The following is a 102359-nucleotide window of genomic DNA, read 5'->3' as shown; positions in this document are numbered from 1 at the left end:
CCCTGCTTCCCCCCCTCCTCCTGAGTCATCGGCGATGTTTGTGGGTTGGTGAATCCTCAGCACGGGACAATCCGTGCGGTTTAGAATCGAGGGGCGTCTGGAGTTTGTGGAGATAATTGTCGCTGTCATTCGTGTTATAAGTCTGGAGTTTGTGGAGATAATTGTTGCGATGATTCGTGTCTTAAGTCTGGAGTTTGGAGATAAGACACGAATCAGCGCAACAATTAAGTCTGGAGTTTGGAGATAATTGTTGCTGTGATTCGTGTTTCAAGTCTGGAGTTTGTAGATAATTGTTGCGATGATTCGTGTGTTAAGTCTGGAGTTTGTAGATAATTGTCGCTGTGATTCGTGTTGTAAGTCTGGAGTTTGTAGATAATTGTTGCTAAGATTCGTGTTGTAAGTCTGGAGTTTGGAGATAATTGTTGCTATGATTCGTGTTGTAAGTCTGGAGTTTGTGGATAATTGTTGCTGTGATTCGTGGCTTAAGTCTGTAGTTTGGAGATAATTCCTGCGATGATTCGTGTTGTAAGTCTGGAGTTTGGAGATAACCTACACTGTGATTCGTGTTTTAAGTCTGGAGTTTGGAGATAATTGTCGCTGTGATTCGTGTTTTAAGTCTGGAGTTTGTAGATAATTGTTGCGATGATTCGTGTGTTAAGTCTGGAGTTTGTAGATAATTGTTGCTGTGATTCGTGTTGTAAGTCTGGAGTTTGTAGATAATTGTTGCTGTGATTCGTGGTTTATGTCTGGAGTTGAGATAATTGTCGCTGTGATTCGTGTTTTAATTCTGGAGTTTTGAGATAATTGTTGCTATGATTCGTGTTTTAAGTCTGGAGTTTGTAGATACTTGTCGCTGTGATTCGTGTGTAAGTGGAGTTTGTAGATAATTGTTGCTAAGATTCGTGTTGTAAGTCTGGAGTTTGGAGATAATTGTTGCTATGATTCGTGTTGTAAGTCTGGAGTTTGGAGATAATTGTCGCTGTGATTCGTGTTTTAATTCTGGAGTTTGGAGATAATTGTCGCTATGATTCGTATTGTAAGTCTGGAGTTTGGAGATAATTGTTGCGATTATTCGTGTTGTAAGTCTGGAGTTTGTAGATAATTGTTGCTATGATTCGTGTTTTAATTCTGAAGTTTGGAGATAATTGTCGCTATGATTCGTATTGTAAGTCTGGAGTTTGGAGATAATGGTTGCTAAGATTCGTGTTGTAAGTCTGGAGTTTGTAGATAATTGTTGCTGTGATTCGTGTTTTAAGTCTGGAGTTTGGAGATAATTGTCGCTAAGATTCGTGGTTTAAGTCTGGAGTTTGGAGATAATTCCTGCGATGATTCGTGTTTTAAGTCTGGAGTTTGGAGATAATTATCACTGTGATTCGTGTTTTAAGTCTGGAGTTTGGAGATAATTGTCGCTGTGATTCGTGTTTTAAGTCTGGAGTTTGTAGATAATTGTTGCGATGATTCGTGTGTTAAGTCTGGAATTTGTAGATAATTGTCGCTGTGATTCGTGTTGTAAGTCTGGAGTTTGTAGATAATTGTTGCTGTGATTCGTGGTTTAAGTCTGGAGTTTTGAGATAATTGTCGCTGTGATTCGTATTGTAAGTCTGGAGTTTGGAGATAATTGTTGCGATTATTCGTGTTGTAAGTCTGGAGTTTGTAGATAATTGTTGCTATGATTCGTGTTTTAATTCTGGAGTTTGGAGATAATTGTCGCTATGATTCGTATTGTAAGTCTGGAGTTTGGAGATAATGGTTGCTAAGATTCGTGTTGTAAGTCTGGAGTTTGTAGATAATTGTTGCTGTGATTAGTGTTAAGTCTGGGGTTTGGAGATAATTGTTGCTATGATTCGTGTCTTAAGTCTGGAGTTTGGAGCCAGTTAGTAAGGTTTGTTACGTAAACAGAATGTGCCAATTCGTTACTCGTACATAACTAGTGTGTAGTGTATAGTGTAGTGTTTAATAGTGTAGTGTATAGTGTAGTGTATGGTGTAGTGTATAGTGCAGTTTATAGTAGTGTATAGTAGTGTATAGTGTAGTGAATAGTGTAATGTATAGTGTAGCGTATAGTGTAATATACTAGTACAGCACACTGGTGTTTTGGAGAGCAAAGCCACAACATTTACAATCTGAGTACGACGTTTCGCCAGTAATTACAACCAGCTTCATCAGGCAGACAGCCGCATTTGTGGAGAAATCCTCCTGTTTCGTCCCTTAAATAGAGGCGTAGATGTGATGGTTGTTGTTGTTGGTTACTTCACTCATTATTACCCAGAGTAGGGGGGCGATGCTGGCGATGCTTTTGCTTTGAGATCTTGGTCAAGTGATTTGCAGGATGATTTGTCAGCATTGGGGATTTGGTATTGCCCAGTGTCAGTTGCAGTGTGTGCGTGAGTTTACCTATGGGAGGAAACCGGGGGAACAGGGGGAGATCATACAAACTCCACTCAGTAGAACAGGGGGAGATCATACAAACTCCACTCAGTAGAACAGGGGGAGATCACACAAACTCCACTCATTCACTCTGTCGAAGAGGGGGAGATCATACAAACTCCACTCACTCACTCTGTAGAACAGGGGGAGATCATACAAACTCCACTCACTCTGTAGAACAGGGGGAGATCACACAAACTCCACTCACTCACTCTGTAGAACAGGGGGAGATCATACAAACTCCACTCACTCTGTAGAACAGGGGGAGATCATACAAACTCCACTCACTCACTCACTCTGTAGAACAGGGGGAGATCATACAAACTCTACTCTCTCACTCTGCAGAACAGGGGGAAATCATACAAACTCCACTCTCTCACTCTGTAGAACACGGGGAGATCATACAAACTCCACTTACTCACTCTGTAGAACAGGGGGAGATCATACAAACTCCACTCTCTCACTCTGTAGAACACGGGGAGATCATACAAACTCCACTCTCTCACTCTGTAGAACACGGGGAGATCATACAAACTCTACTTACTCACTCTGTAGAACAGGGGGAGATCATACAAACTCCACTCTTTCACTCTGTAGAACACGGGGAGATCATACAAACTCCACTCAGTAGAACAGGGGGAGATCATACAAACTCCAATCTCTCACTCTGTAGAACAGGGGGAGATCATACAAACTCCACTCTCTCACTCTGTAAAACAGGGGGAGATCATACAACCTCCACTCTCTCACTCTGCAGAACAGGCGGAGATCATACAAACTCCACTCTCTCACTCTGTAGAACAGGGGGAGATCATACAAACTCCACTCAGTAGAACAGGGGGAGATCATACAAACTCCACTCTCTCACTCTGTAGAACAGGGGGAGATCATACAACCTCCACTCACTCACTCTGCAGAACAGGCGGAGATCATACAAACTCCACTCTCTCACTCTGTAGAACAGGGGGAGATCATACAAACTCCACTCTGTAGAACAGGGGGAGATCATACAAACTCCACTCAGTAGAACAGGGGGGATCATATAAACTCCACTCAGTAGAACAGGGGGGATCATATAAACTCCAATCTCTCACTCTGTAGAACAGGGGGAGATCATACAAACTCCACTCTCTCACTCTGTAGAACAGGGGGAGATCATACAAACTCCACTCAGTAGAACAGGGGGAGATCATACAAACTCCACTCTCTCATTCTGTAGAACAGGGGGAGATCATACAAACTCCACTCACTCGCTCTGTAGAACATGGGGAGATCACACAACCTCCACTCACTCACTCTGCAGAACAGGGGGAGATCATACACACTCCACTCACTCACTCTGTAGAACAGGGGGAGATCATACAAACTCCACTCTCTCACTCTGTAGAACAGGGGGAGATCATACAAACTCTACTCTCTCACTCAGCAGAACAGGGGGAGATCACACAACCTTCACTCACTCACTCTGCAGAACAGGCGGAGATCATACAAACTCCACTCTATAGAACAGGGGGAGATCATACAAACTCCACTCACTCTGTAGAACAGGGGGAAGATCACACAAACTCCACTCACTTACTCTGTAGAACAGGGGGAGAACATACAAACTCAACTCACTCTCACTCTGGAGTACAAGAGGCGCCATAAATGTTAGGCGCAGGTGCAAGTGGCCTCTTGCGTTTTGGCCTCGCAGGCGAATTTAGAGGGGCAGTGAGGGCAGGGAAGGGAGAGATCCAAAGCTGTAGGCGAGCGGAGCTCCGAATCGATGGGAACCCCCAAGGCTTCGCACGCACCATGGCCACCGCCATCACCGTCACGAAGTGGATCTTGATTGGATCGGCGGTGGATTGTGGGATCAGCTGGCGATGTTCAGCGTGCAGCTCGCCTCAATCGCCCACTCCACTCTGTTCTGTCGCTCCCCCACGCCACGTGTGCCCCTCTGTGAGGGGTCACTCCGTTCCTCGGCCCCTTGCGCTGCCGCCTTGACATCGGAATCCCTTCGTGGGTTTGGCACCGCTGTGTGGCGGGGGATGAGGGGGGGGGTTCGGGCGTTCTTGAAAAGCAAAAAATGTATAAATCGTGACCTCCCGCCCACTCCCTCACTTCTCGTGATGATCACAGGCGTAAGATAAACTTGGCTCCTTCACCACCGCCACCACTGGCGTCTTTGTCGTGTTGAAGAGGAAGGGGAGGTGGAGGAGGAGGCAATCTCCGTTATCATCTCCCTCTATCGTCTCTCTCCATCGTCGCCTGTCCGGCGGCGCGGAGTTCCTGGAGACCGCAGGGGCCGTGAGATGTCGCGCAGAGGGGACGCACGGAGCGGAGACGGAGACACGGCTGGGGGTGAGGACTCCATATACTCAGCACTGCCCATAGACTCAACACTGCCATAGACTCAACACTGCCCATAGACTCAGCACTGTTCATAAACTCAGCACTGCCATAGACTCAGCACTGTCATAGACTCAGCACTGCCATAGACTCAGCACTGCCACCCATGGACTCAGCACTGTCATAGACTCAACACTGCCATCGACTCAGCACTGCACCATAGACTCAGCACTGCCCATAGACTCAGCACTGCCCATAGACTCAGCACTGCCATAGACTCAACACTGCCCATAGACTCAACACTGCCCATAGACTCCACACTACCCATAGACTCAACACTGCCCATAGACTCAACACTGCACCATAGACTCAACAATGTCCATAGACTCAGCACTGCCATAGACTCAACACTGTCCATAGACTCAGCACTGCCATAGACTCAACACTGTCCATAGACTCAGCACTGCCATAGACTCAACACTGTCCATAGACTCAGCACTGCCATAGACTCAGCACTTCCACAGACTCAACACTGCCATAGACTCAGCACTGCCATAGACTCAGCACTGCCATAGACTCAGCACTGCCATAGACTCAGCACTGCCATAGACTCAGCACTGCCATAGACTCAGCACTGCCATAGACTCAACACTGTCCATAGACTCAGCACTGCCATAGACTCAACACTGTCCATAGACTCAGCACTGCCATAGACTCAGCACTTCCACAGACTCAACACTGCCACCCATAGCCTCAGCACTGCCATAGACTCAGCACTGCCATAGACTCAGCACTGGCATAGACTCAGCACTGCCACCCATGGACTCAGCACTGCCATAGACTCAACACTGCCACCCATAGCCTCAGCACTGCCATAGTCTCAGCACTGCCACCCATGGACTCAGCACTGCTATAGACTCAGCACTGCCCATAGACTCGGCACTGTCCATAGACTCGGCACTGCCATAGACTCAGCACTGCCCATAGACTCAGCACTGCCCATAGACCCAACACTGCCCATAGACTCAACACTGCCCATAGACTCAGCACTGTCATAGACTCAACACTGCCATCGACTCAGCACTGCCATAGACTCAACACTGCCCATAGACTCAGCACTGCCCATAGACTCAACACTGCCCATAGACTCAACACTGCCCATAGACTCAGCACTGCCCAGACTCAACACTGCCCATAAACTCAACACTACACCATAGACTCAACACTGCCCATAGACTCAACACTGCCCATGGACTCAGCACTGCCATAGACTCAGCACTGCCACCCATGGACTCAGCACTGCCATAGACTCAGCACTGCCCATAGACTCAACACTGCACCATAGACTCAACACTGCCCATAGACTCAACACTGCGCATAGACTCAGCACTGCCATAGACTCAGCACTGCCACCCATGGACTCAGCACTGCCATAGACTCAACACTGCCCATAGACTCAACACTGCCCATAGACTCAACACTGCACCATAGACTGAACACTGCCCATAGACTCAGCACTGCCCATAGACTCAACACTGCCCATAAACTCAACACTGCACCATAGACTCAACACTGCCCATAGACTCAACACTGCCATCGACTCAGCACAGCAGCAGTCCGAGTTTCTGCTGCGTTTCGCTCGCCACAGGTGAGGTGGAGCAGAAGGAGGAGGCTGCTTCCTCTCTGCCCGTGGAGCCGTTCGTCGTTAAGCGAGAAGAAGACGGCGACGATGAAGATGGTGGCGAGGAGAACCCTTGGAGTGACGCGTGGCTCAAGGTGACGGTGAAGACGGAAGACTCCGATGACCGTGAGTTCCCTCTGCTGAGCTCGAACTCTACCGCCTCCCATTCCTCTTCTAGGCAATGATGATCAACAGCTATTACATCTCGTTGCGATTGCAATGTTACTAAATCTGAAGTAAACGAAGGCTTTTATTTATTTATTTAGACCAGGTCAGGCCCACCCAAGTCTCAGCGCTCCATCGTCAGGAAGTTGCTGCCAGGTTTTATCGTAGTAGGCAGTGATAACTATTTAAACTAATAACAATTCAAATGCACAATTGCGCATTCCATCCTAGGTTCTAGATTTGAAGCTTTTGTGACTGCAAGGATTCATACTCTTTGGTTTTTTTGGTAAAGTCACGTAGGTAAAAAATAATAATAATACAATAATAATAAAATAATGATAAATGAAAATAACTCAATTAAATCACGACGTTTCGGAGGCAACACAAGTCTCCGTTTTCAGGTGGGACTGCCACAGCCAAATTTACTGTATTCAGTATATAAGATCTGGTCCCTTGGATTTCTCTTCACTTGATACAGTAAATTTGGCTGTGACGGTCCCACCTGAAGATGGAGACTTGTGTTGCCTCCGAAACGTCGTGATTTAATTGAGTTATTTTCATTTTTTATTGTTTTATTTTATTATTATTTTTTACCTACGTGACTTTACTGAAAAAACCCAAGAGTATGAATCCTTGCAGTCACGAAAGCTTCAAATCTAGAATTAAGACCCATAGAGACTCATCCTCATCAAGCCCCTGAGTCAAACCATCACCACAGTGATAGTAGCTCAACCTAGCGGCTGATATCATCGTCGTCGTCGTCGTGTTGACATTTCTAGCAGTGGGCTTTACTTGGTAAAATAACAAAAAGTTAACTTCGAATTTTGTGTTCGTGATTTGCTTACACAAGGTAAAGAGCTTTGTAGATTATCGGATTACCCCCCTTCCCTCTCCGCCTGCCGCGGTTCTGAGGAGGGATTCGTTGGACGTAATCGGTCCGTCGCTGTGTTCCCCCACCCACTCCTCAACCCCTTCACTCTTCATTCCACCCCCCCCCACTTAGCGCTGGGAGCCGGCGTTCGGGTGAAGGAGGAGGAGGAGCTCCGAGGACAGGCGCCGGACACGGAGGGACTTGGAGGGGAGCGCCACGGTCTTCGTGTCGTCAAGGTGGACCTCCAGGCCGACGGAGGAGTCCTGGAGGGGCTCGCGGCGGCGGCTGACGGTGGCGGTGACGGTGGCGGTTGCGCCGATGGTGGTGGAGGCGGCGATGTTTCTGGGGCGAGGCGCGGAGGAGGAGATTGCCGGGTCGCGTGGGCGGGAGACTGGAGGACGGCCCCGTCAGGCATGGCGGAGATCGAGGTGGAGGTGGAGGAGGATGATGGTGAAGGTAATTATGGAGGGAACCTCCCTATAGGGCAGCCGTGGTGGCTAGGTGATGTAAACTCCCTCGCCTGGTCTGCAGAAGGTCGTGGGTTCGGTCCCGAGCCTGACTACGCCTGCTGTATATTTGGAGTCTGTGTCTCTTCACACACACACACACACAGCACACACAACGCACACACAATGCACACACAACGCCCACAAAACACACACAAAACGCACACACAACACGCACAACAGACAGTTCTCACGGCCAATCAAAACGTTCTCCCCCAGCAGGAGCAGCGGGGGCGGCGTGCGACGTCCTGAGGGGTCACCCAGTTGTCCTTCGTGTGGCCTCGGGGGAGGAGGCTTCCGACGCCTTTGTCAGCCAGCTTCGGATGAAGGAGCTTCCTGCTAGCGGAGGCTCCCGGCGCCACCTCCTCCTGCGGTCGCACGCAGAGACGCGCGACGGCGGCAACCCCGCCCCGCCGGAAACCTCCCCGCCCGCCAAGACGGCCGGAGAGGCCCTGCCGCACGCCTGCCCCACGTGCGGCAAGGGCTTCGTCCGTGCGGCCCACCTCAGGAACCACGTGATGACCCACACGGGCGAGAGGCCCTACAGGTGTCAGGCGTGCGGCAAGGGCTTCATCCAGTCGGTCCACCTCAAGGTCCACGAGCTGAGCCACACGGGCGAGAAGCCCAGCGCCTGCCGCCTGTGCGGCAAGGGCTTCATCTGCCCGTCCAAGCTCAAGGTGCACATGCGCACGCACACGGGCGAACGCCCCCACCGCTGCGACGTCTGCGGCGGCGGCTTCATGCAGGCGTCGGTGCTGCGGGGCCACATGCGCACGCACACGGGCGAGCGGCCGCACCGCTGCGGCGTGTGCGGCTGTGGCTTCGCGCAGGCGTCGTACCTCAAGGTGCACGCGCGCACGCACACGGGGGAGCGGCCGCATGAGTGCCCCGTGTGCGGCAAGCGCTACGCCGACCCGTCGTACCTCAGGAGCCACGTTGCGATGCACAACGGCGAGGACCCTCACCGGTGCCGCGTGTGCGCAAAGAGCTTCACGCACGCCAAGGTCCTCAAGCGTCACATGGCGACGCACGCCGGTCGCTGACTGGTATCGGTGCGGGCAGCCGCGACCGGAGGGTCAGCTTCCACCGGCGGTTTTGCGCTCTCCGTGTATTGGCGAGGGAGGGGGAATCTACGCGAAGGCGGCCGGTAGGGTTAGGCTCGGATCGGAGGGATTGTTCGTCATTTCGTCGCTCTTTAGAGGGATTCTGATTGTCGTGGTGAAGTCGCCATCCACCCCGACCTCTTACGACCCCCGCACACCCCAAGCCTCTAACGCCCACACCCACCACTGCCCCTACTGCTGCCTGCTCGCTCACCCTCCATTCCACAACAGCCACCAACCACCCAAACCAGCCCTACCCCCCATCCGGGGGGAAGGGGCGGGGCCTAAACAAAGAGGGGGCATGGCCGAAACAGGAAAAGGTGTGGCCTAAACAGGACAAGGCGTGGCCTAAACAAGATAAGGCGTGTCCTAAACGGAAAGGTGTGTCATGAACTGGAAGAGGCGTCGCCTAAACAGGAAGAGGCGGGAACTAAAGAGGAAGCGGCGATGCCTTAAAGAAGTGCACAGAGCTGACCAATGGAGAGTAAACGAGACCTAATCAGGAAACGGCGATGGCCAATAACAGTGAAGTGCCAAGCTTACAGGTGTAGTCGGTCCACCCTGTCCCCTCTCCTCCTGCTCCCCCTCTCCTTGAGAGGGGGACAGGTCGGCTGAATAATCAGCAGCAACAACAACGATGATGATGATACAAATAAAACAAGTTCTGGGACTATGGCTATGGACTCTGCTTTGTGGGCGACTGCAAGACCTGAGCACCGGGGGGGGGGGGGGGGTTGCGATCATGGTGAAACTTCATTTCAAAGTGCTTTTCTGAAGAACAGTTGTGTATCTGCATACATGTCGACCGCCTATCAGTGCCTTACCTTATTACAGACCAATTCAGACATCATTGGTCACCCCGTGCACCTTATAATCTCAACGTTCATCCGACAAAGTCCCATGACAAGGGAGAAACACAAACAAATAGACAAAAAACATCATCATTTTTTTTCCCGTATTGAAACGGCTGTATGCCCATATAGACCTAAAAACTCCCTGTACAAGAATACGGGGTAAAATCATATGGGTTTACAGGTATGCAGTAGCAATCAGAAACACCCTCCACGTCACCGCACCGCAGCTCGCTTTCTCAGTAAGGAGTCAGCCCGAATCTCGATTATGATAGCAGCCACTTATCATATCCAAGAACGTTTAACGTACAAATTATTTAACAAACTTTTTAAAAAGAAACATTTTAACATTTGACATCAAGCATCTGCCCAAAGCACCTGTAGTGCCTCTTACCGTCCCGAGTAATACTGCATAAACGAAACAATGCCCTAGTTATTAAATTAGTAATACTGGTAGGAACCTCCTGGTTACACCAGCCCACAGGGGATTATTGTGTCCGTCCGTCGTGCATCCAAAAATGGGAGGGGTGGGGCTGGGTGGAGAGGGGAGGGTGGGGAGGGGCTGGGTGGAGAGGGGAGGGAGGGGCTAGGTGGGGGGTGGGGCTGGGTGGGAAGGGGCTGGTCACCCCGTGGTGCCCTTTTAAAACTCAACGTTTAACCTACTCACGCCGACTTGTGCCCGCCCTAACAGTCGGCCATATTTGCGGAATACACCACGCCGCCTTTGAGCCTGGACATTGACCGAGCAACCCAACGTTCCTACCAGCTCCCTCCGCAGGAATGTGTTTAATACATCGACATTTTATATCAAATTATATTAATGTGTTGTTGGTTCTTTCGGTAAAGTCACGTAGAAGGGAAACAATAAAAAATAAAAATATCAAACAATAAAATTATCACGACGTTTCGACTGCAGCACAAGCAATCATCATCAGGTGCGAAATCCACAGCAAGAAAATAAAAAACGTGGCGGTTTCGGGTCTTAATTGATTTATTTTACGCTTACGGTGACTTTCAGACCGCATCCCATTCTCTTCCTCTCCACCCTCCTCTTTTCTGAACATAGATGGACTCGTCCATCTGAACAACTGCCAAAATCGCTGTCCGTGGTGTTGACGTTAAGAAAAAACCGCCACTTTCAAATGTTCTTGCTGTGGATTTCACACCTGATGATGATTGCTTGTGTTGCATTCGAAACGTCGTGACGATTTTATTGTTTTATTTTTATTATTTTATTGTGTCCCTTCTACGTGACTTTACCGAAAGAACCAAAAATATGAATCCCTGCAGTCATGAAAGCTTTAAATCAAAATGTTATATTAATGTAATTCATAGATATGATTTATATTAATATAATTTGAGAAACAATATTTTACTGACAATAAACGTAGAAAACAGTTATTTCTTACTGACGGAAAATACCTGGCGTTGCCAGAGTAATTGCGGCTATCTTTTGTGAATGTAGAGTGTAAATTGTGATTTAAAGCTTTCACGTAGAAGGGAAAAAATAAAATAATAAAAATATAAAACAATAAAATTCTAACGCCTTTACCGAAAGAACCACACCAAGGGACGGATCAATCCGTTTCAAGGACAATGCATATATTATCATAGTGTGTTTTTGTTTGCATTTTGACTGCAAGTATTGTGGTTAATGCAGACATGAATCCTTGTAAAAAGGTTCCAGTTTTGTTGCCAGAAAAAAAGGGGAAAAACCCTATTATTATATTTTGGTACTGGCAAAGGAGGTCTAATGATGCAGTATTACTTATTTTATTTCTTATTGTATCTTTCTATCTACGTGACTTTACCAAGAGAACCAAGCAATATGAATTCTGTCAGTCAAGAAAGCTTAAGTGAAAACTTAATTACATGTCCAACCTCAGGATATCAAAATATAACTCGAGAATAAAAAGCACGGATCCCTGGATACAACAGGGAGCAAAAGTTAATAAAACCCTTGAAATACCGGAGGTAACATCTAATGGTACATTATAAATCTTGGTTAAACATAAGTCAAATAATAATCACGAGGTATTAGACCGGGGGTAACTCAAAAGAGATACAAGAAAAATAGGGCAATCACACAAGACCAGATAATATGTATTCCATGGAATACACCCACACGAGCGAGCGGCCCCACGGCTGCCCGTAGTACGGCGCCGGCTTCATGCGCCCGTCGGAGCTGAGGCGCCATGTGGGCACCCCCGTGGGCGAGCAGCCACACGCGGTGCGGAAAGTGCGGAAAGTCCTATGCAGACCGCTCGTACCTCAGGATTCACGCGATGATCCACGCGGGCAAGAGGCCGCACGCCTGCCCCATGTGCGGCCGGGGCTTCGTGCACCCCAAGTTCCTGCGCAGCCACAGGAAGAGCCACGAGGGGAAGAAGGGAGCGATGGAGGCCTCCCGAGTGTCGCACGTCTAAAGTAAATAAATGTCAATAATTTCATTTTTGTTGGTAAAATTTAAATATATTATGTTTCGTGTTGCTGGGTAAGCCACTTTGTTGAGCTATAATTTGAACGAAAACTAATAACCTTTTTTCTTATTTTCACCAGTTAAGCCCCCCCCCCACACCACTACATTGGCAGTGGAGACGAGTCACCTCGATGATTATTAACGTCATATTAAAGTCTTCCTCCTTACTGCCCCGGCCGTAAAACTGCCACCCTTAGTCTCATCCCTCTTGCTGGCGACCCAAAACCTTCACTCACGTCACTCCCCCTTGTATAGTCGTGCTCTGATATCACTATTCAGCAGATATAGATGCCACTGGTTCTTCATGTTCTGTAGATGTAGATGCTACTGTTTCTTCATGTTCTGCAGACGTAGATGCCACTGGTTCTTCACGTTCTGCAGATGTAGATGCCACTGATTCTTCATGTTCTGTAAATGTAGATGCCACTGATTATTCATGTTCTGCAGATGTAGATGCCACTGGTTCTTCATGTTCTGCAGATGCCATTGATTCTTCATCTTCTGTAGATGTCACTGGTTATTTAAGTTAGGCAGAGGTAGATGCCACTGGTTCTTCATGTCCTGCAGACGTAGATGCGACTGGTTCTTCATGTTCTGCAGATGTAGATGCCACCGATTCTTCATGTTCTGTAAATGTAGATGCCACTGGTTCTTCATGTTCTGCAGATGGAGATGTCACTGGTTCTTCATATTCTGCAGACGTAGATGCCACTGGTTCTTCATGTTCTGCAGACGTAGATGCCACTGGTTCTTCACGTTCTGCAGATGTAGATACCACTGGTTCTTCACGTTCTGCAGATGTAGATGCCACTGATTCTTCATGTTCTGCAGATGTAGATGTCACTGGCTCTTCATGTTCTGCAGACGTAGATGCCACTGGCTCTTCATGTTCTGCAGACGTAGATGCCACTGGTTCTTCATGTCCTGCAGATGGAGATGCCACTGGTTCTTCATGTCCTGCAGACGTAGATGCCACTGGTTCTTCACGTTCTGCAGATGTAGATGCCACTGCTTCTTCATGTTCTGTAGATGTAGATCAGAATCAGAAAGGGGTTTTATTCGCCATGAAAGTTCGCACAGACAAGGTATTTACTTTGGCCGGAAGGTGCATACATTCAACATATAGGAATCTTAAATCTTAAATAAGTGGTTTACAAGTCTAACTATACTAAAGGTACAAGTCTAACTAATATTAAGGAGCTAAACTATGTAAAAATTGAACAAAATAAAATCTAAAATATACAATAGCTATAATATACAATATAAAATTACAATAATGCAAATAGGGTAACATAATGCAAATATGGCAGGGTGTCATTGTGCAGATATTGTGTTAAAGTCAGTTTGAGCGTTAAAGTCAGTTTGAGCCCCTGGCCTTGTTGAAGAAGCCAGCAGCGGATGGGAAGAAACTGTTTTTGTGGCGTGAGGTTTTGGTCCTGATGGACCGCAGCTTTCTGCCGGAGGGGAGTAGCTGGAACAGAGAGTGTCCAGGGTGGGAGGAGTCGGCTTCAATCTTCCTCGCTCGCCTCAGGGTCCTCGAGGTGTACAGGTCCTCGAAGGTAGGCAGATTGCACCTTAGCAGTGCGGATGATACGCTGCAGTCTGCTCTTGTCCTTTGCAGTGGGAGCAGCGTACCAGATGGTGATGGAGGAGGGGAGGATGGACTCAATGATGGTTTTGTAGAAGTGCACCATCATTGTCTTTGGCAGGTCGAATTTCTTCAGCTGCTGTAGGAAGTACATCCTTTGTTGTGCTCTCTTTATGAGGGAGCTGATGTTCAGTTCCCACTTAAGGTCCTGGGAGAGGATAGTGCCCAGGAAGCGGAAGGACTCATCAGTGTTGACTGGGGAGTCGTACAGGGTGATGGGGGTGAGTGGGGCTGTATTCTTCCTGAAGTCCACAACCATCTCCACTGTCTTAAGAGCATTAAGCTCTAAGTTGTTCTGGCTACACCAGGTCACCAGATTGTCAGCTTCCCACCCATTGTCAGACTCATCCCCACCAGAGATGAGCCCAATGATGGTGGTGTCGTCCGCAAACTTCAAGAGTTTGACGGACGGATGACTGGAGGTGCAGCTGTTGGTGTACAGGAAGAAGAGCAGAGGGGAAAGGACGCAACCCTGAGGAGGTCCGGTGCTGATGGACCGGGAATCAGAGACTTGTGTTCCCAGCCTAACGCACTGCTTCCTGTCAGACAGGAAGTCTGTGATCCACCTGCAGGTGGAGTTGGGCACGTTCAGCTGGGAGAGCTTGTCCTGAAGCAGGGCAGGGATGATGGTGTTGAAAGCAGAGCTGATGTCCACAAACAGGATCCTGGAGTAGGTTGCTGGGGAGTCCAGGTGCGGTAGGGTGAAGTGGAGGGCCATGTTAACTGCGTCGTCCACAGACCTGTTGGCTCTGTAGGCAAACTGCAGGGGGTCCAGGAGAGGGTCTGTGATAGCTTTGAGATGTGCCAGCACCAGGCGCTCAAAAGACTTCATTACCACAGAGGTTAGGGCGACGGGTCTGTAATCATTAAATCCTGTTGGCCTTGGATTTTTGGGCACAGGGATGGAGGACTTGAGACAGGCTGGTACATGGCATGTCTCCAGTGAGGTGTTGAAGATGTTGGTGAACACTGGAGACAGCTGGTCAGTGCTTGAGGGTCGCTGGAGTGACGTAAAGGGGGTCGTCGTGGGAGTCCGGGAAAGGCGAAGGCGAGGAGTGGGACCCAGGGTAGGGGAATCTAACACGGGACTAAGAGTGGCGCCGTTCCCGACTGACCAGAGTTGGATCATCCCTCAGCCAGTCAGGGAGAAGAGTCCGGATAGTTAAGGGAGTGTTAGAGATTCCCAGTATCCTTTCCTGTGGGGGGTGGCGGGGAGAATAGTCAGGAGTGTAGGTGGGAGCAATAAGTTAGGCGTAAGCCTCAAAATAAACCTTGGAGTCAGCCCCTCCGAAGATCTGTCTCCGCGTCATACTTTGCACCACAACACTTGTAAGGGCCAGGACTGTGGGCCAGTGGTTGAGACCCTGGGAACCCCCGGCCCAACGTCCTTGTAAGGGCCGGGTCCAAGTGGGCCAGTGGTCGGGACCCGGACCTTGGCTGGGTCTAGTCAGAATAGCCTCCCATAGGACAGCACATTCGTGCAATCAGTGTCATGCGGCGCAAGCTGCGTGGGGCGGTGCGTCACGTGGTGCCGAGCCCACCCGACGCGCTCCGTGAAATAAAAATCGAGGGCGTGGCTATGCACGGCAGACAGACAAATAATCCCTGGTGGGCAGTGTGGAACGGTTGTTCCTACCCATATTAAAAAACAACCTAAATCAGTGCTAGATCCACTACCAACAATGGGATTTGTAACTTAACCTTACCCGTGTAAGGAGGTAAATTTCAGCAAGGGACTTCCATTGGTCTGGGACCAACTTGCCCAAGCATGGGGTGTATTTATGCCATTTGAAAGTCTACACTTTGATTAATGTAATTTAAGTACCTTAAAGATACTATGCACTCCCATAGCTAGTATTGTTGGTTGTTGCAACTTTGACATGCATCCAATGTGCAGAGTGCTTCAGAGCTCACATGTCCCAAGGATGAATACATTTTGATTTAAGGCTACGAGCACTGGAAACAAATTTCCACATTTAAAACTCCAACCGTCAGCTTCAGTACAATATTAAATGCGACTTTTTGCACGGTTGTTGTACCTTACACATTTGCCAGTCTTTGTAATGTCCCAACAATGCCCAATTACTGCCACGGTTGTAAACCGAGGCCATTTTTATAGCAGATTAAAGTGGCATAGGAATGCATTTCTCACATGAAATTGTTCAACTGCTCCATTGTACATGGCAAAGAATGACTGCCAGCAAGAACAACTGGGTAGGTAAAAAAAAAACGAACATTTGCCAATATTAGGTACATCCCACTCGTCCTGGCACACGAATTAGAGACCACCTAATCGTTTCCATACTCACCCTCATGAACTGTGCTATGGTGTAGTTGCACAAAGTGCTCGAAACGCCAAGCAAGACCCCACAAGACCAGAAAGTAATGCACCAGAGTTTTATTATCATGGGTTAAGCAAAGCAACTGAAGATCAGAAGCTCGTTTCCAATCCCTTTGAAGGAGTCGTGTGACGCCTCTTCGAAACAAAGCCACCGTGGCGCTTGCTGCGACAGCCATCACCAGCGCAGCCACTCCCAGACCAAGGACGGGAGCAGCACCTGTAAAACAATTGAGAGAAAGGGCTGGTGGTTAACTGCGGTGCTGTAAAGCTAGGGTTTTTTCCACATGCTGGAGGTTGTGGGGGCATTTGACCTATCCAAGTATTTGGTCAAGGTGTGAAAGGCGTACTGTTCAAATTTGTCACTCACCAAGGTTTGCCATTTCCCACTGGTGGATGGCTTTAGTTCAGCACGTCACATGTTATGTTATTAAAAAAGCAATCACAAATATCATGTTAGGTATGTTAAACATATTTACATCTGACGACCTAAGCACATTTAAGGAGGATCATGGCAATATTTGTTGGTCATACCTTTTAGGGCACTGCTGTAATATCAATGTTTTGTACCTTTTCAACTTGTTATTGGGGAAGGGGGTTGTAGTTGGATGTCATAGGCCCTTTCAAAGGAGTAAGAAAGCAGACTTCGAAAAACAAATTGCTTCCTCTGTTGTATGTGTCGGGTTATGAAATTTTGATGAAAATAATAAAAATTAATAATTTTCCGAAAAATGCGCAAATCGCATTAATTATGTTAATGTGTGTATTAATATGCATAAAATATGATAATCGCGGAGATAATCGTAGTAATTTATGCGGATGCTTGCGATTATGTTACTGTGAGCAGTTATGATAATTAGGCTTAGCTTCGTTTATCCATTGTTATATCAATCAGGATAATACGATTATCATCGATTAAACGTTTACCGATTATCTTAATGTGTGTTATGATATTTTAGGTCTCCATTTTCATATCTCATCGCAGGATACAGTTATCAAGAATAAGATAGTTTTGCATGGACTTGGAAAGAAGCACTCGAACAGTTGGTGTTAAGCAATTTTAATTCTAAACAAGCACATGACACTCTTATGCGAAAGCAGGTATACGTTAATAAATTCATGGGCAATATTATGCAATTAACGAAAATGAATGACTAAAAATACTTCATTGGCGAAATTATGCAGTTAACGAAAATGAATGACTAAAACATTTCTTATTCATGTAACTCGACGGCCGCAACTGCTTTGCACGATCAGTTGATATTGAACGCACCACCTCGAAATGGCAACCCTTTCTGAAACGCAATGACAATTTTTCTTATTCGTGTGCGTGCTGTGTGTGCGTTGTCCCCTCGTAATATTAATTGTGTCGTTAGCTTGTGTGGTGTAGGAGGATACAAACAGTGGCCAGAAGTTTTCTCTGGCTTGGGCGTGGCCGCCGCGAGCGCCTGCTGCTCCCTCGCTCAGCGTGTCGCTCGGCTTGTGCGCTCTCTCTCTCTCTACCGCTGGATGACGAGTTGGCACGATGCTGTCCTTGAAGATGCTCGGTCGCTCGGTGGCGCTGGGTGTCGCTCGTTGGCGCACGGTGGCGCACGGTGGCGCAGCTCTGCTGGCGCTGGGTGGCGCGCGGTGGCGCGCGGTGGCGCGCGTTCAGCGATCTCTGCCTTTCCTGCGGGTTGTTTGCTGGTCGTCACTCTGACGAGGAGCGATGCTTCGTTCGTGGCAGGGTGGACGTTGGCGTCTTTGTTGGCTTCACTCGCAGCTCTGCGACTCAGGGTAGCGATTCTTCTCAGTTGGTGCAGACCTCGGCTTGTAGCGGCACGTCGCTAACCCGCGAACCTCGTCATTCTGGATGACGAAAACTTCTTGACGATCTGTGGTGGAGTCGAAGCCCTGGCGACGAGATGGGGCTCAGAGCCCTGGCGATCTGTGGTGGGGCCCGTGGCCCGGATGATCTGAGTTGAATGGATTTTTTTCCGGCTTATATTGAGAAAATCCACTCAGTTTCCCGAGTTGTTCAAAGTCTGTCATAAAACCTTCCTGTGGGTGGGACCATCTGCATCCGTGTGTGTGTGTGTGTCGTGTCCGTCCGTGTGTTTCGCGTGCGTGTTTGTCCGTGTGTTTATTAGCTTTGAAGACACAGCTGTGTGTCGTTCTGGAAGGGGGGGGTGGGGGCCTCGTGACGGCGCCACCGAAGTTATCCATTAGCCAGACCGATGATTCGCGTCGAGTTATATATATATATAAAATAAATATTCGAATCCATGTTTTTGTTACTGAATAATATTTGTCGCGAAAACCTACGCGTTAAGCGAGCTTAATTATTCCCTCCCTTGCTCGGGATCATATCTTTTGTCTCACACAGCTTAAGTTGTTTTGGTTTGGAAGTTGAAATGCGACTTATTTCCATTATGCCCCAGTTATGCCGAAACCGTGTTCCCGATGTTTCATCGTGACCCGATCTCTCATGGAAATGTTATTTCCTCGCGTGTGCAATTTTTGCTGTCCGTGTTGTGGGGAGACAAAGACGGTTGTTTCCACGGTGGAAGCACCCGGCGCATGCGCTTATTTATTTATTTCTGAGAGCGTGTTAATTTCCTTTGAGCCATTGCCCCCTTTATGGGTGTCATTTCCTCGCTTTTGTGCCTGCGTGTGGAGGTCCTCTCGGAAAGACAAAGACGGTCGTGTTGCTCGCTTCCCATGGGTGTTGTGTTTGGTTAATTTTGAGAGCCTTATCCGCCCTTGATTCCTCTTCTTCTTTAATTCCGTACTTATTATTTGACTTCGTGATTATTTAATTTGGTATCCCGTCTAGGAATTTTGTTTTGGGGTGACTCAAGTCATAATTATTCTTTGGTGCTTCGGCCCGGCCGCGTAGAAATTATTTAAGGTAAGTAATGTCCGTATTTAATTAACAATTGATGAATCGCGACTGGTGTAGACTGTAGTCTGTTTTCCAATTGGAGTAAGGATGGCTACTGTTTGCTTACTCTTCATGGCTAAGTTGGTAATTGTTTATCTAACATGGTTCAAAACCCGTCTGTGGTTTTTTTTATCGTCAATGTTGTTTCCTTTGTTAAGAATATAATTATATATTCCTCCGTGGTGCCCGGCCCTGCAAGGCTTTTTTTCAAGAGGGTGTCATTCCAATCCCCCGCCTGCCATTCCCCCCTCCCTTGTTCCTCCTGTGTGAAATTCGGGGAGTTTTATGACCTTGATTGCCCCCTTTAGTCTTTTTGAAAGGCGAGGAATGTGCATCTGTGGAGTAGTGGGGGCGTGTTCGTTCCACGTTGCCCCGTGTCTATTAAAAACTATATTATATCTGTTGGCAGAATAATTCATAAAAATAATAATATTAAAAAAAAAAGTAAAAAGGGGGTACATACACAACACCTCCCCAAATTGCAAAAAGTTCCGTATCGAGATTAAGTATTACAGACTGCCAATCCAGGAGAGCTCAACCTTAAAGCGTCATTGCCTCATGGATGTCCTGGTTTTAAATGAAGTTTGCATTAACCGCACGTACTTTTGGTGAACATGCTCCTTTTATATAGGTATCATCTTTGAAACGGATTGGTCTACACCAGACCACCTTCTTTAATGGCCTAGTCCGAGTCAAACCAGAAAACGCCAAAAGGGAAACAGCACAAAGACAATCCATGCATCAGAGCATTTATATCCCTGGGCGAGCAGATACATCATGGTACCTTTTTGCCAGTATCAAAGTATGAGAAATAGCTTTTAACCAAGACTGGAAAAAATGTGCCATGAAAGAATCTGGTAGTTTTACCTTTGGATGCAGATGTAGAAACCCGTGGCTGCTGCCGTTTTGCAGGGCTGCTTGGCTCAGCACCATCTGAGAAGGGCTTGGCAATCACGATGGGGCCCAGCATCACATCTTCCACCGCATACGACGGTCCTGAGTGAGAGGACCACATTTGTAATGTGGCGAAGGCCCAGGCTTAAGCCCATACACACCTGATGATGATTGTGTTGCAATCCAAACGTCATGAGAATTTTAATGTTTATTTTTTATTATTTCCCTTCTACGTGACTTTACCAAAAGAACTAAGAATGAATCCCTGCAGTCACAAAAGCTTTAAATCGAAATTATTTATATTTAGTTTACTTGGCACATTACAGTACTTATTTCAATCGTGATGCCTCCCACTTTTGATTGCCACCTAACACCATTATTTAGGAAAGGCTTACATAGCGAATGTTGCAGTTTGGCTTTTCTGACACTTTCCAAGAACTTCACTCGCTTGATAGTCAAGGGTCTCTTGTATAAGACTAAATGTCCGATTACGACGGATGTACTCACCAGTCACTGCTGCCACATCCCTGCGCCTTCTTCCACTGGGGCACGTGGACTCGCAGCAGCTGCACACCGAGTCCGAGCCATCAGCAGAGACCCACCTGTATTGCACACAAACGTCGTCTGTAGTTACACAGGCAATGTTCACGCGTATCCCATCACATTTGAGGAAAGTGACGATTGAGTACCCGTGTAGGGCAAGCAACGTACAGCGATGTACCATTTGGCCAGCACCACGGTCGACCAGACCGATGGCGACAATACCTCACTCGATGGGAGCAGTGGCCAGGAATACAACTCTGGGCGTAGTTTTGTTTAACTGTATGATGGCACCCGACGCTGGGGGAGCCAAGTGGTAGGGGGCGCTGCTGCCGCCACAAAACCACATCGCGCATTCGCTCAATACCACCTCGTGTGTACAGACACCGCCGTGCGCAAGACTAGAAGGGCGGCGTCTCTCGGTGAACTGGAAAACCGTTGCCGGCGAAATGAGTTGCCCACAAGAGCGCTGCCTGGACGAGGTGGGGGTGCCTGTATTGTGCGCTGCAGCAGTCACGTGACGCGACGTGATCGCTGCTGGGTACGGGGCCGGCATGGGGATAATTAATAATCCTCCATGGAAAAGGGGGCGTTCAGGGAGGGACATTAACTCCCTTGCACGTTTCTTTTTACAATAATAACCCTTTCGAAAAATACGGCTCTTGAAACTACTTAAAATAGTGAGTTGTACAACTTGGACAGCACACGACTATACGTAACACTCACGTGGCAAAATCATCATGACCTTGTTCCTTTCCATTGTAGTAACAACGAACTGTACACTCGCGTTGATAATTTGCATTTATCAGCCTCTACCTTGGCAACTTTCCACTACAATTTCAAGAGTCTACTGCAGGGGTCTACAACCAAAATATCAAGAGCCATGTTTCAACCTGTGGCTTCGAAGCTGCAGGTTGACGATCCCTGGTATGAGGTTCATACTGGCGAGTCGTGCACGTGCAGACTTGTGTGCACAGAAAAGGTAAGGGACTGATGTGCGCCCACCCAGCAACCGGCACGGGCTGTGGTTTTAATTGCTCCCTAAGGTGTAGTTGATGTTGACGTCTCAACTTCTGAACTGCCTCCCCCAGGTCTACTGAAGCAATGCCTGTCCTCCACTCTGGGTTTCTCTGTGGGATGGCGCAGCTCCTCTGACAGTGATTACCGTGTCTTTGTACGGAGTGAGTCCACCAGCTTTCACTTCAATCGTGATGCCATAATTAATCATCTTGATCCATTGCATTTTTGAATATATCAAGCTTCTCAAGGATCCTAGCAACTTGATTCAGGGCTGAGATTCTCTGGCCACTTGTTTTGGTCCCAACTGCTTCGTTTTCGATGCGTTCTGACCTCTGCAGTTTTTCCTATTCGGTGTCGCTTTTTAGGTTTTTTTGGTTCACTCTCCATTGTGAAATGTAATTATTATGAACGATGGAAAATTTAAGAATCTTTGGTTCAAAGCATGATATTGTATTGGGTTCATTTCAACTAGTCTAATACAGCAGACGACAATAATCAACCCTTATTTTTCCATAGGATAAATGCGTGTGTTTTTGACAATTCGTTTTTTACCCTTTTATCTGGCAACAAAACTGACACTTTTTTTTACAAGGAGTCATGTTTGCATTGACCACTAAACCTGCAGTCGGAATGCAAACAAAAACATAACTCTGATAATGTATGCACTGTCCTTGAAATTGATTGGTCCACACCCGAGACGGCTTTCCTTAGAGCCAATTATCATATTTTGCTACTGGCAAACAAGGTTCCAATGGTACATGTGTTTACTAAACAGTTGAATACCTTATCAATGCCTACGCAATAGGCTCTTCCTTTCATTGGAACATTTCATGCAACGTGGTACCTTCTGTTATAAACTGAACCTGGTGACTCCTGTCAGACTCTGGTTCTCTACTTGCATCGTCTGCATTTCCCACCGGAAGTCCTCCGTTGTCGACTTGGGCGCTCTTGTCGCTAAATCTGACATGCAGGTCGTTGTGCATGTTTGGGAGTACCGTAACTCCAGCGTATCGAGTATCCTGTGTCCTGGAGACGTTCCTGGTACTGTGGAGACTTCCTATTCGCGTTGACGCTGACACCATACTTTGTTGTTCTCTTGCAGTCACGCTACCCACATGAACTTGTGGTGCGCAATCCAGATGCATGTTTTTATGACTTTGTGCTTGATGTCTCCAGCGGTGCGGAATGAGGCCGTAGATGTGGAGTCTGTGCAGGGGGCGTGCGGCTTCTCCATCGCGAGGGACGGTGCTGCGCTCCACTTCACCGCTGCTGGTGATGCCTGCCACGTGCGCGTGGAGGTGAAAACGAGGAGACCGTTGACTTGCGTCGATCCTAGTACCCGCTGGGACTGCTGTGGCAGTAGCGAAATTGTTTCGCAATCCATAACCGATCGACCATCACGTGCCACCGATGTTGTCTGGCCAGACTCGAATTGAATTTTGTCTACTCTGGTGTTTTCCCCTCCACGTTTGCTTGGCTCGTAAATTTATTTTTTAAAGTCTCTTCCAATATATATATATATTTTTAGCTCATGCCGTCCAATCTGGAATTTGTTTTTATTGCTTTTTCTGTTTATTCCTACAAAATGTAATTATTTGGATCATCCCTCGGTGGTATCGACTTTGTTTCTAGTTTATACAGCAGCTCTCGACTGCTATCCCTGTACAATCGATGCAGTGCTCATTCCATCTGTCTTGTTATCAAGATCTTACCATCCTTGTTTTTTTATCAGTTTACCTTTGTTTGTGCTCTTGTTCACTCTATGCCATGTTGCTACATTACTCTTCCATCCATTCCTAAGTATCCTTTCTTGCCCATGTCCTTGCCTCGCCTTGCATTGCTTGTTTCTTTATTCTCAGTCTCCTCAGTCTTATCTCTAGCATAATCGTTCTTCCTGTGCTTAACGGTAAAGGATTTGCCATCTAGACGTGCATGTCACCAAAGTGGTCACCTTAATAGAGGCAATGTGTGAACGGTTAACTGTTTCCATCACACAAAAAAACACTGCAAAACAAGCTTTCTGTTGTATTTCACGCCTGCCAATGGATGCAGCTTTCGCAGTACTATTCAATGCAAAGATGGGAATCGGAGCAGTTTGCTTGGTGTAGAATAAGCAGCACTATGTATTGCTACAGAAAGTCTCTATCCAAGCTGGCTTGTAAAGCACCAACGTAGATGTAAGAAAAATATTGCACATGCATTATCTACAACAAGAAAATTTAACTTTTGGCAGACCTAACCAACATACGAGCTTTGTGCCAGAAAGATGTGCACTACTTGAGGTTACTTGCACAAGACATGAAAGTGGAAACTAATAATAAATGTGTAGTTGACACAATAGGCTATCTGCCCAGGGATCATGATGCCCGTGTAAAGGGTAAGAATTTGTGAGTACGGTTGTTTTGTGGGAAGTGTTGTGGCAAGGTCAATATGGAAAATGTATTACACGTAGAACGCAGCATCCATTTGTACAATAACAAGGGTTAACCTGGGAAAGTGATTTCGGACCCAGGAATGCAACCCCCACGTGTGGGATCTGCCTGTCATCATTGTGGTGGCGTGTTTCCTATTGACAGTTTTACTTATCATTAACCTGACCTCACCCAAGCCTTTAGAATGCACGAAATCTGATTGTATTTGAGCCTTCCTGGAGCACTGGCCCCCGAATCCGATTTTGAGGGCTGCTGATTTCACCAGGACGGCAGGAGGAAGATCCAGGTGGAGCTGCAGGAGATGCGGCAGGGGCTGAATGGGCTCGTCTGGGCTTTCACCATCGACTGCCCTGAGAACCTTAGATCTGCGAGGGCTGGAGGTTAGTGCCATTGACTTGACTGCTAATCAGACCCACAGACTGCACTACCTCTGACTTGGTGCTCTAGAATGGGTCTGCTGGGTCAACGGCTGCCTTTTTGTATCGACCCAGATCTTCTCTCCTGGTGCTTTTGCATTTCATGCAAATGCGTTTCATGCCCTTGGCTTTTACTGGACAAACTTGCAGCTGGACTCCTTTTCCGATGCACTTCACCCCCCCGCCCCCCAATGGCTGATTGCAATAATTGCACCATTTTAAACGCGTTTTCCTAATGCACTGCTGGTTGGTGCGGCCCTGGGTCTTGAGGGTTAATTTGACCATGCTTCACCACGCTGCTCCTTGTTGACAAAGGTTGAGTAGCACTGACCTGCAATACAACACTGTGCTGCACTACCATAGCCTTTTACAGCCAGTGAGCACTGTTTGCCCATCTTTGCTTGTACACTCAACCCTGCTCCGCTTCTGAGATTGGGTGTATTGCCCGGGTGATTTTGTCATGTGCCAAGCAACATTCATTCACATACTTGACACGTGGCTCAAACGATGACTTGTATTTAAGTACGTGTCGTTTTGTACGATGACCTGTTGTGCTCCTGTTTTTTAGAGATCGCCACGTGCTCTGGTCAGAGCAGGAACTTCCCATGCAACTCTGTGCAGAGTGTCCCGAGCGCGGACGTCTGTGCACAGGGTGGCTGCTGCTTCGACCCCACTCAACGCCGCTGCTTCTACAGTGAAGCTGGTACGTAGCTGACTCAAAACAGAGATTCCATAATTTACTACCTAAACTAGGCTCTTACTGCGAGGTTCAATGTTGGCACAGTAGTATCCTGCTGTGCTGGTTCTCTGAACTTGTTGCATCACCACGGGCTACATGGGGCATCTTTCGTGATTCACCGAACTCTCCATTACCCTCCCACCATGCTCCACCCAGTGTGCACCACAGATGGGCGCTTTGTGGTGCCTGTGTCTCGGAACCTAACGTCTCCACCGCTGGACCTGAGCACCGTGCATCTGACTGGCAGTAGCAGTGCGCAGTGCAGCCCCGTGCTGGTGTCTGCAGACCTTGCAGTCTTTGACATACCCATGGCAGCGTGTGGTGCCACTGTACAGGTAATGGGCTCCTGGACTCTGCTTTGCCCTGCCCCCATCCTGATGGTTGCTGTTTGGCCTTGTTGAAGTGCTGCATCGGACCCTTCACGATGTACAACTACCTGAGTACAATCATGCACGAGTTGATAAAGAACAGCGTGGTCACTGATTGCGTGTCAAAGCAGAATTTAGGAGGATCCTAATATATAATTTTGAGCAATTTGGACTCTTTGACAGTACCAGTTATTAGTCTTCTGCTTGATCACGCAATGGAAGTATCGTTGTGTAAACTACTTTTTGTTGTGACCAGTGGAGTGGACAGGAGCTCGTGTACGAGTTAATGTTGGTCTCCGAGCGGGAGCTCTGCGTCGATGGAAACGTCGCCATCACCAAGTCGTCCACGTACAAGTAAGCACTGCCACCACCCCTCTGCACGTGCTGTGCTCATGAGGGTCAAGCACGAGATTGCAGAGGAGACCCACCCCAATCGATGGCCACTGTCACTGAAACATGAACTATTTGCAGCATTTCCCTGCAGAACCATGACCAATCTGCTTCCATATTCAACGATTTAATTTTCAAATTGGGACATTCAACGCACAAGGGCAACTTCTTCGTCACAGGATCTTTTTAACATCGCCTGAAGTAGGAGGAATATGGTTTATGGCTAATGTAAACACGGTATTAACCAAAGTTGTCCCTTGACTGGTACGACTGCAAAGCACCGTGTCTGCTGTGTGTGGCTCCTGCAATCTCTTGCTGCCGTGAGGGCGTTGTGCATGACCTTTTGATGAGTGGTGTTTGTTTACCAGGATGGTTCTTCAATGCCGCTTCCTTGGAAGTGGAGACCTGCAGCTTGGAGTGCAGGTGAGCACTCTCCCACCGCCACCTCCAGCCACAGCCACTGGGCCCCTCTCCCTGCTGCTCCAGGTCTTCACTGGTGAGGACTGCCCTCCCACACCCTGTGCAGCTGAGCGGACAAATGGCACTTCAGGGGAACACGGGTTGTGATGTTGCTCTGCCCAGGGAAGGCTTGAGTCGGTATTCTCCGTATTAGCTCTGCCTCGAAGCGAGCTGTAAGTCGTGCTTATTTTATCCTTTGCGGAGCTAGCAGCTCACCCTGGTTCTATTTCCCCTGATGCAGGCTGCATGCGCTTTTTGAATGCATCTGCAACATTAATCGGCATGGCTGCTGGACTTGAACTGCAAACGGATGACGTGCTAGGCTGTGCTGCCAATATTGTAAACCTGCCAACAGTTCATAATTAGCCATAAGGGAACTAGAACGACTTGCACATTCTCCATAGTACGACGTGTAACTTCAAATGCTAATTTCTGCTGAGGTTATGATCTAGCAGCTATTAGCTTAAAACCATGTTGGTGTGGGCCGACATTGAACGGGATGACTGGCCCCTATCAATCAAAACGGTATCCTTGAGGGCATTGTTTACAGGGCAATTGGACTGGCTTTCTTAGCCTCATTTGTCAGGTAATAATTGCTTGAACGAATTGTTATCAATAGCTTCATTGGTTACCAATTGGCTAAATAGGACTAGAACTTGGCCAACTGTTAGCACCCGATTCCCATCCCTCCGTGTGAAAACGTGCCCCTTACAACATCTACAGACAATTAGAGATGCCGTTGTATAACACCGTATGTAGGTTAGGGTCACAGCCATTTCATTCTGAAAATGCAAATGAAATATAAACCACGGTTTATGCCAGGAACATGTTGAGATGTGCACTAGTTAAATTCAAAAGTAATGCGCACGTTTTGGGATTTGTGCTTTGCCTTATCCAATGTGCTCTAAACATGTCCTTTACACCACTAATCCACATTCCTTGTGAACCATGTCTGCACACTGCCAGACAACTCCTACACCACGCCGTACCAGCCCTGGCAGTACCCGCTGGTGACGCTTCTGGGAACGCCGCTCTACGTGCAGGCGTCACTGCTGCACCGCTCTGACCCCACGCTGGTGCTCTTCCTGAAGGACTGCTGGGCCACGCCCACGGCAGATGCCACCGACCCCACGCAGTGGAAGCTTGTGGTGGATGGGTGAGGCTGGGTGGGGTAGTGCTCTCTCACTGCCACAGCAGGGCCTGCAGAGGCAACCTGGTTTGAGGCATTGGTTGTCTCTTTTTCTTCTCCCACGTAAGCAGAGTTGTGCTAATTACGTCCCCATGCAATGACAACGATTTGTGGAATATCAAGTACTGGCATCTAAGCAAGATTGCAGTGCCATCCCCAAATGTCGATAGCCACCGCTCCTTGGGTTGTTCTGGATGTTAACACAGCCACCCTCTGCCTCCCAGAGCTGGTGGTTTGTACAAGGCCCGACTACATGCAATGATGGTTGCATTGCACGGATGCACTGCATATTGGCATTTGGGCTGCCTTGCTAGTCGTGAGCATGTCTTGACTAAAGCTGACCTTCATCCTTGCGTGCAGATTTAAATAAAGATGCGTGCATTGAATCTGCTTTGAATTGAGGGTAAACGGCACTTTTTCCTGTGCAGCTGCCCCGTGCAGTCTCCTTGTTGCAGTGTGTTCTTCCCTGGTGTTGCTGACCTGCCACTGCCTTCTCACTACAAGCGTCTGGCACTCCAGGCCTTCGCCTTCATGAACTCTGACCGCAGCACCAACCGTGACCTCGTGAGTGCCCGATTCTTTCCATCCATTTAAAACCAGGTCACCATGGAGGGATGACGTTTACGGTGTACAACTGGGGAGGGCAAAAGGACTACCTAAAAACATGGGGCAACTTTACTTACCGGAGCGATGCATTCTGTCTGCCACAGGTTTACCTGCACTGCTCTATCGTGGTGTGCGACAGCTCCAGCCCCAACTTCCTCACCGAGTGCAATCGGCAGTGTGGACAGACCAGGCGCTACCGTGAGCACCACCGCGACCTATTGAATATCTTGTGCTTGTTTACCCAGAAAAGCCTCGCAGAGTAACGATTTGTCAGAGGACGAAGGGGCTTTAATGTTGCTATGTTATCGTTTATATTTAGAGTGCATTTGCTGTGACCTTTGCAGACTGGTTTGACAACCCGTGGCATGCCATAATTACCTACTCGTTTGATTTTCTGGGGAACTTGACCTGCAGCATATGATGTCCTTTCGTATGGGCAGTGGTCATCGACCGATTTCTGTTGTTCCAGAGCGCAACGCCATCTCTGACGCTTCCAGCGTGGTAGAAAAGCACGTGGTGTCGCTGCAGGGCCCCGTGCTCTTTGAAGAAGCACCTGTTAACGACGCTGCTCTGCTGTTGCTGGAGACTCCCTCCTCATCGTGGGCCTCGGCTGGGACTCTGTCCTTTCTCCTCGTCATTGCCACAGCCGTCATTGCTCTCCTGTCTGCAGCCATTGCCGTCAGGAGGCGCAGGAGCCGGGCTGTGGCGCTTGACGGGAGTGGCTATTGATGACTACTTGTGATTGCTGGCACTTGCATGTCTTGCTGACCATTGTCAAAAATATAATTCTGAAATCCGCTACTGCTGTTTTGACCTTTTTACGAGGATTGTGTGCACTATGTAGGAAGTATTAGTGCTGCATTTTTCCATCACACTAACAAACTATTTCAAAGGAACATCAAGAATGCGTGGGGCAAGGGGGGAGAAACGGAATGCTGCCAACTTTAACTAGCTTTAAGTAAAGGTTGGGTTGGCCTTGGTTGTAGCATTACAAAGCGTCTGTCTACATTGCCAAAAGTGCTCTTCCCCTGGAAAAGACAACCACAATACGAATGGAGGCTTGACTAGACATTCTTTGTGGTCTTCAGATCCCTGGGGTTTGAAGCAGTGACGCATCCGTCTATCTGCATTGGGGTGAATGCTGGATAAACTCTGCCTCCACTCGGTTCCTCAACATTTAATTTCTTGGGTATGACCACCACACATGCTGATAGCCCCGGAGTCTCCTGTCTACAACTACCTGAACTCTGGGACCTGTGTTAAACCATCTGCCTGGAAAACTCGGCTGTTAGGAAGACAGTTTGCCTCAAACACGGCCTGGAAATCCTTGACCTCCTCCCTTCTACCTTGGCGTTTCTCAACTTCCTCGAACTGTATGAAGGACGGACAACCTGTAAAGACCATTTCTCCTGGACTTGCTCAATCCTGCATAATAGCTGACATGATGACGCATGGGGCGATTTGAATGTTCCTTTTAAGTCATACCTGTTAAAGTAAAAAAACACACGAAACATCTACGTGACCTATTGCCTGAAATGTCATGGTATAAAGTTACTTTGTCCTGAACTGAACAGGGCCCTGCGGGGTGGGCTGGTAGGAACGAACAACCAAAGAATATAAACATGCTGTATTATTACTTGTTTAGCTAGGAAAGCCTCGCTGAGTCTAAAGGTTTTTGTAGGGTCCTGCCAAGTGTTTGCAGTAGGGGGCGATGTTGCTACACCTAATCGGACGATACGAAGGGAGAGTTTGAGGCCTAGTTCTAGGCTTTAGGCCTAGCTGTAGGCTTTAGGCTGCTGTGAGTTAATTTTTAATTTAATAGTTTCAATTATTTATGTAAACGCTTTAAATTTAAATGTTTCTATTTAAAAACATCAGGGAATGTAACATTGTTAAACATTAACTCCCTTTCACACACGCGGGGGTACGATACGAAGGGAGAGTTTGAGGCCTAGTTCTAGGCTTTAGACCTAGCTGTAGGCTTTAGGCCGCTGTGAGTTAATTTTTAATTTAAATGTTTTAATTAAAAGCTATCTCAGGGAATTATGAGGGAATGTTACTCTTGTTTAGCCAGGAAAGCCTCACTGAGTCTAAAGGTTTTTGTAGGGTCCTGCCAAGTGTTTGCAGTATGGGGCGATGTTGCTACACCTAATCGGACATCGGACAGACGGACGATATAATCTATTGTAGGCTGGTTCACTTCGTTCCTACCAGTATAACATTTGTAATAATAAGTTCCTTCGTAGTGGGCAGGTAGGAACTTGGTTGGATAGCACATTCGTGCGATCCGTGTCACGCGGCGCAAGCTACGTGGGGCGGCGTGTCACGTGGTGCTGAGCCCGACCGAAGCGCTTTATGAAATACAAATCGAGGGCGTGGCTATGCAAGACCAAGACAATCCCTGATGGGCAGTGTGGAACTGTTCCTACCTGTATTAATGTCTATAGCACCCATATACGCGCACTCCCTCTGCCTAAACGTCATCGTCTGCCTTATAACACTTTAAACAAACTTGTTTACATTTCAACAACGTACACAAAGCCAACAAACTCAGTCCCAGAATGAACATTCGCTATGTGTTTGTATACTTGGTCTAATATAAAGTAAATCAAACTACAATGTACGCTGATCTTAATGATAACTGAGCCACAACACGCATCTGCACTTGCGTGGTTGCCTCGAGCAATACAAACGGTTGCTTAGTGTTGACGGGAGGTTCTCTGGCGCTAAAGACTTGGTGGCCATTTTGTTAACGAGAAAAAATGCTATGAAAAAACAAAGAGTGGCAGCATTGTGGCGTGCAAAACAAAAGGAGGAGCTGCGGCTCTCAACAGCAACCAATCAATGAAGGCAGTTTGGCAGCACAGGCTCAGTAAACTGCAGAGCAGCCTGCATCAAGACAAGCCAGAGACTGCACCGTTACTGTTGCAAGAGCACACGCTGATGATAATCCTGGACAGCGTGCATGGAGACAAGCCAGACTGCACAATTACGTCTGCAGTACGGGCTAAGAAAACACTTTTTAGCTCGTTTGGAAGGCTTTTTGGTGCTTTGTGCCTCACCTGTCGCCCCCACTGATGTCCTTTCCCCCCCCCTCCCTCCCCTTTGAAATGTGCAGTCACTACTATAGTCGAAAAATACTAGATTTTAAGTTTTCGTGACTGCAGGGATCCATACTCTTTGGTTATTTTGGTAAAGTCACGTAGGTATAAAAATACAAATCAATTAAATCAGGACGTTTCGATCGCAACACATGCAAATCATCAGGTGGGAAAACCACAGCACCATATTTACCGGGCAATAGTCTATTTTGCTGAGTTAATTGCATCCCTAGCGTTTGGCATTGCTACTGCATGGGAGTTGTTGCCTTTATTGGTACTGTTGCTGCTTTGTAGTAGCGTCCTCTGTTGTATATGTTGTATTATGAAATTTTGATAAAAATAATAAAAATTTATAATTTTCCGAAAAATGCGCAAATTGCATAAATTATGTTAATGTGTGTATTATATATGCATAAATTATGATAATCACGGAGATAATCGTAGTAATGTATGCGAATGCTTGCGATTATGTTAATGTGTGCAGTTATGATAATTAAGCTTAGTTTCGTTTATCCAGAGTTGTATCAATCAGGATAACAAGATTATCATTGATTAAACCTTTACTGATTATCTTAGTGTGTGTTATGTTATGTTAGGTCTCCAGTTTCATATCTCATCACAGGATACAGTTCTTAGGAATAAGACAGTTTTGCATGGACTTGGAAAGAAGCACTCGAACAGTTGGTGTTAAGCAATTTTAATTCTAAACAAACATGTGACATTCTAGCATGCAAATCAAACATGCGTCAATAAATTCATGAGCAAGATTATGTAATTAACGAAAATAAATGACTCAAACATTTCTTATTCATGTAACTCGACAGCAGCAACTGCTTTGCACGATCAGTTGATATTGAACGCACCACCTTGAAATGGCAACCCTTTTTGAAACACAAAGATAACTTTTGAAAGTCGTATTCGTGTGCGTGTTGTGTGTGTGTTGTCCCCTTTTAAAATTAATTAAATGTATCTTAGAGCCGGGAGTTGTGTCGTTAGCTTGTGGGGTGTGGGAAATACAACCAGCTCTTTAGAGGTTCCTCTCGCTTGCGCGTGGCCGCCGCGAGCCCGTGCTGCCTTCCTCTCTCCACTGCTCGATTGAGTTTGCGTGAAGCTCGCCGTCGTGTTGCGCGATGATTCCGTCGTCGCTGCTGGACGTCTTGTGGTTCTCACTGGGTGTTGGTCGGTGTGGGTATCAAACACACGGTGCATTCGATGGCGCTGTCCTCTTCCTCACAGCCGTTCGATCAGGCTTTCTCCACTGCTTCGTGCTCTCTGCTTTGCTCGCTTAGTCGACGCTTGGCGATCTCCACCCTTCCTGCAAGTTGTTTGCTGGTCGTCACTCTGACGATGAGCGATGCTTCGTTCGTTGCAGGGTGGACGTTGGGTGTCTTTGTTGGCTCGAGAGTGATAGCTGGAATCTCCGTCAGCTTCACTCGCAGCTCGGCGACTCAGGGTAGCGATTCTTCTTACGTGGTGCAGACCTCAGCTTGTCGAGCACGTCGCTACCCCGTGCACATCGTCCTTCTGGACGACGAAAGAGCTTCTTCGTTGGCGGCGACGAGAGGAGATGGGTCCGGAGCGCTGGTGAGAGGTGGGGGCCGCAGCCCTGGAGATCTCTGGTGGGGGCCGTAGCCCGGAGACGAGATGGTGGGGCCGGAGCCCTGAAGATCTCTGGTGGGGGCCGTAGCCCGGAGACGAGATGGTGGGGCCGGAGCCCTGAAGATCTGAGTTGAATGGATTTTTCTTCGGCTTATATCGGGAAAATCCACTCAGTTTACCCGAGTTGTTCAAAGGCCGTGTCATATATCTTCCTGTGGGGGTGAACACATCTGCGTCCGTGTGTGTCGTGTGTCGTGTGCGTCCGTATGTGTCGTGTGTGTGTTTATTAGTTTTAAAGACACAGCTGTGTGATCATTCTGGAAGGAGGGGTGGGGCTTCTTCGCGAATTGATGGCACACATGATTTATCCATTAACCAGACCGACGATTCGCGTTCGCACCGAGGCCACACAATACACGTTTTGATTATGAATAATTTGTCGCGAAATCTACGCGTTAAGCGAGCTTAATGATCCCCTCCCTCGCTCTGGGCGTTATGTCCTTGTCTCACACAGCTTAAGTTGTTTTTGGTTTGGAAGTTAAAATGACTCATTTGTCTGCTTTGTATCATGGTGATTTGATTGTAAGCGACCCAAGGTATGCCGTAACCGTGTTCACGGCATTTTATCGTGGCCCGATCTCCCCATGGGAAATGTTATTTGCTCGCGTGTGCAAATCTTGCTGTCCGTGCTGCGGGGAGACAAAGACGGCTGTGCTCCATCGTCGGAGCACCCTGCGCGTGTGTTTAACTCAAAAACGTGAACACCCTCTCCTCTCTCCGCGTCTCTTGCGAGAGAAAAACAAACAGGAAAAACAGATGTCCTCGGAATGTCAGGCACAAACTCCCCCCTTGTGACCTTTTGGCTCCCTCCTTGCTTGCCCTGCGTGGGTCATCCCGAGGCCAGACCCCGCTGGAAGACAAAGGTGGTCGAGGAGATTCATGCAATACCTTATGTGGTCCTGTGTGTTACATTTATTCTTGATATTTCTTATGAGTTCCCTCGGTCTTAGTATCGTGGTTATTATTCGTCTATGTTTAATGAATATTCGTAATGATCCCCGTCACATCATTATTTTGAGGGCTTTGCCAAGTTTATTTCTCCAGAGATTGGTGTTTTATTCTGAGTTATATTTTAATGTCCTGAGGTTAAGTGTAACTAAGTTTCCACTTAAGCTTTCTGGAATTCGTACTTATTAGTTTTTAGGAAGGTCATGTAGATAGAAAACATATAATTCTAAATAATATGTATGCGGTGAATACGAGTAATATAAGGGAATTACTAATAAAAAGCCCCTATTGTTTGTTGGTTAATTCTTTTTGCTAAGTTTCTACTTTTCGGTAAGGAAAACGTTAAGAAAAACGCGAGTTGCAACCGTTATTATCCGTTTACTCTGCACCTTATCTGTGCATCTCCAGATGTCTTGGGAGGTTAGTCCATCGATCTTTTGTCCATCTGGATGTCTATGACCTCTCTGTGACCGAATTCTTACCGTTTTAATGGCCCTCCAAGTTTCATAGATCCCTGGTGTGCTTGTGAGGAGGAGTGGGTTGTTTTCATTATTGAATTAAAAAAAATATATATAGATATAAAAAAAAACATTTTTTTTCTTAATTATTCTTAATATTAATAACGGAAAACAGGGCATAGATACACCCACCCCCCTCCCGTGTATCACGAGCACTCTCAGCATCCCACTCCCAGCTTTGCCCACTTCCCCGCATCCTCGCTTCACGTCTCCCTCTCTTAGCGTTCACGCAACGCTCCCCTCTCTCTACCCCCTCCCCCTACCCCCTCTCTTACCTTTTTAACCTCTTACCACGATATCTCTCTCCCACTTCAGCAAAACATTTTCTTGCTGTGGTTTTAACACCTGATGATGATTGCTTGTGTAAGCGATCGAAATGTCGTGATTTAATTTATTTATTTGTATTTTTATACCTACTTGACTTTACCGAAAGAACCAAAGAGTATCGAAAAATAATAATATAGTTACTAGACCTCTCTCTTGGCTGTCTATCGAAAAAAGATGATGACGATTGCTCCTCTTGTTGGTGGGCTAGAACTTTTGGCGTTAGTGCCACTTCATGTGGCTGTGGATGCCAATGCGACAGCCGCACACTCTGCTGCAGATCGGACACGTGTGTTGGGTCTCGGATGGCGTTATCCCAGCTGTGCGTTGGTGTCTGGGGGTGTCTTTGGGTGCATCTCTCGCATCTCTACTGTGAGATGGCGTCTTCCAGGTGCTGAACCCCTCTGGCACAAGTGGACCACCAGGTGGACCTGTCCAGCGCCAGGGGTTCCAGGCTGAAGGGATTGATGTTACAGTGCTTCAGCAGGTCCTTGCTGTGGTCCTCGAAGCACTTTTTCTGTCCTCTCGTGCAGCGTTTGGCTGTGCTGAATTGGCGTTAGAAAACTCGACGGGGGAGCAGGCGATCAGGCATGCGGACCATATGGCCAAGCCAGTGGAGGTGTTCATGTGGCCATGCTCACCTCAATGCAGGACGACGTGGTGTTGGTGAGGATCTCAATATGTAGAACTTTGTCCTCTCAGGTTATCCCTAGGATGCGCTGGAGGCATCTGATGTGGAAGGCTTCCAGGATGTTAATTTGCCACCTGTATGAGGTCCAATTGTCTGAGCCATGAAGCGGGGTGGAATCAAAAACGGCATTGCAAACTCCCACCTTGGTGTGGGTCTTGAGCTTACAGTTTTTGAAGACCCTGGCCTGGAGGCATCCAAAGGAAGTGGAGGCTCTGTTGGCGTGAGTGTCAATTTTATCGTTAAGGGTGCACGTAGGGGAGAGGGCAGAACCAAGATAGGTGAAATGGGGTAACCATTTTAAGGTGAATACCACCGATATTGAAGATAGGGAGTGAAGTGCATGTGGATGAGAGTTGGGCAATTATTTCTGTCTTCTAAGTATTAATTTGGAGGCCGACAGAGTGCTAGGAGGAGACCCGGTTGAGGGCGTGTTGCATGGATTCTGGGGTATGAACCATGAGTGCACAGTCGTCTGCATATTGCAGTTCAAAGGACTGTAGGGGTCTGGTTTTTGTGTGTTGCCGCAAGCCTCTTTGTCACCCTTCTTTTTGTAGATAACTACAATATTCGCGTCCTTCCATTCCTGTGGGATGGTTTTGGACAGCGAGATGGACTTGATGAGAAGTTGCAAGCAGTGAAGGAGGAGGTATCCCCCTTGCTTCAGCATCTCAGCTTGGAGGCCGTTGGGTCCAGCACTTTCATTGTTTTTCAGGCTTTTGACTGCCTGATCGACCTCAGAAAATGGTGGTGGAGTGTCGAATTCATTATTGGGCGGGACATCAGACAGTGTCTCGAGGATGAGCGGGTCTGTGGGGTTCATATGTATTCATATTCTTAGGTTTTTTCGGTAAAGTCACGTAGGTAAAAAAGTTTAAAATTAATAAAAAGTAAAATAAAATAAAAATCACGACGTTTCGGAGGCAACACAAGCTTCCGTCTTCAGGTGGAACCGTCACAGCACGATTGCTATATCAAGTAAGATAAATTCCTAGAGACCCGTCCTTGTATATATACTGGTTGAAGGTGGGAGGAGCCAAGGCAGGCACCTGGATCGGAGTTTTGTATTATTATTGTGAGGTTGGTGCGGCTGAAGCCGCTGCTAGGAATGAGCCTTTGTTGTGTAGACTGGTTGAACTGGGAAATTCCACAGTTGTTAAGGTGCGGATGCTGTAAAGGTGCGGCTGCTGTAAATGGGACTGAACCTTTGTTACGTAGATGAAACAGCCCTTTGCTATGTTGATGGGATTAATTCTAGATTTGCCAAATATGTGTGGTGAAACTTAAAGCAGGAAACCAGTGTGTGAAAAAAAAGAAACTGTACGGTAACTGAAGAATAGTGCCTGTCAAATAAGATGGTCCAAATATGTGTAGTTAAATCTTTTTTGCATGGTTAATAACATATTTCCAATGATTACTCAGTTTATACCCATCATCACGGTTGAAATTATGTCTGTGTTTGTATATTTGGATGGCTTCGTGTACAAACCTTTGATGGTAGCCAGGAGGTTTGCAGAGTACCTTGGTCTCGGAAAAGACAATTTCATGAGAGCCCACAGCGTTGTAGCAATGATCGGCAACGGCGGAAGAATCAGTTTTGCCATGTTTCAGATCTGACTTGTGCTCGCAGACACGATCAAAGATATGACGTTTCGTTTCTCCAATGTAACAATCACCACAGCTGCAACTCAGTTTGTAGACTCCAGGGTATTGTAAGTTAAGAATGACATCTTTCACAGGTGGAATTAGATCACGGATTATATGTACTGTACTGAATCGGACTTGGATCTTATGTTTGTTTAGAATTTTGGAGATCTTTTTGGTCACGCCTGCTATGTATGGCAACGTGATAGTTTTGATCGGAGTTTCAAGTGGCTGTTTCTGTATGGTGGGATAAACAGCTTGGCGGATGGTGCGGTCAGAGTATCCGTTCATCCTGAGGGCCCCATGTACATGTCTTAATTCACTGGCCAGGTGGTGTTGGTCAGAAATGCCATGAGTTCTGTGGTATAGCGTTTTGATGAGAGAATTCTTTTGAGATGGTTGGTGGTGGGAAACAGGTTTCAAGTAGGAATCTGTGTGGGTGGCTTTCCTGTAGACAGAATGTCCCAAGGATCCATCAGGTCTCCTCTCAAACAGAATATCTAAGAATGATAGTTTGCCATCTTTCTCCACTTGCATGGTGAATCTGATGGATGGGTGTCTGGAATTGATGTGGTCCAAGAAGTGGTTCTATGCTGGGAGGCCATGTGGCCAAATGACGAAAGTGTCATCCACATACTTCTTCCACAGGGAAGGACGCAAGGGTGGATGTCTGGATGGCGTCTGATTCAAACTTTTCCATGAACATATTGGCTATCACTGGTGACAAGGGGGAGCCCATAGGGATATCCTCATTCTGTTAGTTTTGATGTGGTATCTCTGTTTACCAAAGTCCCAGTACCTGCCACCCTAACAATAATTGAAGACCTGGTCCAACATGGATTGAATTCGGATGTACCTGCGCTGGTTAGGCATTGCCTCACCAACACTTATTTTACCTGGAATGGCACCTTCTACAAACAGAATGAGGATACCCCTATGGGTTCCCCTTTGTCACCAGTGATAGCCTTTATTATTATGGTAAGTGCGGCTTATCATTACCATAATAAAGGCTCAGTCCTTTGTTATGTAGACTAGCAAAGTCTCAAGCCGCACCTTACCATAATAATTAAAAGGGAGCCTGTCCTGGCCCACCCCCCCCCCCCCCCCTCAACCAGTATATATACGGGGTAGTATCTCTTGGAATCTCTCATTTACTTGATACAGCAAGCGTGCTGTGACGGTTCCACCTGAAGACAGAAGCTTGTGTTGCCTCCGAAACGTCGTGACTTTTATTCTATTTTACTATTTTTAATTGTAACTTTTTTACCTACGTGACTTTACCGAAAAAACCTTAGACTATGAATACTTGCAGTCACGAAAGCTTCAAATCTAGGTGTAAGGATAGTATAATACGCCCATCAGCCACATGTTTTGATCTTAGGGGTCTTCTTTGACCACCCCCCTTCCACTCTTCCTTCTCCCCCCTCGGTCTCCCACATTCGGTTTGCTATATGTCCCCTCCCCCGTCATCGCCTCCATTTAAAATGTCCATCTGCCCCACTGCCAACCCCCCCCCCCCCCGACGTGGTATCCTCACGTGGTTCATGTGTAGGGGTGTTGCGGGAGGGCGAACAAACACACAAGGGGTGGTTACGCCCGCACGCGGAAGGATGCCTACATCCACGTCCGCATCGGTTAGCCCTGGGGGGCTGTAACGGCGCTGTGATCCCACACCGCCCCACCCCTCAGGGGTGTTGCTATATAAGGCGGTGAGCCGGTGGGCTCGGGGTTCAGTATTCAGCTTAACCAGTGAAGAGTGAAGATCGGCTAGATAGGCCCTGGGACTCCCCTGGATCGCTGTCCTTCTAAGGACTGACCAGGGCAAGCCAGTGGCGTGGCCCCGAGAGCCCAGAGCAGATGCTCTTGTAAGAGCCGGTTTGGTGGCTAAGGGTGCCGTGATCCTAGCTTGGCCAGAGCTGGATCAGGTAGCCTCACCTAGCTCTCGAGTGGAGGACCTGGGAGTAGGTTAGCCGGGCTAGTGTTAGTGGGGTCTCCCTGTTAGACGGGTGACAGGGCCGCTACCCCTTCAAGTGTTGTATACATTGGCATGTGCTGAGTATAAAGTTATAATTTATAAGTGTGCCTTCGACTACGTCGTCTACGTCTCATTGAACTCACTACAACTGGCGTCAGAAGTGGTCTTCTAAAGATGGATACAAGACGGACGGCTCATACCAGGGGACCTGGGGAGGATGACACCTCGGCTGACTCAGAGCCTGACCTCGCCGAGGGCGAGTCCGTGCAACCGGGGCCAAGTCCACCACCACCGCAGCAGCCGGACGGGTGGGGGCAGTCGGCTGACGGGCTGCGGGTGGCTCACTCCCGGCTGGCGGAGCTACTCTACGCGGCAGCTGCCACGCTGGAGGAAATCACTCGCCTGGGGTTGGAGGAGCAGCACGGGGCGACGACGGGTGACACGCAGCGCCAGTTCCCGCCATTTCAACGGGGCTGTAGGTTGAATTTGCCGCCATCAGTACAGTGGGTGCTGAGGGCGGGGCCCGGGCACGTCATGTGGCCGATGGTCACCGACCAGTAACTGCCACGTCATCAACAGCGGCCGACGGCGGCAAACGCCAATCAGTGGACAGCGCGTCACCAGCAGTGCGGACGCTGATGGCGTCCGCCATTCCCGCCGATACTGTACAGAATGGCGGGAACGGCGGTTGGCGATCTTCGGCTGCGGAGTCCTCGTTCCAGCAGCGGTTGCCGGTCCTCAAAGAGTTTGTGGCGGAAGAGAGCGACTGGGGAGCGTTCCAAAGACGGTTCCTCGCCCACCAAGAAATGTCGCGATGGACGGACGACGAGGCGCTATGCGCGCTCCCAGCGATGCTGGACAGCGACGCTCTCGCCACCCTCACTACGGCGCCGAGATCTTCGCCCGCCACGCTGCAGGCGACGCTTCGACTCCTGTCTGCAGTCTACGGACCACCCTCTGACTGCAGACAGCTATTTTGCGATCGTCAGCGGGGCGCCAAGGAATCGCCCCTGGCGTACCGCACGGCTCTCCTGGCCTTGGCAAAGACGGCTTTCCCGCGGATGGACGAGGAAGGGGTGGACGCTATGGTGGCAGAGAAGATATTGCTGCTGGCGGACGATTTGAACATCATCGTTTTGGTGCAAGACGACAAGGAGATGTGTTCCCTGTGGGCCGCACGGCACATCCACGCTAACTTGCTGTCACAACGTCGTAAGGCTAGCAAGGCGGCAGCCAGGCATACCGTGGCTGCAACCACCCTCTTACCGGAAGAAGTCTGCGCTGTGGGTCGCCCGACGGAGTGGAGATCTGGGGACTGACCGGCTCGGGACAGGCCGAGCCACCAGGATCAGCCCAAGCCGACTGGGGTACTCACACGGTGCTACAACTGTGGCCCCCGGGGCCATGTGGCTTCTGGATGCCGGGCTCCTCGGCAACGCGGTGCAACACCTCAGCTGGACGACGCTCCTCTTCCCAAGGCTCTGCAGCGAACTCCGGCAAGTCGTGGCACCCACATGTTTGGCCTACGCACACACCTGTGACACACTCACGCGCTGCAACAAACGGGTTTCGGAAATCGGCTGTCGTTACGTCAAACTGTGCCACGATGGGGAGGGTGTTCCAACCGGGCCAGTGGTCTGAGTTGGCCCACCGCGTTGTTGCCGCATCGGCGGGGTCGTCGGTCGTTGTGAGACATATTGATGGGGTGGAGGAACGGGTCTTGGTTGATACGGGAGCATCGGCGACAATTGTGTCCGATTTAATTTACAACATTCTTCCCGTTCAAAGCCGCCCTCTGCTCCCCGTTGATGTTCCGTATTATGCTGCCAACGCGGGCTCGTTGGGCATTATTGGACAGATACGCGCGCAAATTTGTATTGGGGACATCAAATTGTCAGGGCCGGTGTTGGTCTCCTCCTCTCTGGCAGTTCCGTGCCTGTTGGGGATGGACTTTTTGGCCAAAATGCCAATTCGAATATTGATCGACCAAGGTTGCATCGAACTCCCTTCGGGCCGACGTATGATGTTCCTGTTCTCCCCCACTACTGTCCGTACGGCATTTGCGACGGTACATGTGCTCGTTACGCGAATGGTACGCGTACCACCGGGAGCTCAGATGCTCGTGCCTCTTCGGTTGCGTCGACCCTTCGCTGAGGGGATTGCGGATCGGGGTGTTTTGTTGGGACCGTGTAGGGCCGGGGTAAATGGACCCGAATTGATAGCGGCCCAGACCATTGTTAAAGGGAACGGGGACCCCTTCATCGCGGTCCTCAATGTTGGGTTGCGAACGGCTGTTGTTTCTCAAGGGACCGTGCTTGTGTACGCAACGCCGGTACCTTGTGAGGAACCGCTCATTGGCCATGTGAGCACTGCTCCTCCGTCGCAACCGCATTTGGACTGTGATGAGGGGTGGCTGGATGCGCTTTGTGCGGGATCATCGGACCTGTCTGACTCACAGCGTGAAAAACTACGAACCCTTCTGCGCGATTTTTCCGATGTTTTTAGTCAACACAAATATGATATTGGCTGTACTAAACTGCTGCGACACCATATTGACATGGGTGACAGCGCGCCAATCCGCCAAAATCCTTTTCGGTTGAGTCCCGCCGAAAAGGATCATGTCAAATCGGCTGTAGATGACATGCTAGCTGCGGACATTATATCCCCTTCTACCAGCTCTTGGGTTGCACCCATCGTGTTAGTTAAAAAACATGATGGTTCTTTGCGCTTCTGTGTCGATTTTCGTCGGCTAAACAAGATCTCGGTGGCCGATGCATAGCCGCTCCATCGGATGGATAAATCGCTTGACGCCCTGGCAGGGGCGCGATTCTTCTCCACGTTGGATTTACTGTCAGGGTTCTGGCAGCTCCCTCTAGATGATGATTATAAACCAAAAACGGCTTTCCGAACGCCGCACGGCCTATTCTAATTTAACCATTTGCCGATGGGGCTCCACTCAGCGCCGGCAACTTTCCAGCGCTTAATGGAATTGGTTCTTGCTGGCTTGCAATGGGATACTTGTCTGATTTACCTAGACGATATCATCGTCTTTAGTAAAACATTCGACGAACACCTCCAGAGGTTGCGAGCTGTTTTTCTCAAGATGCGTGCTGCTAATTTGAAATTCAAGCCGCAAAAATGTCATTTGCTCCGCGAATCGGTGCGGTATTTGGGCCACATTGTCGGACGGTCAGGTATTTCCACAGATCCCGCCAAAACTCAATGTGTCAGCTCCTGGCCGACTCCCACCTCGGTGGGGGAGGTCAGGAGTTTCATTGGATTCGCGTCGTATTACTGGCGGTTTGTCACAGATTTTGCGATGATCGCAAAGCCCTTACATGCCTTGACATCAAAGGGGGTCAAGTTTCATTGGGGCCAGGAGGAGGCTGCTTTTCGCTCCCTCCGGCACGCCCTAGTGGGGTCCCCGCCATTAAGTTATCCCGACTTTTCGAAACCCTTCTTGCTCGATACGGACGCAAGCAACACGGGCATTGGTGGCGTGCTTTCCCAGGTTGTTGGGGGCGTAGAGCATGTTGTGGAATATGGCAGTCGAGTTTTGTCTCCGGCAGAGCAAAGGTACTGTGTCACCCGTCGGGAACTATTGGCAATCGTTTACTTCATTCAGCAATATCGCCCATATCTGTACGGACGCCATTTTACCGTCCGCACAGATCATGTGGCGTTACAGTACGCCTTGCGGGTTCAACAGCCATCGGGACAATTGTCCCGATGGTTGGAGATTCTCCAAGATTTCGATTTCGAGACTACATATCGTAAGGGCGTTCGCCACACGAACGCAGACGCTCTGTCGCGTTTGCCGCCCACTTCCGATTGCGCTTGCCTCCTGGGTTCGGGGCGTTGCAGACCTCCGAATGAAATCTCTAATTCGGTCCTTGCGGCCACCGCTGATGCGCCTTCAATTGTGGGTCCTATTGAGCAAGAAGGGAGGGATTCCTTGCTGGGATTGTCTGTTGCGGAGTGGGGGCGCCTCCAAATGGAGGACACCTCCCTCATCGCGTTGCGCCGTCGCATCGGGGGATCTGTTCGGGGCACGGCGAATGTCGACTCATGGGGGTTGTTCCAGGGTCTCCTGATGCATTGGGATGGGAGATCCTGCCGCCACCGGCTGGTGGTGCCTTCCACACTGAGGGGTAGGGTGGTGTGGGCTGCTCACGAGCGACTCCTGCACCTGGGGACTCAAAAAACCCTTGCCATGCTCCAGCTGGATTTTTCTTGGCCGGGCATGGCAAGGGACGTAGATGATCTCTTAGGGTCCTGTACTCAGTGCGCGCAACGGAAGCCACCAGCAAGGGGGTCCAACCCACCGCTGCAGTCTATTAAGGTTACCCGGGTTAACGAACTCGTCGCGCTTGATATTTTGGGTCCATTCCCCGCTACACCTAGGGGACATAAATACCTATTGGTTGGTATGGAATATTTTACGCGATGGCCTATGGCCTGGCCCCTCGCCAACCAGTCGGCAGCAGCCATCGCGGAGGCCTTTGTCCAGGGCTACGTCCTCGACAAGGGTACTCCGGAGCGGCTGCTGACCGACCAAGGCAAATATTTCTCTGGTAAACTTCTCCACGAGGTGTGCGAGCTGCTGGGTACGAAAAAATTTCGTTCCTCCCCATATCACCCGCAAACTGACGGGATGGTGGAGCGTCTGCATCGGACTATCACGTCCATGCTGTCTCACCAGGTGTCTGAATTCCAGACCGACTGGGACCTTCATATCCCGGGGGTTTTGGCAGCCTACAGGATGGCTCCTCATGCGGCGACCGGATTTTTGCCCTTCTTCTTAATGTACGGTCGTGTGGCTGAACCGCCTGTCGCGACTCAGCTACGGGTCTCCGCGCCGCATGCTAAATCCAAATTGGCCGTGCATGTCAAGTTCAACATCTCTAAATTGACAGAGGCGCGGGAGGCGGCCATCCAAAATTCAGACCTCCGCCAGAAGGCGAATGAAAGGCTCAAGCTGGGCCGGGACCATGTGCTCCAGTGGAAACCGCGCGACAAAGCATGGTTGCACTGTCCCCAAGTTCCGCTGGCAACCTCGTCGAAGCTGTTGTGGCCATGGAGGGGGCCCGTGGAAGTGGTGCAGGTCTTGCGGCCACAATGTGTCCGTATACAGTGGGGGAAGCGTTGGTGGTTCGTGCACCCCTCGCGGTTGAAACCGTTCGTTGCGCCCCATATTCCTACTCCACACACACATGGCCGAACATGTGAGGGGTCCACCGGCTTCCGGAGTCCGACTTCGCTGCATGCGCCTGATTTGCCACTGACTCTTCTGCTTCCAGGTGCACCGGGACTGACGCACTCGCGACTGCCAACCCCTCCCGGGGGGGGTCAGGGGTCGCTCGTCCGCGAAGCCGGACGCTCTCACACCCGAACTATTGACACCCACCGCTGGGCCAGCCGGGGTTGGCCCTTGTGACGGTCCCGCTGCAAGAACGCGCGCCAAAACGTGCAGGCTGTTGTGAGGTCGGCCTCTTGTGCAGCCCTTGCTGGGGTCGCGGGGGGGGGGGGGGAAATCCGTTCGGGGTGGGGAAACTTGTAATTGTACATATGTTGGTTTCTTACGGAATGGGGTATTTATTGGGGGTACATCGTTTTTTTTCTCGGCATTGTTGTTGTTACTGTCGTTAGTGTTGTTGTTGCTCTTGTTATTGTTGTTATTAATGCGAGGCACACACGGGTTTGGGGGAATTAATCTTTATTGTTGAATTTTGTTGCAGCCGGGACGGCTGCGGGCTGTACGGGGGGGGGGGGGGGGGGGGTGATGTAGGGGTGTTGCGGGAGGGCGAACACACACACAAGGGGTGGTTACACCCGCACGCGGAAGGATGCCTACATTCACGTCCGCATCGGTTAGCCCTGGGGGGCTGTAACGGCGCTGTGATCCCTCACGGCCCCACCCCTCGGGGGGGTGTTGCTATATAAGGCGGTGAGCCAGTGGGCTCGGGGTTCAGTATTCAGCTTAACCAGTGAAGAGTGAAGACCGGCTAGAAAGGCCCTGGGACTCCCCTGGATCGCTGTCCTTCCAAGGACCGACCAGGGCAAGCCAGTGGCGTGGCCCCGAGAGCCCAGAGCCGATGCTCTTGTAAGACGCGGTCTGGTGGCTAAGGGTGCCGTGATCCTAGCTTGGCCAGAGCTGGATCAGCTTGCCTCCCCTAGCTCTCGAGTGGAGGACCTGGGAGTAGGCTAACCGGGCTAGTGTTAGTGGGGTCTCCCTGTTAGACGGGTGAAGGGGCCACTACCCCTTCAAGTGTTGTATACATTGGCCTGTGCTGAGTATAAAGTTATACTAAATAAGTGTGCCTCCGACTACGTCGTCTACGTCTAATTGAACTCACAACACATGGTCCAGTTGCGTTAAAACTGTTCTCCAGGACACGATACGGTTACGGCGAGCTGTGCTCCATCAGGCCCTCGTTTGGTAAAAAAAAAGCCAGGCAATTACTTTTTTCGAGTCACTTGATGCAAGAGAAATTAGGTCACATTCAGCCACAATACTCATTGGTAAATCTGCAAATTACGAATTAACCCCATTCTAATCAAGAAACCTAACCATTGTTTAACCCTTACTGCAGCCTTGCACCCCTGTGGTTCTCAATCGTTCAAAACACGTATAATGTTAATAATTAAACAAAGTAGTTGTACTTACACGCCTGTGAATAATTAGTTGGAAAATTTACTTCCTAAAAAACTGGCATGTCTCACACCCAGAAAGGGGAATCTTGCAAACCCAGAGGGCGAGCGCACCTCAGGTTAACAATCACTGCATCTAACAATTCAAAGAGCATGTAACAAAGCCTTTGCAGCACCGTGTTGGAACCTTGATGTTGTAAATTAGACACCACATTCCTGCGGAGGGAGCTGGTAGGAACGTTGGGTTGCTCGGTCAATGGCCAGGGTCAACAGCAGCGTGGCGTATTCCACAAATATGGCCGACTGAGGGCGGGCACAAGCCGGCGCGAGTAGGTTAAACGTTGAGTTTTATAAGGGTACCACAGGGTGACCAGCCCCTCTCCACCCAGATACTTTGTATAGTGCAATTTAGGTACCTTGGAGATACTATGCACTCCCATAGTTGGTTGGTGTAACTTTGACATGCATCCAATGGACAGAGCTTCAGAGCTCACAGCTCACGTCCCTAGGATGAATAAATATTTTGATTTAAGGCTGTGGGCACTCTGGAAACAATTTCCACATGTAAAACTCCAACCAGCTTAAGTACAATATTAAATGATCCTATTGTTTTGCACGGTTGTTGCACTTTACCCGTCTTTGTAATGTACCAACAATGGCCAATTACTGCCCCAGTTAAAAACTTCTGGGGCCATTTTTCATGGCAGATTAAAGAGGCATAGGAATGCATTTGTCAGCTGAAATTGTTCAACTGCTCCATTGTACATGACAAAGAATGACTGCCAGTTAGGACAAATTGGGAATGTTTAAAACACATTTGCCTATATTAGGTACATCCCACTAGTCCTGCAACGTATGAATTGGAGACCACCTAACCGTTTCCATACTCGCCCTCATTAACTGGGCGATGGTGGTTACACAGTGCTCACAACACCAAGCAAAGACCCCACAAGACCAGAAAAGTAATGCGCCAGAATTTTATTTTCATCGGTTAAGCAAAGCAACAAAAGATCAGAAGCTCGTTTCCAATCCCTTTGAAGGAGTCGTGCGACGCCTCTTCGAAACAAACATAGCCACCGTGGCACTTGCTGCGACAGCCATCACCAGCGCAGCCACTCCCAGACCAAGGACGGGAGCAGCACCTGTAGAACAACAATTGAGAGAAAGGGCTTGTGGGTAATCGCGGAGCCGTATAGCTAGGGTTTCCACATGCGGAGGTTGTGAGAGCATTTGATCTATCCAAGTATTTGGTCAAGGTGTGCTGTTCAAATATCACTCACCAAGGCTTGCAATATAACACTGGTGGATGAGTTTAATTTAGCATGTCACATAATATATTTTTAAAAACGATCACAAATATCATTAGGTCTGTTAAACAGTTTGCCATCTTAAAACATATTTTCATCGACGACCAAAGGACATTTAAGGAGGAGCATAGCAATACATCTTCGGCATACCTTTAGGGCATTGCTGTAATATCCGTGTTTTGTACCTTTTCAACTAGTTATTGGGGGAAGGGGGTTGTAGTTGGATGTCATAGGCCCTTTCATAAGGGAAGAAGATGGAGTTCGAAAAACAAATTGCTTCCGCCCCAAATTGCAGAAAGTTCCGTATAGAGATCAAGTATTACAGACGGCCAATCCAAGGTCAACCTGAGAGCGTCATTGCCTCATGGAGGTCCTGGTTAAGCCTTAATTTAATCAGATGGTATGCAAACAGGTTTTAGTCTTTCAGGCAATAAAACAGGTGTTCATATAATTCATACCAAATTGATATCTTTTACAAGGAATCAAGTCTGCATTAACGACACGTACTTTTGGTGAACATGCTCCTTTTATATAGGTATCGTTTTTGAAATGGATTGGTCTACACCAGAGACAACCTTGTTTATGGCCTAGTCCGAGACAAACCAGAAAGCGCCAAAAAGGCAAACAGTACAAAGACAATCCATGTGAAGTATTGGAAATGACGGCAGGAAACTCCTTGACGGGTAACACACTTTTTATTAAATCTTGACTTGTCACGATACAACGTGTGGTCTCTATTCTTCTGACTGCACACTTCACTTAGCTCGTGTAGACTCTCTGCCTCTGGCTACACTCTTCACTTAGCTCGTGTAGACTCTATGCCTCTGGCTACACACACACACACACACATCACTCGTCTCGTGCAGACCCTATGCCTCTGGCTACACACTCTGCATGCTCACACTGCATGCTCACCCTACACTCCGCCTCTGGGTTACAGAGTCCCGGTCCCTACAGGACAGCGGGACTGGGTACCGCAGGGCCCTATCTCTTCCTCTCCGTCTTCAGTTTTCGCTGGTTACACTCTCCCCTTACGCCTGTGTGCATCACCTTATATAGTCCCTCCTCACGGGAGACGGAGCGGATGCGGACCTCGACGTGAGCATCGCTCCTTAGTGAACCAATCACGACGCGCTATCTCTACGATCCGTTTTCCCCCAGCGCGTGTTTCCACTCCCCAACCAATCACGCCGCGCTGCCACCCGATCACTCCCTCTCCAGCGCGTCACCGGCACACAGCCAATCAGCACCACATAACCCACGACCCCGCGCCGACCCCTGATCCTTCACCGTCAGCGCGCGTCACCACACACACAGCCAATCACTACCCGCTGGCACCCGATCGCTACCCCAGCGCGTATCACCACTACACATGTATCAGAGCATTTATATCCCTGGGCGAGCAGATACATCATGGGACCTTTTTGCCAGTATCGAAGTATGAGTAATAGCTTTTAACCCCGAGACTGGAAAAAATGTACCATGAAATAATCTGGCAGGATTACCTTTGGATGCAGATGTAGAAACCCGTGGCTGCTGCCGTTTTGCAGGGCTGCTTGGCTCAGCACCATCTGAGAAGGGCTTGGCAATCACGATGGGGCCCAGCATCACATCTTCCACCGCATACGACGGTCCTGAGTGAGAGTACCACATTTGCAATGTGGCGAATGCCCAGGCTTAAGCCCATACACACCTGATGACGATTCCTTGTGTTGCAATCGAAACGTCATGCGAATTAGTGTTATTTGTATTGTTTCCCTTCTACGCGACTTTACTGAAATAACCAAGAATATGAATCCCTGCAGTCACAAGCTTTAAAACGCAAATATTTCTGTTAAGTTTACTTGGCACATTACAGTACATTTCAATCGTGATGCCTCCCACTTTTGATTGCCACCTAACACCATTATTTAGGAAAGGCTTACATAGTGAATGTCGCAGTTTGGCTTTGGACACTTTCCAAGAACTTTACTCCCTTGATAGTCCAGGGTCTCCTGTATAAGACTAAATGTCCGATTACGACGGATGTACTCACCAGTCACTGCTGCCACATCCCTGCGCCTTCTTCCACTGGGGCACGTGGACTCGCAGCAGCTGCATACCGAGTCGGAGCCATCAGCAGAGACCCACCTGCATTGCACAAACATATACGAAGGCGCGGCTCAGTTGATGCTCCTGAATTTAGCCACGAGTGAGATTTGAACTCTGGCTACCAGGCTCAGACGAATTACGGACGTCGTATGCAGGCTTCTACACTTGTTGCTAAACGCAAGACCAGTGCAGGAGGCTATGACCAATAACCACCCGAATACATCTAAACAAGAGCAGACCCGTGGGACTGCACAGGAAATGTTGTAATACCAGTTGCAGCGAGAAACCGATGTCAGGTCTCGGGGGATCTTGGTCAAGCACACATGCATGCAAGGCATGGATTGAGCTATTGGATGGAAGACACTGAAAAACTAATTGCTGAGCAATACAAGGAAGCAGACCAACCTGTATGCAGCCGAGGGGCTGTAGGTGCAAGCTTTATTGACAGCCGTTGGAAATGTAGCAACATCTGCAACCATCAGCTGGCAGAAGACGAAAACCTGGACCGAGAAGAGGAAGATGGGTTCTTACTCAACCACACTGCCTACCACCTGGCTAAAGATGGTTTCTGTCGAGGCCTGCATGACAGTAGATCACCTGATCGCCATTGTTGGTCAACGTCGTAAGGAAGCGGAAGGAATCTATGAAGAAGCGAAGGACGTTGTCACTTTGCCGGAGCAGGAAGCCAGAAGTAAGGTGAGCATCATACGAGACTTTGCCATCCACAAGACACCTGCACAGACACCGTAGACGTATGACACGTGGCTTTAAATAGGGCAGACCAGCAGAAGTGTAATACTGCACCGAGCCCACCTCTTAAGGGGCTCCTCCCACCCGCAAACCAAAGCAGTCACCAATAACGCACATTGACCACATCTCTCATCAGTGGTGTACCGACAGACACCACGTGATAAAAAGCATTAACTATATACATCAGAGCAAGATTCAGCGGCATTTCAACGTCAGGATGTTATATACTCAAGCAGTGGAATGGCACCTTCACAAGGAGCATACACATTCATCAGGTGAGATTAGGAGAGGGAAATCTCACCCAGAGTTAGAAATTATTTGGTAGCTGAGTGGAGAGTTCCTGTCCGGAACCGGGGTTGCAAAGCAGCTGACCACGAAGATCCTGAGTGGAACGTGGTTCAGTGTCTGCACGCTTGCCTCGACATGCAGAGTCTGGCCCAGCTGGTATACGGTGGAAGGTCGCGCCACACTCCAGTCGTCTTCATAAAAAAGAAACCAATTAGACAACTTCAAAAAACACAATTGCCAAGGCCGAGTGCAGACTAAAAGCATAGCCAGGAAAGTGCGTGCTCACGCCACTGCTTGTGGAAGAATCCCAGACAAATCATGGGACCTCCTTCACCAGTACCAAAATATGAGAATTGGTTTATCTTTTTTCTGGCAAAAGGTGTTAAGATGTTTAAACACCAAACCGAAACCTTTTGCAAGGAATCTTGTGCATTAAGCACAATATTGGTGGTCGGAATGCAAAAAAAAACTCGAAAGAAAGCCGTCTGGTGTGGACCAGTTTCAAGGACAATGCATATATTATCAGAGTATTTGTTTGCATTCTGACCAAGGATTGTGGTTAATGCAGACATGATTCCTTGTAAAAAAGGTTTCAGTTTGGTGTTTTAACATCTTAACACATGTTGCCAAACAGGGGAAAACCTAGTCTTAAAACTCGGATATAGTTTAGGGACCTCGGGCATATATCTGGCCTATTTTTCAATACCAAGCAAACATATTGAAGGGTTTATAGAAGGGCGGTTTCTTCATTTTGGCGATGCACCAAAGTGTGAAAGGGACTTTTTCAATCACATTAACAATCTCATTCAACCACAGAGTTATGCTCGCCGTTACTGAGCCTCTGGATATAGTCCAATCAGTGTCATGTCACGTTCTGTGGAGTACCGCCTCTTTTTGGGCGATTTCACTCTGGCTGAGAATCGCCCAGAGTGTTCCTATAGACTTACATTCAAAGATGTGTTTTTTTCGAACGGCAGGCGCTGCAATGCATTCTCTATGGCTTCCGGGAGGGCTCGCACTAACGTCATCATACGCAAGCACGTTTCAGTCAACAATATTATTTGTCGCCACCTAGTGGAATCTTAAATTTACTGGTAAAAAACCCTTATCAAACTCCATTTGAGCTTGAATTTTGGTAAAATGTTAATTAACGTAATAACACACACACAAATCATTGCTGTCGGACGGAAGCCTTGTATGTCCAAAACTGTTACTTTTCAGGAAACGAAAGAAAACCAGTTTTTTCCCCAAAATAATTTCCAAGCTCTTTTAATGCTTTTCATTGGTTAAATATTTGTAAAACACATTGACATATGTAAAGGGTAATTTTTGAAAAAATATGGAGATATAAAATATGGATTCTGCCCGATACATTGTTGCTGTCGGGATGGAAACCTTGTATCTCAATATTTATATTATAATAAATAATTTATTTTATAACTAAAATAAATGTATTTATTTTGTCAGGTCTGCGACACAATCTTGGTCCACACCAAAGAAAGGTTCTCCTTTACCGACCACCTTGTAAGTGCCACGCTGCTACAAGGAACAATGTTTCAACAGCATGGCCATACATTCCCTGTGGAGGCTCTGAACATCACTGTCAGAGCATACCCTATGTTAAATAAGGCACCGCTGAAGACTGAACTGTCTGTCATTTATGAGAATCCAGAATTCAAGGGCTGCTGTGGTGCACGAGCGCTATACCAGGTTTTGCTGAAGTACAACCTCCAGGATACTTTTTCAGAGACTGTTGCTCTGTTGAACATCCGCATTACCACTCCCATGACAACTGCTGAAGCCGAGAGGCGTTTCTCAACCTTAAAGAAAATCAAGACATTCCTGAGAAATGTAATGGGACAGGAACGTCTGAATGCACTGGCTATGCTTTCCATGGAGAGGGAACTAGTCAGGAACATGCCTGCTTTCAATGAGAGTGTAATTGATCACTTTGCTACTTTGAAAGAGAGAAGAGCAAAATTTCAGTATAAGTAAGCAGTGTATTAAGCGAGTAATGTGATCTAAGCAGTGTAATAATAGTGAGTATAGAAACAAACAAGGATATGTATTGTAAGAGTCACTATATTTTTCATTAATATTAAAGTAGTGAAGTTGCCTTTATATGCTTAAGCTGTTAATTTATCCATTGCATGGGTGGACCTTATCCTTTTCAATCATCCAAACATTTGCCCCCCCCCCCCCCCCTGAGAGATTTTGCAGGAGCCGCCACTGGTTTATAGTCTAAACTGCCATCCTGGTAGTAGCCATGTGCATAATAGGCAATCAACGTCCTCACACCACCACTGACCGGTCATGAGCCTCAGCGTGAAGCTCAGCTGCTGCTGCATAACCTTGGCGCTGCTGAAGGGAATCCATGTGGGTTTGATGGCATTGCTGGACACGTTCCCCTTCCTGCAGTGAGGAGGAGATCAGGCACACATTCTCGACAAACGAGCAGAGTGGGGCGATGCTCAACAGCACTAATTGTGACCAGATTCTTATTGCAATGCTGTTAACATCATCTTACAAGGAGTAGACAAGCGAAGATATACATAACCATATTTTCAGAGTATATTTAACATCGCAACGTGCAAGACTTATATCCGACGAGGACCAAATAAGAGACTTGGTGCAATGAATGCTATGCAATGGAGAATAATTAAGGACCCCGGGGTCCACAGTATGCAAGGCATGCACCACTTCAGGCGTGGACACTTGCAAGGCAGGATGTTTGAGGCAGGCCACGCCATACAGGAGCTTGATGTGAACCCATCCGTATAGTTGGCACCAAAAACCCCCACGACAGACAGCACAGGGAGACCTTTCATCGGTGGATTAACTCGCTGTTATTTTGGCTTTATTGCAATTCAGGCCTCGCAAAGCTAAATCACACGAAACGGCACGTTATTTTTAAAGACAGTGGTAGAATTGCAAGCAGTTTAGCTGGACTTCAAAATTAAGAAAATGTCAACAAGAGACTGCTGGTGAACTCGCCTGGGATAGCGGCAAACGACCGGCACGGCGACGTAGTTTGTGCGGATAATGCCCGTGTTGGACGTGGGGCGGTAGTAGAGGTAGTTCTCGTAAGAAAGCAGCTCTGCACTCATCTAAGGAGGGGAAGACGTGGGTTTTTTTTACCCATTGCAATACTAGTGGAAGTAAAAAAAACATGCTCAAACACCTTGGTGGAAGACCCAATGCAGCAGTTCCATGGTTTAAATAATTCACCTAGCGCATGTCCACCATAAAAACCACACCCACACAAACCATGGCAGATGCAGATTCCCAATCTATTATGTAAGAATAAAAACGCTCTAATGCACGACTGGTCATCCAGAACAAACCTTAGCATAATAATGCAATAACCGATCTACAAATACCAAGGGGACTTCAAAGTGATACACCCCACTGTTAATGAAGAAGTTTGGCTCGACTAGAATGCTGAATTTTAGTTCTGCATCTAAATTCGGTGAAAAAAGAAAGCAGTTGGATTGCGCAGATTATGTTACAGCAGCATTAGTAGCCAGTTACCTGGAGGCTGCTGCCACAGCTTTCTAGTGCGTAGAGGAACGTCACCGTCCCAGCAAGGGCGTCGCTCCCAGTGACGGGGCAGGCTGGCACTCCCAGGGACAGGTCACTCGCCTGGGCCAGGTGACCCGTGCCGAACAGGTCCCTGCTCACGGTCAGCGTGAGCGTCGCCTCGTCACACACCACACTCACCGTGGTGGCCACTGCAACTGGCGGTTACGCACGGGACGAGACGCGAGAGTTACCCAAAGTGACACAGGTGGTCAGTGAAGCCATGCAAAGTCTGAGGCGCGAGTCACAATCATGCACACGGAGCTACTAATACTAGGGTTCGAATTCCCCAGTAGCACCTCAATAAATTTATACACGCGTTACGACAGGTTAAGAATGAGTTTTGGCAATCCACTACTGGATCAAGTCTCGCACATTGCGGTCGTCAGTTTGACCATACAGATCAGAACGGGCCGATTTAGGGCAAAGCCCAGGTCTACACACTTGTCGCCGATGTTAACATTACCGGGACGCAAATTAGTGTTCAGGTATATAGAACAATGAATTAACCACCACGCCACACTACCAAACCCATGGTCAGTGCGGGTATATTATGGCGTTCACATCAGTCAACACGGTAGTTGCATTGAACAACAAAACTACAAGCTCATAAAGGCATCTTTCGACCAAACTGCACTCACCAGAGGCAAGACATAACAACCCCAAGACCGCAAACAAAGCCCTCGTGGTCTCCATCGCAAGGACAACAAAAACCGAGACTTAGCACGGCACCAGCAGAACCAACGCACCTACTGTCCCGACTCGAGGCTTTTATCTGCGCCCGGCCTCATTCAGTTTCAGTAATGAGCCAATTAAATCCTCCTGCGTACGTGCCGCGTGATTGCGGTGCTGCTCCAGTCCATGCACGTATGCCGAGATCAAGCAAACTCTACTGATGAGACAATCAGTGAGTGGATCTGCTCTGATACAATCTCGCTGATGAGACAATGCGTGGGTGGATCTGATCCAATCTGGATCGGGATCGCTGAGGGCTCTCCATATAAAAGGGGGCCGTGGCCTAAAGGAGGCGACGCAGCCGATTTGTTTTACGATGGCGACCATGCGAGTTCTTCTACTGCTCCTGACCAGGTGAGGAGGTGGAGGAGCGTGCTGAGTGGTTTTCAGGGATGTTACTCAACATCTCTGGATAATGAAGTCATTTGTACGTTTGTAAGAGCGAGCGTATCCATATCGCTCTGGGTAACTGAACTGCATGGAGAAATGCATTGAGATAAAAATGTGGAAGTGCGGTCCTGAAATGTCTCGCTTACACCATTTGTGGGTGGTAAGGGTTCCAAAGGTGGCATTGCGTGGCGCTGTTCACACGAACTCCATCGTGCACCGTGCTGGCCTTGAATAGGTGCTCCCTAAAATCGCTACTGGCCACTTAATATTATTTTATTTTTGGGGGGCGGGGGGGCGCGGCGGGTGTGTTTGCCTCTCCTCTTTCCCTGCGTCCTCTGGTCTTGGCGATCACGTGTCTCGTGCTCCCAACAGCTTCCTCTGCCTGGGCTCCGTCCTCGCGAGGCTTCGCCAGTCGCTGGGACCGCGGACGCTGGGGGAGCCGAGTGGTAGGGGGCGCTACTGCCGCCACAAAACCACATCGCGCATTCGCTCAATACCACCTCGTGTGTACAGACACCGCCGTGCGCAAGACTAGAAGGGCGGCGTCTCTCGGTGAACTGGAAAACCGTTACCGGCGACATGAGTTGCCCACAAGAGCGCTGCCTGGACGAAGTGGGGGTGCCTGTAATGTGCGCTGCAGCAGTCACGTGACGCGACATGATCGCTGCTGGGTACGGGGCCGGCATGGGGATAATTAATAATCCTCCAGCGCATGGAAAAGGGGGCGTTCAGGGAGGGACATTAACTCCCTTGCACGTTTCTTTTTACAATAATAACCCTTTCGAAAAATACGGCTTTTGACTGATTGGTACGGCTCTTGAAACTGTACTTAAAATAGTGAGTTGTACAACTTGGACAGCACATGACTATACGTAACACTCACGTGGCAAAATCATCATGGCCTTGTTCCTTTTCATTGTAGTAACAACGAACTGTACACTCGCGTTGATAATTTGCATTTATCAGGCTCTACCTTGGCAACTTTCCACTACAATTTCAAGAATCTAATGCAGGGGTCTACAACCAAAATATCATGTTTCAACCTGTGGCTTCGAAGCTGCAGGTTGACGATCCCTGGTATGAGGTTCATACTGTCGAGTCGTGCACGTGCCTTTTTTAATTTGCGCCAAATTAGAACACTGCAACACCTTACAGACTTGTGTGCACAGAAAAGGTAAGTGACTGATGTGCGCCCACCCAGCAACCGGCACGGGCTGTGTTTTTAATTGCTCCCTAAGGTGTAGTTGATGTTGACGTCTCAACTTCTGAACTGCCTCCCCCAGGTCTACTGAAGCAATGCCTGTCCTCCACTCTGGGTTTCTCTGTGGGATGGCGCAGCTCCTCTGACAGTGATTACCGTGTCTTTGTACGGAGTGAGTCCACGAGCTTCCACTTCAATCGTGATGACATAATTAACCATATTGATCCATTGCATGATTGAATATATCAAGCTTCTCAAGGATCCTAGCAACTTGATTCAGGGCTGAGATTCTCTGGCCACTTGTTTTGGTCCCAACTGCTTCGTTTTCGATGCGTTCTGACCTCTGCAGTTTTTCCTATTCAGTGTCGCTTTTTAGGTTTTTTGGTTCACTCTCCATTGTGAAATGTAATTATTATGAACGATGGGAAATTTAAGAATCTTTGGTTCAAAGCATGATATTGTATTGGGTTCATTTCAACTAGTCTAATACAGCAGACGACAATAATCAACCCTTATTTTTCCATAGGATAAATGCGTGTGTTTTTGACAATTCGTTTTTTACCCTTTTATCTGGCAACAAAACTGACACTTTTTTTTTTACAAGGAGTTATGTTTGCATTGACCATTTAACCTGCAGTCGGAATGCAAACAAAAACATAACTCTGATAATGTATGCACTGTCCTTGAAATTGATTGGTCCAAACCCGAGACTGCTTTCCTTAGACCCAATTATCATATTTTGCTACTGGCAAACAAGGTTCCAATGGTACATGTGTTTACTAAACAGTTGAATACCTTATCAATGCCTACGCAATAGGCCCTTCCTTTCATTGGAACATTTCATGCAAGGTGGTACCTTCTGTTATAAACTGAACCTGGTGACGCCTGTCAGACTCTGGTTCTCTACTTGCAACGTACGTAATTTCCCACCGGAAGTCCTCCGTTGTCGACTTGGGCGCTCTTGTCGCTAAATCTGACACGCAGGTCGTTGTGCATGTTTGGGAGTACCGTAACTCCAGCAGAGTATTGAGTATCCTGTGTCCTGGAGACGTTCCTGGTACTGTGGAGACTTCCTATTCGCGTTGACGCTGACACCATACTTTGTTGTTCTCTTGCAGTCACGCTACCCACATGAACTTGTGGTGCGCAATCCAGATGCATATTTTTCTAACTTTGTTCTTTGTCTCCAGCGGTGCGGAATGAGGCCGTGGATGTGGAGTCTGTGCAGGAGGAGTGTGGCTTCTCCATCGCGAGGGACGGTGCTGCGCTCCACTTCACTGCTGCTGGTGATGCCTGCCACGTGCGCGTGGAGGTGAACACGAGGAGACCGTTGACTTGCGTCGATCCTAGTACCCGCTGGGACTGCTGTGGCAGTAGCGAAATTGATGTTTTGCAATCCATAACCAATCGACCATCACGTGCCACCGATGTTGTCTGGCCAGAATCGAATTGAATTTTGTCTACTCTGGTATTTTCCCCTCCACGTTTGCTTGGCTTGTACATTTATTTTTTAAAGTCTCTTCCAATATTTTTTTTTTTTAGCTCATGCCGTCCAACCTGGAATTAGTTTTTATTGCTTTTTTCTATTTATTCCTACAAAGTAATTAATTTGATCATCCCTCGCTGGTATCGACTTTGTTTCTAGTTTATACAGCAGCTCTCTCGACTGGTATCCCTGTACAATCGATGCAGTGCTCATTCCATATGTCTTGTTATCAAGATCTTGCCATCCTTGTTTTTTTATCAGTTTACCTTTTTGTTTGCGCTTTGCATTTGTGCTCTTGTTCACTCTATGCCATGTTGCTACATTACTCTTCCAGCCATTCCTAAGTATCCTTTCTTGCCCATGTCCTTGCCTCGCCTTGCATTGCTTGTTTCTTTATTCTCAGTCTCCTCAGTCTTATCTCTAGCATAATCGTTCTTCCTGTGCTTGACGGTAAAGGATTTGCCATCTAGACGTGCATGTCACCCAAGTGGTCACCTTAATAGAGGCAATGTGTGAACGGTTAACTGTTTCCCTCACACAAAAACACTGCAAAACAAGCGTTCAGTTAATGTATTTCACGCCTGCCAATGGATGCAGCTTTCGCAGTACTATTCAATGCAAAGATGGAAATCGGAGCAGTTTGCTTGGTTTAGAATAAGCAGCACTATGTATTGCTGCAGAGTCTCTATCCAAGCTGGCTTGTAAGGCACTAACGTAGATGTAAGAAAAATATTGCACATGTATTATCTACAACAAGAAAATTTAACTTTTGGCAGATCTAACCAACATACGAGCTTTGTGCCAGAAAGATGTGCACTACTTGAGGTTACTTGCACAAGACATGAAAGTGGAAACCAATAATAAATGTGTAGTTGACACAATGGACTATCTGCCCAGGGATCGTGATGCCCGTGTAAAGGGTGAGAATTTGTGAGTACGGTTGTTTTGTGGGAAGAGTAATGGAAGTTTTGTGGCAAGGTCAATATGGAAAATGTATTACACGTAGAGCGCAGCGCAGCATCCATTTGTACAATAACAAGGGTTAACCTGGGAAAGTGATTTCGGACAAAGGAATGCAACCCCCACGTGCGGGGTCTGCCTGTCATAATTTGGGTGGCAGGTGGTGGCGTGTTTCCTATTGACAGTTTTACTTGTCATTAACCTGACCTCACCCAAACCTTAAGAATGCACGAAATCTGATTGTATTTGAGCCTTCCTGGAGCACTGTCCCCCGAGTCCGATTTTGAGGCCTGCTGATTTCCCCAGGACGGCAGGAGGAAGATCCAGGTGGAGCTGCAGGAGATGCGGCAGGGGCTGAATGGGCTCGTCTGGGCTTTCACCATCGACTGCCCTGAGAACCTTAGATCTGCGAGGGCTGGAGGTTAGTGCCATTGACTTGACTGCTAATCGGACCCACAGACTGCACTACCTCTGACTTGGTGCTCTAGAATGGGTCTGCTGGGTCAACGGCTGCCTTTTTGTATCGACCCAGATCATCTCTCCTGGTGCTTTTGCATTTCATGCAAATGCGTTTCATGCCCTTGGCTTTTACTGGACAAACTTGCAGCTTGACTCCTTTTCCGATGCACTTCCCCCCCCAATGGCTGATTGCAATAATTGCACCATTATAAACGCGTTTTCCTAATGCACTGCTGGTTGGTGCGGCCCTGGGTCTTGAGGGTTAATTTGACCATGCTTTACAACGCCGCTCCTTGTTGGCAAAGGTTGAGTAGCACTGACCTGCAATGCAACAAATTGTGCTGCACTGCCATAGCCTTTTACAGCCAGTGAGCACTGTTTGCCCATCTTTGCTTGTACACTCAACCCTGCTCCGCTTCTGAGATTGGGTGTGTTGCCCGGGTGATTTTGTCATGTGCCAACATTCATTCACATACTTGACACGTGGCTCAAACGATGACTTGTATTTAAGTACGTGTCGTTTTGTACGATGACCTGTTGTGCACCTGTTTTTTAGAGATCGCCACGTGCTCTGGTCAGAGCAGGAACTTCCCATGCAACTCTGTGCAGAGTGTCCCGAGCGCGGACGTCTGTGCACAGGGTGGCTGCTGCTTCGACCCCACTCAACGCCGCTGCTTCTACAGTGAAGCTGGTACGTAGCTGACTCAAAACAGAGATTCCATAATTTACTACCTAAACTAGGCTCTTACTGCGAGGTTCAATGTTTGCACAGCAGCATCCTGCTGTGCTGGTTCTCTGAACTTGTTGCATCACCACGGGCTACATAGGGCATCTTTCGTGATTCACCGAACTCTCCATTACCCTCCCACCATGCTCCACCCAGTGTGCACCACAGATGGGCGCTTTGTGGTGCCTGTGTCTCGGAACCTAACGTCTCCACCGCTGGACCTGAGCACCGTGCATCTGACTGGCAGTAGCAGTGCGCAGTGCAGCCCCGTGCTGGTGTCTGCAGACCTTGCAGTCTTTGACATACCCATGGCAGCGTGTGGTGCCACTGTACAGGTAATGGGCTCCTGGACTCTGCTTTGCCCTGCCGCCATCCTGATGGTTGTTGTTTGGCCTTGTTGAAGTGCTACATCGGACCCTTCACGATGTACAACTACCCGAGTACAATCATGCACAAGTTGATAAAGAACAGCTTGGTCACTGATTGCGTGTCAAAGCAGAATTTAGGAGGATCCTAATATCTAATTTGGACTCTTTGACAGTACCAGTTATTAGTCTTCTGCTTGATCACGCAATGGAAGTATCGTTGTGTAAACTACTTTTTGTTGTGACCAGTGGAGTGGACAGGAGCTCGTGTACGAGTTAATGTTGGTCTCCGAGCGAGAGCTCTGCGTCGATGGAAACGTCGCCATCACCAAGTCGTCCACGTACAAGTGAAGTACCGGTGAAGACGCTGGACACCCAGGTTGAGGCACACGTATATTTATTTCAGCTTATCAGTACAGGACAACACTAGAGGGGGTAGCGGCCCCCTCACCCGGATAACTGGGGATACCCCCTAGCTAATCTCACCTATCCCCAAGTCCTCCTCTAACGAGCTAGGGGAGGCTAACTGGCCCGACACTGGTGAGTCGGGCTACGGTCTCCGGAGTCCCAGGGTCTAACCCTGGTTCACGGAACCACGCCTCTGGCTCGCTCCTCTGCAGCCCTGACAAGGGCGGCGTCGAGGGGAGTCCAGGGCTCTAGCTAGAGGATCTTCACTCTTCCTCCTTCGTTCCCAGACTGAGCCCCGAGCTCTCTTTGTCCTCCCCCTTTATACCCCCCATCAGGATCACAACCCCCCAGGCTGCCTGATGCGGACGTCGCTGCGGGCACCCCCCCCGTGTACTCCCGTAACTCCGCCCACTGTGTTTGTTACCCATTGGATCGTATGCACTTACAGCCCTCCCGTAACAGCCCTACATCACCCCCCCCATTACAGCTCGCAGCCGTCCCGGCTGCAACAATTCCAAATAAAGGAACAATTACCCCTCGACCCCGTGTGTGCCTCATTTTTTTCAACAAAATGCAAATAGCAGAACAACAACAAGAACAACAACCATACCCCCGAAGGGAATGTCCGACGCACCCCCCCCCCCGCATAAATACGAAATCCGTAAGCACGTATGTACAACTAGCCAGGAACTCCCCCATCACACACAGCACACCCACGACACACAACGCACCCACAACACACACACCGCGCCCACACAACACAACACACTCAGTGTGCAAGGAGCACACCACCGACGCAGCATACAGTAACCATGACACGTGAAGGAAAATAAATAAGAAAAGTTTTTTTTTTTTCTTTTTCTTCCTGCTGTATATTATAAGAGTCTGCGCATTTTAGCGCGCGTCCTTGCCGCAGGCCCGTCACACGGGGCAACCCCGGACGGCGGACCATCCGGTGGCGGCTGTCCCATTCGAGGTGAGGTCGCGATTGAAGTCGCGCGACTGTCGGCATCACCTGTGGGGGTTCCAGGGCGTGAGCCCGTCATTCCCGGTACACCTGTGGGTGGGACAGCCGGCAACACATCAGGCGAGAGCAGCGACGGACCCTCCGAGTCGGTCGACCCCCCACATGCTTGGCCTCGCGTGCGTGGCGTGGGCCCCCGCACCGCAACAAACGGCTTCAGCCTAGAGGGGTGTACAAACCACCGGCGCCTCCCCCATTGGATTCGAACGCACTGAGGCCTCAAAACCTCAACAACCTCGACGGGGCCCCGCCACGGGCGTACGAGTTTAGAGGAGGTCGCGAGTGGTACCTGGGGACAGTGCAGCCATGCCCTGTCCCCCGGCTTCCACTGCAGCACGTGCGCGCGAGCCAGTCTGAGGCGCTCGTTCGCCTTCTGACGCCTGTCAGAATTTAGCCTCGCCGCATCCCGCGCCTCAGTCAGTTTGTCAAGATTAAATTTAACGTGATCGTCCAATTTAGATTTGCCCAGCGGCACGGGGATCTGCAACTGTGCCCGAACAGGTGGGTCGGGTTCGCGGCCATACATAAGAAAGAAAGGTGAAAACCCCGTCGCAGCATGGGGAGCCAATCTGTATGCCGCTAGAACCCCTTGAATATGTAAGTCCCAATCAGCCTGTGAGTCCGAAACTTGCTGCGACAACATAGACGTGATGGTGCGATGCAGACGCTCGACCATCCCGTCCGTTTGCGGGTGATAGGGGGAGGTTCGAATTTTTTTCGTTCCCAGGAGATCACAGACTTGTTTTAGGAGTTTCCCCGAAAAATTTCTACCCTGGTCGGTCAACAACCGCTCCGGGGCACCTTTGTCCATGACATAACCTTGGACAAAGGCGTCGACGATGGCTGCTGCCGACTGATTCGCCAGGGGCCAGGCCATAGGCCAGCGCGTAAAATATTCGACCCCAGTAAGCAAATATTTATTTCCCCTGGAGGTGGCGGGGAATGGCCCCAGAATATCCAGTGCGACCAGTTCATTTATTCTGGAGACCTGGATGGATTGCAAGGGCGGGTTCGACTCCCGTGCCGGTGGTTTGCGCTGCGCACACTGAGGGCATGCCGCCAACAGATCAGTGACATCCTTTGTCATACCCGGCCAAAAAAAATTCAGCTGGAGCAAGGCGAGTGTTTTCTGGGTACCTAGGTGGAGGAGGCGCTCATGAGCAGCCCACACCACCTTACCTCGTAGGCCAGAAGGGACCACCAGCCGGTGACGCTGGGATTTCCCGTCCCAATGCATAAGCAAGCCCGCATGGGTTTCCCATGCGTCGGCATGACCCGTCACACGCCCCCTCTCCCCGGCGCGACGACGCAACGCGAGGAGGGAGGCATCCTCCAACTGGAGGCGCCCCCATTCATCAACGGGCAATCCAAGCAGGGAATCTCTCCCCTGTTCGGCGATATCAATGGGGACTACCGTTTCATCGTCGGCGGCCGCCGCCAGGACCGGAACCATCATGTCCCCTACTGGCTTGCAACGCCCCGACCCCAGGAGACATGCGCATTCGGAGGCGGTTGGCATCCGTGACAGAGCGTCAGCGTTGGTGTGGCGAACGCCCTTACGATAAGTGGTTTCAAAACTGAAATCCTGGAGGACCTCCAGCCATCGGGACAATTGTCCCGATGGCTGTTGAACCTTCAGGGCGTACTGCAGTGCCGCATGATCTGTGCGGACGGTGAAATGCCGACCGTACAGATATGGGCGATACTGTTGGATGAAATAGACAATTGCCAACAGTTCCCTACGGGTGACACAATATCTTTGCTCCGTTGGAGACAACACCCGACTGCCGTACGCGACCACCCGTTCCACGCCGTCAACCACCTGGGAAAGCACGCCTCCAATACCCGTGTTGCTCGCGTCGGTGTCGAGCAAAAACGGCCTCGAAAAATCTGGGTAAATCAAGGGAGGAGCCTTCACCAGCGCGTCCCGAAGGGAGCAGAAAGCAGCTTCCTCATCCTGACCCCAGTGGAACCGAACCCCTTTAGATGTTAACGCGTGTAGGGGTTTGGCAATCGTTGCAAAATTAGCGACGAAGCGTCGGTAATATGATGCGAAGCCAATAAAACTCCTGACCTCTCCCACCGAGGTGGGAGTCGGCCAGGAGCTGACACACTGCGTTTTGGCGGGATCGGTAGCAATACCCGAGCGCCCTACGATGTGCCCCAAATAACGCACCGACTCGCGTAACAAATGGCATTTTTGGGGCTTAAATTTCAAATTAGCAGCCCGCATCTTTAGGAAAACCGCCCGCAACCTCTGGAGATGTTCATCAAAAGTTTTACCAAAGACAATAACGTCATCCAAATAAATCAGGCACGATTCCCATTGCAATCCAGCCAAAACCAATTCCATCAATCGCTGGAAAGTTGCCGGCGCTGAGTGTAAGCCCATCGGCAACCGGTTGAATTGGAACAGGCCGTGCGGTGTACGGAAAGCAGTTTTAGGCTTAGAATCATCGTCCAGAGGAAGCTGCCAGAATCCCGAAAGTAAATCTAGTGTGGAGAAGAATCGCGCTCCCGCCAAAGCGTCCAGCGATTCGTCCATCCGCGGGAGCGGGTATGCGTCGGCAACCGAAATTTTATTAAGGCGCCGAAAATCAACGCAAAACCGCAACGACCCGTCCTGCTTTTTAACCAGGACGATCGGCGCTCCCCACGGGCTGGTGGAGGGAGAAATGATGTCGGCGGCTAACATGTCATCAACAGCCGATTTGACATGGTCCTTTTCGGCGGGACTTAACCGAAACGGATTTTGGCGAATTGGCGCGCTGTCACCCGTGTCAATATGGTGACGCAGCAGGTGAGTGCAACCCAAATCATATTTATCACGACTGAAAACGTCGGAAAATTCCCTCAGTAGCGTTCTAAGCTGTTGGCGCTCTGAATTTGTCAGGTCCGTCGATCCCGCACAAAGCGCGTCGATCCACCCTTCATCGCTGTCCGAATGTGGGAGCATCCGGGAAGCAGTGCCAACGTGGTTCGCGACAGGTTCCTCGCAGGGCACTGGCGTCGCGTGAGCGAGCACCGTCCCTTGAGGAACCACCACCGTCTGCGATCCCACATTGAGGACCGCGATGAAAGGGTCCCCGTCCCCTCTTACGACGGTCTGGGCCGGAATCAAATGAGGCCCATTAACCCCGGCCCTAGACGGTCCCAGCAAAACACCCTGATCCCCTATGCCCTTAGCGAAGGGCCTACGAAGTTTCAGAGGCACTAGCATTTGAGCTCCCGGCGGCACACGAACAGTTTTAACGACGAACGCCGGTACCGTCGCGAACGCCGACCGAGCTGCCGCAGGGGATGGCAGGAACGCCATGCGCCGCCCCGATGGAAGCTCAATGCATCCTTGGTCGATCAAAATACGAATGGGCATTTTACCTAAGAAATCCGTCCCCAGCAGGCACGGAACCGCCAGCGAGGAGGAAACGAAAATCGGCCCCGACAATTTGATGTCCCCAATAGAAATTTGCGCTCGAATCTGTCCCATGATGCCGAGAGAGCCCCCGTTAGCGGCATAGAATGGGACGTTAACCGGCAGTAAAGGCCGGCTTTGTACGGGCAGAATATTGTAAATTAATTCCGAAATGATTGTCGCCGATGCCCCCGTATCGACCAAGATGCGTACTTCTACCCCGTCAATGTGTCCGACTACGGCCGACGACCCTGACGACGCGGCTACCACGCGATGGGCCAACACGGACCACTGTTTGGGCTCGATTTGAGTCCCCGCAGTGATCCGCGTTAGCCCCTCGCAACGCGACATCGGCCCCCCGTTTGTTGTGGTGCGAGAGCGTGCAACGGGTAGGTGCTTTGGCCAAACATGTGTGGTGCCGCGACTCGCCGGGTCATGTTGCTGGAGCTTGGGAGGAGGAGGCCCGGCGTCCCGTCGAGCCGTCGTCCCGCGCTGTCGAGGAGAGCGGCACCCCGAGGCGACGTGGCCCCGGACGCCGCAGTTGAAACACCGCGGGAGCCCCGGTGGAGACGACGGGCGGTTGAAACGGCTTGACCCGTCCCGGGCCGACCGTACTTCTTGCGCCTGTTGCCGTCGATGGTCGACGGCGAAGAGCTCCTCCGTCGGAAGGGTGGCTGCAGCCACCGCACGCCCTGCCGATGCCCTGCTGGCTTTCCGCCGCAGGGACAGAAGGTTGGCGTGAAGGAGGCGCGCCGCCTGAAGAGAGGTCATCTCGGCGTCCTCCTGTGCGACGACAGCGATGTCCAGGTCGTCTGCCAGGAGGAGTATTTTCTCCGTGACCATCGCGTCCACGCCATCGTCGTCCATACGGGGAAAAGCCGTCTTAGCCAGCGCTAGGAGGCTCGTCCTGTATGCCAGGGGCGACTCCTTCTCACCCCGCTTGCGCTCGTAGAACCGCTCTCTGCATTCCGCTGAAGGTCCATAGACCCCGGCCAGCAGCTGTAGTGCCTTCGGCAGAGTAGACCGCTTCTCTTTCGGCGCCGATGTGAGGGCGGCGAGCGCGTCTGCGTCGAGGAGCGCCGGCAGCGCGCAGAGGGCTTCATCGTCGGACCACCTTGCCATTTCTTGGTGGGCGATGAAGCGTCGCTGGAAGCCGCCCCAGTCGCCCTCTGCACCAACAAATTCTTTAAGCGGAGGCAGCCGTTGTTGTAGCGCAGCGTTCGCCTTGGACGTCTGTAGGCTGCTATCCCCGGGACTCGGCTGTGCGTCGGCGCGAATGGCAGATGGAATCGCCTGTCGCGGATGTGATGACGCTCCCTCCGCTGGAGATGACGCAGCTGTCCCAGCGAGAGCGGTGTCGGACCCAAGGTTGAGCCCGGCCACGCCCTCCGCAGCTGCCGTGACGATGGCGGGAAATTCAAAGCTTGAGTTTTCAGAAATGGCGGGAAGGCGCTCAGGTTGACGGCTCCCCTCGCCCCGTGGTGGACCACCAGCCCCCAGCCGCGTGATGTTTTCCAGCGTGGCGGCAGCGGCGTACAGTAGCTCCGCCAGTCTCTCGTGAGCCAGCCGTAGCGCGTCTGGCTGCGGCCCCTCTTCATGCCGATGCCCCGGTAGGAACGCGTCGGCCCCCGGCTGCGCCATGTCTTGGTGAGCCGCCTCGGGCTCAACGACTTCAGCAGTGTCCTCCTCCGGTACTCTGGCTCGAGCTGTCTGACGTGTTTCCATGTCCGTAGTACTTCTGACACCAGATGAAGTACCGGTGAAGACGCTGGACACCCAGGTTGAGGCACACGTATATTTATTTCAGCTTATCAGTACAGGACAACACTAGAGGGGGTAGCGGCCCCCTCACCCGGATAACTGGGGATACCCCCTAGCTAATCTCACCTATCCCCAAGTCCTCCTCTAACGAGCTAGGGGAGGCTAACTGGCCCGACACTGGTGAGTCGGGCTACGGTCTCCGGAGTCCCAGGGTCTAACCCTGGTTCACGGAACCACGCCTCTGGCTCGCTCCTCTGCAGCCCTGACAAGGGCGGCGTCGAGGGGAGTCCAGGGCTCTAGCTAGAGGATCTTCACTCTTCCTCCTTCGTTCCCAGACTGAGCCCCGAGCTCTCTTTGTCCTCCCCCTTTATACCCCCCATCAGGATCACAACCCCCCAGGCTGCCTGATGCGGACGTCGCTGCGGGCACCCCCCCCGTGTACTCCCGTAACTCCGCCCACTGTGTTTGTTACCCATTGGATCGTATGCACTTACAGCCCTCCCGTAACAGCCCTACACAAGTAAGCACTGCCACCACCCCTCTGCACGTGCTGTGCTCATGAGGGTCAAGCACGAGATTGCAGAGGAGACCCACCCCAATCGATGGCCACTGTCACCGAAACAGGAAATATTTGCACCATTTCCCTGCAGAACCATGACCAATCTGCTTCCATATTCAACGATTTAATTTTCTAATTGGGACATTCAACGCACAAGGGCAACTTCTTAGTCACAGGATCTTTTTAACATCGCCTGAAGTAGGAGGAATATGGTTTATGGCTAATGTATACACGGTATTAACCAAAGTTGTCCCTTGACTGGTACGACTGCAAAGCACCCTGTCTGCTGTGTGTGGCTCCTGCAATCTCTTGCTGCCGTGAGGACGTTGTGCATGACCTTTTGATGGGTGGTGTTTGTTTACCAGGATGGTTCTTCAATGCCGCTTCCTTGGAAGTGGAGACCTGCAGCTTGGAGTGCAGGTGAGCACTCTGCCACCGCCACCTCCAGCCACAGCCACTGGGCCCCTCTCCCTGCTGCTCCAGGTCTTCACTGGTGAGTACTGCCCTCCCACACCCTGTGCAGCTGAGCTGATAAATGGCACTTCAAGGGAACACGGGTTGTGATGTTGCTCTGCCCAGGGAAGGCTTGAGTCGGTATTCTCTGTATTAGCTCTGCCTCGAAGCCAGCTGTAAGTCGTGCTTATTTTATCCTTTGCGGAGCTAGCAGCTCAGCCCTGGTTTAATTTCGCCTTATGCAGGCTGCATGCGCTTTTTGAATGCATCTGCAATATTAATCGGCATGGCTGCTGGACTTGAACTGCAAACGGATGACGTGCTAGGCTGTGCTACCAGTATTGTAAACCTGCCAACTGTTCATAATTGGCCATAAGGGAACTAGAACGACGTGTAACTTCAAATGCTAATTTCTGCTGAGGTTTTGATCTAGCAGTTATTAGCTTAAAACCATGTTGGTGTGGGGCCGACATTGAACGGAATGACAATGGCCCCTATCAATCAAAACGGTATCCTTGAGGGCATTGCTTACAGGGCAATTGGACTGGCTTTCCTAGCCTCATTTGTCAGGTCACAATTGCTTGAACGAATTGTTATCAATAGCTTCATTGGTTACCAATTGGCTAAAAATAGGACTAGAACTTGGCCAACTGTTAGCACCCGATTCCCATCCCTCCGTGTGAAAACGTGCCCCTTACAACATCTACAGACATTTAGAGATGCCGTTGTATAACACCGTATGTAGGTGAGGGTCACAGCATTATATTCTGAAAATACAAATGAAATATAAACCACGGTTTATGCCTGGAACATGTTGAGATGTGCAATAGTTCAATTCAAAAGTAATGCGCACGTTTTGGGAGTTGTGCTTTGCCTTATCCAATGTGCTCTAAACATGTCCTTTACACCACTAATCCACATTCCTTGTGAACCATGTCTGCACACTGCCAGACAACTCCTACACCACGCCGTACCAGCCCTGGCAGTACCCGCTGGTGACGCTTCTGGGAACGCCGCTCTACGTGCAGGCGTCACTGCTGCACCGCTCTGACCCCACGCTGGTGCTCTTCCTGAAGGACTGCTGGGCCACGCCCACGGCAGATGCCACCGACCCCACGCAGTGGAAGCTTGTGGTGGATGGGTGAGGCTGGGTGGGGTAGTGCTTTCTCACTGCCACAGCAGGGCCTGCAGAGGCAACCTGGTTTGAGGCATTGGTTGTCTCTTTTTCTTCTCCCACGTAAGCAGAGTTGTGCTAATTACGTCCCCATGCAATGACAACGGTTCGTGGAATGGTGACTATCAAGTACTGGCGTCTAAGCAAGATTGCAGTGCCATCCCCAAATGTCGATAGCCACCGCTCCTTGGTTTCTGGATGTTAACACAGCCACCCTCTGCCTCCCAGAGCTGGTGGTTTGTACAAGGCCCGACTACATGCAATGATGGTTGCATTGCACAGATGCACTGCATATTGGCATTTGGGCTGCCTTGCTAGTCGTGAGCATGTCTTGACTAAAGCTGACCTTCATCCTTGCGTGCAGATTTCAATAAAGATGCGTGCATTCAATCTGCTTTGAATTGAGGGTAAAACGGCACCTTTTCCTGTGCAGCTGCCCCGTGCAGTCTCCTTGTTGCAGTGTGTTCTTCCCTGGTGTTGCTGACCTGCCACTGCCTTCTCACTACAAGCGTCTGGCACTCCAGGCCTTCGCCTTCATGAACTCTGACCGCAGCACCATCCGTGACCTCGTGAGTGCCCGATTCTTTCCATCCATTAAAAACCAGGTCACCATGGAGGGATGACGTTTACGGTGTACAACTGGGGAAGGCAAAAGGACTACCTAAAAACATGGGGAAACTTTACTTACCGGAACGATGCATTCTGTCTGCCACAGGTTTACCTGCACTGCTCTATTGTGGTGTGCGACAGTGCCAGCCCCAACTTCCTCACCGAGTGCAATCGGCAGTGTGGACAGACCAGGCGCTACCGTGAGCACCACCGCGACCTATTGAATATCTTGTGCTTGTTTACCCAGAAAAGCCTCGCAGAGGACGAAGGGGCTTTAATGTTGCTATGTTATCGTTTATATTTAGAGTGCATTTGCTGTAACCTTTGCAGACTGGTTTGACAACCCGTGGCATGCCATAATTACCTACTCATTTGATTTACTGGGGAACTTGACCTGCAGCATATGATGTCCTTTCGTATGGGCCAGTGGTCATCGACCGATTTCTGTTGTTCCAGAGCGCAACGCCATCTCTGACGCTTCCAGCGTGGTAGGAAAGCACGTGGTGTCGCTGCAGGGCCCCGTGCTCTTTGAAGAAGCGCCTGTTAACGACGCTGCTCTGCTGTGGCTGGAGGCGCCCTCCTCATCGTGGGCCTCGGCTGGGACTCTGTCCTTTCTCCTCGTCATTGCCACAGCCGTCATTGCTCTCCTGTCTGCTGCCATTGCCGTCAGGAGGCGCAGGAGCCGGGCTGTGGCGCTTGACGGGAGTGGCTATTGATGACTACTTGTGATTGCTGGCACTTGCATGTCTTGCTGACCATTGTCAAAAATAAAATTCTGAAATCCGCTACTGCTGTTTTGACCTTTTTACGAGGATTGTGTGCACTATGTAGGAAGTATTAGTGCTGCATTTGGCCACGTTTCTTCCCCAAGGCAAGTCCCTCGATAGCAGCAACGTGTACCAAGGTTTAGGCCATTGGCTTCAAACAAGAGCACCTTGCCATGCTTAAAGAATCTGATTCCAGATTGTATTTAATTAATCTTTTACCCCTAAAACATGCAAACGTGTACATGTTCCAGGAACATTTCCATCACACAATAGCAAACTATTTCAAAGGTACATCCATGATGAGGGGCAAGGGGGAGAAACGGAATACTGAACGTTAACTAGCTTAAAGGTTGGGTTGTGGCATTACAAAGCATATGTCCACATCGTCAAAAGTGCTCTTCCCCTGGAAAAGAGACACACACCCCACAACGCTATGGAGGCTTGACTAGACATTCTTTGTGGCCTTGTGCACGAGTGGCTTGGTGCTTCAGACCCCTGGGTTATGATGCAGTGACGACGCGTCTGTCTCTAGCTGCATTGGGGTGATTCCTGGAAAAACTCTGCCTCGACTCGGTTCCTCAGTGGTTCACTCCTTGGACATGGCCAACTGCCTGAACTCTGGGAACTGGGTGAAACCATGTGCCTGGAAAACTCGGCTGTTAGGAAGACCGTTTGCATCAAACACGGCCTGGAAATCATTGACCCCCCCCCCTCCCTGAACATGGCCTCCATTCTACCTGGAAAGTAAGCCTGAATGGCGCTTGTCCTGAACGCTCTCGCACTGAAGGACGGACCGCCTGTAAAAACCATTTCTCCTGGATTTGCTCCATCCTGCATAACTGATATATGACGCATGAACCAGTGCTCTATTTTTTGGGGGTGATTTGAATGTTCCTTTTAAGTCTTACCTGTTAAAATTAGAAAATACACGAACCACTTGCCTTATAGCCTGAAACGTAGTTTAAAATTACTTTGTCCTGAACTGATAACATTTGTAATATTTATGTCTGGCACCCATATAAGCACTCCCTCTTTGCATATGAACGTCATTTTGTCTGACTTCCTTATAATGCTTTAAACACTTGGGTTAACATTTCAACAAGGTACACAAAGCCAACAAACTAAGCCCCCGAAAGAACACTCGCTATTTGTTTGTATCCTTGGTCCAATATAAAGTTGTTAAATGAAACCAAAATGTACGCTGATCTTAATGATAACTGAGCCACAACGCGCATCTGCACATGCGTGGTTGCCTCGAGCAATGCAAACCGGTTGCTTAGTGTTGACGGGAGGTTATGTGGCGCTAAAGACTTGGTGGCCATTTTGTTTATGAGAAAAAATGCCAATAAAAACAACCTCCCAAATAAACATAGTGTGGCAGCATTGTGGCGTGCAAAACAAACGGAGGAGCTGCGGCTCTCAACAGCAACCAAACGATGAAGGCAGTTTGGCAGCACGGGCTGAGTAAACTGCAGAGCAGCCTGAATCAAGACAAGCCGGAGACTGCACCGTTACTGTTGCAAAAGCACAGGCTGATGATAATCCTGGACAGCGTGCATGGGGAAACGAGCCAGACTACACAATAAATTTTGCAGCACGGGCTAAGAAAACACGTTTTAGCTCATTTGGAAGGCATTTTGGTGCTTTGCGCCTTGCCTGTTGCCCCCATTAATGTCTTCTTCCCCCCCCCCCCCCTTTGAAATGTGCATTTACTATTGTAGTGAGTTCCAGGGAGACTGACGAGGGAGTCGAGGCACACTCTTTTATTCAACTCAAGGGCAGTAACAATACTTGAAGGGGTAACGGCCCCTTCACCCGTACTAGATGGGAAAACACCCCTAGCACTATTTCCCCTGTCCTATTCCCAGTCCTCCTCTAATAGTGCTATGGGAGGCTATCTGATCCGGCCCTGGTAAAGCACGGATCCCGGCACCCAGCTAACCCGGCCTTGCTCTTACAAGAGCAGATGTCCAGAAGCTCTTGGGGCCGCGCCACTGGCTTGCCCTGCTCGGCCCTGACAAGGGCAGCGAGACAGGGGAGTCCCAGGGCCTATTCTGCCGGTCTTCAGACTTCACTGGTAAGCTTCTTCCACACTGGCCCCGAGCTCTCTGGCTCCCCATCTTTAATAGGAATCCCCTCCGAGGGGTGGAGTTATGGGGGATCACAGCGCCCCCATGGCCCACTAGGGTTAACGGATGTGGACGTGGATGTAGACACCCGTGTGTGGGTGCAGACACCCTTGTGTTTTCTGACCGCCCTTCTCCCCGTAATAACCCCTACACTACTATAGTCGGTAAATGCTACTATAATTACTAGATCTGTGTAAGATGGCGGCGTGTGAGTGAGCGGCGTGTGAGTGAGCTTGTGAGTGTGAGCTGTGCGTGAGAATGAGTGAGAATGAGCTGCGTGTGCTGTGTGTGTGAGTGAGCTGTGTGTGTGTTTAAATTGAGATTGAGAAATTGAGATTTAAATTTAAATTGAGATTGGCGGGTGCAGGGGTGTTACAGAGCGGGCGCTGTGTGGCTGGCGAGAGTAGAGAAGAGTGCTGCTTGTTAGTGTGGTAGTTAGTGTAGTAGTTAGTGTGTGTTAGTGTATTCGTTAGTGTGGTAGTTAGTGTGGTAGTTAGTGTGGTGTTAGTGTGGTAGTTAGTGTGGTGGTGTTGTGGTTGGTGTGGTAGTTAGTGTGGGAGTTAGTGTGGGAGTTAATGTAGTAGTGTGGTGGTTGGTGTGGTAGTGCGGTGATTGTCAGTGTGGTTGTTGTGGTTAGTGTGGTAGTTAGTGTTGTGGTTATTGTTGTAGTTAATGTGGTAGTTAATGTCGTAGTTAATGTGGTAGTTAATGTCATAGTTAGTTAGTGTGGTAGTCAGCCTGGCTACCACCCCCCCAGCCCAGGCCTACTTTGAGGCCTACGTCGAGGCCTACGTCGGGGCCTACGTCGAGGCCTAGGCCTACTTTGAGCCCTACGTCGGGGCCTACTTCGAGGCCTACGTCGAGGCCTACTTCGAGGCCTACGTCGAGGCCTAGGCCTACTTCGAGGCCTACGTCGGGGCCTACGTCGAGGCCTACATCGAGGTCTACGTCGAGGCCTAGGCCTACTTCGAGGCCTACGTCGGGGCCTACATCGAGGCCTACGCGCAGAAAACCACAGCGATGTTCATTCGCTGGGCCGCCATTTTGGGCGCGCGCGGGAAGCCGTGGGGACGCGGGTTGAGCATACGGCCGCCATTTTGTACGTACACGGGTGGCCTCGGAGATGTGGGGGTTGCACGTGTGAACTATTTCTGGGCAAGAACAGGCACTTTTTTTGTGCCACGTCGATTTCACATATTTTCACAAAAAATGTAGATACTGGGGCAACCTTGAAGTGAGACTTCTTTGCCAGGTACATGGGTCAACCTGGAAGCATGACTTCCTTGACCCGGGATGTTGTACCTTTGGGTGCAGCATACTGGCTCGACCTTGAAGCGTGACTTCCTTGAGCCAGCACATGGGTTGACCCTGAAGTACGACTTCTCGACCTGGGACGTAGGGAGACGTCCGGAATGTTAAGTGGTGTGTGTAGGTGGGTGTAAGACTTTCGATCTTTGCCCTATTGCTACCTGTGGGGTGGAATGGTAGCAGAGCGGTGAGACCCTGCCATCCATGGGGTGGTTGTGTGATTTTGGTTTGATTACGGTGTTGGTTGTGCATCCAACGCGTCGAAATCTATGTATTTTTGTTTTTTCTTTCTTCTGCCGGGCGGAATACGATCATCTCCATTTCCCTGGACCCGGTTGGCTGTCGTGTCCGACGAGCTGAGGCGCAGGCTTGTGGTGCTGTCCCTCAGGAGGTGGTTTCTTCTCGTCACAGGAATCCTGCACCTGCCGCCCTTGGAGTCGCCGATTGTGCTGACCGGATGTGGACTTAAAGGGGGGAGTGGAGCGCCCGTACATCACTCCTGCTCATCCTGTTGCCCAACTCCTGGGGAGGGGCCGTGCACTCTTTGGGCCTTTTTCAAGTTCCCCCAGGACCTCCAGGGAGAGCGTGCTTGCCTCCTCTGAGGGCTTGGCCACGCGAATTCGTCGAAGACTGGCCGCGTTGCTTGCCACTCACACCTTGTTGGTTGCTTACACCATTGTCGAACAGTCACATTCACATGTCGGTGCGTGCGTACAATTTCGCATGGATGGGCTGTGCTGAGGGATAAGCAGGTTGACCAGTTCTTCTCGGTGTACATGTGTTGTTGTTGGTTCCCCTCGTTCCGTACGTTCTTCCCTCCCCCCCCATCTCGGTGTGTGTACATATGTTCTCGCTGTAGTTATTATCGGTTGCTGGTTATTTATTGACGTTGTTATTGGAAGTGTAGTAAGTTGCAGGAGGCTCGGGCGACGTAGTTGGAGGCACACTTATTTATTAATACCAACTTATGTACAGCGACGGGAATACACAGCACTTGAAGGGGTATCAGCCCCTTCACCCATCTAACAGGGAGACCCAATGGCTAACCCCGCTAACCTACGCCCGGGTCCTCCACTATGGAGCTAGGGGAGGCTACCTATCCCAGCCCTGGTCAAGCTGGGATCTCGGCACCCTGAGTCTCCAGACCCGCTCTTATAAGAACGTCAGTCTGGGCTCTCGGGGCCATGCCACCGGCTTGCCCTGGTCGGTCCTGACAAGGACAGCGAGCCAGGGGAGCTCTGTGGCCTATTCTAGCTGGTCTTCACTCTTCGCTGGTTTAAGCTAACACTCGACCTCGAGCCCTCCGGCTCACCAGCTTTTATAGCAATCGGCCCCCGGGGGGGGGGGGGGGCGTGGGGGATGCAGGTGCGGATGTCGGTGTGAGCACCTCCTCTGTGTACGGCCCTAACCACGCCCCTTGAGTTTGTTACCCATCCGTGGCCATACATCTTTACAATTACACCTCTACATCACCCCCCCCCCCCCCCTTGTACAGCCCGCAGCCGTCCCCGGCTGCAACAAAATCACAATAAAGGTGCATCCCCCCCAAATCCGTTTGTGCCTCGCGTAATTTTAACAAGAACAACAACAATAACAACAATAACAACAATAACAACAGGAAAGAGAAAAATAACCCGACGCACCCCCCCTGAATAAATACCTCATCCCGTAAAACCAACATATATACACGTACCCAGGACGCCCCCCCCCCTTCCGCAAGGGCCCCCCAACGGCCGACCTCACAAAAGTCTGCGCGTTTTGGCGCGCGTTCTTGCGGAGGGCCCGTCACAAGGGTCAGCCCCGGCTTGCCCAGTGGCGGGTGTCGACAGTCCGGGTGTGAGAGTGTCTGGCTTCGCTGCTGAGCGACCCCCGACCCCCCCGGGAGGGGTTGGCGGTCGTGGGCACGTCACTCCTGGTGCACCTGGAGGTGGAACAGTCGGTGTCAAGTTAGGCGAAAGCAGCGAAGTCGGGGAGTCGGCGGACCCCTCACACGTTTGGCCACGCGTGTGTGTGTGAGGAACACGGGGCGGCGTAATGAACGGTTTCAACCTGGAGGGGTGCACGTACCACCGACGCTTCCCCCACTTGACGCGTACACATTGCGGCAGCAAGACCTGTATGACCTCCACGGGCCCCCGCCATGGCTGTACCAGCTTCGACGAGGTCGCCAGTGGCACCTGGGGACAGTGCAACCATGCCCTGTCCCCCGGTTTCCATTGGAGCACATGTGCCCGCCCCAGCCTAAGCCTCTCATTCGCCCTTTGGCGGAGTTCAGAAATTTGCATGGCCGCTTCCCACGCCTCCGTTAATTTCCCGATGTTAAATTTAACGTGGTCGGACAATTTCGAGTTTGCCTGCGGCGTCGAGAGCTTAAGCTGAGTCGCCACAGGCGGGTTAGCCTCGCGGCCATACATTAAGAAGAAAGGTGAAAATCCGGTGGCTGCATGGGGAGCCATCCTGTAGGCTTGCAAAACACCCGCAATGTGAAGGTCCCAATCAGTCTGGGATTCCGATACCTGCTGGGACAGCATGGACGTGATAGTCCGATGCAGCCGTTCCACCATCCCGTAAGTTTGCGGGTGATATGGGGAGGTTCCAATTTTCTCCGTACCCAAGAGGTCGCACACCTCGCGGAGGAGTTTCCCCGGAAAATTTTTACCCTGGTCGGTCAGAAGCCGCTCCGGAGCACCTTTGTCGAGGACGTAGCCCTGGGCAAAGGCCTCCGCGATGGCTACTGCCGACTGGTTGGCCAGGGGCCAGTCCATGGGCCATCTCGTGAAGTATTCAACCCCTGCCAATAAGTACCTATTTCCTCTGGGTGTAGCGGGAAATGGCCCGAGAATATCCAGTGCAACGAGCTCGTTAATCCGGGAAACCTTTGTCGACTGCAGCGGAGGGTTGGACCCCCTCGCCGGTGGCTTCCGCTGCGCGCATTGAGTGCACGACCCCAGGAGATCCCCAACGTCCTTTGCCATGCCCGGCCAGAAGAAATCGAGCTGGAGCATGGCAAGGGTCTTGTGAGTCCCCAGGTGCAGGAGCCGCTCATGCGCAGCCCACACCACTTTACCCCTCGATGCTGAAGGCCGTTGGCGGCGGGATCTCCCGTCCCAGTGCATTAAAAGCCCCTGAAACAACCCCCACGAGTCAATGTTCGCCGCCCCCTGACCAACCCCCCTAATGCGACGGCGCAAAGCGAGGAGGGAGGTATCCTCCATTTGGAGGCGTCCCCACTCCATAACGGACAACCCCAGCAAGGAATCCCTCCCTTCTTGCTCGATAGGACCCGAAGTTGAAGGCGCATCGGCGGCGGCCACAAGGACCGAATCAGCGATCACGTTCGGAGGCCTACAACGCCCCGAACCCAAGAGGCAAGCGCACTCTGAAGTGGGCGGCAACCGCGACAGAGCGTCAGCGTTCGTGTGGTGGACGCCCTTACGATATGTGGTGACAAAATCGTAGTCTTGGAGAATCTCCAACCATCGAGACAACTGTCCCGATGGTTGTTGAATCCGCAAGGCGTACTGCAGCGCCGCATGATCTGTACGGACGGTGAAACATCGACCGTACAGATATGGGCGGTACTGTTGAATGAAATAAACGATCGCCAATAGTTCACAACGGGTAACGCAGTACCGTTGTTCCGCCGGAGACAACACCCGACTACCGTAAGCCACCACATGTTCTACGCCACCAATGAGCTGCGACAGCACGCCCCCAATGCCCGTGTTACTTGCGTCTGTATCGAGCAAGAAGGGTTGTGAGAAATCGGGATAATTCAACGGCGGAGCCCCCATCAGGGCATCCCGGAGGGAGCGAAAAGCAGCCTCCTCTTCCGGTCCCCAACGAAACTTGACTCCCTTGGACGTCAAGGCATGCAAGGGTTTCGCGATTGTAGTGAAGTCAGCCACAAACCGTCGGTAGTACGACACGAACCCAATGAAACTCCTGACCTCCCCCACCGAGGTGGTAGTCGGCCAGGAGCTGACACATTTCGTTTTGGCGGGATCAGTGGATATCCCCGAGCGTCCAACAATATGACCCAAATATCGCACCGATTCGCGGAGCAAATGGCACTTCTGCGGTTTAAATTTCAAATTGGCAGCCTGCATTTTGAGGAAAACAGCACGCAACCTCTGGAGGTGTTCATCGAATGTTTTGCTAAAGACGATGACATCGTCCAAGTAAATTAAACACGAATCCCATTGCAAGCCCGCCAAGACCAGTTCCATTAACCGCTGAAAAGTTGCCGGCACAGAATGTAACCCCATCGGCAAGTGGTTAAATTGGGAAAGGCCGTGCGGTGTACAGAAAGCAGTCTTAGGTTTAGATTCGTCATCCAGAGGAAGCGGCCAGAATCCAGAAAGTAAATCCAGGGTGGAAAAGAATCGCGCCCCTGCCAAGGCATCAAGCAACTCATCCATTCGAGGAAGCGGGTACGCGTCGGCTACTGAAATTTTGTTCAACCGCCGAAAGTCGACACAAAACCGCAGTGAGCCGTGGTGTTTTTTCACTAAAACGATCGGTGCGCCCCAAGGGCTGTTGGAAGGGGATATGATATCGGCGGCTAGCATGTCGTCAACGGCCGATTTGACATGATCCTTTTTGGCGGGACTCAACCGAAAGGGATTTTGGCGGATTGGCGCGCTGTCACCCATGTCAATGTGGTGTCGCAGCAATTTAGTACAACCAATATCAAATTTGTGTTGACTAAAAACGTCGGCAAACTCTGTCAGGAGAACTCGCAGCCTCTCACGCTGTGAGTCGGACAGGCCCACTGATCCCGTGCAAAGCACATCCAGCCATCCGTCATCACGGTCCGAATGCGGTCGCGACGGAGGATCGGTGCTCACCTGACCCACGAGCGATTCCTCACAGGGTGCCGGCGTCGCGTGTGCAAGCACGGTCCCTTGAGGAACCACGGCCGTTCGCGATCCCACATTAAGGACTGCAATGAAGGGTTCCCCATCCCCTTTTACCATGGTCTGAGCCGCTAGCAAATCGGGTCCATTGACCCCGGCTCGAGATGGTCCCAACAAGACCCCCCGATCCGCAACCCCCTTAGCAAACGGCCGACGCAACCTAAGAGGGACGAGCATCTGAGCTCCCGGGGGTACGTGTACGGTCCTTGTCACGAGCGCCTGCACCGTCGCAAATGCCCGACGCTCCGTGGCGGGGGAAGACAAAAACATTACACGTCGGCCCGACGGGAGTTCGATGCACCCCTGGTCGATCAATATACAGATAGGCATTTTGGCCAAGAAATCCATCCCCAACAGGCACGGAACCGCCAGCGAGGAGGAAACCAATACCGGCCTGGATAATTTGATGTTCCCAATGCAAATTTTCGCGCGGATCTGCCCAATGATGCCCAGCGAGCCCCCGTTAGCAGCATAGGATGGCACGTCAACGGGGAGCAAAGGACGGCTTTGAACGGGAAGGATGTTATGAATCAAATCAGATATAATGGTCGCCGATGCTCCCGTGTCAATTAAAATCCGCACCTCAACCCCATCAGTGTGACCGACCACGACCAACGACCCCGCCGACGCGGCAACGACACGATGGGCAAGCTCCAACCACTGGCCCGGTTGGAGCGCTCGCCGCATTTCAGAACACTCCGACGCAACGCCCGGCGATTTGCAAGCCCTGTTTGTTTCAGCGAGTGAGCGTGTGACAGATGTGTGCATGGGCCAAACGTGTGAGGTGCCACGACTCGCCGTATTTCTCTGCTGGAGCTTGGGTGGAGGCGGCGTGGCGTCCAGACGAGGTGTCGCTCCGCGCTGTCGAGGAGCCCGGCATCCTGAAGCCACATGGCCTTGAAGGCCACAGTTGTAGCAGCGTGTGAGCGCCCCAGATGGCCTGGGCTGCTCCTGGCGGCTCGGTCCGTTCCGAGCCTGTGGTCCCGCAGATCTCCACTCCCCCAGCCGCTCCACCCCGCAGACCTCCTCCGATGGGAGGGTGGTAGCCGCCATGGCATGGCCGGCCACCCCCTTGCCGGCCTTGCGATGCAGGGACCGCAAGCCCGCGTGGATGTGGCGCACAACCAACAAGGAAGACATCTCTGTGTCGTCTTGTGCCAAGACGGCGACGTCCAACTCGTCCGCGAGTAGCAATAGCTTTTCCGCCACCATGGCGTCCACTCCCTCCTCGTCCATCCGCGTAAAAGCTGCCTTCGCCAGTGCCAGGAGAGCCGTCCGGAAAGCCAGAGGCGATTCGTTGGCGCCCCGATGGCGATCGTGAAACAGCTGCCTGCAGTCCGAAGGCGGGCCGTAGACAGCGGACAGAAGCTGCAGCGCCAACTGCAGCGTGGCGCGCTTTTCCTTAGGCACCGAGGTGGGTAGCCAGGGCGTCGTTGTCCAGCATCGCCGGCAGCGCGCGTAGTGCTTCGCTGTCCGTCCAACTCGCCATCTCCTGATGAGCGAGGAACCGTCTCTTGAAGCCATCCCAGTCCCCGTCCACGCCCACGAACTCTTTGAGAGGTGGTAGTCGCTGCTGTAACGCGACGTCCGTGGTCGTGGATCGCGCTCCGTCGTTCCCGGCACTCGGTACAGTGTGGGCGGGCTGCGCGTATGGCATCGCCGGTCGCTCCGTTGGCGACGCGCTGGCCGGTGTTGATGACGTCACGGCTTCTGCTTGGCCCTCGGCGGTCACCTGATGCGGGCCGGCCCCGCCCTCTGCTCCCACTGTCGCGATGGCGGGAAATTTGACTGCGAGCCACGTCGAAGTGGCGGGAAACGGCGCTGCGCGTCGGCCGCCGTCGTCCCACGCAGCTTCTCCAGCCCCCAACTGCGTGATCTCCTCCAACGTGGCCGCCGCAGCGTAGAGCAGCTCCGCCAGGTGGGAGTGAGCCAGCCGAAGTCCCTCGGCCGATGCTCCCCATCCTTCCTGTCATTGCGGCGCGGGTGTACTCGGCCCCGGCTGCTCGGATCCGACTTTGGCCATCTCTGGTGCCGAGTCGGCCGAGGTGTCCTCCATCTCCGGCTCCCTGGTACGAGTCGTCCCTCGTGTGTCCATCGTTGAACGATCACTTCTGACCCCAGATGTAGTAAGTTGCAGGAGGCTCGGACGACGTAGTTGGAGGCATACTTATTTATTAATACCAACTTATGTACAGCGACGGGAATACACAGCACTTGAAGGGGTATCGGCCCCTTCACCCGTCTAACAGGGAGACCCAATGGCTAACCCCGCTAACCTACGCCCGGGTCCTCCACTATGGAGCTAGGGGAGGCTACCTATCCCAGCCCTAGTCAAGCTGGGATCCCGGCACCCTGAGTCTCCAGACCCGCTCTTATAAGAACGTCAGTATGGGCTCTCGGGGCCACGCCACCGGCTTGCCCTGGTCGGTCCTGACAAGGACAGCGAGCCAGGGGAGCTCCGGGGCCTATTCTAGCTGGTCTTCACTCTTCGCTGGTTTAAGCTAACACTCGACCTCGAGCCCTCCGGCTCACCAGCTTTTATATCAATCGGCCCCCGGGGGGGGGGGGGGGGGCGTGGGGGATGCAGGTGCGGACGTCGGTGTGAGCACCTCCTCTGTGTACGGCCCTAACCACGCCCGTTGTGTTTGTTACCCATCCGTGGCCATACATCTTTACAATTACACCTCTACAGAAGCACACCGTTTTTTTCTGTTTTGTCACAGCCGGGACGGCTGTTCTTTTTTACATGGGGGAGGGTGATGTAGTGATTGTAGCGTCACTATTGTGTACACACGCACACGTGTGACGTCACTATGCCGGGAGCGTCACTACCACGTGGGTCTACACACACACACGACGTCATCCCGACTGGAGGTGGGAATGACATCCGGGCTGGTTCTGAACTCGGAAGGATAAGGGGGTGGTGTGAGGTCGTGGCACGCTCTGTGATCCCGGCTGGACACGTGACCGGATCCCAGTGGGGGACCGGGGGCCCAGGGGGCACCTCGGGGGGCACGTGGGCAGCAGGGGGGCTTCGAGAGGGTTCTCGAAGGGAGGCGTGGCCGGGGTGGGGCCCGGGCACGCCGAGGCCCATATAAGTAGCCTCCTCACGAGGTTCGAGGCTGCCCATGCCTAGAATGAAAATGCATCGTGAAGACGCCAAGAAGAGTCAAGCCTCCAGTCAGCGGACCTGCCAGTAGCCCACCTGGCTGGGTCACGCTAGAGTAGCTGAGAGTTAGAGAAGTGTGTGTTAGCTAGAGTACGTCGTTGGCCACCACCCTATGTGTAATGTACTGTGTTATAATACTTACTGTTCTAATAAATGAGTGTTGCCTCCCAAGAAGTGTGTGCACCTAAATTGAATCCACTACGCATACATATTTCCTGTTTGTTTTATTAGTCATGAAAAATGTGGGTGTCTGAAATTGATGTGGTCCAAGAAGTGGCCTCCTAGCATTGAACCACTTCTTGGACCACATCAATTCCAGACACCCATCCATCAAATTCACCATGGAAGTGGAGAAAGATGGTAAACTACCATTCTTAGATATTCTGTTTGAGAGGAGAACTGACGGATCCTTTGGACATTCTGTCTACAGGAAAGCCACCCACACAGATTCCTACTTGAAACCAGATTCCCACCACCACCCATCTCAAAAGAATTATCTCATCAAAACGCTATACCACAGAGCTCATGGCATATCTGACCAACACCACCTGGCCAGTGAATTAAGGCATGTACATCGGGCCCTCAGGATGAACGGATACTCTGACCGCACCATCCACCAAGCTGTTTCTCCCACCATACAGAAACAGCTACTTGAAACTCCGATCAAATCCATCACGTTGCCATACATAGCAGGCGTGACCAAGAAGATCTCCAAAATTCTGATCCAAGTCCGATTCAGTACAGTACATAAAATCCGTGATTTAAATTCCATCTATGAAAGATGTCATTCCTAACTTACAATACCCTGGAGTCTACAAACTGAGTTGCAGCTGTGGTGATTGTTACATTGGAGAAATGAAACGTCATATGTCTGATCGTGTCCGCGAGCACAAGTCAGATTTGAAACACTGCAAAACTGATTCTTCCGCCGTTGTCGATCATTGCTACAACGCTGTGGGCTCTCATGAAATTGTCTTTTCCGAGACCAAGGTACTCTGCAAGCCTCCTGGCTACTATGAAAGGTTTGTACACGAGGCCATCCAAATATATAAAAACAGACATAATTTCAACCGTGATGGGTACAAACGTTCGTAATCATTGGAAAGATGTTATTAACCATGCAAAAAAGATTTAACTACACATTTGGGCCATCTTATTTGACAGGCACTATTCTTTAGTTACCATACATTTTCTTCTTCTTTTTTCACACACTGGTTTCCTGCTTTAAGTTTTACCACACATATTTGGCAAATCTAGAATTAATCCCAGCAACGTAGCAAAGGGATGTTTCATCTACATAACAAAGGCTCAGTCCCATTTACAGCAGCCGAACCTTTACAGCAGCCGCAACTTAACTCTTGGAACCTTCCAATTAAACCAGTCTACACAATAAAGGCTCATAACTAGCAGCGTGCTTCAGCCGCACCAACCTCATAATAATAATATCCAGGGGCCTGCTTTGGCTCCTCCCACCCTCAACCAGTATATATATACAAGGACGGTTCACTTGGAATTTCTTACTTGATACAGCAATCGTGCTGTGACGGTTCCACCTGAAGACGGAAGCTTGTGTTGCCTCCGAAACGTCGTGATTTATTATTATTTTTATTTTACTTTTATTAATTTTTATTTTCTACCTACGTGACTTTACTGAAAAAACCTAAGAATATGAATCCTTGCAGTCACGAAAGCTTCAAATCTAGAATGATTGAAATAATATTATATTGTAGGAATTAATAGAAAAAGTAATTAAATCCATCTGAAAAACTAATTCCAGAGTGGACGGCACGAGATAAAAAATATTGGAAGGAACTTAAAAAATAAATGCACGAGCTAAACAAACGTGGAGGGGAAAATACCAGCGTAGACAAAATCCAATTGGATTCTGGCCAGACAACATCGGTGGCACGTGATAGCCGATCGGTTATGGATTGCGAAACATCAATTTCGCTACCACCACAGCAGGTACTAGGATCGACGCAAGTCACAACGGTCTCCTCGTGTTCACCTCCACGCGCACGTGGCAGGGATCACCAGCAGCGGTGAAGTGGAGCGCAGCACTATCCCTCGCGATGAAGAAGCCGCAGTCCCCCTGCACAGACTCCACATCCACGGCCTCATACTGCACCGCTGGAGACATCAAGAACAAAGTTAGAAAAACCTGCATTTGGACGGATTGCGCACCACAAGTTCATATGGGCAGCGTGACAAGGAGAACAAAGTATGGTGCCAGCATCAACTCGAATAAGAAGTCTCCAGGAAACAGGATCCTCAATACACTGCTGGAGTTACGGTACTCCCAAACCTGTACAACGACGTCGTCTAATAGCTGCTAGTAAATAAGGCTGCGTGTCAGATTTAGCGACAACATCTCCCAAGCCGACAACGGAGGACTTGTGGGAAATGCCGACGATGCGAGTAGAAAACGAGAGTGACAGGAGTCACCAGGTTCAGTTTATAACAGAAGGTACCACCTTGTATGAAATGTTCCAATGAAAGAAAGGGAGAGCCCATTGCGTATGCAAGCAAAAAGGAGGCATTGATAAATAAGGAATTCAACCGTTTAGTAAACACATGCACCATTAGAACCTCGTTTGCCAGTAGCAAAATTTGATGATAATTGGCTCCAAGTAAAGCCGTCTCGGGTGTGGACCAATCAATTTCAAGGACAGTGCATACATTATCAGAGTTATGTTTTTGTTTGCATTCCGACGGCAGGTATTGTGGTCAATGCAAACATGACTATTTGTAAAAAACAAAGTGTCACTATGAGATCTCTTTTACCAGTGGCAAAATATAATGGTAGGTTTTTACCCTTTTAACTGGTACAAAACTGACACCTTTATTCAAGGCATCATGTTTGCAATGACCACAACACAAGTAGTCAATAAAGCAAACAAAAAGAAGCAACTCTGATAAGGATAATAATATGCACTGTCCTTGAAGTTGATTAGCCCACACCCGAGACGGCTTTCTTTAGAGCCTAGTCCCCATTGGTGTAGGACCAGATGACACCAGAAGGCGTACAACTCAAAAACAGTGCAATATCAGAGTATTGAGAGTTCGGGGTAAACATTTACACTATGAGATCTCTTTTACCAGTGGCAAAATATAATGGTAGGTTTTTACCCTTTTTCACTGGTACAAAACTGACACCTTTATTCAAGGCATCATGTTTGCAATGACCACAACACAAGTAGTCACAAAGGAAACAAAAAGAAGCAACTCTGATAAGGATAATAATATGCACTGTCCTTGAAGTTGATTAGCCCACACCCGAGACGGCTTTCTTTAGAGCCTAGTCCCCATTGGTGTAGGGCCAGATGACACCAGAAGGCGTACAACTCAAAAACAGTGCAATATCAGAGTATTGAGAGTTCGGGGTAAACATTTACACTATGAGATCTCTTTTACCAGTGGCAAAATATAATGGTAGGTTTTTACCCTTTTAACTGGTACAAAACTGACACCTTTATTCAAGGCATCATGTTTGCAATGACCACAACACAAGTAGTCAATAAAGCAAACAAAAAGAAGCAACTCTGATAAGGATAATAATATGCACTGTCCTTGAAGTTGATTAGCCCACACCCGAGACGGCTTTCTTTAGAGCCTAGTCCCCATTGGTGTAGGGCCAGATGACACCAGAAGGCGTACAACTCAAAAACAGTGCAATATCAGAGTATTGAGAGTTCGGGGTAAACATTTACACTATGAGATCTCTTTTACCAGTGGCAAAATATAATGGTAGGTTTTTACCCTTTTAACTGGTACAAAACTGACACCTTTATTCAAGGCATCATGTTTGCAATGACCACAACACAAGTAGTCAATAAAGCAAACAAAAAGAAGCAACTCTGATAAGGATAATAATATGCACTGTCCTTGAAGTTGATTAGCCCACACCCGAGACGGCTTTCTTTAGAGCCTAGTCTCCATTGGTGTAGGGCCAGATGACACCAGAAGGCGTACAATACTCTGATATTGCACTGTTTTTGAGTTGTACGCCTTCTGGTGTCATCTGGTCCTACACCAATGGGGACTAGGCTCTAAAGAAAGCCGTCTCGGGTGTGGGCTAATCAACTTCAAGGACAGTGCATATTATTATCCTTATCAGAGTTGCTTCTTTTTGTTTGCTTTATTGACTACTTGTGTTGTGGTCATTGCAAACATGATGCCTTGAATAAAGGTGTCAGTTTTGTACCAGTTAAAAGGGTAAAAACCTACCATTATATTTTGCCACTGGTAAAAGAGATCTCATAGTGTAAATGTTTACCCCGAACTCTCAATACTCTGATATTGCACTGTTTTTGAGTTGTACGCCTTCTGGTGTCATCTGGCCCTACACCAATGGGGACTAGGCTCTAAAGAAAGCCGTCTCGGGTGTGGGCTAATCAACTTCAAGGACAGTGCATATTATTATCCTTATCAGAGTTGCTTCTTTTTGTTTGCTTTATTGACTACTTGTGTTGTGGTCATTGCAAACATGATGCCTTGAATAAAGGTGTCAGTTTTGTACCAGTTAAAAGGGTAAAAACCTACCATTAAACAAAGTGTCAGTTTTGCTGCCAGATAAAAGGGTAAACAAACAATTGTCATAAACACACGCGGTTATCCTATCGAAAAATAAGGGTTGATTATTGTCGTCTGCTGTATTAGACTAGTTGAAATGAACCCAATACACTATCATGCTTTGAACCAAAGATTCTTAAATTTCCCATCTTTCATGCGAATTACATTTCACAACACAGAGTTAACCAAAAAACTCAAAATCGACGCCGAAGAGGAAAAACTGCAGAGGTCAGAGCGCATCGAAAACGAAGCAGTTGGGACCAAACAAGTGGCCAGATAATCTCAGCCCCGAATCAATTTGATAGTATCCGTGAAAAGCATCATATAGTCAATCATACAATGGATCAAGATGGTCAATTACGTCATCACGATTTAAGTGAAAGTTCGTGGACTCACTCCGTACAAAGACACATAGTCACTGTGAGAGGAGCTGCTCCATCCCACAGAAAAACCCTGGTAGAGGAGATGCATTGCTTCAGCAGACCTGGGGGGAGGCAGTTCAGAAGTTGAGACGTCAACATCAACTACACCTTATGGAGCAATTAAAACACAGCCCGTGACAGTTGCCGGGTGGGCGTACATCAGTCCCTTCACTTTTCTGTGCACACAAGTCTGTAAGGTGTTGTGTGTTGTTCTTATTTGGCGCAAAGTCAAAAGGCACGTGCACGACTCGACAATATGAACCTCATACCAGGGATCGTCAGCCTGCAGCTTCGAAGCCGCTGGTTGAAACATGATATTTTGGTAGTAGACCCCTGCATTAGACTCTTGAAATTTTAGTAGAAAGTTGCCAAGGTAGATCCTGATGAATGCAAATTATCAAGGCGAGTGGAAAGGAACAAGGTCATGAGGATTTTGCACGCGAGTGTTACGTATAGTCGTGCGCAGTCAAACCTTGTACATTTATCTCAGGAGTAACTGACAAATTAGCCCGTGTTTTGCAAAAACAAAACATTACAGTAAGATTTGGTACAGTACACAAAATTCAACAACTAGTAACGTGCACTAAAGACGAATTACCTAAATTATCAACAGAAGGTGTATATCGGATTAATTGTGTATGTGGCAGATGCTATATTGGACAGACAGGGCGTAACGTTAGTGTAAGACTAAAAGAACACCAGAGAAATATTAAACTATCGCAAACACAACTGTCGGCAGTGGCAGAACATGCATGCCAACAGGGACACTCAATTGATTTTGACAACGTTGAAGTGTTGTGTAAAACTAGTTACTACTGGCAAAGACTAATTAGAGAATCCGTTGAAATTGAGAGAAACAGAAATAACTTTAATCGCTCAGACAGCTACAGGCTTAGTGCGGCCTGGAAGCGTATTATTAAATAAGATACATTACAATTCCTTAGAAGGGAAACAAACACTAACTGATTACTAATGTAGCATAATCACAATAAAACACATTCCAAATAATTACTAATCTACAACTCGAATCGTAACAAATACCTGATTACTAATCAACTATATAATTACAATAACCCCCCCCCCCTCAAATCTTTGCCCCTGATGAGTTAATGAGTTAATGATGACGTCACCCAGCTGCTGCTCTATATAAGAACGGGAGACACAGCAGAGCCTCACCATTCTGGCGAATTGCCCGATGAGGAGGGCCCCGACCGCGGCTGGTTTGTATCTACTGTGTCTCTGCTGGTGTCGTGTCTAGTCTCGGCTCCCTGGCTGCCTGGCCAGTGGCAGCCTCGCAGGCCCGCGGGGCCATGGCGACCAAGCGATCCGGGGTGGTGAGCCAAGAGGCGGAGGATGGTGCGATGAGACGGCCTGGAGGAGGGAGACCCGCAGAGGAGAGGGACGAGGCGCGAGCGTCGACCTCGAGGCGAGCGGAGGAGGACGCCTGGTGGCAGCGGGCGAGGAAGGGAGAGGAGCCGACGAGGAGTGGGATGGTGTCGGCCAGCCCAGGAGAGGAGGCGGAGGAAGCACCGAGCTCGGCGGGCCTGCAGGCGCAAGGTGCCCAAAGCGACGCTGTCCAGGCAAGTCCTGGACCTGTGGGGGCAGGGCGGCCCCAGGAGCGCGCAGGGCGGTGGCGCGGAGGTTCGGCAGGGAACTTCACCCCGCTACACGCTAAGAGGCATAACTGCGTGCGGGTGTCCTTTAAGGAGGACGTGCCAGAGGAGGTCACGATCGACAGACCGAGGTTCGTGCGGTCAGTGATGGTCGAAACTCTGAAGGTGGATCCGGCAGATCTGTTTTGCTTGATAGCCTTGCCAGGTGGCAGGGCTTTTGACGTGAGCTTTAAGACAAGCAACTTACTGCAGCGTTTTATGACTTTGTTCGAGGAGAAGGCGGGGGAACGGCCACTGTCACTGCTGAAGCTCCAACTGCTCTCTGAGCTCGATACAAAAGTGGTCACCATATTTTTGTACAACGAAGCTCTGCCAGACCACGACGTCGAGGTGTGGCTGAGGCAGCACTGCCTGGTGCTTTCGGACAGTAAGCGGGTCCAAGACTCTTTAGGGATCTGGACGGGCGCCAGGCAATGGCGAGTGAGGTTGGGAACGGCAGAAGGGGCTCTGCAACACATCCCGAGCGCCCTGAACATTGGTGGCAATAGGGGCTACGTGGTGTATGCGGGGCAGCCGAAGCTCTGCAGGCGATGTGGGGGGAGTGGCCATCTGGCTGCAGCGTGCGAGGCACGGATATGTTACCGATGCAAGGCACGAGACCACGTTGTGGCAGAATGCTGCGCCCCGGCATTGTGCAACCTATGTGGGAATAAAGACCACCTGTACAGGGACTGCCCGCTGTCATACGCAAATAAGGTCCGCGCACATAGGAGCAGGGTGTCGGATGGAGAAGGGGAGGTGGCCGAGGACGGGCTGAAACCAACGCAGCCCGGCGGGAAGATGGAGGACGGGGGTGGAGAGGTGGGCAGGCAGGGTACGCCACTGCAGGACGAGAGGGAGGAGGGGGAGATGACATCGGAGGAAGACGCGGATCCCACGGGGCGGCAGGTGGAGCACCCTGGGGACAAGGACGAGGAGCCCGTGGGAAAACCCCCCGACCCAGCGGTGGTTGACTGGGCGGAGGCGGTGGAGGCGGGGGAAGACGGAGAGGAGCAGCAGAGGGAGAGCACCAGGAGGGAGAAATTCAAGAGGGTGGTGAAAAGGAAGCAGAAAGCGCCGCGTGGCCCAGCGAGGTCGACCCGCAAACGGGACCTGGAGGCAACAGACTCCTCGATAGACGCGAGGTCGTCGGAAGATGGTGCTGTGGCGGCTAAGACCAACCAGGGAAGAGGGCTGCCCAAGGAGCCTAGGAGAGGGGAACAATTGCAGGGATTGGCTGACACAAACCTGTATGAACTGTTGGACGACGGGTCTGGGTAGGGAGAGACAATTCTGGGTATGGACCTTACCGTAGCATCAGTAAACGTGAGGGGAATGTGGGGCAGGGCTAGGAGGGGGGCCATTCTACATTATCTACGGTCCCTGAAAAAGGACGTTTACTTTTTACAGGAGTGCCACTTGCCATACTCCCTTGGTCGAGAGGATCTGGCTAGGGACTGGGAGGGACACTGCTTCTGGTCCGGAAGCAATGTTAATAGGTGCTCAGGAGTGGTCATCCTCCTAGGTAGAAAGAACATAGAGGTGCAGGAGGCCCGAGAAGTGGTCCCGGGACGACTCCACTATGTCGATGTTGCATATGGTGGGGCGGCGGTCCGGCTGATCAATGTGTACGCCCCCACAGGCTCTCCGGAACGTGTGGAGTTGCTAGAGAACGTGGCAGCCTTGCTGCTAACACGAAGACACATCGTCATGGGGGGTGATTTTAATTGCCCTCTAACCCTGGCGGACACGCGGCCAGTCGCCGGATGTCGAAAGTTGGACCCCTCCTCTAGGAGGCTGGGGGCTTTGGTTGGAGATTTTGATTTGATTGACGCTTACCGGTCGTTACACCCAAAGCGACCAGGGTTCACGTGGTCGAGTTGTTTGGGAACCGCACACTCGAGGATTGATTTCCTCTTTGTCTCTGCCAAGGTTAAAGTGGAGAGAGTGGAAAACGAATCTTTCTCTTTTTCTGACCATAAGATGATAGCGGGGGGGCTCAGAATCCCAGATGGGCTGAGGTTGGGAAGGGGAATCTGGCGCATGAACTCGGGACTGCTGGAGGACAAAAAGGTGGTGGAGGAATTTGTCAGGCAGTACGAGGAATGGAGGAGCCTGCGGTGCTGCTTTGGCACGATAGCTGAATGGTGGGGAATGGTGAAGGGGCGAATTAAGTCCTTTTTCCAGTCCCAGAGTAGAAGGAGGAGCGTAGGGGTTGTGTTGCGGGGATTGAATGAGAGATTGGAGGGAGCATATAAACTGATGGAACTGGGATTCCCCGTCATGGGAGAAATAAAGCAACTAAAAGATAGGATCTCTGCGGTGTGGGAGAAGCAGGCCGCGCAACTTGCATTCAGGGCTCGGGTGAAGGCGGTCGAGGAGGGTGAGCGTTGCACGCGTTTTTTCTTTAAGAAGTGCAGGAAAGCAGACAACACAATCCGAGAATTGGTTTGCCCCAGGTTAGGTAGACTCAAGAACACAGAGGGGATAACGGAGGCCGCCAGGGGTTACTACAAGGAATTGTACAGGAGCAGGCCGTCAGATGAGGGGGCGCGGAGCACACTGCTAGGGGGGGTAGATAGGGTTATTGAGGCTCCGGAGGAGATAAACAAGCATATCCAGAGGGCAGAATTGGATGAGGTGGTGGGGGGATTACGTCGGCACAGTGCACCAGGTTTAGATGGGATACCGGCCGAATTCTATGTTACGTTTTGGAGTACCCTCAGGGACGACATGTGGCAGATGTATAAGGAAATTACGGAGGAAGGCCCTGTGCCAGATTCAATGACTAGAGGGGTCATAACCCTTATATACAAGGGGAAGGGGGAGCGCAGCGACCTCGGGAGCTGGCGCCCGATCACCCTGCTGAACACCGATTATAAAATCCTGGCCAAAGTTATCGCGGCGCGTCTGGGGAAGGTGGTGGGGGAGGTGGTGGGGTCTGACCAGAAGTGTGCGGTTCCGGGCAGGCGGATATCCGATACCCTCGTTCTGTTGAGGGAGGTGGTGGAAACCACTGTGGAGAGGGGTAATTCATTGGGTCTACTCAGTTTGGATCAGGAGAAGGCATTTGATAGCATCTCGCACGATTATTTGTTCGCGGTTTTGAGGCAAATGGGGGTGGGGAAACAGCTTATAGACTGGATAGGGAAGCTATATCATAAGCTCACAGGTAGCCTGCTAATAAATGGAGTCCTCTCGGAAGGGTTTCCAATTGGGTCCGGTGTGCGGCAGGGGTGCCCGATGTCGCCGGTGTTATTCATAATGTGCGTGGAGCCTTTTGCCCAGGCTGTCAGGGGAAGTCGGCTGATTAGAGGGGTGAGCATGCCAGGGTGTGCGGAACCAGCAAAAATTGCAACGTATATGGACGATGTGGTCATTTTCTGTGGGAATGTTGCTTCAGTATGGGAGGCCCTAAGACTTGCGGATAGATTATTTTTGGCCTCAGGTTTAAAGGTGAATGTAAGCAAAAGTGAGCTGCTGATATTCGGTGACCCCAGGTTATTTGAGGGCCGCCCGCCAGGTATAACGGTCCAGGGTGAGGGTATCAAAATCTTAGGAGTCACGTTCTATAGGGAGGACTCGGCGACTAAGAATTGGCGGGGAAAAGAGTGCATGGTGAGAGGCAGGCTGGCTGGTTGGGCAGACAGGCGCCTTTCAATGGAAGGTAGAATGTTAGTTTTGAGGGTGGAAATCCTCCCGGTACTCATCTACCTGGCTTACGTGTTCCCGCCAGGGGCGCAAATGGCAAAAAGGTTGGAGCGCCTGTTTTTCAAGTTCATCTGGGGGGGAGGGATGGACCGAGTGAAGAGAGAAACAATGTACAAACGTGCTGAGAACGGTGGGAGGGGAGCCCCGAATGTCGTGTGTATCCTTAACACGATTTTTGTCTGTAATACGCTGCGACTATATTTCTCCAATGGGCTCCAGGTGAAAGCCTCATATTATGTTCGGTATAGACTGGCGTGGCTCCTGAGACGGCTAAGCATGGCGTCGTTGCCGCGCAGCACCCCCCTGGCTTGGCCTCAGGGGTGGTTGTGCACCGCGGTAAATGAATACATCACGAAGTATGAGCCGGACCGGACGCGGGGGTCGTGGGTTCCCAGGGAAGTCCTGGCGGAAATGTCGAAAAAGGAGGTCTGCACAGAGGTGTCAGGTGCTCGGGGTACCCGGGCACGACAAATTTGGGAAAACGTAGCATCGGCAGCCCTGACAAAAAGGCAGCGGGACTTATCCTGGCTGGCCGCATGGGACAGGCTGGAGTGCAGACTATTTATGTGCTCCCGCAGATTGGCCCGCTCACCTGATTGCCCGAGAGGCTGCGGCCTGGGAGAGAGCGCTGCTCATGCCCTCGTACAGTGCCCATTTGCCCAGGAGGTGTGGGAGTTAAGCCGACCCCTGCTGTCCCATTTTTGCCCCGTAAAGGCCACAGCGCCTAATATGATTTGGGGGATGTTCAGGCAGAGAGCGGGTGGGGTCTGGGCTCAGGCATGGGCCGTCATAGGTGCCGTAAAAGAGGCCCTGTGGATGGCGCGCCAGAAACTGATTAAGGGCGCCTATATGTCGCCGCCCGAGGTGTGCCGACTGGCCAGGGGGCTGTTGGAGAGGGTGGTGGAGGTGGAGCGGGCGACAGCGGGCGGAGCAGCCACGGGCGCGAAGTGGCGGTGGCCGCTGCCCAAGTGCGGGATGGGCTAATTCGAAACGACCCCCCCCCCTTTCGAAAATGAGTGGATGAACGCACCCCCCCCCCCTTTTTTTTGCGACGGTGAATTTTTGGTTTTTTCTGAGTGAAGGGTGTGAAAGAGAGGAACTTGATCGCAGCGTAGCTCGGTGCGTCGGCAGTGAAGGGGATCCCCTGTTCCCGTTACGTTTGTGTGGTTTTTCCGGTCCTTTTGGCTGTACAAAGCAGAGGCCTGCTCCCGCTTGAAAGGAAATAAAAACCTTAAATCACGCGGTGCCTCTGTGTCTCTGCTGGTGTCGTGCCAAGTCTCGGCTCCCTGGCCGCCTGGCCAGTGGCAGCCTCGCAGGCCCTCGGGGGCATGGCGACCAAGCGCTCTGGGGTGGTGAGCCAAGGTGAGCGGGCCGGGTTGGCTGCTGCAGAGGCGGAGGATGGTGAGGTGGGACTGCCTGGAGGAGGGAGACCTGCAGAGGAGAGGGACGAGGCGCGAGCGTCGACTTCGAGGCGAGCGGAGGAGGACACCTGGTGGCAGCGGGCGAGGAAGGGAGAGGAGCCGACGAGGAGTGGAATGGTGTCGACCAGCCCAGGAGAGGAGGCGGAGGAAGCACCGAGCTCGGCGGGCCTGCAGGCGCAGGGTGCCCAAAGCGACGCTGTCCAGGCAAGTCCTGGACCTGTGGGGGCAGGGCGGCCCCAGGAGCGCACAGGGCGGTGGCGCGGAGGATCGGGGGGGAACTTCACCCCGATACACGCCAAGCGGCACAATTGTGTACGGATGTCCTTCAAAGAGGACGTGCCAGAGGAAGTCACTATCGACAGACCGAGGTTCGTGCGGTCTGTGATGATAGAAACTCTGCGAGTGGATCCTGCGGATCTGTTTTGTTTGATTGCCCTGCCGGGTGGCCGGGCTTTTGACGTGAGGTTCAAGACAAGTAACTTGCTGCAACGCTTTATGACTTTGTTCGAGGAGAAGGCAGGGGAGAGGCCACTGTCACTGCTTAAGCTCCAACTGCTCTCCGAGCTAGACACAAAAATTGTCACCGTGTTTTTGTATAATGAGACTCTGCCAGACCACGACGTCGAGGTGTGGCTGAGGAAGCACTGCCTGGTGCTTTCGGACAGTAAACGGGTCCAAGACTCTTTATGGATCTGGACGGGCGCCAGACAATGGCGAGTGAGGTTGAGAACGGCAGAAGGGGCTCTGCAACACATCCCGAGCGCCCTGAACATTGGTGGCAATAGGGGCTACGTGGTGTACGCGGGGCAGCCGAAGCTCTGCAGGCGATGTGGGGGAAGCGGCCATCTGGCTGCAGCGTGCGAGGCACGGATATGTTTCCGATGCAAGGCACGGGACCATGTTGTGACAGAATGCTGCGCGCCGGCATTGTGCAACCTATGCGGGAATAAAGACCACCTGTACAGGGACTGCACGCTGTCGTACGCAAACAAGGTCCGCGCACATATGAGCAGGGTGGCGGATGGAGAAGGGGAGGTGGCCGAGGACGGGCTGAAGCCAACGCAGCCCGGCGGGAAGATGGAGGACGGGGGTGGAGAGGTGGGCAGGCAGGGTACGCCACTGCAGGATGGGAGGGAGGAGGGGGAGATGACGTCGGAGGAAGACGCGGATCCCACGGGCCGACAGGTGGAGCACCCCGGGGACAAGGACGAGGAGCCCGTGGGAAAACCCCCCGACCCAACGGTGGTTGACTGGGCGGAGGCGGTAGAGGCGGGGGAGGACGGAGAGGAGCAGCAGAGGGAGAGCACCAGGAGGGAGAAATTCAAGAAGGTGGTGAAAAGGAAGCGGAAAGCGCCGCGTGGCCCAGCGAGGACGACCCGCAAACAGGACCTGGAGGCAACAGACTCCTCGATGGACGCGAGGTCGTCGGAAGATGGTGCCGTGGCGGCTAAGACCAACCAGGGAAGAGGGCTGCCCAAGGAGCCTAGGAGAGCGGAACAGTTGCAGGGATTGGCTGACACAAACCTGTACGAACTATTGGACGACGAGCCTGGGTAGGGAGAGGCAATTCTGGGTATGGACCTCACGGTAGCATCAGTAAACGTGAGGGGAATGTGGGGCAGGTCCCTGAAAAAGGACGTTTACTTTTTACAGAAGTGCGACTTGCCATACTCCCTTGGTCGAGAGGATCTGGCTAGGGACTGGGAGGGACACTGCTTCTGGTCCGGAAGCAATGTTAATAGGTGCTCAGGAGTGGTTATCCTCCTAGGTAGAAATAACAGAGGTGCAGGAGGCCCGAGAAGTGGTCCCGGGACGACTCCACTATGTCGATGTTGCATATGGTGGGGCGGTCCGGCTGATCAATGTGTACGCCCCCACAGGCTCTCTGGAACGTGTGGAGTTGCTAGAGAACGTGGCAGCCTTGCTGCTAACACGAAGGCACATCGTCATGGGGGGTGATTTTAATTGCCCGCTAACCCTGGCGGACACGCTGCCAGTCGCCGGATGTCGAAAGTTGGACCCCTTCTCTAGGAGGCTGGGGGCTTTGGTTGAAGATTTTGATTTGATTGATTCTTACCGGTCATTACACCCAAAGCGACCAGGGTTCACGTGGTCGAGTTGTTTGGGAACCTCACACTCGAGGATTGATTTCCTCTTTGTCTCTGCCAAGGTTAAGGTGGAGAGGGTGTAAAACGAACCTTTCTCTTTTTCCAACCATAAGATGATAGCTGGGGGGCTCAGAATCCCTGATGGGCTGAGGTTGGGAAGGGAAATCTGGCGCATGAACTCGGGACTGCTGGAGGACAAAAAGGTGGTGGAGGAATTTGTCAGGCAGTACGAGGAATGGAGGAGCCTGCGGTGCTGCTTTGGCACGATAGCTGAATGGTGGGGAATGGTGAAGGGGCCAATTAAGACCTTTTTCCAGTCCCAGAGCAGAAGGAGGAGCGTAGGGGTTGCGTTGCGGGGATTGAATGAGAGATTGGAGGGAGCATATAAACTGTCGGAACTGGGATTCCCCGTCATGGGAGAAATAAAGCAACTAAAAGATAGGATCTCTGCGGTGTGGGAGAAGCAGGCCGCGCAACTTGCTTTCAGGGCTCGGGTGAAGGCGGTCGAGGAGGGTGAGCGTTGCACGCGTTTTTTCTTCAAGAAATGCAGGAAAGCGGACAACACAATCCGAGAATTGGTATGTCCCAGGTTAGGTAGACTCAAGCACACAGAGGAGATAACGGAGGCTGCCAGGGGTTACTTCAAGGAATTGTACAGGAGTAGGCCGTCAGACGAAGTGGCGCGGAGCACACTGCTGGGGGGGGGGTAGATAGGGTTATTGGGACTCTAGAAGAGATGAACAAGCATATCCAGAGAGCAGCATTGGATGAGGTGGTGGGGGGATTACGTCGGCACAGAGCACCAGGGGTAGATGGGATACCGGCTGAATTCTATGTTTTGGGATACCGTCAGAGACATGTGGCAGATGTATAAGGAAATTACGGAGGAAGGCCCTGTGCCAGATTCAATGACAAGAGGGGTCATAACCCTTGTATACAAGGGGAAGGGGCAGCGCAGTGACCTCGGGAGCTGGCGCCCGATCACCCTGCTGAACACCGATTATAAAATCCTGGCCAAAGTTATTGCGGCGCGACTGGGGAAGGTGGTGGGGGAGGTGGTGGGGTCTGACCAGAAGTGTTTGGTTCCGGGCAGGCAGATATCCGATAACCTCGTTCTGTTGACGGAGGTGGTGGAAACCACTGTGGAGAGGGGTAATTCATTGGGACTACTCAATTTGGATCAGGAGAAGGCATTTGATAGCATCTCGCACGATTATTTGTTCGCGGTTTTGAGGCGAATGGGGGTGGGGAAACAGCTTATTGACTGGATAAGGAAATTATATCATAAGCTCACAGGTAGCCTGCTAATAAATGGAGTCCTCTCGGAAGGGTTTCCAATTGGGTCCGGTGTGCGGCAGGGGTGCCCGATGTCGCCGGTGTTATTCATAATGTGCATGGAGCCTTTTGCCCAGGCTGTCAGGGGAAGCCGGCTGATTAGAGGGGTGAGCATGCCAGGGTGTGCGGAACCAGCAAAAATTGCAACGTATATGGACGATGTTGTCATTTTCTGTGGGAATGTTGCTTCGGTATGGGAGGCCCTAGGACTTGCGGATAGATTATTTTTGGCCTCAGGATTAAAGGTGAATGTAAGCAAAAGTGAGTTGCTGATGTTCGGTGACCCCAGGTTATTTGAGGGCCGCCCGCCAGGTATAACGGTCCTGGTGGAGGGGATCAAAATCTTAAGAGTCACGTTCTATAGGGAGGACTCTGCGGCTAAGAATTGGCGTGGAAAAGAGTGCATGGTGAGAGGCAGGCTGGCTGGTTGGGCAGACAGGTGCCTTTCAATGGAAGGTAGAATGTTGGTCTTGAGGGTGGAAATCCTCCCGGTATTTATCTACCTGGCCTACGTGTTCCCGCCGGGGGCGCAAATGGCAAAAAGGTTGGAGCGCCTGTTCTTCATTTTCTGGGGGGGAGGGATGGACCGAGTGAAGAGAGAAACAATGTACAAACGTGCCGAGAACGGTGGGAGGGGGGCCCCGAATGTCGCGTGCATCTTCGACACGATTTTTGTTTGTAATACGCTGCGACTATATTTCTCCAATGGGCTCCAGGTGAAAGCCTCGTATTATGTTCTGTACAGACTGGCGTGGCTCCTGAGGCGGCTAAGCATGGCGTCATTGCCGCGCGGCACCCCCCTGGCTTGGCCTCAGGGGTGGTTGTGCACCGCGGTAAATGAATACATCACGAAGTACGAGCCGGACCGGGCACGGGGGTCATGGGTTCCCAGGGAAGTCCTGGCGGAAATGTCGAAAAAGGAGGTCTGCACAGAGGTGCCAGGTGCTCGGGGTACCCGGGCCCGACAAATTTGGGAAAATGTAGCATCGGCAGCCCTGACGAAAAGGCAGCGGGACTTATCCTGGCTGGCCGCATGGGACAGGCTGGAGTGCAGGCTATTTATGTGTTCCTGCAGATTGGCCCGCTCTCCTGATTGCCCGAGAGGCTGCGACCTGGGAGAGAGCGCTGCTCATGCCCTCGTACAGTGCCCATTTGCCCAGGAGGTGTGGGAGTTAAGTCGACCCCTGCTGTCCCATTTTTGCCCCGTAAAGGCCACAGCGCCTAATATGATTTGGGGGATGTTCAGGCAGAGGGCGGGTGGGGTCTGGGCTCAGGCATGGGCCGTCATAGGTGCCGTAAAAGAGGCCCTGTGGACGGCGCGCCAGAAGCTGATTAAGGGCGTCTATATGTCGCCTCCCGAGGTATACCGACTAGCCAGGGGGCTGTTAGAGAGGGTGATGGAGGTGGAGCGGGCGACAACGGGCAGAGCAGCCACAAACGCGAAGTGGCGATGGCCGCCACCCAAGTGCGGGATAGGCTGAATTCGAAACGACCCCCCCCCCCCTCGACGAGAATGGGTGGATGAACGTACCCCCCCCCCCTTCCTCCGTTGCGACGGTGACTTCTTGTTTTTTCTGAGTAGAGGGTGTGAAAGAGGGGAACTCGATCGCGGCGTACTCGGTGCTTCGGCTGTAAAAAGGATCCCCTGTTCCCGTTACGTTCATGTGGTTTTTCCGGTCTTTTGCTGTTATTTTGGCTGTACAAGGCAGAGGCCTGCTCTTGATTGAAAGGAAATAAAAACCTTAAATCGCAATTACCAGCGAAACGTCGTACTCAAATTGTAAATGTTGTGGTTTCACGCTTCAACACACCGGTGGGCTAAAGCAGTGAACTATTTGTCTTTTGTCAACGTGACGCTTTTTTACCGATTGGCCGTGTCGGGTGGTGGAGGGTTACGACACTTATAAATAACGCGATCTAAACCCAAAAACGTTGATTATGAACAATATTGGTTGCGAAAGCCTACGTGCTAAACAAACCTGTACAATTCACTTTTTTAAGTAAAGTTGCAAGGGCCGTGCCAATCAGTCAAGCCATATTTTTTGATAGTTATTATCGTAAAAAAAGGAACGTGCAAGGGAGAGTTAATGTCCCCGAACGCCCCCTTTTCCATGCGCTGGAGGATTATTAATTACCCACGTGCCGGCCCCATGCCCAGCGGCAGCCATCACGTCCAGTCACGTGACCGCTCCGGCGGCAGGCGCACAACAAATTCACCCCCCCCCCCCCACAACTCATCCAGGCAGCGCTCTTGTTGGCAACTCGTGTCCGCCGGTAACGCTTTTCCAGTTCACGAGAGACGCTGCCATTATAGTCTTGTGCATGGCGGTGTCCATACACACGATAGCGGTATTGAGAAGAATGCGCGATGTGGTTGTCATGTGGCGACAGCAGCAGCAGCGCCCTCTACCACTCGGCTCCCCCAGCGTCCGCGGTCCCAGTGACTGGCGAAGCCTCGCGTGGACGGAGCCCAGGCAGAGGAAGCTGCGGGGAGCACGAGACACGTGACCGCCAAGACGAGAGAACGCAGGGGGAGAATAGAGGCAAACACCCCCCCCCATCCCACAAAAAAATGAAATGGCCAGTAGTGATTGGAGTTGGTGCGAACAGCGCCACGCAATGCCATCTTTGTAACCCCAACCACCCACAATGGTGCAAGCGAGACATTTCAGGAGCGCACTTCCACATTTTTATCTCAATGCATTTCTCCACGCAGGTCCGTTACCCAAAGCGATATGGTCAGGAGCAAGAGAAGGACTCGCAGAGCCGCCATCGTAAAACAAATCATCGGCTACGTCGCTTCCCTAAGGCCATGCACCCCTTTTATATGGAGAGCCCTCAGCGATCCCGAACCAGATTGGATCCGATCCGCCCACGCATTGCCTCATCAGTGATATTTTATCAGAGCAGATCGACTCACTCATTCCTATCGGTAGAGGTTTGCGCGATCTCGGCGCACGTGCATGGATAGGAGCTGCACCGTAAATCACGCGGCACGTACGCAGGAGGAGTTAATTGGCTCATTACTGAAACTGAATGAGGCCGCGCGCAGATAAAAGCCCCGAGTCGGGACAGTTGCTGCGTTGGCTCTGCTGGTGCCGTGCTAAGTCTCGGTTTTTGTTGTCCTTGCGATGGAGACCACGAGGGCTTTGTTTGCTGTCTTGGGGTTGTTATGTCTTGCCTCTGGTGAGTGGAGTTTGGTCGAAAGATGCTTTTACAAACATGTTTATTCGTCGTCCAATTCAACTGCCGTGTTTATTAATGTGAACACCATAATATACCGGTACTAACGATGGGTTTGTGAGTGTGGCGTGGTGGTTAATTTACTGTTCTATATACCTGAACACGAATTTGCGTCCTGGTAATGGTTTGCCCTAATTCAACCCGTACTGATCTGTATGGTCAAACTGATGAACGCAATGTGCGAGACTTGGTCCAGTAGTGGATTGCCAAAATTTATTCTCAACCTGTCGTAACGCGTGTATACATTTATTGAGGTAATACTGCGGAATTTGGACCCTAGTATTAGCAGCTCCGTGTGGATGATTGTGACTCGCGTCTCAGACTTTTTAAGGCTTCACTGACCACCTGTGTCAGTTTGGGTAACTCTCGCGTCTCGTCCCGTGCGGCACCGCCAGCTGCAGTGGCCACCTCCGCCACGGTGAGTGTGGTGTGTGACGAGGCGACGCTCACGCTGACCGTGAGCAGGGACCTGTTCGGCACGGGTCACCTGGCCCAGGCGAGTGACCTGTCCCTGGGAGTGCCAGCCTGCCCCGTCACTGGGAGCGACGCCCTTGCTGGGACGGTGACGTTCCTCTACGCACTGGAAAGCTGTGGCAGCAGCCTCCAGGTAACTGACTGCTAATGCTGCTGTAACATAATCTGCGCAGTCCAACTGCCATATTTTTTCGCCGAGTGTAGATGCAGAACTAAAATTCCGCATTCGAGTCGAGCCAATCTTCTTCAATAACAGCGGGGTGTATCACTTTGAAGTCCCCTTGGTATTTGTAGATCGGTTATTGCATTATTATGTTAAGGTCTGTTCTGGATGACCAGTCGTACATTAGAGCGTTTTATAATTCCATAATACATCCGGAATCTGCATCTGCCGTGGTTTTATATGGTGGACATGAGCTAGGTAAATTATTTAAACCATGGAACTGCTGCATTGGGTCTTCCACCAAGGTGTTTGAGCATGTTTTTTTTACTTCCACTAGTATTGCAATGGGTAAAAAACCCCACGTCTTCCCCTCTCCTTAGATGAGTGCAGAGCTGCTTTCTTACGAGAACTACCTCTACTACCGCCCCACGTCCAACACGGGCATTATCCGCACAAACTACGTCGCCGTGCCGGTCGTTTGCCGCTATCCCAGGCGAGTTCACGAGCAGTCTCTTGTTGACATTTGCTTAATTTTGAAGTCCAGCTAAACTGCTTGCAATTCTACCACTGTCTTTACAAACTACGTGCCGTTTCGTGTGCTTTAGCTTTGCGAGGCCTGAATTGCAATAAAGCCAAAATAACAGCGAGTTAATCCACCGATGAAAGGTCTCCCTGTGCTGTCTGTCGTGGGGGTTTTTTGGTGCCAACTTTACTGATGGGTTCACATCAAGCTCCTGTATCGCGTGGCCTGCCTCAAACGTCCTGCCTTGCAAGTGTCCACGCCTGAAGTGGTGCATGCCTTGCATACTGTGAACCCCGGTCCCCTTAATTATACTCCATTGCATAGCATTCATTGCACCAAGTCTCCTACTTAATCTTATTTGGTCCTCGTCGGATATAAGTCTTGCACGTTGCGATGTTAAATACTCTGAAAATATCGTTATGTATATCTTCGCTTGTCTACTCCTTGCAAGATTATGTTAACAGCATTGCAATAAGAATCTGGTCACAATTAGTGCTGTTGAGCATCGCCCACCTCTGCTCGTTTATCGAGAATGTGTGCCTGATCTCCGCTTCACTGCAGGAAGGGGAACGTGTCCAGCAATGCCATCAAACCCACATGGATTCCCTTCAGCAGCGCCAAGGTTATGCAGCAGCAGCTGAGCTTCACGCTGAGGCTCATGACCGGTCAGTGGTGATGTGAGGACGTTGATTGCCTATTATGCACATGGCTACTACCAGGATGGCAGTTTAGACTATAAACCCTTCAAGATATTTGCTTGGTATTGAAGAATATGCCCGAGGTCCCTAAACTTTATCCGAGTTTTAAGAATAGGTTTTCCC

The 102359-nt window shown here is 50.5% G+C and overlaps 4 protein-coding genes across 4 annotated transcripts in view; 3 read left to right on the top strand and 1 right to left on the bottom strand.

Moving 5' to 3' along the window:
• Positions 1-3649: 3649 nt before the first annotated feature.
• Positions 3650-29280, top strand: LOC144953181 (zona pellucida sperm-binding protein 4-like). Its single transcript, XM_078883741.1, has 14 exons — positions 3650-4770; positions 6407-6565; positions 7608-7931; positions 21849-21938; positions 22954-23075; positions 24475-24589; positions 25194-25328; positions 25521-25699; positions 25989-26086; positions 26491-26618; positions 27548-27737; positions 28199-28334; positions 28481-28574; positions 28846-29280. Exons 1-14 carry the CDS (start codon positions 4722-4724, stop codon positions 29103-29105), a joined length of 2079 nt encoding a protein of 692 aa, XP_078739867.1. The 5' UTR covers positions 3650-4721; the 3' UTR covers positions 29106-29280.
• Positions 29281-46895: 17615 nt separating this feature from the next.
• On the bottom strand, positions 46896-54618 carry LOC144953081 (zona pellucida sperm-binding protein 3-like). Its single transcript, XM_078883598.1, has 10 exons — positions 54541-54618; positions 53852-54057; positions 53311-53427; positions 52629-52728; positions 50334-50511; positions 49880-50015; positions 49688-49782; positions 49227-49321; positions 48697-48825; positions 46896-47026 (listed from the first exon to the last, which is right to left on the bottom strand). The coding sequence occupies exons 1-10, from the start codon at positions 54593-54595 to the stop codon at positions 46896-46898; spliced, it is 1242 nt and encodes a 413-aa protein (XP_078739724.1). The 5' UTR covers positions 54596-54618.
• Positions 54619-54950: 332 nt separating this feature from the next.
• On the top strand, positions 54951-70394 carry LOC144953188 (zona pellucida sperm-binding protein 4-like). Its single transcript, XM_078883747.1, has 13 exons — positions 54951-54988; positions 55397-55470; positions 56308-56397; positions 57416-57537; positions 58978-59092; positions 59687-59821; positions 60014-60192; positions 60472-60569; positions 67752-67879; positions 68791-68980; positions 69447-69582; positions 69729-69822; positions 70079-70394. The coding sequence occupies exons 1-13, from the start codon at positions 54951-54953 to the stop codon at positions 70336-70338; spliced, it is 1659 nt and encodes a 552-aa protein (XP_078739873.1). The 3' UTR covers positions 70339-70394.
• Positions 70395-100266: 29872 nt separating this feature from the next.
• The window catches only part of LOC144953080 (zona pellucida sperm-binding protein 3-like), a 6693-nt gene continuing 4600 nt past the window's right edge, over positions 100267-102359 (top strand). The window contains exons 1-4 of the mRNA XM_078883597.1: positions 100267-100321; positions 100774-100985; positions 101396-101512; positions 102104-102203. Of these exons, the coding sequence (XP_078739723.1) occupies positions 100267-100321; positions 100774-100985; positions 101396-101512; positions 102104-102203 (484 nt within the window). The remainder of the gene's footprint in view (positions 100322-100773; positions 100986-101395; positions 101513-102103; positions 102204-102359) is intronic.

The sequence above is a fragment of the Lampetra fluviatilis genome, chromosome 72, assembly GCF_964198595.1.
Source record: "Lampetra fluviatilis chromosome 72, kcLamFluv1.1, whole genome shotgun sequence".
Taxonomy (NCBI): Eukaryota; Metazoa; Chordata; class Hyperoartia; order Petromyzontiformes; family Petromyzontidae; genus Lampetra; species Lampetra fluviatilis.
This window is presented reverse-complemented; position numbering and strand designations above follow the sequence as displayed.

Bases quoted from the DNA above. Each gene is read 5' to 3' on its own strand.
- LOC144953081 (XM_078883598.1), bottom strand. From the start codon at position 54,595: ATGGAGACCACGAGGGCTTTGTTTGCGGTCTTGGGGTTGTTATGTCTT. The intron at 54,058-54,540 runs GTGAGTGCAGTT...CGTAACCGCCAG, and splicing joins GTTGTTATGTCTTGCCTCTG to TTGCAGTGGCCACCACGGTG. The intron at 52,729-53,310 runs GTTCACCAGCAG...CACTGCAGGAAG, and splicing joins TTTGCCGCTATCCCAGGCGA to GGGAACGTGTCCAGCAATGC.
- LOC144953181 (XM_078883741.1), top strand. From the start codon at position 4,722: ATGTCGCGCAGAGGGGACGCACGGAGCGGAGACGGAGACACGGCTGGG. The intron at 25,329-25,520 runs GTACGTAGCTGA...TGCTCCACCCAG, and splicing joins CTGCTTCTACAGTGAAGCTG to TGTGCACCACAGATGGGCGC. The intron at 28,335-28,480 runs GTGAGTGCCCGA...TGTCTGCCACAG, and splicing joins GCAGCACCAACCGTGACCTC to GTTTACCTGCACTGCTCTAT.
- LOC144953188 (XM_078883747.1), top strand. From the start codon at position 54,951: ATGGCGACCATGCGAGTTCTTCTACTGCTCCTGACCAG. The intron at 59,822-60,013 runs GTACGTAGCTGA...TGCTCCACCCAG, and splicing joins CTGCTTCTACAGTGAAGCTG to TGTGCACCACAGATGGGCGC. The intron at 68,981-69,446 runs GTGAGGCTGGGT...TTTCCTGTGCAG, and splicing joins TGGAAGCTTGTGGTGGATGG to CTGCCCCGTGCAGTCTCCTT.